The sequence below is a fragment of the Pogona vitticeps genome, chromosome 9, assembly GCF_051106095.1.
Source record: "Pogona vitticeps strain Pit_001003342236 chromosome 9, PviZW2.1, whole genome shotgun sequence".
Taxonomy (NCBI): Eukaryota; Metazoa; Chordata; class Lepidosauria; order Squamata; family Agamidae; genus Pogona; species Pogona vitticeps.
Window position 1 is genome coordinate 20,970,938 of NC_135791.1, and position 140,289 is coordinate 21,111,226.

Genomic DNA, 140,289 nt, shown 5'->3' on the forward strand with positions numbered 1-140,289 from the left:
TGTAAAAATGAGGAGGGTCGTTCTGGATGGACCCATAATGGTTGAAAAGATCGGAACTGTGATATTGAAAACTGGAACAGTGGGGTGGGGGGGAAAAGGTGATGGGGGCAGAAACCTGATCCATTCAAAATGCGGTGCTAGAGGACAGTTTTATGGTTACGCCAGAGAGACAAATAAGTGGGTTCTACAGCAAATCAAACTTGAGTTCAACCTGGAAGCAAAAATGACTAAACTAAGGCTTTCATATATTTAGATTTATTCAGAGAAGAGAAGACTCACTGGAAAAGACAATGCTACGGAATAGGGAAGGCAGGAAGGAATGAGGAAAACTAAACAAGGAATGGATCAACTCAGTAAAGAAAACCACAGATTTTAGTTTGCAAGACTTGGACAGTGATGTTAACAGTAGGAATTGTGGGAGGTCCTTAATTCATAGAGTTCGTGTGCATTGTCAGTTACTGTTGTGGCACATAAAAACAACAAAATTCCCCTCAGTTTTCCGATGACGCCCATAAATTCTGTGATCCCAGACATGAGATCCCTCTGTGTTTTCTTTGAGTAGCTGCAGCAGGACAGGGTTAAAGTCAATAGGCACCTTCACTCTTGGAAGCTTTACCTGTTGAACAGAGTCTTCTTTCGAGGGGGAAATAAAAGTCGATGTAGTAAATAAAGGAATAACAAGATTATTTATTGTGTAGAGGAATTCTACAGGCAGAGATCCTATCAAGAAAACTCTGTGAGGGAGCTGTCTCCACCAGCGATCATGGCGTTGTTGATACAGTAGGAGGTTGCAACCTGTTTTGGGTGGTAGCGTGAAATATCTAAGTAGAAACGTAAGGTGGAGGAAACCGGGTTAGGTCTTCTGGCTCTCGTGGTGGAAGTTGGGGGGAAGTGAGTGTTCTGCTTCAAGTAGCAAACCGTTCAGGGCTGGACCCATGCCACAATCCTGTCCCCTCTCCCGTTCAGGGGAAGTCATGATGGATATGTTTAAAAACAAATATAATTAAATGAAATGAAAAGACATAATCAGAGCTGAAACGACCGAAAACTGACTACACCCTAATTGGCGGAAATCAGCCACCCAAGGAAGGACATGCTGACCTTCTAAAAGGTCTCCAACTTTTGGCGAATTGCTCGTCTTCAATTAACAGGTATAAGAAAGAGGAAAGCTCTCCTTCTTCAAAATTGCCAAAAAGGACAAATTCAACAGGTTACGTTTTCCCCGAGTACAGAGAAAGGAGTGGTGACTGCATTACCAGTTGGATTTCTGGCTGCTGTTTGGATGTTATAAGGCATAGGAGCCCTGCAGGAGTGGAGAGAAAATAAAAAGTCATGTTTTCCCCCAAATCTTTTGGCCTCTCCTTCCCACCCTGTACAATATTTCCCATAATAAGAGTCTGGGTTTTAATGGTTGTTGTGGGTTTTTCGAGTCTGGGTTTTGCTTTTAGGGTCCAGCTGGCCCCTTTTGCTCGGCCTTTGTCAAAGTGGTAGCTCTTAATCTCCCTCTCTTAAGATAGTACAACAGCCCGGAGACATCCCACAAAACCAATTGGCAGGAAACTGCAAGCAGTCTATAGAAAGCACTTGTCCGTTTGGTGCATAATTGATAGATAAAACCAGCTGCCAAAAGATGTAGGGATGAGCGCCATTATCTTTGATGTCGGTTAAAAATAATAATAATATTAATAAAAAAAGGGACCTGGGTGCTTTGGAATGTGTTAGCCATGAACTCCCATTAGCCCCGCCAGTGGTCACTGGTGATGGGAGTTGTAGTCCAAAATATTCACAGGGACCCAGGCCTGGGGGATGTAAAGCTAACAATATCGTAGGTGTGCAGAGTGTCAAGCTACCATCACTCCAGAGGTGCTGTTGGATTACATGCCCCATTCTGCTGGGCCATGGGTCTTGCTGGCTGGGGCCGATGGGAGTCAGGAGTGCAAGAACAGATGCAAGCATGATGGAGTGATAACCAAAACAAGACAAAAAAAAAGGAAGTATGGGGCATTTTAAAGACTAGCTTAGCTGGGTAGCTCAGTGGTTGCGAAGCCAGAAGTTAGGAGTTTGATTCCCCACTGTGCCTCCTGGGTGAACAGCCAGCCTGTGTAGCCTTGGGCAAGCTGCGCAGTCCCAGGACACCCCCCAGAGGAAGAGAAGGGTAAAACACTTCTGAGGACTCTACCTGGAAAATCCTGGAAGGGTCGCCCTAAGTCAAAATGGACTTGATGCACATGATGAAGATGAATAAAAATTAAAAACTAATAGATTTATTTCAGTGGGGGATTTCCCCACCACCACCTTTTCCCAGGAGAAAAGCTGAGTGCAAATGAAACGAATGAATTGCGACCAGGTGTAGGAGAAGGGAAGGCAGCCATCGGTGGACATGATGGCACTTTCTCCAGGCTGCCTGGTTTTCCCTCTGGATGAGTCCCTGCTCCATCTACTCCGCATCCGGCCCGGTGATTCATAGACACCAAACGGGAGGGGAATCGCTCTGAGGCAGAGAGTGTATTCTGCCCGCCTCTATTCCGTTGCGCAGGATGCGTCCCCACAGCGGGCATGGTTTGGATCGTTGCCTCGCCACCAGTTGTATCCGGAAGGCAAGGTCTTGCTCGACTATGCTGGACTGCAACTCCCATTAAGCCTAGCCAGTAAAGCCGGTGGGGGATAATGGGAGTTGTAATCCAACAGCATCTGGGGGGGGGGGGGCAAATGACCCCCAAGTCCCGCTCAAAAAGACTTCTTTGCACCCTGCGAGAGGGCCCCTCCAAGTCCCCCCTGGGCCAGTAGGGAACAAGAGACTCTAATCTCTAGCGGCTCTCTGCAGGAGCGCAGAGGCACTCTCGTTTCTCGCTTGCACCTGGAAGCGCCAGCCCCGTCCTTAGCAGGGCCTCCGCTCCCAAACCAACTCTCCGGGACGCTCTGAACAGCAACGGAGCGCGTTCTCCCTCCGGCCCTGCGCAGCTCCGATCCGCCTTTCCCTGCGGACTTGAGACTGGGAGAGGCGAGGCTGCGGGTTCGAGCCCCGGCACCCTCTCTTTTCCGAAAGCAAGAGGAATGTGTGTGTGTGTGTGAAAAACATCTTTATCGATTTCTCCCTTCTGGATGGCGGGTCTGTCCCTCCTCCCTCCTCCTCCTCGCCTTCCCTCTATGCCCAGCCCGGCCAGCCCTCTTCGGGGGGGGGAGACCCACGCCCTGCCCTGCCCTGCCCTGCTCGCCTTCGCCTGCCCCCGTGACGAAGCACACAGACGGAGAGAGACCGGCCCTCCCCGCTGGTTCCTTGCGGCAGACTTCCTCCGGCCAGCCGGCGAGCTCCTGGCTTTCCAACCCTCCCAATCCGGACCGGGTCGCCCCGTCGTGGCTTCCCGAGCGCACCTCCTTCGCTTTGCGCTCGGGCGCACCTCCTTGTGTTCCCTCTCGCCTCTTTTTTTTTTTTCCCCTCCTCCGCTTTCTCCACTTTCTGACACTTTTATTTCCTATTCAGTTGCGACTTCCTGGCGTTGGTTATCTGTTTGCATTCCTTCTCGGTCCGTTTACCGATCGGTCCCTCTTTCGCGGAGTTTTCTTTCTTTCTTTCTTTCTTTCTTTCTTTCTTTCTTTCTTTCTTTCTTTCTTTCTTTCTTTCTCCTCCTTCCTCCTCGGAGTTCTTCCCTTCCCTCCCGCGCTCCTGTCGCGGCAGGTGCCTCTCGATCCTCTCCCCTCTCTCTCCTTCTCTCCACTCCAAGCCCCATCATCCCCCGGCTCGCCCTGGCTGCCTGCTGGCTCTTGAAAAGGCACCGATGGGAGGCGGCCCAGGGGGACTTCTCTCCTTGCCTGCCCGCCGCCGCCCCCCCGGGCCCCAAACGGACCCCCGTCCCAGGCTGCGCCCAAGAGATGCAAACCAAGGGGGACCCGGCGGAGAGCACGGCGCTGCCCATCCCGAGAGAACCGGGCGAAAACCTGCGCCGCCTCCGCAGCAGGAAGCTCCTTTTGGGAGAGGAGAGGAAGCTGGCCGGCTGGGCCCTGGCCACGGCCCTCCTGGGCATCGGCCTGATGGTGCTGCACACCGAGCTGGCCTGGTTCGGACACTGCCAGGTAAGGGGGGGGGGGGTATCCTCCGGACAGCCGCGCCTCTGTTTGGGCTTCCAGACCTCTTTCTTTTTTCCTAAATTTCTTCCTGCTTCCCTCTCCCATTTCTGTCCTGAAGCCGGATCGAGGGGGAAAAAAACGTCCCCTTTTGGACTACAAAGCCCACCATCCCCCACACGGTCAAACGGCTTTGGGGACTGAAACCCTATGAATCACCAACTAGGGAATGGGGGATTCTGGGACCCCGTGTCCAAGAGTAGAACTTTTCCAAATTTCTAGGATACTGGATTCTATCAAATACTCCACCTGTGTTAAGGCAAGTGTTATTTACAACTTTCCATTGGACCATTTCAGCAACGTGGAGAGGGGGGATTTGCTGCTTGGGTAACAGCCTATCCTCCATACTACTTTACTCAGGCTTTGCACTCTGGAGAGGACACTTCTTGATACCGAGCATGTTACATTGTCTCTTGAGACTGAAGGATGCCTATGATGATGATAATTTACAACTCAGTTTCTATTTGAGGAATATTAAATTTTCCATTCACCAAGTGCCCTGATTGGAGCAAATCAAACAAAAGGAAGAAAGTTAGTTAAAATCCCATCAGCTGACAATCCAGGACAGACAAGGACGGAAAGCTGTATATTTTCAGACACTTGATACCTCTGTTTGGTCCATCGCACACCAATCTGATGAAGACTTCTGTGAAGCTCAAAAAAGAGACGGGCTAAAAGCAGGAGTTCACGGATGTGCTGATTAAACAAGTTGTCCAACTTATCCCCCACAAATGTTATCGTGGCCGTAAGCCTACATAGCTTTAAAAATTGATCAGCTGAAAGGGATGGAGGAGAGGTGTCTCGGTGGTTGCACGAATCAATATTTTTAAAAGCCAGGAGATTGTTTGCTGGAATGCTGCAAGCAGACTTGCTAGACGATGGACGCCTAGAGAGCAGGCACGGATCTCATAAATGGGAGACCTCCTGGAGGCTTATGACTTATCAAAAAATAGTATAGAACTCAGGAGAAGTTATACTTTGGACTAGAAGCCCCCAAAATCCCCTGGGCAGCAAGGCTGCTGGGACTTGTGATCCGAGAGAGAGAGAGAGAGAGAGAGAGAGAGAACTTTGCTATTTCTGGACATGCAGAATTGGGTAGATCGCTGGTCTGACCTACTCCTATGTGTCTTAAAAGATTTCTAGGGGCAGGTCTCACCGTCAAGCTAGACTCTAGATTTGAGGCAGCCTTAGGACATAGAAAAATGAGGTTGCAGCCTCATTTTGGGGTAGATTTGGGATTTTGTGAAAACTTGGCAGGGCAGAAACAGGAGGAGTCTCATCTGGCAGGATGCACTCTGTAGATGATTTCTCTTCAGCAAACTCTGCAAAAATGCCTGGGAGCTGGGGGTTGTGGTTGACATGGCATCAAGACTGTATACAGTACAAGCTGTTGTGGTTGCTTTTTTGGAAAAAAAATAGTTAAGAGCAGCCACAGGTTGCTGGATTTGGATGAAGGCCATTGTATTGAAAGGATAGCTCAACCCCCCCCCCCCCTTTCCACATTGTTCCAGCAATTAATGGCAGGCTTTCCATTTGTGATACCACATTTGTGTGTTCATATTTTCATGCTCTTGAGGCTGCCTGCTGTGGGATTGTTATTGTGCTGCTGATGAGGCTTGTCCGGCTGCTGCATCTTCTCTTCGGTTACGCTTTACCAGTCCGTCCTCTACTGGCTTTTGAAATCAGGAGTCATCCAACAGAGAGTAGCCACGGTCTTCTCTTTTTAAAAATATGTGATGGGTTCGGAATCGTCATCATTCCTGATGATTCTGAAAGTAACTACTACAAAGACTGCAGCCTGCAAATAGTGATAATAATGGTCAGGGTTTTCTAGATAGAGAATATGCAGAATAAGTTTACCATCCCATTCTTGAGGGGGGCAGGTGGCTGGGACTGTACAGCTTGCCCAAGGCCACCTAGGCTGGCTATATTTGCAGGAGGCAGACTGGGGGATTGAACTTCCAGCCTTTGGTTCTGCAGCCAGATACCTAAACCAGTAAGCTATCCAGCTAGCTGTGGTTTACCATTCCCTTTTTTTCTGGGGGCACCCTGGAACTATGCAGCTTTCCCAAGCCTACACAGGCTGTTTGGAATCGAACTCCGACCTCCAGCTCTTCACGCAGATTCTTTGACCACGGAGCTATCCAGCCAGCTCACCTGCAAACACTGCATCATTTATTATCCACCAGGAAAAGGAAAAGGAGGTGGGAAAGATGGAAGAAAAGTTGATGATGGGAATTTGGTAACATGTACTGTATATATACATGTGCAGGAGACGTGGTGGCGCTGTGGGTTAAACCGCAGAAGCCTCTGGGCTGAAAGGTCAGAAGACCAGCAGTCGTAAGATCGAATCCATGCAGCGGAGTGAGCTCCCATTGCTTGTCCCAGCTCCTGCCAACTTAGCAGTTCGAAAGCATGTAAAAATGTAAAGTAGATAAATAGGTACCACCTCGGTGGGAAGGTAACGGCGTTCCGTGTCTAGTCGCACTGGCCACGTGATCACGGAAACTGTCTTCGGACAAACACTGGCTCTACAGCTTGTAGACGGGGATGAGCACCGCACCCTAGAGTCGGACATGACTGGACTAAATGTCAAGGGGAACCTTTGCCTTTACATACATGTGCATAAGACCATATACACAGGCACATGGCCACCAATGAATACCCATGTAACGTATTAGCAAAATTGTAGACGGGGAGCTTCTGCCTCTCTCCAAAAGAAGCGGAAGGTCTAGTGAGCAGAAAGTAAAGATAGTGTATGCAGCGCTTCATAATATGGAGTAGAAATTTCCCCCTACCGGTTGTGCATGTGTTGTCGGATATGGGTGTGGGGTTTACAAAACCTCAAAGTTCTCTGAGTCATCTCAGCTCTGATTCCTACAGACGTGTTTTCCTTACCCTGGAGGCGCCTCTGATTGTTGCATTATGAGACATGGATAACAGAGATGTAGGGTGTTTCCAGAAAGTGCCACTCGGACTGGAGTTCAAGTTATATTGGGGAAAACGACACTTCTTCATTGACAGGACAGCCAGCCAAATCGAAAAATCTACGGTTAACTGATCATTCTGTGATGGTTTGCCATTAGGTCCCTTCCAGTTCAAGGTGCTTTGAGGAACTGGAGATAATCAAGGGGTTTATGATTGTCAAACCCTGGTGAGTTTCCATGACTGAGAGTAGAGATTTGAACCCAGGTCTTGAGTCTGAAACTCTGTCCTCTACTCTTTATCTTTTATACTGGCTTGTGGTACTTTATGAGGAACCACCAAAACGTCCCAAAATGTGCAAGATTTCAAATTCCTCCAAACTCATCAGAACATTTGTATAGAGATTATAGCATGGCTGTCTTTGGGGGATTTAAAAAAAGTTTTTAATTTAATTTTAATTTTTTGGTGGCACTAAATACAAGGCACTGGTCAAGGATGGTTTCGGACTGTTTCTGTCATTGCAGCAGCACGATTCGGAAGAAGTGACCTGTGGGAGAGGGGGCGTTATTTGGCTAGGCAGGTCAACTAGCCTCCAGCCCTTCTGTACAATGCAGGATTTGATTTTTAAATTGATCTCTTTTGTTTATTTATTTCTTTAATTTATATGCCTCCCCATTAGTGCGAAGCACTATTTTGGGTGGTTTACAGTAAGCTAAAACATATACTAAGAAACACAAGTGAACAATAAAATTTAAGACCATGAACAGCATAAAACCAAACTGAGTAGAGACACTTTCCACTATAATATCAGGACAGGAGGCGTATAGTCAGCCAGGTGTCGGGGTGAAAGGCCTCCGTGAAAAGCAACGTTTTAAGTTGCATCCTAAACGATAGCAGGTAAGAAGCCAGGTGTAGCTCCTCTAGGAGCCGGTTCCATAAGGTTGGTGCCACTGTGAAGAAGGATCTGCCCCTTGTGGATGAACTTTTGGGCCTCCCTTGGGGGGGGGGTTCATGCATGAGCCTTTCCTAGGAGGATCTGGCGGGTCGGGCGGATGACATGGGGGAGAGACGCCCCGCGAAGGAACCTGGTAATGCCTGTCATTTGGCATAAGGAACTGGCAATTTAGATACTTGCAGTTTTGAGTTTTTGCATATAGCTTTTGCTTATGTATGCTGCCTTGGGTCCTTTTTAAGGTGAAAGGCAGAATACAAACATACAAGTAAACAAACAAACAGATAAATAGATAGATAAAGAAATAAACTGTTTATATCATATAATATTGGGTTTAGATCCCCCTTTTTTTCAACCTGTTAAGCCCCTGACTACACACAAACCACAACTGAAAACTGGTCTCCATGTTTTAGAGCTCCTTGGAGGAAAGATAGAATATATGTATGTAAACAAAAACTGAGTGTAGTGTAGCGGATAGGGTGACGGACTAGGACTCAGGAGGTCTGCGTTCAAATCCCAGCTCTGCCATGGAAGCTCACGGTGGGTGTGGAACCAGTAAAAACACTCCTTAGGTAGCTTACTTACCTTGAGAACCCCATTAGGGTAGCTGTAGTGGGTTCTGACTTGATAGCACGTAACATAACGTGTATACAAATAAGAAAGCAACCGGAACTTGAATAATTATGCCTTTGGATCATGACTTCCACAATCTCCGAGGTGGTGTCCATGCCACCTGGAGGGTTAGGAGAGTGATAGCAAAATATAACTTTTCCAGGGTCTGATGCCAAGGTGACCCTTCCCTCTGCAACTAGCATTCAGAGCTACATTGCTACTGAACATGGAAGTTCTATCTTGGTATCATGGCTTTGCAAAGACTTCATCATGGCAATTATGGGGATAGAGTTTTATGTTTGGCAGTTAATTTTATAGGAGACAATGCCTGCACATGGACATGAAATTTTCCCACTTCCCTTTGATGTGAAACTTAAATCCCCTTTTTCCATCTGTAAAATCTCCCATCCCTGTATAATTGAGTTGTTCAGCATGTCCAGCCTTGTTGCCCTCCCGTCCCATAAAATGACATCTCCTGTAACTTCTTACCCTGTAGAAGGAAGGAGATTTTTAAAGAAAGCAAACACCAGATCCTTGCTCCAACATGCTTGTCTCCGTTTCTTCCTTTGAGATCTGTCACATTTCTCTCTGGGCTGCAGTCCGGGACCCATAGGATGAGGGGCATGGAGGACATAAAGACCACAGAAAGGAAGATAGGAATGTGTTTACTGGGGGGTGTAATGTAGAAGACATCAAGGAAACATCCTGCCACAGTTGGGCAACATCATTCTGCTTCAAAACACGTTCTCAAGAAGCTGAAGATCTGTTATCACTTATCAGCCATGTAACGAAAACATAGCTGATCTTGAAACCTAGCTGCCGTGGAATTTTCAACCGAGAGATGGGGAATATGTCACTCCTGAGGTTGTGGGACGACATGTCCCAACAGCACTAGACAGCTGGACTAATGGTGAAAGTTGGTGGGGCGGGAACCCGACATCTACAGAGAAAGACTTCCTTTGTCCCTACGTTAAGCCATTGTCTGTACTTGAAGATAAGGCATGTGCTTATTAAGCAAAGTTAGGCAATCGCTTTCGAATCTGAGGGACAGCAGTCATTGCAGACATTCTAGGACCGGTCCTTCATCCTGAGCAAGTAGAATGTGCATGAATGTTCTGTGGAGTCACTAAGCCTTAGGGAATGACAGGGTTACAGAGGTGAGCAGGCAGCAGGTGTTTCAACCTTGTACAAGCTGCTGGATAGCTCTGTGGTTTAGGTACGGTCGGGAATCCATATGAGGGGCTGGATTTCACGATCCATAGAGTCCCTTCCACCTCTGCAGTTCTAAGATTCCTATTGTTGCAGCTGTTGTTGTTGTTATTATTGTTATCCGAAAATACTAGACACAGCCAATCAAAACTATAAAAAAAAATAGATACTGTTCCCAAAGCCCCAATGACTACGGGGACCACGGAGGTGTGTTTCTTCCAGAGGCGAGATGTTTCAATTGCTAGGTCTCTGTAGTTTGTTAGTTTTTCTAATTCTTTATCTTCAACTCTGGCATCCCCTGGAATTGCAATGTCAGTGATCCAGACATTTCTTCATTCTGTCACTACTCTGTCTGGCGTGTTATGTTCAAGGTGTTTTATCGATTTGGAACTGGAAATCTCACAAGATCTTGACCTTCCTCATTTTCTGACCCCTTCTCTACCTGATGTTCCCATGGGTTTTTGGAGGCTGGCAAGTTATATATTTTTTTGAAAAATGACCAGTGTACTACTTTTGCCACTCTATGATGTCTAACTTTGTAATCTGTTTGTGCGATCTTTGGACATTCACAGATGAGGTGTGTCACCGTTTCATCTTTTTATTGGCAGAGCCGCCTAGAGTGGTCACAATGACCAGATAGGCAGGGTATAAATAGAATAACTAACTAACTAACTAACTAATTAACTAACTAACTAACTTTTTTTTTCTGGTTCTTAATGTTGCCATCTTGGAGAATATTAATTATCATAATTGCATCATGTTATTTATTTTTCTACATTGTTTTAATGTGTTTTAATTTTTGTAAGCCGCCCCGAGTAGACGTTGTCTAGAGGGGCGGGGTAGAAATTGAATAAATAAAATAAAAAAAATTAAACTAACTAACTAACTAACTAACTAACTAACTAACTAACTAACTAACTAACTAACTAAATAAATAAATAAATAAATAAATAAATAAATAAATAAATAAATAAATAAAAGAGTTGAGATTTGCTGTTAGCATTAATTCGTCGGGTCTTAGCTTTCATCACATTGGTTTGTAATACTTGTCCTTGTGTAGCATATTATTATTATTATTATTATTATTATTATTATTATTATTATTATTATTATTATTATTATTAGTAGTAGTAGTAGTAGTAGTAGTAGTAGTAGTAGTAGTAGTAGTAGTAGTAGTAGTAGTAGTAGTAGTAGTATTAGTATTAGTATTAGTATTAGTATTATCAGTATTATCATTATTATCATCATCATCATCTCTGTTTGGAAGTGATACTGTATTCAGTAGAGAAGATTCAGAAAAAGTGGCTTTTTTGAGGTGGTAGGTTCACCTCCTCCCAGGTACAAACCAGAAAAAAATGAACTGTGAACTGGTTCATTTTCTGGAGGTTTGAGGGTAGTTCGTGGGTAGCCACGAACCACGAACCATCGTGAACCATAATTTGTCCGGTTCGTGTCCATCTCTGGTCCCCATTACCAAGCTGATTTTGCTTTTGCGAAGGCTCATCCTGCCATGTCTTCTATGAGGATGCTGAGAAGCATGCAATTGTAAAGTGGGCAGGCAGGTTCCTTGTTTCTGCCAACTAGGCGGTCGGGCTTTCCCCCATTCTCAAAAGACCTCCATCCTGTGATGCTGAATAAGCAGGATAAGTCATACCAATATTTCCCTTCTCGTTAGGAACACAGACTGAGGCTTACCAGCTAGACAGAAAGAAGGAAACCCCCTGCAATAAGAGTAGCTATATGTACATGTGTATAGTTATAGACAGCTAAGGTTTCTCTTTTGCCTTAGGTTGTAGGAATTAAGAAATTAAACTATATCGGGTGACGGAGCGGAAAATGGAAATAAAAGTTGGGCTGCCTTCTCCCACAAGATCCTTTCTCAAATTCAAGATCTACTTTGGAGGTTCTCCCTAGGTAATTTTGCCTGATCAGTGGTGTTTAGAGAGGGGTACAAATCAGAAAAATTGTGATTCGTTTGGATTTGTGATTTGTTGAGGTCAACAAATCACAAATTATGAAAAAAAATATTCTGAATCAATTCATCAATTTGGTTGTTGTGGGGGTTTTTTGGGCTCTTCAATTCGTCAATTTGTTTTTGACTTTAAAACCCTGTAAAACAACCCTCCCCAAGCACTTAGAGATATTCGCAGGGAAGATTCTCCTGGCTCCCCCCTACAATCCCTCCAAGATTAGTGTTTCTAGGTGCCAGGGGTGCTGCTGGTGGCTTTTTATGGTCAAACAAAAATCGCTTTAAAATTGTTGATTTGCATTCAGAGGAGGCATTGGTTCGTACAGATACAAATCAACAAATCAGCAATTTTTGAATGAACTTGATGCTTCGGGATTTTAAATTTTGTGCCCATCTCTAGTGGTGTTACCGTGTTTTTGGAATGCCCCCCCCCCATCTGTGCAACAACCCAATGCTTGTAATTCAGGTGACAGACAACATATTTAAATGAGTGACACATCTCTTATTCTCTTCCTCTTTCCCTCACATTTCTCTCCGATTTTCATCCTGTGTCTTGTGTCTTCACTGTGGTTTTTAAAATGATCATCCTGTTTCTGGCGAAACAGTTTGGAGATGTTTCTTAGAAACTTGGCATTTCAATATTTTAAAAATAAACAGAATACATTTTAATACTGCAGATACATAAGTATCACCGTAGACTAAAGGAAATCCAAACGAGTTCAGTAGTATTTACTCCCTGGAAAGTGTATTTAGGACTGTGGCTGAGGCCATCTAGTTAGTCATCAGCGGAGTCTGGCATGATTCACTTTCTGGGAGACCAGCCACTGTGTCTGGGGCTTAGTTTGGGCTGGGCCTCATGGCAGATGCCAAGAATATCCAATTTCTGCACCCTTTAGTTTTGGCACCACCAATAGCTGGGGGATTCTGGGAGATGGAGTCCACAAATCTGAAACTTCCAGGCTCCCAATCCAGACTAGTAAAGCTGTGTTTGTGGAGACTTCTTAAAAAAACTCCCCATATCTATTACCTATTCTATCGGGATAGGGGGCGCCCAGGTGGGGACATCCTCTGGAGGATTAGCTTATTCTCCTATCTAGAGTTACTTCAAGAAAACACACTTTTCATTTAAAGTTATAGCCACCTAGGTAGAGTTAATGAGGCTTTGCCCTGGGGCACCACAATTCAGAAAATGCCTAAATCTAGAATCTACTGGTGGGTACTGAGGAAATAAAAGCAATGTTACACATCCCGTTCACTTTTATAACAGGCAAAGATAGAGAGAAAGAGAGAGAGAGAGAGAAGGAAGGAAGGAAGGAAGGAAGGAAGGAAGGAAGGAGAGAGAGAGAAAGAAAGAAAGAAAGAAAGAAAGAAAGAAAGAAAGAAAGAAAGAAAGAAAGAAAGAAAGAAAGAAAGAAAGAAAGAAGATGAAGACTCTGTAACACCTTAAAAACGTCTATATTTTAATGTGAGGTTTTGAGGACAAGTGCTTTTCCTCAGACAAAAGAATGGCTTTTATGCCACTCTTGTCCACGAAAGCCCACATTAAAAGATAGCAATCAAACAATATAGTCACAACATTCTTGTCTTTTTTATTTTTTAAAAAAATTCTTTTGTTTTTGCCTGCTATGCTAGCACAGACTAAAACGTCTACCCTTTCCAAAACATTCGCTTTTATTTTATTTTATGCTCCTCCTTTTGGGCTGGAGTCCCATGCTCATCTCTTGGGGCTAAGCAAGCAGGACATGGTGGCCGGTATGTCAGGTGGCCAGATTTTCTTGCTCCAACACTGGTTATAGTGGGATCATAAACTGGAAATTTGCAAACCAAGCTGCAATCCAAAGCAGAGTTCCTTGAGAGTCCATCTCAAATTCAATCTACGGAATCGGCAGTTACAGAAATCGAATGTGTAAAAACTTCCTTTATTATTGCAAGTTTGAAATTCCCCTCGACGTTTTTCCATTGCCACCACTGGGGACAGTGTTGCCAGGAAGCAGCCTAAGGCGGTTACATCATCGGATAGATGCTAGGTGGTTTCTAAAGATCAGCGGTGGGTTCCTGATCATTGCCAGGATGTGGAATAAGTTGCTTTACTGTACTAGGACTTGTAGTTCAAGCAGCCTCTGTAAGTGTCCGTGTTGCTGAATTTCACCCAAGAAATTTTGCCTTCATTTCCATGAAACAACATAAAAGGCAAGTTTAGAAACAATAACAACCTTATAACTACAGAGTTGGAAAGGACCTTATGGATCATCGAATCCAATCCCTGTCAAAAAGGGACAGTGGGGATTCGAATTCCCAACCTCTAGCTCCACAGTCAGAGACCTGAACCACTCAGCTATCCGGCGATGTTTGGTCCTTCCCTCTTCAACTGTTGAAGGTTGCATGGAAGGCTTCCTCAGCTGATGCCCTCAAAATGCTTGACATTCCTGCAAAATCTGACTGTTCTTGAGCTTTGAGCAATGAACTGTGTGAGCTGCGAGAATAATTGGCATGCGTCAAACTGAACAAGCCTCCTGCATTTCTCGTAGTTTTGGAGGAAAGAGAATTTCAGCAACACCAGCCAAAACCTTGCTCGATACAGTGGTGCCTCGCTAGACTATGATAATCCGTTCCACTGAAATCGCTGTTTAGCAAAATCATTGTCTAGCGAAAAGCATTTCCCCGTTGGAATGCATTGAAACCTGTTTAATGCGTTCCAATGGGGAAGAATCATTGTTGTCTAGCGAAGATCGGCCGTAGGAAAGCCGCTTTGCGAACCACCGATCAGTTGTTTAAATCGCTGTCTTGCAAAGCTTAGGTCCTGAAAACACCTGTTTTGCGAGCGCAGAGGAAGCTGTCAAAATTGTTGTCTAGCGAAAATTGGTTTGCGAAGCAGGGACCAAACATTGTCCAGCGAAATTCCCCCACAGGAATCACTGTTTTGCGAATTGCTATAGAGATTGCAAAAAGTCAATTTCTAGCGAAAAAATGTCATGGGGGGTAACTGTCTAGTGAGGCACCACTGTAATAAAATGTATGGAACCCCCTCCTCTTTTCTGTGCACCCTTCTTGCTTCACCATCATTTTACCACCAACTGCCACCAATACAACCCACCCACCCTGCATTTCCTTAACTCTGTGTAAGATGCTGTAGCGAACACCACAGTCACTCCCCCTGCATAGAGCAGTGGGATTCTTGAGCTAAGGGGTCTGGGAATTTTAGTTCCCCAAAGTAACTCTCCCGAGCAATGCCCAGAAGGCTTTTTAAATGATGTAGATGTGGTGGATAAAAGCAGGAAGGGAAGATATGAAGTCACAACAAACTTCAGTGCTTTCTGTGTCTTGAATTGTTCTGGCAACATCTCCGATTCTGATGTGCATTTTTAGGAAGTATCTTGAACACATACTTCCTTGTATTTCCGATGCTGTGGGGCAGAAAGCTGCCCTTTTCTTTATTGACCACGCACATTCTTGGCACTTAGCCCAAAACTGAAGCATCTGGCCTTCTTCCCTCCCAGTCTCTCCCCCCTCACCACCGACACTTTACCCTTAGTCCCGATTGTTGCTCCTTTGCCTTCGCCCTCCGCCTGACGTGAACTTCAGCCTCGTCTCTGGAGGGCACAGAGACCTGAAGCAAGCTTCCCCTGGCAGATGGAGTGCTTTTCCTGGACTGCCATGTGCCAGGAGACCTCGGATCCGGTCCACTCCCTGCTTGGGAAGGAATGTGTCTGAAAATCAAGATGGTGCGGGGAGAGAGCGGAGGCGAGAAGGAAGATGGACGCATCAATCAAAAGATGGCGTGCTGTCAAAACCAATCAAGACACTTGGGGTCTTTCTGCCCTTTCTAGAGTTTGGAAAAGCTTCTGTTTTTCACAACTCATAGAATGCACTCACAATATCCAAGCGTTGGTTTCGTTAAGGAGGGGAAGGCATTAATTAGTCCCCTTCTTTTTACCAGAAATGAACTCTGTATTAAACTTGTTTTGCACAGGCTGTAAATCAATGCCGTTCGAACTAGTTCAGGCATTTAAGTTCACTGGATTGTTAAAAAGCTGCTGTTCTGTCTTTATTGATTTACTTCCCACTAACTTGGTTAACTGGTTTCAGTTATGTCCCATTCTGTGGAATGGAGTGACTTCCCTTTTTTATTATTATTATTAGCCCTGTCCCTGTGCCTTGAACTCAACACAGGGAAATTTAGCTGGTGCAGCTTTTCCTGGGTGCTAAGATGCGAAAACAGCGAAACATAGGAAACTGCTTTCAGATTCTTAATCCATTTAGTTTCACATTGTCAGGCGGATTCTGGGAGTTGTGAAAAGTAGCTTGGTAAATTTTGAGATTTTTTTTGCTACGTGGTTAAAAAAACCCCACAGTGGTTGAACTCAATAATTTTTCTGGGAAAAACATCTCCTTTACCACTGAGCATTGTTCTCTTCCAAAGTGAAGGAAAAGCCTCACTTTTAGTATGTGTACATATAATATAATTTTCATTAGAGGCAGAGGAGCAGCAGCTGTGAAAAAGTTGGCAACCATGATGGTTACTTGGCCTCTAGCTACTGCAGATCCTAACGAAAAACAAGGGGCCGCTGTGTATTTATAATTTCCATATTTTCACACCAAAGACACTGCCTGTGCCCGCCAGCCGCCCTTACCACCATGTGTACAAAGAGTCTTCTTTTGCCTGTGTACTTCGTATTCATTTATTTACAGAAACTGGCCCTGCGCCAGCGCCTGATGAAGGGTGTGTGACTCAACCGATCATAATAACCGTTTCCTAACAAAGCTTAATAGGATGTTTAAACTACAGCAGGTTTTATTGTATCATAACAGCAGCTATTCACACACATCCGAGAAGGTGTTTATGATCTGGATAGGCAGACACGCAGAGGGAATGAAATCAGCGATAAGACGGTCTGCTGGTATTCTAGAGTCAGTGCACGAATTTATGTGCATATAGGTATTTCTGTCTCCTGTCGCCTCACTGTAATAGACAAAGTGGGGACAGCAAATGATTTGGAGTAAAACTTCAAAAATCCAAAACTATCAGCCACGCTGGTTCAGATGATGGGAATTGTAGTCCATAGTACTTGGAGGCTTACTACAATTTGTAAGCTCTAAACTGTCTTCATTAAAGGCATGTTTGTGTTCCGATCACAAGTAAGATTGCCATCCTATTCTGTATCAACCGGCCTCCTTTTGAAAGATGCTGTTCCTCCTGGGTCCTGTGTTTCTAAAAGGACTGGAGTGACCAAAGAGCAGTGCCAGATTTAGGGATCTGACTGCAGAGCTAGAGGTTGGGGGTTCGATTCCCCACTGTGCCTCTTTAACAAGGGCTGGATTTCATGATCCATAGGGTCCCTCCCAGTTCTGCAGTTCTAAGAGTCTTATAATTATTATATGTGGAAACCAGGTCTTACAAGAAATAGTGGAAGGAGCTGGTTATGTCTATCTTGAGGAAAAATAAGATTTCATGGGGTGGGGGGGAAGACATGGTAGTTGCTTTAAATAGCCAAAGAGGTGTCATGAAGTAGAGGAGACAAACTTGCTTTTCTTTGCTTTGTTGGGTAGATTTAGAAACAGTGGATGATGATGGGAGAGAAAGAAATTTCAGCTCCCGTTAGGAGAAAGGGCCCAATAGTTTATGAGATTCCTGCATTGGGTAGGGGGTTAGAATAGATGGTCTTGAGTGGGCACATTCAACATGCTGAAGAGTTGGTTGTTGTGGGTTTTTCGGGCTCTTTGGCCGTGTTCTGAAGGTTGTTCTTCCTGATGTTTCGACAGTCTCTGTGGCCGGCATCTTCAGAGGACGGGAGTAGGAACTCTGTCCATGCTCTGTTTACTCTAGTCCTTTGACGATGCCGGCCACAGAGACTGGCGAAACGTCAGGAAGAACAAGCTTCAGAACACGGCCAAAGAGCCCAAAAAACCCACAACAACCATTAGATCCCGGCCGTGAAAGCCTTCACGAATACTCTGAAGAGTTATTGTTTTGGAGTATAGCCCCCAAAATCCCCAGCCCGAGGAATGGGATTCTGGGAGAAGCAATGCTAAAAGTTATTTCCCACCCTGCCTACAGGCTCTGTGCATGTTAACACAATTTTTAAAAAGTCATCTCCCTTAGAGGCACAGTCAGAGACACAAATCAGAGATGTACAACCGTGATCTTGGCTTTTTATCAAGGACAAGTAACCAATAAGTAGTTAATATTTTGGATAAACATGATCTACTAAGAGTTGATCATGTGCGGTCTGTGGCTTTTCTCTCCCTGGCACACCTTTCCATGAAAAGTTACAGGGCTGTTCCTCCATACCAGAATATTCCCTTGGCATAGACAACCTAGCGGGCTAGGGAGATAGTTAAGATGGAGCATTTTGGTTTCTCACATCAGCATTCAGGTATGTCAGCTCCCCACCTTGATTGCATCCGAGGTGGTAGAGTCAACACTTTATTCAACGTGCTATAGTCATGCGTTAATCAGCTCAGTGGGAAATGGTGCTGTGTCTCTGTGTTTTTCTCTCTCTCCTTCTTTCTTGATCCAGCCGTTTCTGGCACCCAAGCAACCCCCCCCCCTTCTCTTGGTCCAAGGAGCAAGCCAAAGTTCACGTTGTGTTATTGTTCAGGACACAATCGCTCCGTTCATGGTTCATACCCGAAAGCGCATGGGTGGAGAGGCGAGGCTGGGACTGATGACAGGATAAATATTAATCCAGATGGACCAGGTGACACAGTGTCCACACACACACCAGCCCCTAGCCAGCAGGAGAAGCTGCCTGGGGCAAATATGGACGAGCCTAGAGACTGCTAGGATGTGTTCCCGGCACTGAGAAGGAAACAGGGACTAGTGGTTAGAGACACCAGAGGAGGGGACCTCATAGGGGCAGGGGGAGTAGAGGAGAATAAAAGCAGGAGGGCAGCCAAGATCCACATGTTAAGATCTGAGCGGCTGGAAGGATTTTCAGGCCTCAGAGGGCTGCATAGCCATTAATCCTGCCCTGATCCCTCTAATGCAGCCTTGCCACAGGACTTTGTATCCTGATGTGTTGGAGAATAGCTCCCATCATCCCCAACCAACATGTGACATCCTGTCACAAGTCCGTCTGACACAGCTGCAGGGCACCAGGTTTGGGGAAGCTGCTGTGCCCCATCCCGTTCTGGAGATATTCTTTAAACATGCTCAGAGACTCTGTACCTTGAACACAGGACTGGGGGGGTCATCCTTGTTCTCTCCATGTTGAGAAGAGATTTGTGTTTTATGGGAGACCTTCCTTTTAGCAGTTAAGGTCACAGCCTTTCATCCATATATAAAAAAGGCAGCTTCTCTCCTTCTCAAGGGGTGTCGGAAAGGAGCTTTCAGTCCTTCATGCCTGACAGATATTCAGACATAACAAAGTTTGGCTCATCTGCCACGGTGTTTTTGCCACCCAATCTGGAATGTTAAGCCATACTGTCCCAGCAAACTTTGAAATCCTGGTTGCTCATCACAAACCAGCCCTGCCGCTCCACCCTCGCAGAAATTCCAGACACCTCCTCTCTGGACTTAGACCAACAAACCCATTCTGGTTCATTGCATTTTGAGCAGGAGCAGTTCTTTTGCGAAGACAATGACTCTTAATTGCCCGTTCACATGAAACTCGGCTCTCAAAATGTTCCTTTATTGTATATAATGATGGTGATGATGATAATGTGCCAACAAGTTGATTCTAATGTATCATGACCTAACAGTAATAGAATGAAGAAAGGTGTGGATCATTGACATTGCAGTTCCAGGGGATGCCAGAGTTGAAGATAAAGAAATGGAGAAATTAACAAAACACAGAGACCTGACCATAGAAATAACTTGCTTGTGGACGAAACACATTTCAGTGGCTCCCATAATCTCCAGAGTGTTGGGAATAATGCCATGGCATTTTATAAAATATTATAATCAGCTGCAGATTGTAAAATAGCGTCACCAGAGCTGCAAAAAAACAGCAGCATTAGGAACATCATGCAGATTACACTGATATTTAACTTAGGTTTTTGGTTAAAACTTGCAGCTGTTATATGATGCCAGTCAAATATTGTGTCTTGTATTTTTGAATAATCATGTGCTGCCAAGTCAGTTCAAATTTACAGCGACTCTTTCCAGGGTTTTCCAGCCAGATAATATTCAGAAATAGTTCACCCATTCCTTCTTCTGGGGGTGCCCTGGGACTGTGCAGCTTGCCCAAGGCCATCCAGATTGGCTTTTCTCCCTGTGGGAAATCAAGTTCCCAACCTCTGATTCCGCAGCCAGGTACAGTGGGGTCTCTACTTAAGAACGTCTCTACTTAAGAACAATCCAACTTAAGAACAGCTCCATTTGCTAAATTTCGCTTCTACTTGAGAACAGAAATCCAAGATAAGAACAGGGAAAAAAAACTTTTCCTGCTCTTTTTTTAACCTTAGGTCATTTTAGGTTAAAAAAAAATTCTCCCCCTAGTGGTAGAGTACGTATTAACCAGCTTTGCATTAGTTCCTATGGGAACTAATGCTTCAATGTACGAACGCACCTCTACATAACAAAAAAACAGCCAGAACGGATTAATTGGTTTTCAGTCCATTCCTATGGGAAGTTTTGCTTCAACTTAAGAACGTTTCAACTTAAGAACACCATTCCAAAACGGATTAAGTTCTTAAGTAGAGGTTCCACTGTAGTTTCTATGGACGGAAAAGAGCAGATACAGATTAAATGGTTTTCAATGCATTCCTATGGGAAATGCAGATTCAACATAAGAACTTTTCAACTTGAGAACCACCTTCCAATACGGATTAAGTTCTTAAGTAGAGACCCCACTGTACACGGTATTAATATCTTGTCCACCGGGGTCAAGGAAGAATACAGGCTTACCTGCCAATCACAAGTGGCCAGCATCTTAGACCGGTGGTTGCCAACTCTGGGTCCCCAGATGTTCTTGTCCCCCTGTACCATTCACAACGACCTTTGGGAGGTAGCTTAGGCTTACAGACTGAGTGAACATTTGAACCAAAGACTCTGGAGCCACGGTCCAGCGCTCTAGAGCCACTATGCCACGCTGCGTTGTGGCCTGTGCAGCTCACAACAACATAATAGATAACCTATGTCCCTGCCTTCTCAAGAAGAGAAGATTCAAAGTATTCTCAAAGGCTTTCACGGCCGGGATCTAATGGTTGTTGTGGGTTTTTCGGGCTCTTTGGCCGTGTTCCAAAGGTTGTTCTTCCTGACGTTTTGCCAGTCTCTGTGGCCGGCATCTTCAGAGGACTGGAGGAGACCGAGCATGGACAGAGTTCCTACTCCAGTCCTCTGAAGATGCCGGCCACAGAGACTGTCGAAATGTCAGGAAGGACAACCTTCAGAACATGGCCAAAGAGCCCGAAAAACCCACAACAACCATCAGTTGTTCCTTGATCTAGTTTGGAAATAAACTAGAACAAGAACAAGGTGAAATTAGGAGGGTTTTTTTCTTTTCTTTTTAAATGAGCTTTATTGAGGGTGAGGGTGAAGACGTTGGCCTTCATGGCTCATCCTCCCTTCCCACTCATGCTGTGGCAGTCTGTCTCTCTTGGAGGCCCCTTGTGTCTTGCCCTCCTTGTATGTCTCTTGAGCGTGGTCCATCTCAGCTCCTTTCCCCATTGTCATAATATTTGCTCAGGGTGTCTCCCATTCAGCCCTGGCTGCTTTTCAATGGCCCAGTTAAGGGTGCCTTTTTCAGAAATGTAAGAAATGTCACCTTTTTTTTTCCCAGCCAAGGAAAGGAAAAGTCTTCCTCTCTGGGGCAAACGTGCTGCCTTTCCCAGCCTAGAGGGAAAGTCATGTGTATCACCTGAGAATGAGGCAGGTCTGCAACACCTACGTCTTATAAAAAATGAATAAATCAATAAATCTGCATTGGTCATCACCTTGTGCGGCAAGCAGCTGCTGGATTCTATTGCTCTTTTAAGTGAAGCTTGCAAAAGTTCTTTCCCCCCCCCTTTTTAAGGGGAATGACATTCCCAGAATCCTCCACCTAGCACGGCCTCTGGAGATTCTGGGTGATGTAGTCCAAACAAGGAACTTTGGGAAAAGTCCGGTCTTGGCATTCCCATACAGTGTGTGCATTCCAAGGTATTGTGTCCAGGACTGCGACCTAGGTGTGTGTGTGAACGGGACAATAGGGCCTTTTAGCCAGCACCTGGCTCAGGTGGGAACTAGTTTCCTGGGTGAATACTGTTGCCCGCAACAAAACCACAATGGTGTGTTTGTTTTACAGGCACAGGGAGGCTTGGCCGTGCACACCTCGTCTGTTGGCCCACGCTGCCGGTTTTAACTCCTTTTATTAACTCAAAAGCTAGCAAAGCGGGATCTAATCTATGAAAAAAAGGAGCCGGCTATTTTTTTTTTTTGAGTGGAATAAAACAAACACCGGCAAGCGTTTGAGTGACACATTCGCCACGGAGCGCAAGGGTCCAAAGCAGTGGTTCTTAACCTGGGCGATATTGCCCCCCCTATGGGGCGATTTCATTTTTCAGGGGGGCGATGGAATGAAAAGGGGGTGACGTGGGGGTGAAGGAACATAAGGGGGACAATAAGGGGCGATGGAGCCTCTGCGCCACTGCCACCATTGAGGAAGTTATCATCGCCCCCCCTCCCTGCGCCGCTGAATCGAGAGCAGCTGGTGCTGGCAGTGGATGTGTTGCCACCATTGAAAAGTTATGATAGCCCCCCTCCCCGCAGCCATGCTGCACGGCCCCCCTGCCACCGCTGTGGGGAGGGGGGCGACGATAACTTCCTCAATGGCTCAAGGGCACATATCTTTCAAAAAGATTAAGAACCACTGGTCTAGAGCACAGAATTTATATACAGGGAGGGATGTTTGGGGGTGATGGAGTAGTCGAGGCTGGAGGGTCACAAGTCAGGAAAAATTGTCTGACTGGAATGGACGCAATTATACGGGAGAAGGAAATGGTTCAGACACTCTGGGTCAAAAGCAGTTGAGGAATGAGGAGGGTCTTCAGAGGCTGGACTCAGGTTGAAGAAGGCCTCGGCCAAAGAGCTTTCAATCCTACTTTGCCTATTTTTTTTATTTATTTAATTTATACCCTGCCTATCTGGTCGGTGTACACACAGGCTTACTTGCCAATCATAAGTGGCTAGCACCTTAGACCAGTAGTTGCCAAATTTGGGTCCCCATATGCTCTTGGACTACAACTCCCAGAAATCCTAGCCAGCACAGCTAGTGGTGAAGGCTTCTGAGAGTTTTAGTCCAAGAACATCTGGGAAACCGTGATTTAGACGGACAGCTGAGTCTAGCTGTTCACACCAAAATCTCCCACGGTGCCCCAGAGCAAAGTTTTGCTAGGGGCACTGTGGGAAATTAACATGGCATCTGTATTTGGCCTCCTGATGCTGGTCAAAAGATGACCAGACTAGAACTCTTGTTAAAGTTGGGGCTAGGGATTATAGCACAGGAAAGTTGCTTCGGGGGACTACAAAGCCCATAATTTCTCAGCTAGATAGGAGATTCTGTATTGCAGTTTTTTTAAAAAAGGTAAATTTTCCAAGCTCTCCAGGGAAGGAATCATTATTAGCATTGCCAAGATAGCTTGACCCTAGATTTTGGTTCTGTTCCCATTTAGAGACCTAGAAAGAAAGAAAGAAAGTATAAGCCAGTGGAAATCTTTCAACAGGGCAAATGTGATCCTTGAAAACTCTTGTTTATACCATATAGAGCATTACTTCCTCTTGTTTGGCATTACCGTAACTGCCAATTGATTGTCTTAAATTTCCTTCCCCACATCATGGCTGACAGCCAGTTAGAAAAACTACCTGCCTTGAATTTCCTTAATCCAAAATTTAGAGGAGTTATTCTGAATTCCCCGAATCCCTCAAGCCATCAGGGCTACTTTCTGTAAATAGAGTAGCTTTTCCAAACGGCAGTGTAATCCCTTAAACGGGGTGTCACCATGCACCATCTTGTACATGAGTACTCAGGAGCAAGCCCTACGCAAGTCTGTGGCTCTAACTCCCAAATCATAGGTTAAAGATTCAGAACCTGTCCAAGGTATTTCGCCACCTGAGGCAAGGGACAAGATGGCCACCGCTCCTGTTTTCACTGGCTGGACTGGTGATGGACTCTTACAGGAGAGGATTCTCCATGACACCTGAGGAAACCAGCTTCATACATGAAAAAGAAGGGAGACAAGATTGAGGAACAGCTGAGGATTTGGGTAGGAGAGTTGTGGGTACGTTCCCATTCCTGCTCTCCAACTTCAGTCCCCTGAGGTAAATGCTTCGTTTTGTTGTTGTCCGTGTCCTCAAGTTAAAACCAATTTATAGTGACCCTAACAGAGCTGTCACGGAAAGCGAGATGTTTAAGGAGTGGTTTTACCAGTCCCACGCCCCCCCCCCCCCGTGAGTGTCCATGGCTGAGCTGGGATTCGAACTCAGGGCTCCTGAGTTTTAATCCCTCACTGTACCCATTATACTACACTGGACAATTGCCTCATTACTCAAGGGTAAATTACACAGGATTACACTGTGCAGAATGCACTTTTTACAGTATGCCTTCGTACTGTTTAAGCATAGGTTTCACTGACAATGATCCAGTCCGCAGCAGAGAGAGCGTTTATTTGAGAAACAGTGGAAATAAATTGACAGTAAACTAACCTCTGGGACAAAGGCAATTACAGTACTAATCTCTTAAACGTATTCTCAGCCTGCGAATTTTCTCCGTTCCCCTTCTTCTGTAAACTATCAAAGAGTAAAGTCATACCATGTGCCTTTCAGATCATGTAAGTGCACCCTCTTACTTTAAATACCCAAATTGAGTAGCATGGGTTAAAATATTCAAAGGCTTCACGGATGTAATCCTTTTAACAGTCTTGGAGTATTTTTCTGTCATTCCTCTCCATACATTACAAATCCGGGGGGGGGGGGGGGAGAGAACTAAGACTGAGAGATTAGTTGCCTGCTTTTAGACAACTAAAAGATACAGTCAACGTGTTATTAGAAAGAGAGCTCAAGTCAGAGGCCAAGACTGTTTATGGTTGGCTCAGTCTTCATTTGGCTAATTAGCCTGCTTTTGTTCTTGTAATCAATTGTTTGAGAGATCCTGTGGCTTCTGTTTGGTCACTGGATGGCTCTGGCATGGTGGCGCTGGAAGGTTTGCATGCTTGGAGGGATAACATTGTAAAACAAGGGGAAACGCATTTCCTGGCATAAGTCCTTGATATTCAGACCAGTGAGCGCCAGTACAAAATAGGATTTAAAGAGCTGGATTGGGAGAGCTGGCTTCCAGTCCTCACTGAACCACAAATGTCACAGGTGACTACGGGATAATCCGTGTCTCCCAAACTGATCTACCTCACAGGTAAATTGAAACAGAAAACACAAAATAGAATCTAATCATGATCAGAATTATGATAAAGTTTCCATTTACATTGTCAGTTGTAGAATCGTACATTTTAAATGGATCTTGACAGTCATGGAATCCAGCAGGAAATCTGCTGTTATAGTTGGCCTGCAGTTGTTGTTATTGGCCGTCAAGCCACATCTGACTTGTGGTGGCCCTCATATGGTGCTCAAAGTGTGTCTGATATTTAAGCGGTGATTTTACCAGTGCCACCTCCTCAGTGAAATGCAATGGGATTGAACCCAGGTCTCCTGAGTCATAGCTCCTCGTTCCAGCCACGACATCACCCTGGCTTTCAGGTGGCCATGCTTTGTTGTTGTTTAGTCGTTTAGTTGTGTCGGACTCTTTGTGACCACATGGAGCAGAGCACGGCAGGCCCTCCTGTCTTCCACTGCCTCCCGGAGTTGGGTCAAATTCATGTTGGTCACTTCGATGACCCTGTCCAACCATCTCATCCTCTGTCGTCCCCTTCTCCTCTTGCCTTCACACTTTCCCAACATCAGGGTCTTTTCCATGAAGTCTTCTCTTCTCATGAGTTGGCCAGTGAGCACTCAGGGTTGATTTCCTTCAAAATGGATAGGTTTGTTCTCTTTGCAGTCCAGGAGACTCTCAAGAGCCTCCTCCAGCACCACAATTCAAAAGCATCAATTCTTTGGCGGTCAGCCTTCTTGATGGTCCAGCTCTCACTTCCATATATCGCTACTGAAAAAACCATAGCTTTGAATGTGTGGACCTTTGTCGGCAAGGTGATGTCTCTGCTTTTTAAGATGTTGTCTAGGTTTGTCATCGCTTTCCTCCCAAGAAGTAGGCATCTTTTAATTTCATGGCTGCTGTCACCATCTGCAGTGATCATGGAGCCCAAGAAAGTAAAATCTATCACTGCCTCCATCTCTTCCCCTTCTATTTGCCATGAGGTGATGGGACCAGTGGCCATGATCTTAATTTTTTTTTATGTTGAGCTTCAGACCATTTTTGGCACTCTCCTCTTTCACCCTCATTAAGAGGTTCTTTAATTCTTCCTCATTTTCTGCCACCAGAGTGGTATCGTCTGCATATCTAAGGTTATTGATATTTCTTCTGGCAATCTTAATTCCAGTTTGGGATTTATCATTCAGAGGCAGCATTGGGTGGCTATGCTACCTCTGGTTAAAAACTTCTACCAAGAAACAGGTCCAGAACATTTGGAGGTGGCCCGTTCCAGCTCCTCGCATCAGGAAATTATTTGTACAGTTCAGGGAAAACACTCTTTGTAATTCGAATCTGTTATTTTTTCTGAAACTAGAGGAAACAAATTGGTACAGTCAGCAATGTGACAACCCTTTCAAACATTTGAAGACATTAATCCTATTCTGTCTTAATATTTTGCTTTCAAGGGTAAACATACCTGTCTTCTTCAAATGCTCCTCAGTGGATGCCACCTAGAATTTTGAGCAGAGGAGTGGGAGAGAAGACTTGAGTTACTTGACTTACTCTGCTAGACATGTTTTTTAATAAAAAAGAATTAAGCATGCACAAATATCCTTCCTCTGCTTAAAACTAAAAACTGCCTTTCTCTTGGTCCCACCATCTCCACATGTGTGTAGCTGCTCCCAGACTTTGGAACTCTCTGCCACAAGAAGCCAGGCTGGCCCCATCTTTGCTGGCCTTCCTCAACTAGATGAAGACCTTTCTCTTCAAGCAGGTTTTCTTTCAATGACTGCCTCCCTGAGTGGGGTTCCTAAATGGATGGTTGTGCCTTGTTGCTTTGTGTGTGTTTTTGGTGTTGCTTTCGTTTACCCTTTTTTTAAGTGTGGTAATTGTTTGATCCTTTTTAGTTATTCGTATACACACTGTTTTTAGTTTTAAATATTGTATTTTAATTATGTAAGCTGCCTTGGGTCCTTTTTAGGGAGAAAGGTGGAGTAAATGTATTTTGAATGAATGAATGAATGAATGAATGAATGAATGAATGAATGAATGAATCCACAGCCTTCCTAATCCATAAAATGGTTTTTCTTGATAAAACAAAAGAAAAAGTCAAATGAAGTAATTGCATGTCACAGAGCCTAAAACCCTATGGCTTAGCATACTAAGTTTTACTACAATAGGCTCATTGAATCAATGAAGATTTGGTGACTCAACTCCTCCATAAGTTCTGTTGATTCTAATGGGTCTACTCTAGTTGTGACTTTACTATGCTGAAGTCATGGCATAATTAGAACAGGCCCTTTTGAATCAATGGAACTTATTGGAGAGTTAGAGCCCCACTGATTCAGTGGGTCTACTCTAGTGCAACTTCCCAGGCTGAGCAACAGGATTTTAGCACAACGGTATGCAATGAGAGCCAAAAATTAGAGTAAGCAGAAACAAATGAAAGAAGAACAGAGCAACAACAACATTACTTTAGATAACACTTGAATCGCATTTGAAAAAAAGGCATTCAAGAAAATAGGCAACTTAGTTCAAACACCGGCAGTATTACCTACTGTAGCTTCCACAAACCTCAGGTTGTTTATGGCAATGCCTCCCATCAACTCCCTGAAATTTCATAGCTAAAGCCTGCCAGGGAGGGCGATCGCAGGGAGAGGGGCAGAGATCCCCCCTGAGCATGAATGACAAAATGCTGTGTGTGACAGATGGACGATGTAACTACCTTATGTCAGATGGAAAAACTGATGTATAGATTTATTTATTTATTTGATTTCTATCCCGCCCTTTTAGACAAAGCCTACTCCAGACGGGCTCCATTAAACCTTGTAAACTAAAACAGTTAAAAACAATTCAAAAGAATAATGATGAGTAATGCCTCAGTAATGCTCAAGATGGGAAAGCAGAAAATTATAATAAAAATAAAGTCGCGTATTGACAGGAGGGAAGGCCTGCCTAAAGAGCCAAGTTTTTAATTGGCTCTTAAAAACAAGATATTCCAGCGGTCGCTGCTGAAGAGCGTGTAAGATAATGAAGAAGACAACAGTGTTTCTGAGCATGTTCTGAACGGCATGTTCTGAAGGTGTGAAAATGAATTCCAAAACCTAGGCTGGTCAAATTGACAGCCTCTCATTTTCTGAGAGTCAGAAAAGGGACCCCCAATATGTGACCCTCAAACCGAGAAACCCTATATGCTAGTCGTCGAGGACAATCCATCTAATGGCTGTCTCTTCTCAGACTGAGGTGGAATTTTTCATCACTCTTGAAAGGACCCATCAAGTGATGGCCTCAGCTAAGAAACCTGGAGGCCCGATCCACCCACTCCTCCTCCTCAAGGGGCTTCTCCCATTCCCACAACTGCCCCCTTCAAAATATTTTACTTTTGGGGTGCTAGAGAGAAGGCAGGGGAGCTGGGAATGGGTGCATTTTGGGTCCATGGATGGCTGTGTGGCATCCGTGAGCCACGCTTTGTCCGCTCTTGGCGCAGGTGGTGGGAGTGGCTGGAAAAAAAGGCTCTTCCATCAAACGATGGTCTCGAAGGCTGGTCTGCTGAGTTTTAGGTCTGAAGGGGGACCAGGAGCCTCCCCCATCACTCATCTTTCCTTTTTTCCTCCTCCTTCAGTGGTTCGCCTATTCCTTCATGGTGAAGTGCCTTATCAGCCTTTCTACAGCTGGCCTTTTGATCCTCATCCTGGCTTTTCACATCAAGGAAATCCAGGTAAGCTGGGTTGCAAAGTAATTTATTTTACCTGTTAATACCCTTCTATTTAAGGTTGTTGCTATTGACAGTATGGATTTCATTCAGTAAGTTGTGACCTGTTGCAACTGCTTCTCCATTACTTTTTTTGAGTGTGTGTGTGTGGGGGGGGGAGATCCTTTAAAATTGATTGATGGGACACTGGTATACAAAGAGGGGTGGAAGACTGGCAGAATCTGCTCTTTTCACTGTAACTATTCAGTACAGCAAACCTTATTATGCTGCTCTTGAAAATAACTCAATTATTTGGTTGTTGTGGGTTTTTCGGGCTCTTTTGCTGTGTTTTGAAGGTTGTTCTTCCTAACGTTTTGCCAGCATCTTCAGAGTTAAGTTAACAATAACTTAATTATTTCCTTGTTGCAAAAAAAAAAAAAAAAAAAAAGGAAAAAAAGACAGTAACTTTCAGACTCCTTTAGGCAGAAAGGTGGCATCTAAATGTTTTAAATAAAGGAAGTTAACATCTATGAATTGAACATATGTGGAACATCCACAATAGTAGTCAAAGCTAGCCCCAGATGTTTGAACTGGAAATGCTGGTGGTACTTTGAAATTGTCGACTTCAAAGTAACTTTGAGAATCTCCGCGTGTGAACCAAAGAATATTCCAATGTTCTGTGTTAGTGATGGTCAGATCTGCTTCCCTGATGGAGACCTGGACCCTGCCTCTTGAACCAGATGTTTCATAGAAGGGCTTCCATCCAGGATAGTGATCTATAAACGATATCACATCAGTGTCCAGTAACCGGTATCATTGGGGGTTTTTCCCCCTTGTATCCCTTTGCTCTCACTGAAATTGACTTGCTCTGGATTATGTCTCCAGGTTAGGTCTTCAGAGTACAGGACATGAAACAAGGAGAAAGGAGAATGGTTCCTTTCTTTGGGTTCTGCTGATGGAAACAGTTCCATTATTTATATATTTTATTTATTTAAAATATTAATATCCTGTCTTTCTCCCAAAAGGACCTAAAGTAGTCTCAATGGATCATGGCCAGGAATTCTTTTACCCTGTTTCCCCAAAAATAAGACAGGGCCTTATATTAATTTTTGCTCCAAAAACCGCATTAGGGCTTATTTTCAGGGGATGTTTTATTTTTGTCATATACAGCCATCTACATTTGTTCAAATGCAGTCATGTCATCTTTTGGCTGTTGCACAAGGGTAGAGGGCGGGGTTTCACTTAACTAGGGCTTATTTTTGGAGTAGGACTTGCATTACGAGCATCCTGAAAAATCCTACTAGGGCTTTTTTTCAGGTTAGGTCTTATTTTAGGGGAAATAGGGTATGGCTGGATTTGAGAATTGCGAAAAAAGCAGGGGAGCTGCTAGGCACGGATGTACGCAGAGTTGTTGTTTTTTAAACACCTTGATGCAAATCTGCTGGATGTTTTCTCTCTTTATGGAAATGACAAAACATTAGTGTGTTCCTGTGACCGGTGCTCTTTTGATATGCGCCAGTAGGTAGGACACCGAGTGGGACCGGAAAAATAGATCATGTGCATGTTAAAGAGGGACAGACCGAATCTGCTGTGGAGTCATTACGGCCCATAGTAAGCATAGGTTTACTATGGCCGAAGGCTAAGTCCTAAAAGGAATTCTTGTTTTTTTGTACTTCTGGTGAAAGACAGGACGTTTGTTTCCATAGTTCTGATCAGGGGGCAAGTCATGGGGTTTTAGTAGGTCTTGGTGAAGGGCAAAGTCACTCAATCTGAAAAGTGGGTTGTGCAGGATATGGGTTCTCAGTGATAACAAAGAATAATGTATGAACAGAGAAAGAGCCTCAGGGTATAATAGTTAAACTGCAGTATTGCAGCCGAAACTCTACTCACAATCTGAGTTGGCTCAGATAGCCAACTCAAGGTTGTCGAGGTCTATAAATTGAGTATAAAAGCTTGCTAGGGAGGGGCAATGTGAAGTCTGCATCATTTAGAAAATTGTAAACCATCCAGAGAGTGCTTTAAATATGACGGGGAAATATACATAAGCAGCACACTTAAGTGGGGCAATTTTGTCAGTATAGCTTAATATTTGGGGGTTTGCTACTTGGTTCTCTTGTCCCACTGTTATAATCATAAAATGTGGTGTCGCTGATTGATTGGCAGCAGATTCCAGAGAGACAGGGGGAGAAGTGCTTCTCTACACAGTTAAACTGTGGGATTCACTGCCACAATGTGTAAGCGATGTCCACCAATTTGGACAGCTTTAAAAGGGGATTGGGTGAGTTTTTTTAAAACGTCCTTATTTAGGCCAGAATACAGTGGTGCCTCACTAGACACTTATCCCGCATGCCAGTTTTTTCGCTAGACATTGACTTTTTGCGATCGCTATAGCGATTCGCAAAACAGTGATTCCTATGGGGGAAATTCGCTGGACAACGTTTGGTCCCTGTTTCGCTAGATGGCGATTTTGACAGCTCCCTCTATGCTCGCAAAACGGGTGTTTTCGGGACCTAAGCTTTGCAAGACAGCGATTTAAACAGCTGATCGGCGGTTCGCAAAGCGGCTTTCCTATGGCCGATCTTCACTAGACAACGATGATTCTTCCCCATTGGAATGCATTAAACAGGTTTAAATGGATTCCAATAGGGAAATGCTTTTCGCTAGACAATGATTTCGCTAAACAGCGATTTCAGTGGAACGGATTATCATCGTCTAGCGAGGCACCACTATATTGGGGTTCTCTGGGGGGAGCAGATACAACAAAGAGGGAAGATTGCCCCCTCCCCTATGTTTTTCGACTGGACTTTGCCCTTCTGTGAATGAAATTTCAGTAGCGGATGCATCAACATCAGCCCTCCTATAACGTCTGTGCCTCTACCTAATTCAGGCGGTGGCATTAGGAAACCTGATCTGGATAAGGAATGTGCCACATTCTTCAACTCTATACATTATTTTTTTAAAAAAAAAGCTGGCTGCTGCTACTCTTTTTAGGAGGGGAGGAGAGGCTAATGGAAAAAAGCGGACCGGGAGCTGTACTCATCCATTGAAGGCTTCTGGGATGCATGCCCAGAAGCCGAGTTCTTCAGCCCGCCCTGCCGTATAGCTTAACCATATAGCTTAGCCACAGACACTTGGAAAATACACCTCAGAAGGCATTCCTCCACCTTTCCTCTGGGCCATTTGATCTTTGCTGCAGATCCGAGCCAGCCACTTCCTGACTGAGTCATACCGGGCTTCACCCAAGCTACTGCTAAGTCGCCGTTGGCAGGGGAGAACGCGCACGGCGAAGGAGCTTTATTATTTGTAGGATCAGAGTCATTCCTCTCTCTGTTTCCCCGATCTGTTGACAGTTGAAAGAACTTTCTAGGTGCTCAGCTCACTTTACTCCGACAGAAGTAGACTGTGCCAATGAAAACTAGGTCTATACGCACTGAGAATCTGTCTGTCTGGTTTTTAGCTTTTTCACTGACGTCCTTATGGAGCGATGAAGGGCCTGCTCTGTGTTGGCACCAATGCTTTGGAACATCCTTTATATACCTGATACAAAATCGTCGGTACCAGAATAAGATTTTCCTGTTGACCAGGAATTTTAATTTATGAAGACTGATGGACAATATAATAAGCTGATGGTTGTTGTGGGTTATTCGGGCTCTTTGGCCGTGTTCTGAAGGTTGTTCTTCCTAACGTTTCGCCAGTTTCTGTGGCCGGCATCTTCAGAGGACAGCACTCTGTGCTCTGGTGTAGTTGGCTTGGGAGTGCAGTATCTGGTGTTGTTGGCTTGGGAGTGCAGTATAAAATACTACACTCCCAAGCCAACTACACCAGAGCACAGAGTGCTGTCCTCTGAAGAGGCCGGCCACAGAGACTGGCGAAACGTAAGGAATAACAACCTTCAGAACATGGCCCAAGAGCCCGAAAAACCCACAACAACCATTAGATCCCGGCCGTGGAAGCCTTCGTGAATACAATATAATAAGCTCTTCGATCAAGCAGCCAACCAACCAAACCACCCAGTGAAATTCATTTCTATCTAACTCTGTTGCTGGCTCAATACAAGCAATGGGATACCATCCTCTGTCATGGAGTTTAGGGGAACAGAAAGGCCATGGAGAACAATTGGTTGAACTCCAGGAAACAAAAATGGCTCGTGGGCTTAGGAGATGCACTCAGGGGACTTAGTATTTACAGTCTGAGATTGTTCTACCTCTTAGTAGCGCCAGCCTTGGCACACGCACAAGAAAGACTTTAATGTCTATTTTTACTGGGAATGGGGATATGGTGATTCTTACTCCCAGTTCCCAGTGGCCAGTAGGCATGTGATCTTCATATTTACTCCCCCAGCTACCAGAGTTCATAATGAATTTCTTCATTTAGAACTCAGATAGCTTTAGTCCTCACCTCCCCAAATTCTCAGAGAGGTTTCAGATACCCACCTGTTCCTTGCAAAGGTTTTCTTTACAGCGATGGCCATGAAGCCACAAAGACATGGGGTGAGTTTTCTAAGCTCCATGGGAGCTGCAGAGCATTAGGGGACAGTAGTCTCTCTGTTCATTAGACTCTGCAGAGGGTGCCTCTCGAAAGAAACCTACCGGTCCCCTAATGCTTTGCACTGGCCATAGAGTTTAGAAAGCGCCACCCGTGCCCTCCTCTTCTAGAAACCTGGCAAGGATCAGGTGTGTATCCTGAATCTCTTCTGAGAACTTGGATCTTTTAGCTAAAGCCACCAGAATTCTAGCTAGGGGGATTCCTGCTGAATTCTGTTAGCTGTGCTGGAAAAAAAAAATCAGAACATCCCTTGCCAGTGGCAAACCAACTCAAGTACAGTGGTGCCTCGCTAGACAATTACCCCACATGAGTTTTTTTCGCTAGACATTGACTTTTTGCGATTGCTATAGCGATTTGCAAAACAGTGATTCCTATGGGGGAATTTTGCTGGACAATGTTTGGTCCCTGCTTCGCAAACCGATTTTCGCTAGATGACGATTTGCTTTTCGCTAGACAATGATTTCGCTAGACAGCGATTTCAGTGGAACGGATTATCATCGTCTAGCGAGGTGGCACTGTATCCTGGCGTAGAGAAGAAAATGTAGAATACCGCTGTAATACCTGCTTTCTCTGTGTTTTCTCCCCTAGCTCTTCATGCTGGATAACTCCTTGACTGACTGGCGGATTGCCGTGAGCACTCCGAAGCTGGCTCTGATTGCCCTGGAGCTTCTGATCTGCTCCCTTCACCCTCTCCCGCTCGGAGACTTCCCCTGCCTTGATCCAAAGCCTGAACAGACTTTACCGTTCCTCTCCGGCTTCGACATGTCGCTGTCGCTGCTCATGTTCCTCCGCCTCTACCTGGTGCCCCGGGCTGTGCTGCTGCGGAGCAGCGTGCTGGGAGATGCCTCTTACCGCAGCATCGGATCCCTCAACAAGATCCACTTCCAGTACCCTTTCGTGCTGCGGGTGATGGTGAACAGCCAGCCCGGGCGGGTGCTTCTGATCTTCACCATGGGACTGTGGTTCATTGCCTTCTGGGTGCTGTCTGTCTGTGAACGGTGAGGAGCTCCTGCAGATGTGGGAGGATTATTGTTGTTGCTGGCTATTTTTGTTATGTGCCATCAAGCGGCCTCCATCTTAACGCTGATCCTATGAATAGGTCGTCTCCGAAATGTCCTGTCTTCAGCTGCCCTGCTCAGCTCTCATAAACTCAACCCTGTGGCTTCCTTTAATGAGTCAGTCCATCTTGTATTGGGGCTCCCTCTTTTCCTGCTGCCTTCCACCTTTCTCATTATTATGGTATTTTCCAGAAAATCCTGCCTTCTCATGATGGGCCCAGAGAAGAATAGTCACAGTTTTGTTATTTTTGCTTCCAGAGGAAGTTCAAACTTGATTTAATCTAGGACCCACTTATTTCTCTTTCTGGCAGTCCAGGGTATCTGCAAAGCTGTCCTCCAGCACTGCTTGTCAAATGAATCAGTTCATTTCCCTATCAGTTTTCTTAACTGTCCAGCTTTCACACTCATGCATGGTGATTGGAAAACACAAGAGTTTGGAGGGTCTTGGTCTGGTCTGCCAGAATTGGGGTTACCAGTAGCTTCGTGGAGAAGGGATCAAGAACTCTATTATCTTTGAGCAGCCCACTGCATTTCTGTACCGGGCCTAGAAGAGGAGAGGGGTGGGCAAAGTTCACCCCCCCACACACACATACACACCGGTTTTGTATACCTCACTATTGGCTCTGTGGACTATAGGAGCTGCCATCCAGTGGAGGAAAGGATGCAGGCAAAAGGGTGGACCCCCCCAAAAAAACACTAGCATATTTAAGCTTAAAATCTTGTGGTGAGCTAAACTTAGAAGAAGCATTTGAGCTATTTAGAATACAGTGGTGCCTCGCTAGATGATGATAATCTGTTCCATGAAATCGCTGTTTAGCGAAATCATTGTCTAGTGAAAAGCATTTCCCTATTGGAATGCATTGAAAACTGTTTAATGCATTCCAATGGGGAAGAATCATTGTTGTCTAGCGAAGATCGGCCATAGGAAAGCCGCTTTGTTAACTGCCGATCAGCTGTTTAAATCACTGTCTTGCGAAGCTTAGATCCCGAAAACACCTGTTTGCAAGCACGGAGGGAGCTGTCAAAATCTTTGTCTAGTGAAAATCAATTTGCGAAGCAGGGACCAAACATTGTCCAGCGAAATTCCCCCATAGGAATCACTGTTTTGCGAATCACTATAGCGATCGCAAAAAGTCAAGGTCTAGCGAAAAAACTGTCATGCAGGGTAACTGTCTAGCGAGGCGCCACTGTATAGGGAAAAACCTTCCAAGCCTGGGGAAGCACTCACCAGTGGCATCATGGGGAAAGAGTGTGGCAAGGGCCAAATTTGGCAGTAGGGCCTGTGGTTTCTGACCTCTGATTTAGAGCTCTCTCTCTCTCTCTCTCTCTCTCTTTCTCTGTGTGTGTGTGTGTGTGCTCACACACCTGCATGTAGCTCCTGCAGAAAACAGGGGAAGCCAGCCACCGTCTTACCTATTATTTCAGGCCAGCCGCATGTCTTCAGATGGCCTCGGTCCTTCCCGTAAAGGCTCTCTCTTCCCTGATCTGAAACTGTTCCAGATCCACTGCCTTCTTAGTTTCACAGAAAGGCTTTTGTTTTGAAAGGGATTGTAGTTTTTTTTTTCCTATTTGACACTCAGCCAACAGGTAATAATGAGCTGAAAGCTAGTGATGGAGCCAGCCAGGGCGGGTGGGTGGGGGGAATAAACAATTTGTCACTGCAAGTGACACTCGTTCAAGGAAAGGAAGGAAAAGAAAAGAAAGAAGAGAGCAGTCTTTACATCTATGATTTCGAAGCGAAAACAAATCAACTGGAAAATTAAGTTGTCACCGTCTTGAAGGAGCAGAGTATGTCCTGTGACGGCTGAGGGACAGTACTTACCTAATTGGTCCCAGATGTTCTTGGACTACAACACCCAGAAATCTTGACCACCACAGCTAGGGAAGAAGGCTTCTGGGAGTTTTAGTAATAGCACCTCTGGGAGCCCAAGGAGGGGATCCACTGTCGCACCGATATAAATGCAGGTACAGGCGATACCTTTATTGGACCATTAAGAAAATATTGTAAAACAAAAATAATTGTACAGTGGTGCCTCGCTTGACGACGTTAATTCGTTGCAGCAAAATCGCTGTAGAGCGAAAACGTCAAACAAAATTAAAAAACCCATTGAAACGCATTGAAAACCGTTCAGTGCGTTCCAATGGGCTGAATACCTGCTCATCCAGCGAAGATCCTCCATACGGCACCCATTTTCGGTGCCTGTATAGCGAGGAATCCATCCTAGAAAACAGCAGGGGGCAATTTTGAAAGCCGGTGGCCATTTTGAAATCCAACGATCAGCTGTTTGCTGATCGTCATAAAGTGAAAAATCAGTTCCCGAAACAGGGAACCAATCAAGATGAAGCGAAAAAAACCAATCTAAACATTGTTTTGCGATCGCTTTTGCGTTAAGCAGATTCGTTGTTAAACAGGGTAATCGTCCAGCAGGGTACAACTGTAATTACACTTCATGTTACACCTCCTGTGTGGGAGGACATTCGTGAAGGGACATCTCCTTGAGGAATGCAGGATAGTCCTCCAGATGTTGCTGGACTATAACACTAATTGTTCTTTACCGCTGGTTTTACACTGCTAGGAAGGGTGGGAGTAGGTAGTCTCATTCTTCTCCTCCTTCTTCATTGACTCTCATTCACGGAGGACATCTTTTTAGCCCATTGTTTAGGGATCCCTACTTGGGAGCTGAAACCCAGCAGAGGACCTTTGAATGGTGTTGTCCTGGAATGCTTTTCCTAGGGAGGAAGGCTCCTTGTGATTGCACTGTCAGGACCTGAGGATGCATCACATCTCAACAACTCAACAGGGCCCCCTCCTCTGACATACACGCACACCTTCCAACATCCTGGAAGCTCAATGCTTCTTCATTTGCTTTACTTTGCTAACTGCCCTATGAAGACAGATACGATCAAGAAGGAACCATTTCTGTTTGCTCTTTCTGGACAAGGTATTAACGGACTCCAGGAAATAAGACAAGGGGCTGAGAGCATCCTGGCCGGCTGGCTCCCAACCTCTGTAGCCATCATTTCCTGCTCTTCAATGCTTTGATGCCAGCCAGACGAGTTTGTGTTTTCTTAAGCCTTTCAACATCTTGTTCCAGTTGGCTTCAAGCTTATGCAAGAATCTATCGCGTTTATGCTAACAAAGTGCAGCAGGCTAGTTTTGAGTTCAGGGTTAAGATTATACCTTTTTGGCCACTGAAAAGGAATAACTCATCTGGGAACACGTATTTAAGAAAAAGTAGAAAGCTTGCATTTATTGTTTCAGGAAATCTATTGAGAGATAGTGCAGGACGGGGTGGGGGGAACCTCTATGCTTGTTTGCAGAACTCCTCAAGCGTTCTGCTATGCATGGTGTAGGCTGGCAACCCTTATGGAAGAGACCTTACCTGTGTGGCTAACCGCCTGTAGCAAAGGAAGGCAACCAGCAACTGTCTTCCAGGAAGACATGAAGCATTTTTCATATCACTACATGATCACCTTTACTATCAATGGCTATCTTTCTGCTTTCCTGTTTGAATGCATTTTGATTTGTTTTCTGTTTGAATGCAATTTGTTCTTTTTCACATTGCTTTGCATGTTTACTTTTTGGTTCTTTTATTGCTGCTTGAAGCACCCAAAATTGTTTTAAGGCTGCCGGATGCAATACAAGCAGCTCCTGAAGAAATAGATGCAAACACCTTATAACACCAACCCTCTTTTGTTTCTACCTGCCAGGCAACACATGGAAGGGTCCGACTACCTGGGAAGCACCTTTTGGCTGATTCCCATAACTTTCCTAACCATCGGCTATGGAGATGTGGTACCAGTGACGATGTGTGGAAAGCTGGTGTGTCTGCTCACTGGTGTTATGGTAAGAAACACATTGGCAGAGATGTGTGTGGTAACCATACATCAACCTCCCATGAGATGTTAAATGAGAAAATTTGTGATCTGAAATCTGAAGCTGAATTGTAACCCTTGAAATTTGGATTCTTGTGCACGTCATGGTTAAATTTCTTGAGTTGCTTTTTTTCGTTGACCAGGTTCCAAATAAGATACTTCCTAAACTGACAGATGCTAAAAGTCATTTTCCTGTTGTCCGTCAGATAACTGTTGACCCGATCATGATGCCCATCAACTATCAGGAAACATTGAAATCCATCGTTGACGTCAGGAAACAAATACTGGATTAGACATTCTTACTGTAAACCCATCAAATGACTTCAGTTACTCATAACTAAAGCCTTAGTGATCCATCAGGGGAGCTTTTGTAAAGGGTGACAAAGTCTGGATCCAACTCCCAGAAATGAAACATCCGATAATATCTTTGTTTGGAGAAAGGAAATTCTGGGCATCAGAATTCACAGAAAGGGATTTTTGGGCCCCAAATTTGTATTGGCTCCACATTTGAACCCATGAACACTTTCTCCTGCCTTGAATCTCAGTGTGCATCTTGGAGAGCAGAACCTGCTGGGCCCCCGGCTGCAGCTGTAGAGGCACAGCTGTTGAGCTCCTTTGAAGCTGCTGCTTCAAGGCGAGGACTGGCCCAGCCATTAGGTAAAGTAGGGAGACTGCCTCGGGTGGTAGGTTGAAGAATCACTCTGTGAGGGCTTGATGTGATGATCCTGTGATTCTTCCTTTTCTCCAATACAGTGGTGCCTCGCTAGACAGTTACCCCGCATGACAGTTCTTTCGCTAGACATTGACTTTTTGCGATTGCTATAGCAATTCACAAAACAGTGATTCCTGTGGGGGGATTTCGCTGGACAATGTTTGGTCCCTGCTTCGCAAACTAATTTTCGCTAGACAACGATTTTGACAGCTCCCTCCGCACTCGCAAAACAGGTGTTTTTGGGACCTAAGCTTCACAAGACAACTATTTAAACAGCTGATTGGCGGTTCGCAAAGCGGCTTTCATATGGCTGATCTTCGCTAGACAACGATGATTCTTCCCCATTGGAATGCATTAAACAGGTTTCAATGCATTCCAAGGGGGAAATGCTTTTTGCTAGACGATGATTTCGCTAAACAGCAATTTCAGTGGAACGGATTATCATTGTCTAGTGAGGCACCACTGTAACTTCACCAGACACAATTTGCAGTGGTAATGATGGAACGAAGGGGTTGCCAAAACTTGAGTTCCATGGCCCCGGCGGCTCGGCCGACGGCCATTCCTTCATCTCGTTCCCGTCTTTACAGGCAACAGGGGCATGGATGCGTCTCCAAGGAAATCCTACCACCTGGGAGATTCCCCCAGGTTCCAGCGCCTCCCAGGCCTTCTCAGGTCTGGCATCTTCTTCATCTCCTGATCTTGCCATTCACGCCTTTCCCTTCTCTCTTGTTCTACGCTTTCTCTCTCTCTCCTCTTAATTTCTTCCTCCACTCTCTAGCTTCTGCTTCTCCCCGTAAGATGGTCTCCTATGATTGGCCTCCTCCCTAAACACCTTCAGTCATTCCCATTTCTGGGTCCAAGCATCTGGATGCAACCAGATCCATCCCCAACCATCTCCTCTTTCTCTGTTACTTCTCCCTCTCCTACTTCTATCTCCTCCCTCTCTTTACTTCCCTTTCATACCTCTTTTAACTGCTCTTCCTTTACTCCTATCCCCCTCAAGCCCAGGGATAATTCCTCCTCTTCTGCCCCCTGTAGGGACTCCTCTGGGGACTTCTCTGGAGTCATCGGGAGACCATATCCCTCTCCTTTCCTTTGTGGGAATGGACGGTGCTCCAGCGAGCAGTGACATCGCCTCATCTCCTGCCACACACGCTCCCTCCCCAGTGATTTTCCCCGAGCCCTTGCAATGTGTATAGAATCAGGCAGCAGAAATCCTTATGGGTAAATGCAGACATTAAAAAAAAAAAAAAAGAGGGTGGGGAAACCAAGATATAAATGTGCGTAAATGCATAGGATAAATTGTGCCTGGTAGCAACTATTTGTCTCTGGCCTTGGCTGAGCTCTTTTGTATTAGAGGCCGGATATCTTTGGCCTTGTAAGAACAGAGAGAGAGAAAGTTTGCATTTTGTTTGGTAACTCATTGTTTGATCTTCTGGCTGTTCCTTTCAAGCCGGTTTTGGAGACCTCAGAACATTCCCTTCTTTGGAATCATGATCACCATCATCAAGTCCGTTCTGACTTACTGTGTTTTTTTTCCCAGGGTTTTCTAGATAGAAAATACACAGAAGTGGTTTCCTTCTTTCTTCGGGGGGAGGGGGATCCGGAGACTTTGCGAGCTTGCCCAAGGCCACCCAGGCTGGCTCTTCTCCCTGGAGGCAGAGTGGCACATTAAACTCCCAACCTCTGGCTTTGCAGCTGGATGATACCTAAACCACCGAGCTGTCCAGCCAGCTTTGGAACAGATTTCCCGAAATCTCCAGGCCACCTTGGCCAGCTGAGTTGGAGAACTCTGGGTATCATAGCCTCAAAAGGAACCATTCCAAGGTCTACAATTCCATGCATGTTAAAACCACTAGGCTATTTGACTCGAGGAGGTGGTCTTGAAGCGGTGGGTGAAGGAATGCTCTGTGTTGGCAGCGAGATCTTTGGGGCTCACCCTGATCCAGAGGACTGCTCAGTCCTGACCAGCACATGTCCTGTTTTAGCCCTACCTAAAAGAGGCCAGTGTAGATGGAGTCTGACACCTCCCGGACATTAAACCATGTGCTCTGTGAATAAGCAAATTCCCCTCCCACAGCAATGATCTGATGCACTGCCTCCCTCCTTTCCAAACTCCCCCTGGTTTCATTCACTCACATGCCATCCTCATTTTTTTTTTTACAGGGAGTGGGCTGCACGGCGCTGCTGGTGGCGGTGGCTGCCGATAAGCTGGAGTTCACCAGAGCCGAGAAACATGTACACAATTTCATGATGGACATTCAGTGTGCCAAAGAGGTGAGAGTGATTCTAGGGCTTAGTGTAAGGTTCCTTAAGACTTCATGACCTTTAGGGGCCCAAGGTTGCACCGCCTACAAAACCAGAAATGGCCAGAGGTCCACCTCTAATTGTATAAAATCCAGCACTTTTTGGTTCACCAAACTAAGGGATACAACGAAGGCTTTTGTCAAGACTGGAATTAATGTCCGGTCACTTCTAGTTTTGAAAGAAAAAGAGAGAGAGCTAATTCTCCCAAGGAAGAAGGAAAAACTATTGAGTTTTCCATGCGCACCATCAAGAACCAGTTAAAATGTTTAAAGAAACATCCTTACAAGAAAGTGACAGGAGGATACAGAGAGGAGAGTGTCTCACTAAGGTCTGAGGGACATACGTCACCATGGCTGCTCTAGAGATAGCCCTGTTTTTCAGAAGAATTTGGGTATTTGATGGGTTCCCAGAGCACAGTTCTCTTTTTGATTTTTGAGGTGGGCTACTGGGGGTTTAGGATCTGCAAAAACCTAGGGTGGGGATGCACAAAGCCGATGCATACCCGTGACCCATTTGGGCTTTCTGGAGCTATGTATGGAAGCAAAGTAATGTGAAAACTCAGGTTTGAAGGGTGGGTTGTCTTCCTTAGTGCGCACGGGCAGACCAAGGCAATGGAGCTGAAGGGATTTGAGAACGTTCCCTTCTCACTCCATTTAACGTTTCCTTCCAGATGAAATGTTCCGCTGCGAATGTGTTGCAAGAAGCCTGGCTGTTGTACAAACACACCAAGAGGAAGGACGGCAGGCGGATGCGCAAGCACCACCGGAGGCTGCTGGCGGCCATCCATATGTAAGTGACGAACTTCACGGCATAGGTTGGGTCTCGGTTTCTGGCTCCTGCCCTGGGAAAAGTTGAAGACAGCAGGAAAAGAGGAAGGCCAAATAGGAGATGGATCGGTTTCCTAAAGGAAGCCACAGACATAAGTTTCTTGAGAACAGGATATTTTGGAGATAATAAGTCAAGGGCGACTTGACAGCACCTAACAAGATCAACAACCCTGTGACAGAGTCAAATCAATTAGAGTGAACTGGGCCTTCAGAAATACTGTTTAGGACCTCTGCAAGACATATAAGAAGGATGGGAGTTGTAGTCCAAAAAGTGAATTTTCCAAGCGGTGGCTCTACGATGGTTGTGACAGATTTTCTACTCTACTGTTCCAGAATTGTTTTCGGAGTATATGGTGGTTCAGGAGGACACATTACCGACATCAACCCAACATACATATCGAGATATCTCCAAATCCATACATTCAAACGGTTTGAACACACCCCAAGCAAATATCCATGCTAACATGTCCAAACAGTGTGACCTGTGTGTCTGGATGTCCCAAGTTCTAATTATGAACTTCCTGGAATGGTGGCCTTAAGGAGACCACAATTTACTCTGACCCTCAGCCTTTCTACCTGCGATATGGGGACAAGGCTGTCTGGCTTCACGGAGCTTTTGAAAAGATTACTGAAGGGGACATACGTGAAACTGTTTAAGGCTCGAACAAAGTGGCTCAGAATTATTGAGATAAATGCTGAAAATTATTTATTAAGTCTTATTTCTCCCGTAAGTCTTGTTTCCCCTTGAGAGCAGGGGCGGCTGGCTAGTAGATTTTCCTTGCCCCGCCAAGCTAAGGACATGATCATCCTTATCCCAGTTTTACTCCACTTGTGACCAAATCGTATAGGGAAGCTCAAAGTGTGAGGAAAACAATTAAGCAGAGGCAAAAACCTTCTTTGGGGGGGGGTTCTTTTTTTGTCATATAGCAATTATATTGCAGCACATAAGATATCCACATGGTTGCTGGCAGGGTTTATGTCCGAACTGTATTTGGGGACAGGATACAGCTGCTGGGAAGGCTCCTAAAAATGGCACTAAACCCTGAGTCAGATCTACTACCCGGTTCAGCATCATTCTCTCCATGGCATCCACCACTTATCCTTTAAATCAGTAGTTCCCAACTTTGGATAACTTAAGTGTTCTTGGACTGCAACTCCCAGAAACCCTGGCCAGCACAGCTGGTGGTGAAGGTTTCTGGGAATTGCAGTCCCTGAACACCTGGGTGATCCAAGGTTGGGATCCACTTACAGTGGTGCCTCGCATAGCGAGGTTAATCCGTTCCGGATTAACCTTTGCTATGTGAAAACTTCGTTAAACGGAAAGTAAAAAGCCATTCCAAAAAGCCGTTCCAAATCGGCTGAAAACTCACAGTTTGGTGAAGTTTCCTGGGTCCGGCAGCCATTTTCGCACCCTCAGTAAGCGAGGGGAGGGCGCGAAAACGCTGCGTGCAGCCATTTCGGGTGTCCGGCGGCCATTTTGGAACCGCTGAACAGCTGATCCGCGGCGTCGCAAAGCAAAGATCAGTAAGCGAAACGCTTACCGATCTTCGCTATGCGAGTTTCGCCCATTGGGGCCGAGACGCGATGCCTCCGCATAAGCGATCCCAGAAAAGGGATTGCTATGCGGATTTGTCGCTATACGAGGCTCTTGTTATGCAAGGCACCACTGTATTTAAATGACAGAGGTAGCACTAGAGCACCCTGGATATACCTTAAGGATGATCAAATCTATTGCAGCATTTGCCTGATGTGGGGGGTGACATCTCCCATCCAATATATGTAGCTAAGTGCCGTCGGGAGATAAAATCCAACCGCATATGACAAGCGACGGGTATTGTTACTGTACTTCTCTCTTTTCTTTGTGTTTTAGGTTCCGGCATGTAAGGATGAAGCACCGGAAGATCCGAGATCATGTCAATGCCATGGTGGATATTTCTAAGGTGAGTTTTCCACTGGAGACAGTGATGCACAGTGAATGAAATGTATGGCATTTCCCTGTAAACGTTCTGTCGCTACTCCAGTCCACTTTTCTCTCTCTGGTGCAATGGCTTCCAACCTTGGGTCCCCAGATGTTTTAGACTACATCTCCTAAAAATCCCAGCCAACACAACTAGCACTGAAGGCTTTTGGGAATTTTAGTCCAAGAACATTTGGGGACCGACGGTTGGGAACCACTGCTCTCGTATAGTGGTTCTCTACTTTGGGTAACTCAGGTATTCTTGGACTGCAACTCCCAGAAGCCTTCACCACCACCAGGGTTTCTGGGAGTTGCAGTTCAAGAACAGCCTAGGTAACCCAATGTTGGGAACTATTGTTCTAGTAGAAGGCAGGAGAAATAACTCACTTATAAGTAAAATATGTGGTTGAGCCCAGTGTGTGTTGATATATTAAGGGGAGAAAAACACCTCAGGCTTTTCCTACTCCAAGGGAATTTTCATACCCCGGGCTTAAACTGGGGCTTAGCTTCTTCCTCTTCAGAAGAAACCTGGAAATGTCATTTTGGGGAGGCGAAGAAAAGATTTGTCAACTGTCCAGGAAGAAAATAACCCATTGTTTTTACAAGCCGGCCACATGCCAGAACAAACAAGGATCAAGGCCAGCTTTCATTTTTGGATGCGTGCCTTACGTGAGTAGTACAGTGGTGCCTCGCATTGCAATGTTAATTCGTTCCAGCGAAATCGCTGTAGAACGAAAACATCGTAAAGCGAAATTAAAAAGCCCATAGAAACGCATTAAAACCCAATTAATGCGTTCCTATGGGCTTGAAACTCACCGTCCAGTGAAGATCCTCCACAGCGTGGCCATTTTCGCTGCCCGTCCCAGAAAACAGCGGGCGGCCATGTTTTTTACCCAGCGGCCATTTTGAAACCGCCGATCAGCTGTAGGAAAATCGTCGTTTTGCGAGAATCGGTTCCCGAAGCAGGGAACTGATCATCGCAAAGCAAAATTCCCCCATAGGAAACATCGTTTTGCGATTGCAAAACTTCATCGTTATTTGATTTCGTCGTAAAACGGAGCGCTCGTCTTGCGAGGCATCACTGTAGTTAAGACCTCAATCCCAGTGAGGCTGAGGGACAGTGACTAGCCCAACGTCATCCCATGAGCAACAAGACCAAGTGAGGTATTGAAGCTGGCTCACCCCAGTCCTGGTCCACCAGTGCTCTAACCGCTACACCAGTGGCTTTTCCGCATTGGATTGCTCCAGACCCGTCATAACGTCCGGGGCTCTGCTCTGTCTCCGGTGGTTTTAACTCAAGTTCCCACCTGTGTTGTTTTAATTCAAGAGCAGTGGACAGTGAGGGGCCTCGGGTATGGATCTCAGTCCCTTCGCTGCATAACGGAGGTGGCAATCACCCTCAGGTTCTGCTGGTGGGCTTCTCACAGGCAACAGGTGGGTGGCTGTGAACAAGATCCCAGACTTGGTAGACCTCCGGTCTCATCCAGTAGGGCTCTTATGGCCTTTACCAACTTTCCCCTGTTCTGTGGCTGTCATGAAGAATCATATAACACTTTCTGTGTGGATAATGCAGAGATAGCCGGGTAGGTGGGGCTCGTCAGCCATGGAAGGCAGCCCATCTAGGAGAAGGAAAAGTCCAATTTCAAACCTCCACTGCCTTGTGGCTATATCCACTCATGGAAAAGGCTTCAGGAGTTAACCTTGAGGCAAAATCCGGAGCTGGAGTCCCGAAGGCAGCATGTGTCGTTCTGCCAACTCCTGCGACGTTGCTGGAACCAGTTGTATTGGCTCTTGCCTTTCCATTGGACCATTTCAGCAATGTGGAGAGGGGGGATCTGCTGCTTGGGTAACAGCCTATCCTCCATATTACCTTACCCGGGCTTCATGCTCTGGAGAGGACACTCCTCGATTCAGAGCATGTTACCATAGTCTCTCGAGACTGAAGGATGCCTATGAATGCAGAGATAACCTAGCTTCTTCTGCATGCCCCTGACACAGCATGCCTCTTTGACAGGGGTGGACTTGATGATCTATAAGGTCCCTTCCAGGTCTGCCGTTCTAAGATTGTAGCAGGAATTTCACAGTCAGGTTTTTGCTGTGTGTGTGTGTATGCAATAGCTTCTCTTCCCTCTGGCCCTTTTCTAGAGGGAAGAGTGCCATCTAGAGGTCATGCCCTGGCAAAGGAAACACCACTGCTCACTCAAGATGGAACACATCTTGTCCGTTGTGCCTCCTTCTGCGTTCTATCTTTGTTGCGCGAGGTCAAGTTGGAACCAACTTATAGGAGCCCTAACAGGGTTTCCAAGGGCAGTGAGATATGAAGGAGTGGCTTTACTAGTTCCACACCTGCGCTGAGCTTCCATGGCTGAGCGGGGCTTCGAACCCAGGCCTCCTGAGTCCTAGTCCATGACCCTATACAGTACATCGCACTGCGCATCTCATTCTAACATTCACAGTCTCGAGAGTAAGTCTCATTTTCCTGCTAGAATGTAAAGACATTTGCAAATAGTGACAACTTCTAATTGGAGGCAGATTAAAGCAGAATCGCCCCACTTTGTACAGAGCAAATTCAGTGGCTGCAGCTTTTCCCTGCATGCAGAAGACTGTTCCCCCTGCGTGCCATGCAGTTGAATTACAGAGCAGCAGAGTTGAAAAGGAAACCAGAGGTCATCTAGTCCTGCCTTCTCTGCCAGCACCAGAACCCCACAGAGCACCCCTCCTAGATGGCCATTGAGGTTTAAAAATTTCCACGAAGGAGCCTGTAAGGGAAAAAATGTGGCAACCCTAATTCAGCACCACCAAAGATTCAAAGATAGAGAGGTCAAAGAAATACTCAAAATCTGGTTGAGCAGAACAGTCATTTCTGATTTCTCTTCCATCTGGATGTTTTTGGTTTCAAGTGGTTTCCATCATGAACACGGAGAAATCCCACCAATTCTCATTTTAAAAAGAACGGCAGTTTCTACCCATCATCAGAGGATGAACTCTGGATGATGACTGTCCTCTTCTTCTCCCCATAGATGCAAATGATCATGTGTGACCTCAGCAGCAGCCTTAGCAACTCCCACCGGGAACTGGAAAAGCGGATCGAGTCCCTGGACAGGAAACTGGACAAGATGACCAGGTTGGTCTCTGCCTTTGTAGAGTCCAAGCAGCGACAGGAACAGACGGTGCTTTGAACTCCCAAGGGTGGCCAAAGCTAGGTATGGAATCTAGCGCCTTCGACTCCACCTTGCCAGTTGAAACCAATTTCCATTTCTCTTGCTTGCAGTACTTTTTTCCTTTTGGCAGAATGTGAGATTTGGGGAGGCATGGAAGGGCGAGGAGAAAAAAAGGTGGGACATTAATGCAGACATCAAAAGAGGCACAGAAGAACAAAATATTTCAATGTTTCAGGTCTTGGAAGCATACTTAGCTAGACAAGGGTTGTTTTCTGCTCCTTCTTTCTCATTCTAGAGCAGCACTGCTAATTCAAGAACATTAAATTATTATTATTATTATTATTATTATTATTATTATTATTATTATTATTATTATTATTATTATTATTATTATTATTATTATTATTATTATTATTATTATTATTATTATTACTACTGCTGCTGCTGCTGCTGCTGCTGCTGCTGCTGCTGCTGCTGCTGCTGCTGCTGCTACTACTACTACTACTACTACAGTGGTGCCTCGCTAGACGATGATAATCCGTTCCACTGAAATCACTGTTTAGCGAAATCATTGTCTAGCGAAAAGCATTTCCCTATTGGAATGCATTGAAACCTGTTTAATGCGTTCCAGTGGGGAAGAATCGTTGTCTAGCAAAGATCCGCCGTAGGAAAGTCGCTTTGCGAACCTCCAATCAGCTGTTTAAATCACTGTCTTGCAAAGCTTAGGTCCTGAAAACACCCGTTTTGTGAGCACGGAGGGAGCTGTCAAAATCGTCTCAAAAATTGGTTTGCAAAGAAGGGACCAAACATTGTCCAGCGAAATTCCCCCCTAGGAATCACTGTTTTGCGAATCGCTATAGCGATTGCAAAAAGCCAATGTCTAGTGAAAAAACTGTCATGCGGGGTAACTGTCTAGCGAGGCACCACTGTATTATTATTATTATTATTATTATTATTATTATTATTATTATTATTATTATTATTATTATTATTATTATTATTATTATTATTATTATTATTATTATTCCAATTTCACATTTTATCCTACTTTGATTAAAATTTAGAGCTTACAGTAGGGCAAATAAAACTGCTTTAGAGGCTGGCTGTGATACAATTTCTCCCATTTCTGGTGTAACTGGGACTTCTATCTTCTGTTCCCTTACAGGTGGCTAAAGGGATAATTTCTTTTATCTCTACCCACTGAGGCCTCATGAATGAATGGAGAACCTTTTAAAGCCCCTACGGACATTGCGCATGGATTCTATAGGTTCAAGCATCATGTAGGGGAAGATATGGAACGACACCCCCACCCACCCACCTTGTGGCAAGGCTAACGAGCACTGGAGTGATTTGGACGAGCCTGCTGCTCGCCTCGTCACGACAGAAGACGACGAGGAGCAGGGCCCTCTTGAGTTTTACTTTCTGCACAAAGACTTCTCGCACCTCAGGGTAAACTGCACAAATGGAAATCAGAAGACACGACACGCATTCCGCCAACAGGATTTTGAGCCATAAAAGAAAGCGCACGCACGGAAACATAAAGATACGGGACAGGAAACAGCGAGACGTATGTTGGGGTAGTGGAAGGGAGACTCAGAGCCGTGGAACGCAAAGGCCGTGCCCTTCTCGAAAGTAGCAGAAGGAACGGCTTGCATTCTGGCCAGGAGTCAAATCTGCAGGAAGCAGGTGGCGATTCACTGCGCAGGATCTTGGAGGTGGTGGGACAGAGAACCCCACCCTCTTGATGTCCAGGCTTATACTTAACCACAGACTTGGCCACCTCTTAGCAATCCATGTGTGCTTATGTTGGGGGTGAGATCTTTTGGTGGCGTTTTGTTTTAGGAAAGGAGAGGTGGGAGGAAAACCTTTAAATGGCGCTTGATGCTACTTGAAAATACTAATTTAGATAGGTCCAAGGTAGCCAGGCTGGGCTGCTGGAAATGGGTGGACTAGTCAGCCTAGTCTAAAGATCTTTTATATATCTATATTCTGGCACAATGTGCCTCTAAATGCTCCTGGCTAGAATCACGATGGGAAAGGAAAATAGCAATACTTAAGAGGGAGGATAAGCCATAGTTAAGGGGCTGGAGCACAGCTCTTGCACCCAAAAAATTCAACCTCAGTTTTGCACATTAAAACATTCTTGGGATAAAAAGCCCTTTTATGGCCAGGGCTTTGGATATTTGCTGCCAGGTTTTGTAGGACTAAGGCGGCCAACGTTCAGATGATGTAAATCTGCATGAGAAGTTCTCAGACATTGGGTTTGCCAGGAAAGCAGGCGTGGGGTCTCAGGAACACTTGATGGAAACTCCGAATATTCACTGCCAAAGGCAAAGGACCAGCCTTCCTCCACTTGGTAAATAAGCTGAATTGAAACACCCAGGAATATCTACCAGCCAACTCAGGATACAGGCTGGCCCGGGGATTCTGGGAGCTGCAGTCCAATCATCAGACAGGTGGTTGGGAAAGGCTGCTGTCAACGAGGTGTAGACCACTGGTTCTTAACCTTGGGTTACTCAGGAGTTTTGGACTGCAACTCCCAGAAGTCTTCACCACCAGCTGTGCTGACTGGGGTTTCTGGGAGTTGCAGTTCAAAAGCATCCGAGTAACAAAGGTTAAGAACCATTGGTGTAGACAATGGTCACCATCTAGGTGTTCTTCTGGACTCCCAAGCCCATAATCCATCACTGTTGGTTGTGCTGGCAAGGCTCTGCAGGAGTTTTCTACCACAAATACATGGATGCCAGCATTCTGCTAAAGCCGGACCCACTTTTGCCAAGAGGTGGGTACCTTTTGGCCCATTAAATATTTGGGACTAAAGCTCTCACCATCTTCTGCTGTTGGTCACATTGGGTGGGACTGAGAGTCTAAAACATCTGGAGTGAAAAAGCTTCTCTGTCAGTTGCAGAGAGGATGTATGAATGGAACGAAGCTAGGGGTGGGTTGTAGCTTTTCACAGCCCTGCTTTGTTGGGAACCAGTTGCCACTGTAGGTGTGCACTCCTGTGGGGGAAAGCCTCGTGAGGACCGCCAGTCTGCACCCCGAGAAGGTGATCATCTCTGTATACAGTAAAGATTGTTAAGGACAATTCTGTTCTTGTCTAGCAGAGGAAAAAAAAAATAAGCCACATGGTTCAGTTCTGTGTAGCCCATGGGGTTCTGCTGATTTCAGCTCAACAGTGCTCTTCCGACCTCACCGTACAAAGATAAACAAAAAAAAAGTCATGCAATCTAACTTTTAAACTTCCAGGAAAAAAGAAATTCAGATCAATAAAATGCATTTCTGTGTAAACACTGGCACGGCTGGCAATCCAAGAGAGAAGCTAAAGATACAGCCGGGGTTGGGATGATCAATTATAATGAAAGGCATTTTATTTTGCTTTCTCAGAGAAATAGGATCTTCCAGAACATCCTAACTGGCACGCGCAACATTTTGGGTGGAGTGGAGATGCGTAACGCAAAAGATGGAGGGACGAAGACAAACTGAACAGCTGCTTAAGATATTTCGGGTGAGGAACCTGCAGCCCTCCGGCTGTTTATGGACTCCGACTCCCATCAGTCCCAGTGGGCCTCGCTAGCTGCAAGACATGATGGGCATTGTCAGCAACAGCTGGAAGGTCATAGGCTTCCCAAGTAGTTGTGGATAAGGAGAAGAGGCAACAGTGGCTATGTAGGACCATTCTCTAGGTCAGAACCTGTGAAGGGTTTTCTTCTTCCCAGCCTTGGGTCCCCAGATGTTCTTGGACTTAAGACTCCCAGAAACTGTCACCACTAGCTGTGCGAGCTAGGATTTTGGGGAGCTGTGGTCCATGAACATCTGCAGCCCCAAGGCAGACCACATACCTAGTGGCTTCTGCCAAAACCCAACCGCTTACTTGGACCCAAGCCCGCAAGGTCATTTTGAATTGGATACAAGGATGATGGGCCTTTTAAAAAGATGTTTGCATTTTGAGCTTCCGAGTTACAAGCAATGATAAGTTTGATACCCCGCCATCTTTTCTGAGAAGCACAACTGGACTCTGGAGTATCTATACCTTACTGAACATGATTTACTTGGCAGAGATGGCACCATCCTAAGGTTGCCAGCTTCCCCCCCCCCACCCCGGCAGGGCTTCTGTACCTTTGACAGCTGAATGTCCAACAAGTCCTCAATGCTGCTATGGAAAGAGTGCTGAAGAGAAGCTTCATCTGTCAAAACCAGCCTCTTGTACAGATGTATGGACTCAAGGGCTTTGCCAGGAATAAGGCACAGAACATGTGGGAATAATAAAGGTGTAGCACTGTCACTCTAAAGGTTGATTCAACATAGGTGGCCTTAATCAAATCAATTAATCAAATCAACGTTAGTTTGCATAGGAGAAAAAGACACCAGTGTATCCAGGTTAAGTTAGCTGAACTTCATGACCACTGAATTCAACAGGACCTTCAGCCGACACCGTCCCATGGGCAGTGGTGGTTAAACTGCAGTACAGCAGCCAAGCCTCTGCTCGCGACCTGAGTTTGATCTAGAAGGGTTCAGATAACCAGCTTAAGGTTGGCTCAGATTTCTATCCTTCTGAGGTCAGTAAAAGGATAGAAATCTGAGCCAACCTTAAGCTGAATTACCTGAACCCCCCAGCTTGCGGGGGGCGGATCTCAAATGGTTGTTTGTATAATTATGTTGTAAACTGCCCAGAGGGTTTTAGCACTATGGAGTGATATATAAGTCAAAACCACAATAACTCAAGAATAAACTGCTGATTTTTCAACATGGTCCAAGTCCAAAAACTGATTGTTCGAGAGAAAAATGCAGACGTGCCTTCTTTTTATGACTGCACACTACAATAGGCATTGTTTGAGGCGTGTAATTAAAGGTATGTGTATAGCTCTCAACTTGATCCCATGCAGGTATGCGGAGACCGGAGAGAGAAAAATTTCTGGGAGTTTTCATCCAAGAACATTTGGGACCACCTTCTACACAACTGACTCATCCAACACTGCATTTATGGGGTGCAGCTGTATCCATATGATACCACTGGAAGTCTATCCCATGGAGTCCTAAGATCTGTAGTTTGGCAAGGTATATAGGCCTTCTCAGTTAGAAAGGTTTAGCCATTTTCCTGAACTCTAGAAGAGGCCTATACCAGAAAGGAGAGTTAAACCTTCTGTTTCAACCTCTGATGGGGTGGGTGGATGGGAAGCAGATGATTGAGTGTGGCAGCTTCTGTATACAATGTTCAGTCCTTCCTCCCCTAACATCCTGCTAGGCAGAAAAAGGATCCGCAGAGAATAAAGGGTGACGCTGGATTCAAAGTAAGCCCAAACTACAGCACCCTCCCCCCTTATCCATGGGATCTGCATCAGCTGAATCACTTACCCATGGTCTGAAAATATGAGAAGAAAAAAACTATATTCATGAAATTATCAGTAGATGGAGCCAGACAGCATGCTATGTATAGAATTCACTTAAAATAGTGTTCCATGTTTTTCAGCACGGAGGGGGGCTTTGAACTGGTCTGCTGCAGATAAGGGGATCTGACTGTAATGTGAGCCACAGCAATATGACCTCATGAAATGGAAGCATCTGACACAGTCCCTGTATCCTGCCCTGCTCTAGGATTCACATCTCCTAAAACAGTGCTTGTTGCCTCTATTTTTTTATAAGTACTTGTCTTAAGAATAAGATTAAATCATACAAATATGTCAACTAAGCAGTGGCTGGACTCCTTGAGGAGATCTATTTTGGTTGCTTCCCATGGTTTGAAGCCAAGTCCTCTACTGAAGAAGCAGCCGTGAGGGGCAGTGGGTAGGATGTTAGACGAGAATGCAAGCGAACCGGGGTTCAAGTTCCATTGAGCTGTCAAAACCCATTGATGAGTGAGTGATAAAGGTAAACCATTACTTGACCATCTCACGTAAGCTGAGAACTCAATAAGGGTCGCCATGAAAGTGGAAGGGACTTGATGGCACTTAACATGACAACTGACCTAACAGCGTACTCCTAAAAGGATCACAAACACCTAAGCCACACTTCACACTTCAGCTTTGTTCATCTCAAGGATGGGCAATGTATGGCTTTCCTGAAGTGGAGGGACTCTGAATCCCATCATTGTTCCCCACTGGCTAGGGCTGAAGGGAACTGGAATTCCAGCAACATATGGAAGAACACAAGTTGCCCACTCTTAGTTTAGGTCAGTGGTTCAACCCCTTGGTTTCCTCAGATATTCTTGGACTAAAACTCCCAGAAGCCTGGGATTCAGAAGCCTTCACCAGTTGCTGTGCTGGCCAGGATTTCTGAGCGTTGTAATCCAAGAACATCTGGGGACCCAAGGTTGGGAAGCACTGGTTTAGGTGAATACAATCCGTATGACTAATTTGTCCAAGACTGCATTTATGAGGTACATCAGTGGAATACCGCCGGAGGTCTACCCCATGAAAGCCTAGGTTGTGTCCTTTAACAAGGTACAGTGGTGCCTCGCAAGACAAAATTAATCCATTCCGGGGTTAATGTCATCTTGCAATATTTGCGTCTTGCAAGCTGTGGTTTCCCGTAGGAATGCACTGAAATTTAATTAATGGATTTTTGTAGTCACTTACCAGTTAGGGAGCTGGGGAAGCACCATCAGAGGACTGGAGGGGGCCCCCTTTGCCCAGATCGCTGCCTTAGGAGGTCCCCCGGGGCTTCCCCTGCACCATCAGAAGACTGGCGGGGATCCCTCCGAGCGGCGCTTGCGCCCTTTCTCCCTGCCTTCGGTAAGGCTCCGAATGGAAAAAGGCTTTCTTTTTTTTCCCCCTTTTTACATTCGGAGGCTTGTTGAAGGCAGGGGAAAGGGGTGCGATCTTCAAAAATGGTGCTGGACAAGCCTCTGCAAGTGCATTCGTCATGCAAAAAACGGCCATAGGAAGAATCGTCTTGCGAGGCACCAAAAACCTCGCCGGACCCATTCGTCTAGCAAGTTTTTCATCCGGCGAGGCACCACTGTATTCAGGTCTTCTCAGCTAAAAAGTGTGAGCCACTTTCCTATACTCCAGTAACAGAACTTCCCAGCAGAGGATTCTGAACATCTCAGCAACGGGCAACTCTCAGAATTGCTTAGGTTGGGATCAAGATGAGCAAAGCGGTACCACACTATCTAGAATTCTGTAGTGCACCTACACAACAGGCACACAATGAAGGGTCACCTCAGGGGTTCTGTTCCCAAGAATCTCAGTAACAAGTGAGAAGTTATGGGCTCAGCATCGGCACTGTTTAATTACCATTATTATAATTACACTGGGGAAACCAAAACATCTCTTCATTTGAGCTTCACAACCGGTAAACCATTTGACATAATGCTCCCAACGGGAGGGGGGGGAAAGGCCTCACATTTTCATCTCCCACCCTCTGCTGAAGGAGACCTTCAAGCAACACCCCTCTCCACCTGGATCTCGCCACATTCCAGTCCAGCTCAGGTGGAGGCCAGAAATCCGGAGAGGGTGTAGACCCGCAGCCCCGGCTTCTGGCTCCTCACGTGGTGCCAGAGGTAACGGGTCAAACGCTTGAAGCCGACTCCGCACGGGCAGCTGAAACGGGCCGGGCCAGGGTGGCAGGTGTCGTGTCTGGCCAAACCTTTGTGCCCTTTCAAGGACTTCCCGCAGGTGGCACAGATAAAGAGCGCTTCATCCAGGTGCTGGAGCTGGTGACGCAGGAGGTGGAGCAGGCCGCGGAAGGGAGCCCCGCACTCGCACAGGGAGCTCCGCCCTCGTCGCTTGGGCCCCTTCTGGTGGGTGCGGAGCTGGGACATGCGGCTGTAGCGCACCCCGCAGTCGGGGCACTTGAAGCGCCCGACCCGGGTTTTGACCGCTGGCCTTCGAGTTCTGCGGGAAGCCGGTCTGCGGGGCCTCTTGCGAGAGGGGCCCCCCACCACGAACCCTTGGCCCTGCGACTCCCCCTCCATCTCCACCACAATGAAGTTCTCCTCCTCGGCCACTTCCTCCGTGGCATAGGCTTCTGGTCCCGTCCTCGCGTTAGTGGCCTCCCACGGCTCCGAGGCCACCGGGATGCCGCCCCCGGTGTCGTATTCCAGGTCCAAGACCTCGGGGTGGTCTCCGGAAGGGCCGGGGACCAGACGGACTACTAAGGAACCTTTGGGGGAAAGGCTAGTAGCCACCGTAGGAGGTGGCGGCTTATTTTGCTGATACACATTTGGAAGGTAACCTGGGAACTGAAAAGCGGCGACCTGCGACTCGTCGGTCTTCTCCCCTTCGGCCGCCGGGTCTGCTTGGTCCAAAGTCAATGCATTTTCGCAAGAGACGGTCACAAACTGCGGCTCTTGGTGCAAAGGGACAAAATGGAGGGTTGAGGGGTCCACCGAAGAGAGGTGGGTGTCGGGATCCAAGTACAGAGTAGGAGAGACCTCAGAGGTTTTAATAATCACCTGCTGATGGGGGCTGGACTCCACCTGGCCATCCACCACCGTCGCCTGGGGCTCCTCCGCCTGCAGGAGGACCGTGCGGAGAAGCGTGCACGGGTTCTGGCCGACCCACCCAGAGGCCACGGCCCCCTGGTCCTTGGTCCCGCCAAACTGCAGAGAACTCAGATTCCCCTGAGCGTCCAAAATGGCCACCGGAGGGTCCTCGGCTCTGAGGAAAAGGGGCCTTCCGGCGTTCACGTTCCCCTGGCTGTCGAAGATGGCCGTCTGGACTTCGGTGTAATGGTGATGCTCCGGCGTGACCGACAGGGCCTCTTCTGCGTCATCGTCCACAATGATGATCTGGTTTTCGGGGTTGAGGATGGCCGGCTGGAAGAGCCCCCCGGCCACCTGGCCTTCCAAGAGGGTCTCTTGCTTCTGCCAAGGCTGGAGGAGGTTCAAGCCGACGTCCCCGTCTAAGATGGCCATGGAGTTTTCCGGACAGGAGGCCTCAACGAGACCCTGATTTTGCACAACCTGGACAGGCATTCTTTTCTGGTGCTTGGGAGCCTTCCGTTTGCTTGCTTTCTGGAGCCGGGGCACCTGAAGGGCGACCGGCTGCCTTGTGTTCTCCGGGGCCACCAGAAGGCCAGCGCTGTTGACCACTTCCGATGGGTTTTCACCGCCGCCGCCGAGGGGTTTATAAACAAAGGAGACCTGGGACGAGCGTCTGCTGGCCTTCCGGCGAGAGACTTTGATGCCCTTGCGCACCAGCTTCAAGTGCCATTTGGTGTGTCGGGCAAAGTGTTCCGGCCGCAGGAAGCGCTTCCCGCACTCCAGGCAGCGCAGCTTGCGGGGCGGCGAGTGGGTGCGAGGCCGGACCTGAGCGGCCTTCTGCTGGGCCTCCTCTTGAGCGTGATCTTCAAGGTGCTGGCTGTAGTGCCACTCCTCCATGAACACCTGAAGGCACTTCTGGCATTGGTAGGCGCCAAAAACCGGCACGGCAGGCAGAGTGGGGACGATCGGGCGCACTGGGCAGGGGTACAGGGGAGGGATCCATTTCTCACAGGCCGCAGGCTTCGCAACGGGAGGAGGGGCTGGGAGGCGCTGAGCCGGCAGGCGGGGATTCGACAAGCGCTGAACCGGCAAACGCTGGGCAGGCCGGGATGGGCGTCGGACAGGCAAGCAAAAGGTGAAGTAGGCTTCTCCATCATCATCGCTGCTCGAGATGTCTAGGGATTCCCAAGAGAGACAGTTCTTGGCATTTTCCTAGTGAGGGAGGGAGATATTAATAAAAAGCAGGACAGACAAGCCACTATGACGGGTTACACAACACAAACGGGGGCTGTGGGTATGTCACAAGCTGACATCAGTGCAGGAAAAGCACAGCATGCGAAAACTGCTAGGCTCCAATCTTCTGACTAAGGCAGCCCACTAGATTTTTTTAACCCCTAGGCCTGCAAATCCCAGCTTTAAAAGCAGCCAGCACTTTGAAAGCCCTGCCTTGGCAGAAAGCTAGATGAATATCGGGTGGGATGGGGTTGGGGGAATTCGGCAGCCTGGAACTGATGACAGGAACGAGGCCGTTTGACCTATCCGGCCACATGCCTAACCTCAGAAGACAGGAAGGCAGGCCAGCCAAACAGCAGGGCTCTGAAGGGCCCCCAAAATCAGACAGGAAGTCAACTGATTCAGGACTCCTGTCATACTGTCCTTGTGATCCATTCCAGGAGGAACCACCATCATCTTTTTGCAGCAGCCAAAGCAATACAAATAGAACACAGGCCTACATTAACTGTAAAAAGTATGGAGAGAGACAGGGTACGTCATACTGAGTTGTGCTAGTTAGTTTAACTTATGCCCATCAGGATTGAGTTTTGTTAGTGGGCTAGAAAGTGGACCATCTGGTCTTGACTTACAAAGCTTCAAAACACAGGCAGGCTCTGGCCTCCAGTTTCCATAATCCTCCATCACTGCCTACAGCTGATAGGAGTCGCACATGGACACTAACACACCCAATCTGGAAAGTTGCAGTTGCCCACAGCACCTGAAAGATCTTTTCCCCTGGAGACTGATTATACTCCTCCTCCATGTATTTCTGAAACGGCTGGCAAGATCAACTGATTTCCATTACTTGCTGGTAATAATGCTTGCAAACACAGCATTATTACCAGTGAGCACTAATGACAGCGGTGAAAAGTAGGGCTCTATAAATCCCAGGTAAGCATCAAACTTTACTACTAAAGAATACTGGAAAATGTAAGCACATGGGGAGCATTTAAAGCAGAGCTAGGGAACGTGTAGCCTGTTTATGAACTCCAGCTCCCATCAGCCTTCAGCTGCTTGGGCAACGATAGAGCACAATGACATTAGGAGTTCATTCAATATTCAGGGGTCCAAACGTTTCCTACACCTCTTTATCAGTATATCTTGTGCTCTTTGTTAGAATAAGTTAAGTGACTGTCAGCCATATACTACATATACACAAGTCAGCCAATTACAAAATTGCAGGGGTGAGTAAACAGGTATCAAGCAGAATTTAGAACCCACCCCCCCAGATTGTTCTCCATTCCATGCCCAACCATAACAAGCGACATGTTGGAATGCTTCTCTAAAATTGAAGCATTCGGGTCTTCTCCGCTCCATACCAAATGTAGCGGCAACTCTTCCAGCGTCCCGTCTTCCGTCAGTTCAATTTCTGCCCCAACTTCCATCCTTGCTACCGTCTCCGTTGCGGCCTGAAACAAGTAAAAATAGACTGTGTGATCTTCACCTTCTCCCACAAGCCAACATTTGGAATTGAGAAAGCCACACATGGACAACCCCCCCCCCCGAGTTTGGACATTTGCGAGAAAAATATTCCTGAAGGATTACTGGAGGGGACTCCGGATTCCCACAAATTGGGAACTCGACAGAGGCCAAGGTCCTCCCACTTAATTGCATGAAAGAAAAGTGCAGCTGATGGGGGCAAAAGGAAAAATTGCACCTGTTCAATAGACCCATCCATTTTTAAACAACTGTGCTTATGGCTAGACATGAGATGTTCATATTCGTCTCCCAGGGGAGACGAATATGAATTTTGGCACCATAGTTGTCTAAAACGTTTGTACACACACAATAAGTGAACCGGACAGTTCACTTATTGGTCACCATGTGGTGTGCACAGCCAGTGGCATTCTCATTGCACCAATCGGGGAAGCAGCCCGCCTGATGCTTTCCTGCCTCCCCATGCAGCTGACCGCTCAGCCGCTGAGTGAGGAGGCTCTTCATCCCACCTCCTCGCTGGAGTGGTTGGCTGCGTGGGGAGGTGGGGAAGCGCCAGCCAGGCTGCTTCCTGGATTGGCACAAAGAGACAGGCATGCACACCATGTGATGACCAATAAGTGGAGAGCCAGTTTTTTGGGGGGGGGGTGTTGGGGGAAATAGGGTCTAAAATGTTCCAGGCACCTGTGGTGCTAATATTTGTATTTGTCTCCCTTGGGAGATGAGTACGAACATCCCATGTCTACGTAGAACCATAATTACAATAGGACATAATGCTGTAGGAAGCGTGCACAAGACTGCAGCTATAAAGAGCAAGAAACCCTTCCTTTACATTGCATCGTTCAATTGGTCTCTCAACTTCCTAGTTCTCAGGGAGAAACTCCAAGTTCTCGTTGCAGTATATGCCACTTTGCATGCTGCCTTTCACAGGTTTGGCTTGGAGGAATCTTTCCGGGCTGGGGTGACCGTCAATCTGTCTTGCACTAACCAATCATCCCTTCTCTGCCTCTGAATTCAAAGAGAGCCCCACCTCTCCGCTTTGCGTCTCTTTCCCCTCTCTTGAGCCTGTTCAGGTCTGCTGCCGAAAGCAGTCACGTTTGTCAGTTTGCTGTTTGATCTGTTCAACTGTAAGCAATGAAAACATTTTTATTCATTCTCCCCCTAATGTCTCAGAATGTGTTATTGCGACTGTAAGTGCCAGTTCATGAGAAAAGAGGTGGATCGCCTGAGGAAATGGAAGCTGTTTTACTCTGTGAATCCCTGCACTTCTGCTTTTGCAGCTAAAAGAAATTTAACTAAAAAATGCAAAACTCTTGCACAGTTCCATCTCCAGGCCTGGAATCCAAAGGCGGCACGTGGTCTCCAGCAGGGCTGGGGGCCGGCTGACCTCAAGCCACAAGGTCACCCACACTTGGATGGCAAAGCCCATCCTCCTGCTCCTGATCAAAATTCAAAGAACTATGATTCCCGGGGGGGGCCCTTAACCGTCACTCCGCAGAGAAGGCAAACAGAAAGCAGATAATAAGGGAGCCCCCTCAGCGCCATAAAGTTTCCTTTTATCGATCGGCTCCATCAAGGAAGGGACACCCTTTTGAGTGTTTACAGGCCCCTGGCTTGGCCTGGCAGGAAAAGCTCGGGGGCGATTCTTGAGAACGGTTTGCACGAGGTCTGCCTTCCCGGATCCGGATCCTGCTTTGGATCCCACTGCGCACCGACCCCCCCCCCCTCCCTGAGGGGAGGCGCCCGCTTCGCGCAAAGTCCGCGCAACCCCAACGAGAGGAGGCCGGGATCGAGCAGCCGGGCGGGGCGCAAGACCGAAGCCCCGCAACCCCCCCCCTTTTTCAGGGCCGCTCTTCTCCCCCCACCCCCGGTTTTGCCTCCTCCTCCTCCTTCTTCCTCTTCGGGGGAACATCCCAAGCCCTCTCCCAGGCCTAAAGCCAGGAGTCCGACCCTAAGGATCGCGCCCGCCCCCTCCAAAGACCCTCCACCCGGCAGGCGACCCACAAGGGCCCACCGGGCAGGGCCAGGATCAGCTCCCCAGGGCTGCACCCTCATGCCCGCGTCGACCTACCGAGGCGGGCGGCGGCAGGCCTCGCCGAGCCAGCGGTCCTCCCCTGCAGGCGCTCCTCGGGGAGCCGCGCCCGGAAGCATCCGCCCCGCCGCCACCGCCTCTCGCTGCCTTTCTCTTCCGGGTCAGGGGCGACGCAGCTCGGCCGGAAAGCGGCCCCGCCCCCGGAGGGCGAGGTTAGGTGGGCGGGGAACGCGAGGCGCGGCGCCTGCCGGGAGTTGTAGTTCTTCCCCAAGCGCCCCCCCCCCCCCGGCTCGCAGGACTTTTGCTTTTTTTTTAACATTTCGGGTGAGGAAAGTCTAGTGAGGGTTTTTTTTTAAAATCGCCTCGTGGTGTTTTTATTTTGGGGTGGGGAGAGAGAAGCGGAGTAAAAAGGTTGCATTTTTTAAAAAAAGGCACTCTGCACATGTTCAGAATTTGGGGCGTGAGTTTTCTGAGGTCCTCTCCTGAGGGCCTTGATCAAATCAAGCCTGAACTATTTCTCTGGAAGCCCAAATGAAGAAGCTGAGGCTGCCCTATTTAGGGCACTCCGTGAGAAGGCGGGAATTCTCTGGAAAAGACAACAGGGAAAGGTGGAAGGGAAAGAGGAAGAGCAAACAGAAGAAGAGGGCTTGACTCCCTAAACCTAAAACGATGCTACAGCCTTGAGTTGAAAGGTCCTGATCCGGCACGCTAAGGAAGGAATACTAGCCACAGAAATGCAACTTTCATCTTTTAATTCAGAGTTTCCCTGGACCATTTAAAAAGAGGGGGTCAGGCCAATTCTTGAATATACCTGGCTGCGATAATAGCTATATATAGAACTTCCAAATTCAGCAGCAGTCTACCCTTGGACACCAGCTGTCAAGAGAGCAACAGTCGGCGCCTGGGAAGGAGAACCGTTGGATGGATCTCTGTTTTACTCTGGCCACACTTTTCTTAAATTCACTCGGCTCCAGGTCTACAGGGTCGTTATATTTTACACGAAGACACCCCCCCCCCCATTCAATGCAGATTCTGCAAAGGGAGCGAGTAAATAAGTCTGGATTCAGTGCAGTTTGCGGAAGGGTACACGTGGTTAGTATTGCAATGACTCCCTAAACCTAAAGGAATGCCCCAGCCTGGAGTGGTGGACTGCGACTTTCCCTTGCCCTAACTAACAGGCACAGCCAGGGGATGATGGCCTATGTAGTCCCGCAGCCGAGCAACACAAGTAGCCCATCTCTGGTCTAATTGCAGTTCATAGCAAGCGCAAGCAGGTGCAAAGCCCCGCAGGCTTAATTTACACACGATGGTCCTTCTTATGGATTCCCCCCCCCCCAACTCCAACCATTGAACTCCACTACTTTCCCTCTTCCTTCCAAGCGAACCACAATTCTGAGCCGTTCCTAACTCCCTTTTGTACGCATGCGTAGAAAAAAAACACTTCCCGCCCCCTGCCTTCGTCGCCCAGCCCGCTGCCTCCGGCCACGCATGCGCCCAACCCAAAGCTTACGGCGCTCCCCTAGCGCGGAGCAACAGACGACCTTTTGCGCGTGCGCACTGGCTGCAACCACGGTGGCCGACGAGGTTCTTTCCTCCGTCACATCCCAAGATGCGTTGAATTGCGCTCCGTCGCGTTTTCCATCGCCTGGCGGCTACGAGGGGTTACCGACGTGGGCTTTCCGGTGCCTTCTGACAAACGGGCCGGCCGGACGGCGACGGGTTCCCTTCACAAGCGGTGTTACCGGCTTTCAGCGCCCCGCTGTAGAGGCATTTCTTCGCGAGAGGGAGAATAGTTCCTGAGCAATTTATACAGGTATCCTTCCGCGGAAGATTCGGTGAGAGCCGTTATTAATATCCATCCGCCTGTATGGTTAATGTCCTTCCTTTCCTCTAGAATAGATCCTTGCGCGCCGTTGTTGCCTAGCAACGATGATTGGGCCTATGTGTAAATAACCCTCCGCAGGTCATTATAGCCCCTTCATTGTTCTCCTTCTCTAAAGTCTTCCTTAATGTCAGATCTTTCCTGTAAGCCACCATTTATGCCTTGAGACATTCCTTCACTCCCTGGTATTTGTATTTTTTTAAAATTAAATTGTAATGAGACATTTTGCAGGAATGTAACAGCAGCATATTGGCATTGGCATGCTCTTTTCGTGCCCTGTTATTTATATTATATTTATTTACTGGGCTATGAGCATATATAGGGGCAAAGCTTATGCTTTGCCTCCCTTGATGTCAGCTGAAAATTACAAAATAAAACATCAGGATGTCACATAATCTGACGGATAATAAAAGAGCCAGAGCAAAATGGAGAAAGGCGGCCAAGGCTGAGTTACAGATAATCAAAGCAGCTTGTTGGAGATGGGCAGTTCCAGAAATCATCATCACCACCACCTAGGGATGCTCAAGTCCAGCCCGTCAAGGAGGCAGAACAGGGAATCGAACTCGCAACCTTTGATGAAAGCACTGAGCTAGCCAACTCTTCATTCTGGTGCCATGTCCAGAAAGGCTCTGTGTTTGTGCCAAGAGAATCACATGGTTGGAAACATGAAATCCATCAATTAACCTGGAACCAAAGAGTTTAACAGGAGAGGTTGCTAACATGTGGGCTATATTTTCTCACTAACTTCTTATGAAGTTTGCTAGGACACTAACTAGCTGTATTTTCCTATTGGCTTACAAAGAGAAAAGCTCCTTCCTCTGTGGATATCATGATCATTCATTAAATGATAGCTGCCCTACCATTTGAATCCCTCAGTGTTACTATTTTAAACCTTGTTTAAGAGTTGATATTATCCTCATCTGTTTGTGAGCACTTCACTGTAATTTGAGATTCAGGCATTCAAAACTGTTACTTCCTGGTTTGTTTTTCTGCTTTTATGAATGAAAACGTGACCCACAAACTATCAGAGAACATGTTTCTTATTTCTTTATATCACAGCTTATAAGCTGGGAGTCTAGCTCAAGCAGAGGTATGAACTTGAAATGTTTTGAATCCAGGACCCTAAACTGTAACAAGACACTCCACTCACTGTTTCCGATGTATATGCATCTCATTCTTTGGAAATTCTTCTTCTGATTGCTTCAAGGAGGGGGCAAGACTTCTCCATCTTAATAGTTGTATGGCGGAGTGAATTTTGGCAGCTATAATGAGCATATCAAAATATCGCAAAGACAATTGTTAAAGATCAAGGAATCTATATCTTTTGATTGGTTGAATTAAATGATGTATAACCTACTATTAAACAAACCCAAAATAAAGTATGGAAATTAAAGCAAATATGTAATGAAATTTTAGTAGGTAACATAAAAGTTTGGAGGGGGGGGTGCTAAAAAATGCAGCATTTTTGCCACCAGGCCAGCGATATTTCCCAACTGGAATATCACCTTTGGCTGCCTTTCTGGTTTCTATTAACCTTACCTTGGTCATGAGGAACTGGGGAGGAGAGGTGCAAGGGATTATTCCAGTCTATGTGCAGCTTGGTAAGGGGTAGCTGATGCCCTTCCAAAGCCACCTGACTTTCAGCTTGTGCATTTAGTCCTTCTTTACATCTCTGCTTTTCACTACTTTTTTTGTAAAAAGAAACCCAGATGGAAAGGAAGACAATGATATGATACAGCATGTCTTTCACATGGACTCAACCAGCCAAGTGAAGATAAATGGTTACCTATGTGCCCTGAATAGCAACGCATCTTTAGCAGGGTCTTTCCCAAGGCTGCTACAAAGGATCATATTTGCTTAACTATGTCAGGGACAGAACAGGATCATCAGACTGCAGGCATGGGGTGTCATTAGAACAGGTTCTACGGTTTGAGGTCTTGTCAGTTATGAGTCTCCATTCCTGACTCTAGAGCTTGCCATTTATTGCTGTTAACTCAGGTGTATGATTTAAGCCCTGCACAGGATTTCCTATCATTGTGTGATTCTGGCCATAGAGGAAATGGGATGGCAAAACTTTCAGAGCTGGGTAAGTCTTGGGTACAAAGGCAGGGAACCTGAATTTGGGTTTTCCTTTTTCATAGATGCTATGGCATTTTCAAGATATTTCATTTGATACAAGCTTTTGGGAAATGCCACCAACAAATGCTTTGACCAGATAAAACTATAACTTTCTATGGTGCCAGAAGATTGTAGTTAATCTTGCCATACATAGACAGTATATATTTGAGTAAAGTGCATACTTTTAAAATTTTGTCTTGCTGGGAACCTGAACAACAGCAGTCTGCAAAAAGGCTACTCAGGAACTATTAGTATTGTCAGTTGGGTCTCTCCCATAAAAGCTTCCCAACAAAACTCTTGTCTCAAAGAACAGTCTCTTCTATGCAGCCTTTCCTGAATTTTGTGACTTTTTTTTTCCAAGCTGAGATATAGGCAAAACATTAAAAACAAGGTGCAGAAATTGGGCAGTCATTTCTGTGTTTCTGACACAGTCCCCCCCCCCCCCCAATTTGGAGGTGGTTAAGGAGAAAGAAAGGAACAAAGGTAACAAACAAGCATAGCAGTTTTTAAGCTTGTTTTTTTTAATGCCTCGTATGATGTTGAAGAAAACAGATTGCAGTTGTTGTGCTCACAGCCTGAATATTGGTGTTTTTCAGATTTAATATCATGGAATGCTCTAATATAAAACAATCGCTTGTTTCTTCTTATGTTTATAATCCTGCTGGCCCACCATTCCAGAACCACCAAACATGGTTTCTGTGATGTTTTACCCCATCTTCTATACCTGCTGCCCACTCCTTCTGAAGTTTCTTTAATATCCTCCTCCCATGTTAACTTCCAGAAGTTGAATGGAATGATCTTCTCTTCTCCAGGTTGTGTTTCCACATGTCAGAGTCAGGACACAGCCAGCCAGGACTGTATGAACGTCGCCGTCGCTGGAACCGTGATAAGGACATGGGTCACCAGAGCCTGTCGGGACCGGGCAGGGATCGTGACTACGTTCCCTGGGACCGAGACCGTGACCGGCGGGTAAAGGGCAGGCTTTGAATGTCTCAGGGAAACAAGATTGAGGGGGGTAACTTGAATGCCCAGTTTGACCCCGTTATTCTCACAGGAACCTACAGATGAGCCAGTAGGAACGGTGATGCAGAAGACACCCATCATCCTGGCAAAGCCACCAGCTGAGAGGGTAGGTCGAGGAACCATCACACACTGTTTTGCAGCCTGTGAGCTAAATTGATTTTATGCTGCCCAGTGTGCAGGCAACTCCATATGGTCTGGTTTGCTTCTAAGAAATGGGGTTAGTATCTTGAATGAGGGATGGAAACACAGGACCCATGAACCACATGCATCTCCACCCACTTCTACAGTCCCCAGACCCAGCAAGCCATCCTCTCCATCATGGTGGAAGCTCTAGAAGGAGAATTTCTAGACCTGGAAACCTCTAGGACAGTGATGGTGAACCTATGGCCTGCCGCTTCCACTACTTCTGCTGCCTCCGGTCCCACCACCCGCTGGTGGTTTTGTTTCCCCCCAGTTTGGGCACTCAGGTCCAAAAAGGTTCACCATCACTGCTCCAGGAGAAGTGCTTTCCTTGTAAAGCAAGCGAAGGGTCTTGCTTTTGTGCAGGAGCAAGAGTGGGAATGGCGTCTTAAGTTTTTTTTTTTTCAGAACCAGAAATGAATTTCCAGCTTTAGAAAAAAAAACCAGTGCAGATGAAAAATATATTTTTGGGAAGGATGTAGCCTTTGGCATGCCTGGAAGTGCAAGTAACAGTTGTCCTCCAAACCCACTAAAATTACGAAGCTCTCTTAGCTGATCTTACTGTCAGTATTTAATCCAAAATTTAGAAATCAGCAACTGGCAATCTTTGGCTGACTTCCTACCCAAAAATGACAGCTCCCTTGGTTGCCAGGGTTTTTTTGTATTTTGTTTTGGCCTCCTCTTCTCTGTTTCCAGAATGAAAGATGGAGGAGATGGTGCTCCCTTCCTCTCTCATGCTTTTCTTTCATGTGATTGGAATCCTGGGGGTGATGGACTAAGGGTAGGGAAGGCACCCATTCAAAGCATTTCCTTGCTTCGGTTGTTATAGGGAGCAGGGAGGGAAGAGGGTCCCACGGGCCTGGGTAAATCTCTGTGGCCAAGAGGGGTTTTGGATCTCAGCCTCTGTGTCCTCACAGTCCAAGGGGGCCCCAACCCCCACTCCCACTCCAGCCCCTGCCGCCGCCCCGGCCATGGAGAAACCCATTGTGTTGATGAAGCCCCGGGAAGAAGGCAAAGGCCTTGCGGGAGCCACGGAGGCGTCGGCCCAGCCCCCAGCTGCTGTGGCCAAGGTGGAGAAGGAGGGCCAGCGTCCCACCCAGCCGGTCTACCAGATCCAGAATCGAGGCATGGGCTCTACTGCACCCAGTAGCGTCATGGACCGTAAGTACCAAGAATGGTTCTTTAAGAGATGGAGTTGTGTTAGTCTTGTAGGAGAAGAGTGCCCTGGGAAGAGAAACATTAATTGTGATTAGATGCGATACTAGGTACCCTGTTTCCCTGAGAATAAGACCTAACCTGAAAATAAACCCTAGTATTTTCAGGATGCTCACAATATAAGCGCTACCCCAAAAATAGGCACTAGTTAAGTGAAACCCTGCCCTCCACCCTTGTGCAGCAACGAGAGGATGACATGACTGCATTTGAATAAATGTAGATGGCTGTACATGTCAAAAATAAAAGATCCTCTGAAAATAAGCCCTAATGCGTTTTTGGAGCAAAAATTAATATAAGACCCTGTCTTATTTTCGGGGAAACACAGTAGCATTTATGAACAGTAAGGATGTACTGGCTTATTATGCATTGTTTGCGATACTCTCTGTGCTTAGAAACATTGTAGTCATCTAAGTAAACATGACTGGAAACATCCTGGGAATTCTGTCTTCTTACAGTGAAGTTTTAAATTCATTATGTTACAAGACCATGTTAAGTGAAGTGTGGTCAATTGCTTTCAGTACCATCATCATCATTTTGGAACTGCAGAGCTGGAAAGGACCCTATGGATCACTGAATTCACTCCCTGTCAAGGCAGAGAACTGAAATCTCAACCTCTGGCTCCGCAGCCCGATGCCTAAGCCACTGAGCTATCCTGCAGTTAGGGAGAAGACTCATTTTGTAGCCTAGAAGTGGGCATTTTGAGGAACATCTAGATCAGTGGTGTCGAACTGTGGCCCTCCAGATGTTCTTGGACGTCAACTCCCAGAAGCCTTCACCACCACCTCTGCTGGCCAGGATTTCTGGGAGTTGAAGGCCAAGAACATCTGGAGGGCCACAGTTCGACACCACTGATCTAGATAGTCCTTATGAACATGGACGCCATATCTAAGTTGGACCAGGACTTGGATTGGTTACCCTTGGCTCATGTGCTGCCCAGTCCTGAGCTCTGGGGCGAGAACACTGGGTGGGAAAACAAAATGGGCCGTGGACCCCAGTTATGTTCAGTCTTTTCATGGGAAATGTATGTGAAGCTGTCATTTGTTCCCTGCTGACTTCGTCCCTTTTAAACCCCTCTAGCTGTGGTTGGCCAGGCCAAGCTGCTGGCTCCAGAGAAGATGAAACACAGCATCAAGTTGGTGGATGATCAAATGAACTGGTGTGACAGTGCCATTGAGGTATGGTTGAATGTCCATAAAGTCCCCTTCTTTCTTTCTGTGACTTCCTGCTCTCCTGCAAAGTTTTCCTTTCTGCTTACTTGTGATTTAGTAGTCTTCCATTACGGTGGATCCTTCCTCCCCCCCGGACATCTCTGCTCAAGTTGAAGGACCTTCACCGCTAATGCTGGTTGTTCTGCTCCTGCAGTTTCTGTTCTGGCTGATATAATTTCCTTGTGTATATGTTTTCTGTCTTTCTTAATAGTACCTCCTGGACCAAACAGATGTTCTGGTGGTCGGGGTGCTGGGCCTGCAGGGTACAGGCAAATCCATGCTGATGTCACTGCTATCAGCCAATCAGCCTGAAGAGGATCAGAGGTACTTGGGAGCTAGGGTAGGGGAGCCAGGGTTGCAAACGCATCATTTCATTCTGGGTTGGGAGAATGAGCTGGATCAGGAACATGGTTGGGGAGGCATTTCTTTTAACTGGGTGGTAGATTTCATTTGTGGACTTTACAGTTTGTTAGACAATGGAATCTGGAATAATAAAAAATAAAAATTTGATGTCACTGTATTAATTTTGATTAGTTGGGAGAGAGTGGAAGACTGGCTAAAATCCCAAGTCAAATAATTGACTTATTTGGATCAATATTGTGTTTAGTCTCTGCCTCATCCCCCACTTTAAAGCTCGTATCTTTTCTTTCCTTTTCCTCAAACATTCATATAAATGTTCTTTAGTCTTTTGCCTAGTTGGGAGCTTTTTGGCTGTGATCCTCTTGACAGTTCAGTCCCTTAACTCCCAGGATCTTTTTCCAGGTTGTCTCACAAAACTGCTCTTGTGAAATGGCAGCTTTACATTTCCTCATAGCTGCTGGACTGCTGACTTCCCCTCTGTCTCTGTTCCTTGCCTGGTTGCAATATTAGAACAAGCCATCCCTTCCTAACAGCTGAGTCAATCGGTGGAAAGATTTGCTGCCCAAACTTAATATAATGTAGATTATCAACTTAATGTTGCTTTTTTCTGTACACCATTTCTGTTCATTTTAGGACCTACGTATTCCGCACACAGAGTCAGGAGATCAAGGAGCGTGGGGGCAACCAGACCAGTGGCATTGATTTCTTCATCACTCAGGAGCGTATCATCTTCCTTGACACTCAGGTCTGTGATTTGCTGTTCTTTCTCTAATTATGGACTAAAACTCCCAGAAGCCTTTGCCACTAGCTATGTAGGCCAGGAATTCTGGGAGTTGTAGTCCAAGAATGTCTGGAGACCCAATGTTGGGAATCATTGCTTTAAATCCTTTTAAGTGTCCTTTGTGGAGCCACTATGGTGACTACAGCTGCATTGTCTAGTTGCTTCGAGTGAAAGATCTAGATTGAAGTCCTCCCTACATGGAAATAAAAACTGAAAACATGAAGGGGATCTTCTGTCATTTCACAAGTGGCAGTGCCACACCCAGGGGGGTTACGGAGAGGCAGTGGCGTTACTCAGTACCCAAGGTTTTTGTTCCTTTATTTGCAGCCCATTCTCAGCCCCTCCATCCTGGATCATCTCATCAACAATGACCGCAAGCTGCCTCCAGAATATAACCTACCCCATACCTACGTTGAGATGCAGGTAGCAGTCTCCCTCTCCCTCTCTCTCCCCCCCTCCCTCTCTCTCCCTCTCCTTCTCCCTCCCCCCCCCCTTTAGGTGTGTTTGTATGTGCGTTTTTTGTATAGGAACGAACAGAGCTCTGTCCCTGATGTGTTCACAGAGTCTTAAGTATTTTGTGAAAGTGAAAGAAGGGGAGATGCAGAGAAAGCAAACCAGGTTTCTCCATTTATTCTCAGTTCTTCTGTTAGTTGTATTACTTTTTCTTTCCTTCTTTCACATTCACCCTCCTCTGTTTTTCACTGGGTTGCTTCTTCGTCGATTCATCTGTTCCCAGCGGATGCCAGAGTTCCTCTGCCCAAAAGGGCAGTTGACTTCAGAGTGGTGCACCCAACAGGGGGACAAAAATGCCCTTGCTTCGGGTGAACAGAGACTCAAATCCAAACCTTCATAAAGGGCCAGCTATTGGGAACCTAGGAGAATCTGCTCAGCACCATTTCTCCTACTCATTGCTGTTTTCCTTTCAGTCCCTGCAGATTGCTGCTTTCCTCTTCACTGTCTGCCATGTAGTCATTGTGGTGCAGGACTGGTTCACAGATCTGAGCTTGTACAGGTGAGAGATGGGGGAAAGAGATTGAGAACCTGGTCCCAGTAAAAAGCTGTAGAAAAGAGGCTTAACTAACGACCCCCTCACTTGGCTTTGTCCAAGCAAAAGCCCCTTACTTTCCTGTTAGACAAGGCTGAAGCTGAGTACAATCATCTTTCTTCATAAGACAAGTCTGAATTCTCCATTAAAATTCTCATATCTAAGCCCACAAAATGCTAGGTGATGCAGCATTTTCAATGTCACGCAAATTATTTGATTATTACATATAATTTGTTTCATTCTTGTTCTTACTGGAAGCAGTATTGAGTGATGCAGGACACCAAAGACACGGCTCTCTGTCCACTAGAAACCTTATTCAGCCTCTTAAGAGTTCACTAGGCATTGCCGAGCTACAGACCACATTAAACAAATCCCAGTTCACCAGTATAGTTAGAGCACAACAGCCACTGTATCTGTATCTTGAGCATCAGATATTGCATTGAGCTGTAGGCATGGCTGTGGGCAAGCTACAGAGTCATGGGATGCCACCAGACAGGGTGGAGTTGATTTAAATCCAACTGTTGTAAATCACAATTTAATTTTTTTTGTTGATTTAAATTAGAATTCATGTTTAAAATCATGATTTAAGTCAATTTGATTTTTTTTATAAAAAACAACAACACTGATTTCTCTCCACCCTGCCGCTAAAAGAAAGGAATGGTAAACAACTGAGTACTGTGTACCAAGGAAACCCTGGACAGCCATTCCATAAGTTTATTTGTTTTATTTATAGGCCAGCCTTTATGCCAATAAGGGGACCCAAGGTGGCCCACAATATTAAAAAGAATCGAAGGAAAAACGTAGTAAGTTAAAGGTTAAAAAACAATTAAACTATACAACTAACTAAAATGCAATTGAATAATTAAAAGCAAGTAAACATTAAAAACTGTCTTAACTTTTAAAAAGGCATTCATGGAATCAATCGTAAGTGTTAAAAGCCTGTCTTAAAAGATGGGTCTTCACCCAAGGGAGAGCTTTCCATCTTAAGATCTGTCTTTCTTCCTCCCCTTGAATTATAGGCATCTTGCATTTTCCTTGCAATTAAAAAAAAAGGAATAGGAAAATATAACAGATTTCTTGATCGGGAAGTGCAATTGAGAAGAAAATTGCTGCAGCCCTTCCTGGTGCCACAAGAAGGGGATAATGTCTGTTCCAAGAATCCATTTCCTTTCACTGCTGTACTAAGGATATTCTGTATCCACCCCAGGTTCCTTCAGACAGCTGAGATGGTAAAGCCCTCCACTCCGTCCCCCAGTCACGAGTCCAGTGGTTCCTCCGGCTCTGATGAAGGCACAGAATATTACCCACACATTGGTATGAAAGAATATAAATGTGGCTTTCTGGAGCTATATCAGAATCTTTTACTTCATCACTGTAGAAAAGAAATGGGCAGGTAGAAAGGGACAACATTAAGCTCCTTTTCCTTGGCGCCTGGCCTCCCCAGATGCTCACTGCACCTTTTTCCTTAGAGGAGGGTTGAGATTTCAAAGCTTCAGAATTTCACATTAGGTGCTGGATTTCATGCTTATGTAGCATTTCCATAAGACATATAGATCATGAATTTCAAGAGCAGGTTCTTCACCACATTAGCATCATCTTTGGGGCATCTCTGGCAGAGCCCACAGAATTCACATGTCCTGTCTTCTTTTCAGCAGTGAGAAGAAGTTACCTTAATAATCATGCCCATAAACTTTTTCTTTGCCCTGTCTAGTTTTTCTCCAGAACAAAGCCAAGAGGGAGAACTTCTGCCCCCGGAATCTGAAGCAGATGCACCTTGTTATTGACAAAATTATGATGCACTCACACTTGAAATACAAGGGTAAAGTATCTCTTTTCAATTCACTCTAAGCACGTAGATCTATAGCTTAGTAGGTAATGATTTAAAGGTGGGCTTGTTCTCTGCATGTTGGAGAATATGAGATGCTAGAAATGTATGCACTACTTCAGACTGCAGAGAATCTATGGGAAGCCAGATTTTGGCTGAATATCAGGGAAAATGTCCTAACTGTTAGAGCAGTACAACAATGGAACCAGTTACCTTGGAAGGTGGCAAGTGCCTTAGCGCTGGAGGCTTTCGAGAGAAATTTAGACAGCCACCTGGCCAATATGCTTTGGTTTGTATCCCTGCATTGAGCTGGGGATTGGACTCGATGGGCTTATAGGCCACTCCCAACTAACTCCATTATTCTATGAATTATCCTCCATGTCAGAAGCCTTTGCAAATGGAAAAGGCCGTGGGAACACTTTTTTGCCTGTTCTGCTGATACTGTGTTCACAGGAAATTTTGAATATTGAGGGAATCAATTAAAAAGACCCTGATTCCCTTCCCACTTACATCTGACGCTATAGTAACTTTAACCTCCTCTGAATCTGAGTCTTCTTCTGTGCTGAGGTTTGGGTTAGCTGTTTTCTTTACTGAATCATTCCTCTTCTGCTCCAAAAGGAACTCTCTCTATGCTGGAATGTAACATCTTCCCAGGTCTGCCCCAAAGCTACCTGGACACAGAGGTCAACCTGTTCTTACTGCCTTTTATGGATACAGACACAGATGATGTTCTGCCAAGAGCAGGTGAGAAGCTGGAATCTTGTCTCTAGCCTTTGGATTGCAGGAAGGGTAACATCGAGTCGCCTCTGCGCTCCCACTCATCCCCCCCTCCCAGTATTTAATCTTCACAGTATAGAACATACTGTGCGGGAATAGGCAAGGTGTGTTGCTTTGTGATAGGAGAAGAACAGAGAGTGTTCTCTCCCAATTGTCTTTTATCTTACAAAGCTGGAGGAGGGAGTCTACAAATGCTACATTCCCAGCCCCAGGAATCTCTGGCGAGGGCATCACTCCCTATAAATAAAACTGGAAGTGACTAGAAAGGGGAATTTCTGGGTTGGAAAAGACAAAAGCACAGTTGTCCTGTTGAAACAAGGTGTGTGTTGGGTCTACACCTTGCTTTAGAGGAGAATCTCTTCCTCTGGAGATGTGATCCTCCCATGCCTTGTACATTTTGCACATCTACAAAATGCTGTAGTTTTCTGCCCATAGAATATTAGATCTTTATTCTTGGGATCTTCACAATTCTTTTCAAAAATGTTGTTACGCTTGCATTGTTGGTGACGTCCCACAAGATGGAGCAGTTATCCTGACTTCTTTCTTTCTTTACAGCCCCAGGAAGCGGTCCACTCTTCTCCCTCCTGCCCGGGTACAAGGGACATCCCAGCTTTCAGTCTCTGATCGCCAAGCTTCGAAGCCAGATCATGTCCATGTCTCGGCCTCAACTCTCCCATACCATCCTGACCGAAAAGAACTGGTAAGCCTGAGTACGTGTGTGCTTCCAGAAATGTAGTGCCTGCTATATTGTGGGAAGATTAAGCAGAGTAAACGTCAGGCTTGAAAGGATGTTGTACATCTTTTGAGCCTCTGCTCTTACCCTTGCTTAGCAGTATTTGGTAGCCAGATGGGCAGTATAAAAATCAAATAAATACAATTAACTAACGAAATAAATATTTTTCCATGTATCTCATGGAACTGGTTCTTTTACCTGTGAAAGCTCATATTTCAGTACATGGAGACATTGGAAAACTTAGTATTAGAGGAATACCCAAACAAGAGCTGCTACTGTGTGCAGATCCAAGGCACAACAGTAGAATCTGAGACATAAAATCTCCTTCTAAAGAAGTGGGTTTGGTTCCCCCCCCAAATTATATTGTTTCTAGTGACCCCCGTTTGTTTGTTTGATTTATATACCACCCCTTTGATGGAAACACTGTGAATGGTTTACAGATTAAAAACTCAGAACCCCACACCTTCCATAGAACAGTGTGATCAATATGATGGCTCAGCAATCTAGACCTTACATGAATAAAAAAAGAAAAGAAAGCACAAAAAATATAAACAGCAACCAGGAGATAAGTTATTGAAGGCAACTTGCATAATTCTGTCTTTGCTAGCTTCCGCAGAATCCCAAATAATTTTATAGACTTTTTTTTAAGGGCCATGTTAAAGGCAGGAGGAAGTAAATGATGTACAGAGTATGGACATTAGTGAACCCCATGGTGCAGTGGTTAAACTGCGGTACTGCAGTGAAGACTTTGCTAACCCCCCGAGTTTGATCCCAATGGGTTCAGGTAGCCAGCTCAAGGTTGATTCAGCCTTCTGTCTTTCTAAGGTCAGTAAGATGAGTACCTAGTTCACTGGGGGGGGGGACGCAAAGTGTTCCTTTCCTCAGTATCTTATAAATGGCCCAGAGAGTGCAGGGTGGGACCTTTGGCCAGCTCTGAAAATAAAGGCATTGCCTGGCTCTTTCCTCTTTGGCAGGTTCCACTACGCCGCGCGCATCTGGGATGGTGTTAAGAAATCTTCAGCTCTCGCAGAGTACAGCCGCCTGCTGGCATGAGCATGATGCCTTCGCATGGGAGCTGCCAAGGGCCGGCCGGCCAGCCTTCCCCATCCACTGCGATGGGTGAGCCAAGGGGATCTGTGCCCTCAGCCAGGAGCCACAAGGTGTGATGTGTGCATCCCAGAGAGGGGAAGATGTAATGGAGCCGCAGCCCTACCGTTGAGCCATTGAAAGATGCAGGAGTCAAAATGCAGAACAGGTGTTGTGTCCCTCCTGGGCCTCCATCTTGCTAACCACCTTAGCTTGTCTCTTGGGCTCACTCGGTCTTTTAGGGCTTTGATTTCCATCTGCATCCATAGATGGGAGAGCCTTACAAGGCTTTACCTGTCACCAGGGTGGGAGTTTACACCAATATGACCTGCACTCTCCTAACACCCTTGTGGGAGCAAGGAAAGTCTTCACCCGGGGCAAAGATCAGTGGGGCGTTAACTTGGCTTCTTGGAATACTCTCAGATTCTTATTTCTAGTCCTTGAGCGTGTTGATGATAAGCTTCTGTTTGAAGGTGTATGTACCAACCCTTAGGCCGTGTCTTTTCTCTTTGAACCATTTCCAGCATTCATTCTAGTTCTTCTTTCACAAGGTGGATAAATATCTCCCCTTTTGCATGAGTGTCTTTCTTCAATAAACCGTTCAAGCTTCTTCATGTTACTGTGAGCTTTTTTTAAAAACACCTCCCATATTGGATTGCTTCTTGTTAACATCATCTGTTTTCTGTGTATGCGCATGTGAGTGAATGAGTTAAGATCAGCATTCAGATGCAAAGGGAGATCTCCAGAACACAGTCTAGAGTTCAGAATTGCTTAAAAAAACTTGAGATATTGGTCTGAGATAGTTTGCCTTTTGCAGTGTGTACAGTGTACGTGACTTTAAATATAAGCTGATTTAAATTGTTTATGTTGATTAAAAGGTTTAAGTGCTTTTTGTTTTGTTTTTTGTACTCTGCTGGATCAAAGAGTTTTGATGCTGGTAATAGTAAGGATGTTGATATAAGGAGATTCCTCCTGTAGAAATAAAATATGCTGTAACTTTGCAACAGAGCTTGGAAAACAAACATGCTCTGCTTCCGAGTTCATGGCCCCGTGCAGAAGAGATGAGGGTTGTTTTAGAAAGGATGCCTCCCTCCTTGAGCACCTGGGCCTTTCCTGTAGGAGGCAGGCAGTCGTATAGCTGGCCCGACTGTTTTGCAATCCTCCTGAAAGGGATGATGCTGCCCTTGTGAATGGCATTCATTAGATGAAAAAAAGACTGGCACCCTTAGTAGGTGAGGCTAAATTGCGGCTCCACGCTGTAGGTCGGAAGGAGGTCTTACCAGGCTCTGCAGCTGGGGTTCCCTCGACCCGGTCGGTTTCTAAGATGTACATAAGTTCGAATGTAAAATCATAGGACAGAATGCTGTTTGTTGGTTGTGCTGACACAGTGATGTGTTGCACAAGCGCTGCACCATTGTGCGGAGATTGCACAAGGAGGCCCCCAGTGGCTTCAGTGGGTGATCTCAGAAAGCTCCACTTGCGTAACAAAGCACTATGCTCTACTAATGGACAAGTGCGTTCTGTCCTTGGCCATTAAACCATACATGCACAAATATATAGAACGCACCATAGAATTTGACTAGGATTCCCAAGCGTGAGAGCAGTAATGAGTCCTTAGAAATAAGCTAGAATTTCTTGGGTTGATGCAATTTTTAATCCCTGAACTGAATTTCTTAGAGGTTCTTTCCAGCTGAAGCCCATTCTTTTGAGAGAAGCGGAACAATAAAAACCAAATCACAAGAAATATTTTATGGAGACATGCCCCCTTTCTTCAGAAGTTAGATGCAGCAATCAGTTTTCAGTGTCATAACGAGGTGGGCCTGAAGGTTCAGTGTGGACGGTGGAAACACTGCTCTTAATTCCTAACTTTAGAGCAGAAGGTTTGTATCCTAACCTCTAGAGCACTGGTTCTTAACCTTTGTTACTCAGATGTTTTTGGTCTGCAACTCCCAGAAGTCTTCACCATCAGCTCTGCTGGCTGGGGTTTCTGGAAGTTGCAGTTCAAAAACACCTGAATAACAAAGGTTAAGAACCACTGCTCTAGAGAAACCATACTCCACTTTAACTTCTATTTATAAACCAAGCGTTCACAACCACCTCCCCAGACCTGCAGTGTATGCAAGCCCATTTACTCATCAGATGTACAACAGCACTATCAACTGTCTAATTTTTATTAACCAGTATTAACAAAAGACCCCATAAAGTTAAAGGTAAATTTCATTTTTTGTCTTTTAATTAAAAAGGTCCCCATAATGAAAAAAAAAAAAAAAACCAAGAGGCAGCATCTACCAAATGCAGAAAGTCTGAAGTTCTGGATGTTTCTCCATGCACATTTTAAACCAGATTCATCCTGAGTTAACTGGTTCATTTTTCTCCTGTGAATACTGGAGACAGTGGTTTTGCAACAGTGCTGTGCATCTCTTCATTTTAGAGATCCTTATAAATTCAGAGCTAAAGTTCCCACAGTAATGTCCATAAGAAGTAAGTTGCTGGTGAACCTTGGCAAACTCAACGGAATGAACCCTCTTCTCTCCTGACAGCCACCAATTTAAACAGATATGGGGTTGGACCAATGTCTGGTTTGTATCATACTATTTTCCTGATTTCAGCTGGTAAGCTTCGTTGAAGCTTTTTCAGATGCAATTAAACAAATTTTCCACTCAGCAGCCTCCTCAGAGAGGTCACGGAAGATCCTATAAACTTCTTCACACATCAGATTCGAAGGCCTTAATGAGCACGTTTTGAGCATCTCCTGCCACCTCGTTTAGGAAGCTTCGGAGCATATAGTAAGTAGTTGCAAAGGAGATCCCGCCAGCTGCCGCGGAGCCAAATACGGGGATTGTGCTGACTAAATACTCGGTGAACATCAAGGCGCCACCACCAGCCTTGGTTAGCATCTTCACCACCACGTCCTTGGAGATCTCTTTGGCGAGGGGGGACTTGATCGCTTCTTTGATCTCTTCCAAAGGCTTGCCAACCTTTTCGGCCAGCTTGGCGAGAGACTCTTCATCCAGGCCGAAGCTCTCACGATATCCCGAGAGACTCTTGACCAGGATCGCTATGTCACAAGCCACAGAGAGGCCCGGGATGGGCACGGCCGCGATGCCGCAGGAGACAGTGGCCAGTTTCCAGATCTGCTTCTGCAAAGCCTCTTTCTTCTTCTGTAGGATTTCTAAAGAGATGTTGGGTAGGGCGAGAAGGAAGGCGTGCCTCTTGTGACTCGGCAGCTCCTTCGCCAAGGTCTCCTCTAGACGCATGAACTCGTACTTGTTTAATTCCCAGCTGGACAGGAGAAACACCTGGGGAGCAGCCACCCCTTCGTTCTCCAGACACGCCTGGCAGTTGTCTCGGATCTCCTTCAAGATCGCCTCTTCGTTGTAGGCTCGCGGCCGGCGCTTCCTGGTGGCCTCCAGGTCCGCGTCCACTTTGGAGCGCACAAAGTAGAAGCGTTTGCCCATCTGCTGGATCTCACGTGCCAGCTGGGCGTGGTTGGACTTGAAGCGCTCGGAAGCGATGAGGATGAAGAAGTCGTAACGGGAAAAGTTTACCTGCTCCAGGTAAGTGCTGGATTTGAAGTCTGGCGTGCCAATCCCCGGCAGATCCCACACGGTCACATTAGGGTGCTTAGGGTGGGGATAAGGAGTAGGCACCACTGTGGTCTCCACCACCCCAGTAGGGGCTGATTCGTCATCTTCGTCCCCTAGACCGCGAACGGCGTTGACAAACGTTGACTTCCCTGAACCAGATTCCCCAGTGACTGCAATGTCCAGAGTAGCATTTTCCAAGGCTTGCAGGTTTTCCATAATCCTGGAGGCTGCTTCGGCCATCTTCCCTTCTTTGAGAGCATCCTTAATGCCTTCAATGTCCTCTTCGGTGATGATGTCGTATTCATCAAAATCAGGGGCATGTTGTTTTATAGCAGCTGGAGTTTGATCTGCCATAGGATCTAGTCGAGGCCTGGGAGAAAGGGAACACAAAACATAAACAATGAAGGGTTTAAACACAAGCATGATTATTTCTGCATTAGGTGGCACATTCCACAGCCAGCAGCTTCTATGTGCAGAGACTGTTGGGTGAATAACATGAAATAGATCTTTTCCATCAAATGTTAGACAGCATTAACAGCAACTTGGGGCACATTGTTTGGGAGGAGTAGATAACGGAATCACTGCCTTCACAAACAACATTTCTCTAAATAGGGTACTAAGGGCTTGCCTAGACAGCCAGATGGAAGTGGGCTGCATATTATTATTAGTTTTATTATTATAAATACAGTATGGCTAAATGGGGTCACTTTTGGGCAAAGCTGCAGTATGCCATTTGGTGAGATCCTTGCATCCACATAGTTATACACACTTTAAGCGATTCTACTTGGCCCACCTCCTTTTAAAGAGAAAGAAAAAAATGGAAGACAAAAAAAACCCTTCCTCCTTCCGTCCTGTTTTCCTCCCAGGAATAAGCTTTCAAATATTAATGATTTCTAAAAGATACAGTGCATCAGTGCTCACCTAACCTGGATTTTTAAAAACTCAAAACACCTTTTGCTTCTTCCCTCTCCCTCTCCATGGAGGGGCAGAGGTGGTTTTAAATTTCCCAATATCGTGAAGTAGCTAAGCTACTTTTTTAAGCCACTAAAAATATCGGGAAATTGAAAGTAGCAAGCCATCTGCTTTGGCTCAGTCCTAGCAATGGCATGTGCTGGAACCGAATAAAAACAGAGTGATTCCCACCTGTACCTAACAGAGCAGCCCCAGACAGGGAGCCAAAAGATGTGGGTAGGAATGGTCTTGAGGACAAGCTGGTTAATGCTGGCATTTACATCATGAGGTCGCCAGGAAAAAGACTGAACCAGCCTGTCCCCAGCACAGACGAGAGAGTGGGGTAAATCTCTGTGAAACTGTACCCCTTATTCATCCAAGATTTGAATATGAGCCATTAACACATCAGAGAATCATATCAACCATTGGACTAGAACAGATTACTCTGGAGATAAACTTCTAATGCCTTCAGGGGTAATATTTCGACCCTGTAGGGAAAGACCATGAGATGTGAATAAATGATGACAGCCATAGCTAAAATGGCTTTTCTCTATTTTGTTAACCACCGTGGGACGGCTTTAGGATTTAAATTCTGTTTAAACAACTCCACAATCACCTTTTGGGGCAATGCTCCATTTTGTCAGGTTGCCTGGCGGCCATCTTGTACGAGACTTCAGACCAGTGGGTGTTGGTTGAATACAGAGTTGGCCTGGTTGTTGTGGGTTTTTCTAGCTGTTTGGCCGTGTTCTGTCTGTGCTGTGTGTCCCTTCCAGAACGTGGCCAAACAGCCCGAAAAACCCACAACAACCACTGGATCCTGGCCGTGAAAGCCTTTGAGAACACAATTAGCCTAGCCTTTCTATTTTTAACTGAGGCAATCTCTCTCTCTCTTGTTGCACTCTAGGATCAGTTTTTCTACTTGCTAAATGAACAAGGAAAGAGGCAGTGAGGTCCAGTGGATAAGAGTGTCAGGCTATGACTCTGGAGATCTGGGTTCAAATTCCTGCTCATCGACGGAAACTCCCTTGAGCAGCAGCAGCCACTCGTTGAGCGTCTCACATACCTCAAAACACCCTTTTAAGGGTGCCATAAATTGGGAAGCCATTTGACATCATGAACAAACAAGAAATAAACACAACACAATGACAAATTATAGGGGGGGAAATAGAAATAATCTGGTACGTCAAAGACTAGCAGATTTAATGGTTGTTGTGGGTTTTTCAGGCTCTTTGGCCATGTTCTGAAGGTTGTTCTTCCTAACGTTTCGCCAGTCTCTGCAGCCGGCATCTTCAGAGGACAGCACAACCCACAACAACCATTAGATCCCGGCCGTGAAAGCCTTCGCAAATACTAGCAGATTTATTTCAGTGGGAGCTTTGGTGAAATCAGTGTCACAAACCACTTCCTCAGATTCTTCCTATTCCATTCATTCATTCATTCATGTAATCGGCTCACCACACAGAAGCTAATCTGCCAGATATGGGGCACCCTATCAGTAACACCACTATTTTATCCCTTTTGTTCCTGCTTCTGACACATCTAAGGAAGCGAGTTCAAAACATCCAGAAAAGCACCCACTGAAATCTGTTAGTCTTTAAAGCACCATCCTAACTTTTATTTTATTTCAGCATCATGAAAGGGGTGTCTCCTTGAAAACTTAATCAACAGGCTGAGGGGGAAAATAGGATGTGCGGTGCCCTCCAACTCCTCCAACTTCAAGATCCATGGGGTTGGCCCCCGAACTCAGTGGCAAATGGGCCATGGCGTTTCCCTGTGGTTTCTACCGTAGCAACCTGCCTGTCTGCATGTCAGAGACCGGGCTGTGTGTGGAGTTCAGGAGCCTCTCTTCGCATTTCAGGACTAGCATCTTTTGCAGGGGTGGGCAATTCATTTCTATAACGGGGCCACATGAAAAATCTGAACTGTATTGGGTGGAGGCCCGAACCAACTTTACTTAAATATAAAATGAAAAAGTGATGTCCTGATTGTTTTTATTTTAAAGTTGTAGATCTTCACAAATACTAAAGAGGTTTTTTTTTTTGCGGTATGTTAAACATAAGCAACTGATCAACTTCGGACAAAAAGCTAGAAATGGTTTTGATGTTGAAAACCGTCTGCGGGCAGGACAGGAGCGGCTCGCGGGCCGTATGTGGCCCGCGGGCCGCACTTTGCCCAGGTCTGTTTCAAGACATCCCCGTCCAGCTTTGAAACTTTATGGACACGGAGAATCACATCATTGCAACAATGCCGTCCCCCAGCCAACTCCCTCGAAGGTCAATTCAGTGAAACATCAGACCAATATCCTCTTGGCAGCTTTTCCGATTTGGAAGTTAAAGGGAAGTAATGCAATTACACACCAGGCGCACAGATTGCACGGGGGTTGCCCACGTCGTTCCACCCTTCCTGCCAAGTATCAGAATCTCTTCTGCCTCTTCCCCACGTCTGAAAAGGTCCCAAATAATCCCCGACCCCGGGCGCCACTAAAAAGAGGCAATCGCTTGCTTTTTTGCAGCCCGGATCCGGTTCAAAGGATCTGAGCGAACCGAACGGCCCTCTGCCACGGAGTAAACCCTTAAGCAACAGTGCTTCGGCTCTCCTCTCTCGACTTTTTCCGTGGCTCCATCCCTGCCCGTCTTTCGCATACCTTTGATTGAATTTGCAGGAATCCGGGCGTCCGGGCAGGAAACGGCGCGGGGCCTTGCAAAGGGGGGATTTCAGGGGGTTTCTGGACGGGCGACGCTGACGTTTTGCCGGCTCAGCAAGACCAGCTGCTGCGGCGACTTCCTGTATTGTATTTCCGAACGATCGTTTCGTTCCTTCTTTATTCGTGCTTAAACTACCAGGTCCTTCTCGCTGCCACCTCCTGGAAGGAATGTCATGTAAACTTTAAGAATGGGGGCGGGAAATCAAAATTGCTGCATGAACCCTACAAACAAGAGAAGAAATCGGCAGGTTCTTTTTAAAAATAATGATTATTCTTATTTTTCGATGGCTTTCTATTTGCTTGCCAGCTCCTGGAAGGAGTAAGTTCGGGGTGGTGGTGGAGAGGAGCATGCAAACATCTTCTTCCCGCTCCCCTTGGGAGGACCTTTAAACTAGCTCCGATTAAAAAAAAAAAACCCAAAGCCAACGAGGAGTCTTGTGCCATCCGGAAGATGGCAGTCCGCTTCGGCGATGGTTCTGTTCGGCGTTGGCGACAGAAGATCACGCTTGTCCTTCGAGAAAGGGGGGGAAAAGGAAGCAGGAACGAGGGGGGGAATGGAAGGGGGAATTCTTGTGTTTATTACGTAAAGCAGCCAGTAAGGCCGAGGCAGGAAAAGCTGTGGGGGTTATTATTATTATTATTATTGCCCTTGTGGACGTTACATAAAGGATCACGCGGGGGCAGAAGCGAAACTGAATTCCCGCTGGGCCACGTGGGTGACCGAAAGTGAAAGTGACAAGATCAAAAGGCAGGAGTGTCTTTTTCTTCTTCTCCTTTTTACACGGAGACAAAAGGGTAGGGAGCCTTCTGGCCAAACTGATGTGGATGCATTACTTGGAGAGGGTGGGGGAGAACACTATAGTCGTGCTACAGCCCACCCCAGACACCCCACCAGTTTGAGTCCCCCCCCCCCCAGTACTCCTTCACTAAGGAGGGAGGGGAGCTCAGCTCTAAGCACTTGCTTGGGATGCCAAAGGATGATTTAGCTCCCAGGGTCTCTAGGCAAGCTGCTCTCAGCCACTATCAATTGTACTAGCCGAACAGGAGCCGCTGTCCTGCTTCACACACACAAGCATAAAATTGCTCCCTGGTGGCAGACCTGTAGTCCTATGAACCTTTTTGGCGGTCGCTCCCTTGTGGGCTCTGCTGACATGCCCAAACGTGCTGGAATGAAAGGACATGGGGAGGATTCAAGGAAGCCTATCAGCTTCGTATTTTATCTGCTGGATTGGGTGCAGGCGCTGGAAATAAACTGGACAGCAGCCCTAACAAGCCTCGATGCATCTTGGACCTTGGTCATAAATCATCTGAAGAAGACCAGGGGAAGGAGAGAGAGAGTTTTACCTGCTACCAGGAGGAGATTTGAAGTAGTTGTACTTTTCTTTTGCAGTTTCAGGGTTTCTTTCCGCGCATCCCCCCCCCCAAGTAAGCCGATCCGGTCTTTCCAATTTCGGAGCCACCTGTTCTGGTCGGAAGGTCACCCGCAAAGTGAAACTGAAGCCCGACGCGCGGCTGTCACTCGGAGAAAGAGGCGGACGATGCCCGGAGGGGCTGGGGAGGATCCGAACTCAAGCCAAGGAGTCAAGCCAAGAAGAGGAGGGGTGCCAGGACGGAGTCCCCCGTTCTTTGCGCTCTGGACGAGCGGCTGACTCGCTGGCATTTCTTTCTTTATAAAAAAAATTACATTTCATGGCTATCCTTTATTACAGCAGGTCACCGATAGCCAAAATTTATAGTGCAACGCTTGAATGCCCAACACGTTTTCAGTGACGGTGGAGAAACGCCAGCAATGTAGCATTTCTGTGCCGGTCATTTATGCCCCCCCCCCATATACCAAAGAAGATGGATGGATGGATTATTTTAGGCGCTCACAGCAGGTAAAAAAAAAATCTAAAACACGATATAAATGTCACATTTAAAAAACAAACATGCGTTAAGATTAAAGCAATTAAGTGTAAAAACAATGTAAATACTTTTTTTAAAAAACCTATGAAAATAAACCAGCATTCCTGAGATAAGAAGGAAGAGAGGTTTCTCAAGCCGGTGGATGGCAAAGCCTGGGAGCAGGCACTGAGAAGCCCCCCCCCCCCCCGGTGTTCTCCTCAAATAAGCTTGGGAATGGGGTGGAAATGAGACAAGCGACTCTCCAGAAGGTCTTAAAAGCCAAAAAGGCTCATCCCAGGTCACAGGATCCTTCAAATAGCCTGGACACAAGCCATATCCATATCTAATACAGTGGTGCCTCGCTAGACAAAGATAATCCGTTCCACTGAGATCGCTGTTTAGCGAAATCATCGTCTAGCGAAAAGCAGTTCCCCATTGGAATGCACTGAAACCTGTTTAATGCATTCCAATGGGGAAGAATTGTCATTGTCTAGTGAAGAACAACCATAGGAAAGCCGCTTTGCGAACCGCCGAGCAGCTGTTTAAATCGCTGTCTTGCAAAGCTTAGGTCCTGAAAACACCTGTTTGCGAGCACGGAGGGAGCTGTCAAAATCGTCGTCTAGCAAAAATCGGTTTGCGAAGCAGGGACCAAACATTGTCCAGCGAAATTCCCTCGTAGGAATCACTGTTTTGCGAATCACTATAGCAATCACAAAAAGCCAATGTCTAGCGAAAAAGCTGTCATGCGGGGTAACTGTCTATTGAGGCACCACTGTAGTTGGTCTTCAAATTCACTCGGACATGGACCAACGTTGGCAGGGATAAATTCTGTCCCCATCCCTCCATCGAGGTAGATGTGGTAAGCTTTAGGTAGACGACCCTACATGTCTAGCAAGAGTTGACCAAGAACGAGAAGAGAATGAGCGTCTTTGTTAAACATCTAGTCCATTTGCCAAAGTACTTTAGCTGTTCCTTACACCTTTCCGTTTCTTAAAGGATAACAGGACTGTGGGGTGGGAGGTTGGCAGCATCTGCAACGTCCAGATTTGGAAGGAGGAAACTCTGGATATATTCCTCCTCATTAGAAAATGCATACTGTAGCTCAACAGAACAGTTCTGGGAATTTCCTTGCTCCACCTTTTTGATGGGTGGACCAGGAACTGCAACTACCTGGGACATGAATAAAAATAAATGTGCTTTCATTTTTACACGGAGTTCCAGTTCAGGCTCATCTTTGGGAAAGCAAAGAGCAGAAGAGCAATAAAGATTTTCTTAAACCGCAAAAGCAAAGCCACCGTACAAAGTGCCCACCCGCCCCTGTGATTAAGTAGAATCCACCAGTAATTCAGTTGGCGAACACTAGTGAGTCTTGAAGGTAAGCTGGTCTCTTTCTTTCAATTTTCTTTTGTCATTTCCTTACGTTTAAGGAACTCATGCTTGTTCTTTTCTGGTGCAATGTTTTGTTGTTGTTGTTGTTGAAAGGGGGAGAAGAGGTGTTGCCAAATATATTCTGCAGTAAAGAAATGTGTGATGATTTGCCCCAATTTTCCATTTAAGAAGTACCTGCGGCAGGTATTATTAGATGCAAGGAACAATCCAACCTTTTTTTGTTCTTAGCATTCAGAAAGTTATATGGAGGTTACTTCTCAGAAATACTTGATGTTGACCTTACTGCTCTGTAGAGAAATGGGGAAGGGAGAAGCTTTACCCAATTTCTAACCCTTTTCTTGGCGGGCATTGTAGCAGCACAGCAACTGGCTTTATTTTTTCTCTCCCATTTTTTTCCCCTTCTATGCCACGATCAAAGGACAGGAGCAACAACTGTTCGACAGTCTGGGCATTTTTCACCTAAGGTTGTTCCTGCTCCTTTCCAGCTTGAAAATGGAAAAGATGGGGGGGGGATGCTCTTGAACAAATTTGCAAGTCCTGCCTGGGGCATTTGCATTTGTTAAAGGGAGATGGATGTTGCTTCCTTGTGATCCCCTCATTTGCCCCAATGGAGAGAACCAGGGGACCCCCCCCTCCAGAAAATGCTACCCTACCTGCAGCATACTGGATTGAGGCTGGCCAGTGGGAGGTGAGCCTCTCCTACCCTACAGATGTCAAGGTGTGATCAGATTATGGAAAAGGCACACATCTGGACAGGGCTGCATTGCAGGGAGTGATCTCCCTTAAACTGACCCTTACATCTGTCAGGACATCCCTCCAGCGCAGCCCCCAAAAGTAGTAGTCCTACAGCTGGACAGGAAAGATCTACCATGGGCATGGATTAAGACTGGGCTGAAATGCAATTCCCTGCACATCATGCAATCTCTTGGAGGTAGATCAGGCCAGACTGCATGAAGCCGTTCCCCAATGTGATCTGTTGCCCATGGGGATCACACCATCAATTTTCTTATACATGTAAGTCTAGGCTATTGTAGGCAATGTGACTGTTAGGTAGCCTGAGATAAGAGTTGCATTCTGATTCGGTAGCGAAAGTTCCGTTAACCATTGCCACGTATCTTCTTCAGATCCACTGAGTCGCCATGGGAAAAGCCAATTCGAAGCCAGAATTAGGAGAGGCAAACGAGGATGTCCAAGCTGGCATGGTGCCAGGAAAGTCCCCTGGCATGCCAGGAAAGAAGACGTTTGACATTGCCATCACGGGGATGACTGGTGTTGGGAAATCATCCTTTGTCAATGCCTTGCGGGGTATGGAGAGAGATGATGAGGTGGGTGCCGCTATGACCGATGTGATACAATGTACAATGGAACGGACAGGATACTTGCACCCCGCATGTCCAGAAGTAACAATCTGGGATCTCCCAGGCATTGGAACAGAAGAGTTCAAAGCAGAGGATTATGTGGAGAATATGGATTTACACCAGTATGATTTATTTATTGTTGTTGCTGATGATCGTTTCACTGAATATGATGCACAGCTGGTCTGCCAGATTCAGAAAATGAAGAAGAAGTTCTACTATGTGCGGACGAAATTGGATGAGAGCATCAGGTGTGAAAAAATGAAATCAAACGTCAGTGAGGAAGAAATACTGGAGAAGATAAGGGCATACTGCTTTGAAAACCTGAGAAAGGCAGGAGAATCTTCTCCCAGGGTTTTTCTTATATCTAGATGGCATTTGGAGAAATACGATTTCCCACTTCTTAAAAAGAGCTTACAGGACGATGTCAAGAAACTGAACTCAGCAGTGCCCCTGGGTGAAAAACGGAAGAGACACAAGAAGTAAGTTGCATTTAATTAAATACAGTGGTGCCCCGCATAGCGACGATAATCTGTTCCGGAAAAATCATCGTTATGCGGATTCGTCATTATACAAAAATAAAAAGCCCATAGGAATGCATTAAAACCTGTTTAATGCATTCCTATGGGCAAAAAACTCACCGTTATGCGAAAATCCTCCATACGGCTGCCATTTTCGCTGCCCGGTAAGCGAGGAATGGGCACGAAAACACAGAGGGTGGCCATTTTTTTTACCCGGTAGCCATTTCGGAACCACCAATCAGCTGTTGGGAAAAGATCGCTATGTGATAATCGGTAAGCGAAACAGCTTACTGATCATCGTAAACCGCTTTTTACCATTGAAAATTTCATAATGCGATCACTTTTGCGATTGCAAAAAATCGTCGCTATGCGGATTCGCCGTTAAACGAAGCGCTCGTTAAATGAGGCACCACTGTATTGAGTTTTGCTATTGACCAGCACTTTAAATATTGTTTTATGTGAGGGGATGTCACCTTGTGCATCCCATTATGAATTCCACTGTCTTTAGGATGCACAGACAACGATAGCTTAAGGGGAATTAATTTCTATACCCAGGTTTCCCAAACTTGTACAAAAGGGGTGTATTCAGAGTTGCTCTGCGTCCCTTTATGGGGGAAAGACAGCATAGAAATGAATGAATAAATGATTCCCCAAACCTATCTTCTCAGGAATCTGCAGCATTAACAATGGGGCTGAACAGACCCACAATGGGTGCAGTGGCTTGAACGATCTGAAATATGAACTCCAGTTCTTTGGTATTCACACACTTACCACAGTGGTTTCTTGACCAATGTTTTTAAGGTAGGAGGCAGCACTGAAGGCAGGCAATAGCCTAGAGTATGCTACATTTTTCCAGTCTGGGATTGCCCACCTTTTAAAAAAAGTACAATTTACTAAATCTAGTAATGAAATTTAATAAATGAAATTAATAGTGTGTACAGTGTCACAACCAGTTTGACCCCCTAAATGTGGGTTATAATTATTTATGCCCATGTAAAAACAGCCGCAAGAGTGGGAATATGACTGTTTCTGGCAACAGGAAAAAACCTCAAACTTCTCTGTTGAACACTTTTGTCGGTTGTCATGAGTCTCATATATATATTTGTCGTGAAGGAATGTTTTCCTCAGAGGGCAGTCCCTTGCCTCCCGTAGGATTCACTCCAAATGGATCAATGAAAAGTTCTTCGGAAGACCAAATGTACAGATTATTAATCACAATGTCTTTCCCCCCCCCCCCTTTTTTAACAGAAGAATTTTCCAGACCGTTTCAAAAAGGCTCTTCAAAATCGACCTCCAAAAGCTCATGGCTGCTATGGAAGGGAAATCTGCCTCAGACGTTGCAGCGGAAATTCACGAAGAATTGGAGGCGCTGCAAAACGCCAGACTCGATATTGCCATCACTGGGAGGTCAGGCGCTGGTAAATCCTCCCTTGTCAATGCTCTGCGGGGTATGGCCGATAATGAAAAGGATTCTGCTGAGACTGGGGTGACAGAAACAACGAGGGAGGTGAAGGAATATCCACACCCTACCATGCCCAAAGTGACAATATGGGATCTGCCAGGAATTGGAACGCCAGAGTTTACAGCCGAGAACTACTTAAAGCAAGTTAATTTTAGCAGGTACGATTTTTTCCTCATCGTTGCAGCAGGACGTTTCACAGAACACGACACCCAGCTGGCCCGGGAAATTCAGAAAATGAAGAAGAAGTTTTACTATGTCCGCACAAAAATCGATCTCAATATTACGTGTGAAAAAAGGAAGGAGAATTTCAATGAGTTCGAAATCTTGGAGAAAGTAAGGAACAATTGCTGTGAGAATTTGGCAAAGACAGGAGAAACGTCTCCGAGAGTTTTCCTAATGTCCCGATGGGATTTGGGCTTGTATGATTTCCCTCTTCTCCTTCAGAGCTTGGAAGATGATCTGGATGATCTCAAAAGACATGCTTTAATTCTAGCGACTCCAATTTTCTCAAAGGAAATTATGGAAAAGAAAAAGGCTGCACTTGACGCCTTGATATGGAAGCTAGCAGTTGTGTCCCTTTTCTTCGGAGCTGTCCCTGTCCCCGGCCTCTCTTTCGCTTGTGATCTTGCCATCTTGGTGGGAGCATTGATCCATTTTTGCAAAGTCTTTGGGTTAGATGAAGATTCCCTCCGTAGACTGGCAGCGCAGGTGGGCAAACCGGTCGAAGAGCTAAAGGCTGCTATCAAAAACACCCCCGTAGTCGCAGAGATCAACACAAAACTTGTCATTGGCCTCTTAAGCAAGTCAGCAGTGTGTGCAACACTGACAGTGATAGAGCTGGTGTGTGATTTTGTACCCGTACTGGGGTCTATAGTGGGTGGAATCTCCTCTTTCTTTACCACGCTCTTTATGTTGAGAAGCTTTCTGCAAGACGTTCTGATCGATGCAACAAATGTTTGGGCAGTAGCAAGGAGTCCATGAAGAGCCCCACGTGAAGATGGAAGGATATGAACTTTGCCCAGGAGCAACACTGAAGAAAGAAAGAAAGAAAGAAAGAAAGAAAGAAAGAAAGAAAGAAAGAAAGAAAGAAAGAAAGAAAGAAAGAAAGAAAGAAAGAGACCCATAATCTCTGATTGGAAGACTCCCCCACTCTTCAATAGATGTTAAACCCCAAAGTAACATGGAAAACTCAACTGACAAATAAAAATTATTTCTATGCAAATTGCCAGTCTTATACAGACAAAGGCAGCAACTACATATTCATTCATTCATTCCATTTATACCCTGCCCCCCTAGACATCGTCTACTCGTTATATTATAATACGTTATATTGCAGATAACCCACAGTAAACATTTTACTGTATACGCGAAGCCTTTCACGGCCGGCTAATGGTTGTTGTGGGTTTTTTGGGCTCTTTGGGCATGTTCTGAAGGTTGTTCTTCCTAATGTTTTGCCAGTCTCTGTGGCCAGCATCTTCTGCACATGAGCACAGAGTGCTGTCCTCTGAAGATGCCGGCCACAGAGACTGGTGAAACGTTAGGAAGAACAACCTTCAGAACACGGCCAAAGAGCCCGAAAAACCCACAACAACCAGTAAACATTTTACTTTGGGTTATCTACAATCCAGAGTGAAAACACTCCCATCACACAGATGTTTTGATGTAGTGAAAAATGGTGCCACTGGTGGTTCCCTCTTCCGCCAGCCAGCAGGGCTAGCCAAGAGGCAACCTTGTTTAATCAGCTTTAGTGGTTCTGTTTTTCTGCCTGTGGAGACAGCACTCTTCCTCCTTCATGGGGTGGCTTGTCCTGTGGGTGGCTGGATGGCAGTAGCCAGGAAGAAGAGGGCAACAGCAGCGGGGAGGGAGGGTCTCAAAGAAACCCCCAGCACTGCCCTCCACCCACCTGTTGCACAGGTAAGCTCTGTGGGAAATAATGGACTGTCTTGCCTCGCCGAAGCCTTACTGTTCTTTAAAATGGTGCCCAATATGCACAATATTAAAGCTCTGTAAGGCATACATCATATGACCTGAGCAAATTTACTTTGCATTGAAATCGATTTGAAGGAAACATGTCATTCGGGCCAAAACATTGTTCCTGGAATGCCATTTTAATGCACCCAACATGGTCTGATCTTCTGATTTTTCATGAAATGAAAAATGAAAAGATTCATAGCAGGTACTTATTACTAAGAAAATCATGATTCATTGTCTGATCTATTCTACCTAGCAATTTATCTTGGGCTTTGCAATCATTACTCAGAATGAATAGCCATAGAAGGTATAGCCATGTTAGTCTCTACAAGGTAATCTTGATGCCATGTATAAATATTTGCCCTGTTATATCTCCTTCTCTTATGTCTGATGAAGTGTGACTTGTCCACAAAAGCTCACATTAAAAAAAAATAAAGTTAATCTTTAAAATGCCACCACCTTTATTTTTTTATTTTGTTTCCAAAATTAATAACTTGAATTGAGCTCATTGTGCTTTTTGGGTTAAAGACCTTCATTTGATTGCTTAACTAGCACCGTATATACTCGAGTATTAGCCGACCCGAATATAAGCCGAGGCACCCAATTTTACCACCAAAACCTGGGAAAACTTATTGACTCGAGTATAAGCCGAGGGTGGAAAATGAAGCAGTTACTGGTAAATTTCAAAAATAAAAATAGATACCAATAAAATTACATGAATTGAGGCATCAGTAAGTTAAATGTTTTTGAAGATACTGCCCTTCTGAGCTGCGAGACACACTTCACTGCCTGCGGAGGAAGGACTCATACCGGATGCTGCACTTATCTACTACTCTACTGCTGCGTAACAAGATGGAGGGAGACGGAGAATGGAGGAGGAAGGTGGGAGGAGAAGGGTGGGTACATAGAATATGCAGAAGGAGGAGGATAGGAGTGTCCTGGAAGCAGAAATGCAGTGTACTTAACCCGGGTCATCAGACCACCCACAGAGGCTGCAGGCGCCCGTAGATGAGGGAGGGAGGCCAGAAAACATCCGCACTGCAGGGGAGAATATGTAATTTTGACATTGACTCGAGTATAAGCCGAGGGGGGTGCTTCTTCAACAAAAAAAATGTGCAGAAAAACTAGGCTTATACTCTATGGTAGTCATTTAACTTGCATCCAGCAGCCAGACAGAATCCCCCTGGCAACCAAGGATCCTGTTTTGTTTCAAGGAAATGACTCTTCAGGGAGCAAGAAGATAGATGTTAGGGGCAGAGTTCAAAACACAGAATGTTGTTCAGATCTTTGGCTAGCCATCAAGTTCATTCCAACCTTTCCAAGGTTTTCTAGAGGCTACTCATAACTTACATACAGAACAGCACTGTTTCCAAAAGCGGTCAGAAACATTCGTGCTAAATTCCTGAGAGCCATCGTGATCAATCTGAGACTCCCAGATAAGAAGGGTGTCTCCTTATTTTAAATGTCTATAATATCATGCTTTTACTCAATCATACAGTGGTTGTGGGTACATCTAGTGGGATCCTAAGCTTTAGGACCAACATTCAAATCAGAGTGATGGCAGGGGTGGTATGGGGCAAAAGTAGAGAAATAGTGAGAGAGTATGGTGGAGAAATGGGTCCAGCCATCTGAGGAAACATGTACAGTGGTGTCCCACTTAACGACGATAATCCGTTCCAGGAAACTCGCGAAAACATCGTTAAGCAAAATTAAAAAACCCATTGAAACGCATTGAAAACCGTTCAATGTGTTCCAATGGGCTAAAAACTCACCGTCCAGTGAAGATCCTCCATACGGTGGCCATTTTCGGTGCCTGTATAGTGAGGAATCCACCCCTAAGCACAGTGGGGAGCCATTTTAAGCACCCAGAGGCCATTTTGAAAACCCAACGATCAGCTGTTTTTGATAGTCATAAAGCGAAAATCAGTTCCCAAAGCAGGGAACCAATCATCGCTAAGCAAAATTCACCCATTTAGACCATCGTTTTGCAATCGCAATTGCGATCGCAAAAACATCGACGTAAAGCAGATTTGTCGTAATGTGGGGTAATCGTTAAGCAGGACATGACTGTATTTGTATTTTAAACAATTGTGACGGCTTTTAGCCAATACAATAAACTTGAACTGAACTGACCACTCAGAATTAGTTCACTATTCCCTTCTTCTGGTTAAACTCCAAACATCTGGCTCCACAGCCAGATACCTAAGCCCCTGAGCTCTCTCTCAAGACAGCATAAAAAGCTCTAAAAATACAAATTCAAATAGAAATACATCTACTTTCCAGTGTTCCTCCAGCCCAAATATATTGAAATTCTGCTATCTAAACCAAGGTGGCAAGGGCCTTATCAATATTTCTTTCCAGCTCTCCTGCTCTTTCACAACTCAAATATTGACTCTCACACACACCCTTCCTGAGAGTTCCCCACCCACTGGGCTGAACCAAAATGTTCATAGGTTTTACACCCATGAAGCCACCCAGCTTTCACTTTCACAAGCAGGACAAATAACTGATTTCCAGAAAAGCGAAACCTAAGCCATCCAGGTTAGGTTTCTCTTTCCCACAAACCAGCTGTTTGACCAGAATGCTTAACCGGGAAAGGAGAACATTGTAAACAAGACCTGAAAAGACTTGATCATGTTAGCCATGTGAATCTAGGCACCCGAGGTGATATTGCCACTCCCTCAAGAGATTTACCGCAAGCAATTTTGCTCACCTTTGTTAGCAACAACAATAAAGCAAAGCATGCTGCGTCTATACCACCCCCTAATGCTGAAAGCACTCTCTGGGCTGTTTCCAGTTTAAATATCCAGGCTACCCATTCCCTGCCCCTACTGGTTACTCATTTTACAAACCTTGGAAGGATTCAGCTACCTGAATCCACTGCGATCAATCACAGGTTGTGAGCAGAGTTCCGATTGCAGTACAGTGGTGCCTCGCTAGACAATGATAATCCGTTCCACTGAAATCGCTGTTTAGCTAAATCATTGTCTAGCGAAAAGCATTTTCCCATTGGAATGCATTGAAACCTGTTTAATGTGTTCCGATGGGGAAGAATCGTTGTCTAGCGAATATTGGCCGTAGGAAAGCCGCTTTGCGAACCACCAATGAGCTGTTTAAATAGCTGTCTTGCGAAGCTTAGGTCCTGAAAACACCCGTTTTGTGAGCACAGAGGGAGCTGTAAAAATCGTTGTCTAGCGAAAATCGATTTGCGAAGCAGGGACTAAACATTGTCCAGCGAAATTCCCCCATAGGAATCACTGTTTTGCGAATCGCTATAGTGATCACAAAAAGTCAATGTCTAGCGAAAAAAACACAAACCGATTTTTGCTAGACGACAATTTTACAACTCCCTCCGCACTCGCAAACAGGTGTTTTCGGGACCTAAGCTTCGCAAGACAGCGATTTAAACAGCTGATTGGCGGTTCGCAAAGCGGCTTTCCTATGGCCGATCTTCGCTAGACAATGACATTTCTTCCCCATTGGAACGCATTAAACAGGTTTCAATGCGTTCCAATGGGGAAATGCTTTTTGCTAGACAATGATTTCGCTAAACAGCAATTTCAGTGGAACGGATTATCATCATCTAGCGAGGCACCACTGTATTCAAGGCAGTAAGACACAGCAATCCATTTCAAGAACGCTATTCTGGTGCTCAATCACTCGGGGAAAGCTTGCCTAAAGAGAAAGGTCTTTGCCTGCTTGCGGAAGGACAGAAAAAATGGAGCCAGCAAAGATGGGAGGACGTTTGATCAATCTGGGAGCAGCAACAGATTTTACTTATGTTTGTTAGTTTGGTTTTTTTTTAGGTATGTAGTTTTGTTTTAGGTTTGCGTTACTCAGTGCAAGTTATAAAGTTTTTGTTGACTGCTTTTAATGTTTTTAAGTTTCACTGTTAGCTCCCTGGGGATTATTCACTGTGTAAAGGTAAAGGTAAAGGTTCCCCTTGACAATTTTTGTCCAGTCGTGTCCAACTCTAGGGGGCGGCGCTCATCCCACTCTTCAAGCCATAGAGCCAGCGTTTGTCACATGGCCAGTGTGATTTAGACACGGAACGCTGTTTACCTTCCCACTGAGATGGTACCTATTTATCTACTCGCATTTGCATGCTTTCGAACCGCTAGGTTGGCGGGAGCTGGGACAAGCAATGGGCGCTCACTCCGTCGCGTGGATTCGATCTTACGACTGCTGGTCTTCTGACCCTGCAGCACAGGCTTCTGCGGTTTAGCCCACAGCGCCCCCACGTCCCTTTATTCACTGTGTAGTCATATGCAAAAAGATACAGACAACGTAGACAAGATCTAAATGTTGTTCGATCAGAACAACGCAGCTTGTTTAATTTATGTAATTTCCTCATATTCGCCCTGCCTCCTTCACGTCTGGACAATGCAGGGGTGTAGCCTATATCTTTCATCAGAAAAGACGTTGCTTTCAAGTTCAGCAGCAGAAGCAGAAGACAACACAAGGAGAAGCCATCCTGATATACTTTGCGAATTAAAACCTTCTGTTTCATTCACTCCTCAAATACATCCTTAGCCATATACGGTAAGACAAAGGCACCGGATTGTAACTCCTTTACTTGTTTCCTTGTTTTTTAATGTTTCACATTTTGAAAAGATAAACAGATTTTCAAACAGGAAAGGTTGAAGGAAACGGATTGCAACCTGCAACAACTCAACCTGAGTCTTTAAGGAGCCACATACAGTATATCTGTTTTTAATATGCTTTCAGAAGAGTTATATCTATAGTAGTGTTCAACTATATTAAATGCATAATATGCATAATATGTTTTCATGATGCACAGTATATGTGTGGGCCACAGTCTGGATAGGCAAGGATAGTGCATGGGTAGATAGTTAAGCCTTCACAAGTTGTTTACTTCCTCAAATGTAGCTTCTCCTGTGAGGAAATGAACTCCCCCCCCCCACAAAAAATCCTCTATTACTACTGTCAACAAAGTTTTCTCTCTCTTGTTTAAAGACCTGTACTAGAGAGAGTTGGTAGTGAATGAACAGTATAGCTACATGTGGCACATTGAACATAGCATGTACTTTGTCCATCAGAACAAATCTGCCAAGGAAACAGTCTGTGTTGTGCTGAGAGAGGTATCTACTCTCCACTTGGAAAACTTGTTAACTGGGGAGAAATAGCATTTCCGATTTCTGTCGAAGGCTGGAGACTGCAGAAGGAACAATGAAGCCCAAACCACAGAAAAGTCACTGCCTCAGTGGGCTAATGGTATAACTGGCCCTGTGTGACAAGATTCTGGCAACAGACTCTGCGCAGTGAATGCAGAACATTCCGTTTTAAAAAGTGCTTGTTGTCTTGTTCTCATGCTGGAGAGAGAAATCCAGGTGTGTTCATGAAATCACAACAGGCTGCCTGAATGTATCTACATAATCTGTTTCACCAACAACAAAAGCAAAAAGCAAAGTGTGCTGCTTATATACCGCCCCATAGCGCTTCAAGCACTCTCTGGGCAGTTTACAAGTTAATTATGCAGGCTACACATTGCCTCCCCCCCAGCAAGCTGGGTACTCATTTTACCGACCTCGAAAGGATAGAAGGCTGAGTCAACCTTGAGCCGGGTACCTGGGATTGAACCCCAGGTCGTGAGCACAGTTTCAGCTGCAATAGAGCGGTTTAACCACTGCGCCACAAGGCTCTTGTATGTTAATGAGATTTCCTTCCCAGCCTAATAAATGGATAGAAATATCACCAATACAGTGGCTTTGAAGTGCAGCAATACAGTCGTGCCCCACTTAACGATTACCCCGCATTATGATGAATCCGCTTTACTACAATGTTTTTGTGATTGCTATTGCGATCGCAAAACGATGATCTAAATGGGTTCCCTGCTTCGGGAACCGATTTTCGCTTTACAACTATCAAAAACAGCTGATCATAAGGTTTTCAAAATGGCCACTGGGTGCTTAAAATGGCTCCCCGCTGTGCTTAGGGACAGATTCCTCGGTATACAGGCACCGAAAATGGCCGCCATATGGAGGATCTTCGCTGGATGGTGAGTTTTCAGCCCACTGGAACACACTGAACGATTTTCAAAGCGTTTCAATTGGCTTTTTAATTTCGCTTTATGATGTTTTCGCTTAACAGCGATTTTCCTGAAACGGATTATCATCATTAAGCGAGGCACCACTGCACATTTACTGCTGGTGGAAGCATGTCTTAAGTAGATTAATCTTCCTCACATAGATTGTTAATAGAAAATGTCCTATGAACATTATCTATCAAGCATTTTATTTCTAATTATTTATACCCTTTCTAAGACTTAAGGGGCATAAGGTGATATACACAGCTAGAGATCACATATACTTAAAGTCACAATATGACACACTGCCTTTTTTTCTTTCTCAGATAGGTTGGACCATCAGAAACTTCTGCAATGGGTAGTGCAATCTCAAAACCAGCTGTATTCGATGAACTCAGAGAACTAAAAGGTTCTTTGGATGGAAAGACTCTTTCTGATGTGGCAGCTGAAATTCAGAGAGAGATGGATTTATTAGAGAACACTGTCCTTGATATTGCCATCACGGGAGAAACAGGTGTTGGGTAATCATCCCTTATCAATGCTCTGAGGGGTGTAGATGATGGCGAAAAGGATGCAGCTGAAACTGGAGTAACACAGAGAACCATGAATCCAGAAAGATATTCATACCCCGGATTCTCCAAAATATCTATTTGGGATCTACCAGGAATTGCAACAACCGACTTCCATCCAGAAGACTATCTGGAGAAGGTCAACTTCAGCCGGTATGATTTCTTCATTGTTGTGATTGCCGAGCGCTTCACTCTCAGCTATAACAAGCTGATCCATGAAATCATGAAAATGAAGAAGAAATGTTATTACATACGCTCCAAAGTGGATTGCAGTTTACTTGCGGAACAGAGGAAGCCAAATTTTAACGAGGAGAAAACCCTTCAGGAGATAAGGAATTATTGCTGTTCTCAGTTAGAAGCAGCAGGACAGCCTCTCGGAAGAGTTTTTCTAATATCCAGTTGGCATCCGGACCAGTATGATTTCCCATCATTGATGGAGACCCTTGAAAATGAACTGAGCTATCTCAAGAGGCATGCTTTAATTCTGGCTATGCCAGCTTTCTCGAGAGAAAACCTGAGAAAGAAAAGAGCTGCTATTGAGGGACTTATATGGAAAATCTCTCTGGTGTCTTGTTGTGTCGGGGCCACACCTGTCCCTGGACTCTCTTTCGCTTGCAATGTAGCGATGCTGATGAAAGTAATGAGAGATTTCTGCTTAGCGTTTGGCTTGGATGAAGATTCCCTGCGTTCACTTGCCAAGCGGGTTGATAAATCTGTTGATATATTCAAGTCTGTTATTGAAAAATCTCCACTGGCCGATGACATCACAATGGAGTACGTCATCGGCTGCTTCTCCAAGTCCTTGGTGTGTCGAACGCTGACGTTGTTAGAACTGGCTCTGGATATTGTACCAGTGGTGAGTTCTCTAACTGGGGGGGGACTTTCTTTTGTAACCACTTTCTATCTGCTGAAGAGCTTTTTGAAAGACCTTGAGGAAGACGCCGAGAACGTTTATGCGAAAGCTGCTGAACCTTCAGATTCGGAAAGGGAGATGCAATATTTAGCATGACGAAACACAGCCTGGATGAGAGACTCTTTCAAGCCGGGAGGAGGAAGTATTTTCTTTAATATCATAATCCACCATGGATTGGTTAGGAGAATGGCAACATATAAATGTTTTAAATAAAATAAATAACAAAAAATGAATAATTAACAGCGTTCCTTGGACATTTATTGGAAACGTTCCCTTACTTAGTTCTTAAATCTGAAAAGTTTTCCCAAAGCAACTGTATGGGCACATACCAAGCTGTATGTCTGCTTTCTTATGTCTTCCAGAAAACTGTAACCAGTGCATATATTCCTCAAGGACTAATGAATTACTGCATACTTTTGTTTCTTTTTAGAACTGTGTAAAAACTTTAACCCTGTTGATCTCGGGGTCCCCCACCCTGCTGGGCACCCAACAAACTCTCCACTTATTATTCTTGCTCGAGACTTGGTTTAATAGAATTAGCTGAGACACCGAACTCCAGCAGTAACACTAGGACGACTTATTATTTTGTTGAGCAAAATTGTCCCCGGTGCAAAGAGGATAAGAGCGGGGGGGGGGGTGAGGACAGATGGACAGCCTGCCCATTTCCCCTCTTTTTTTTAATTTTTACTTTTTTAGGTGGTGGGGTGTTGAGTAGAGGGAGGCCAGATCTTAAGGGCCAGGCTTAAAATGAGCCAAGAGGAAATTGGCCAGGACCTGCTTTTCTCCTGATCCTTTGGATTCCAACCTGTCAATAGCTGTCATTCCATTTAGTCTTCTCTGTGCAAAGATTTTGCTCCCTTTCAAAGAGGTTAACTTTACTTATGCCCTCACCCCAGCAACTTGGGATATGACCTTTCTCTTCCTTAGCCATTTTACTGGGGGTATTAAGAGCCAAGGCAAGGTCCTTTCTCACTCCTCTTGATCTAATTATTCCTGTATGTTTTTATATGGACGTATGTCTTCGCTGTGGCTCAGTTCCCCAGCCCCACCCCAAAAACCTTGCATGGAATTGCAGAAGGAAATTCTACTGCCTTTAATGGGGCTTACTTGTAAGAGAGGGTGTGCTTGAGTGCAGGTTTACAGGCCAGCTTTTTCCATTAGTATTTATCCCAGCTTCTTCTTTCCCCCCTCTGTACAAGTTTGTGTGTTGCATGCATGCATGGATATATAAACATGTACTGTACATGGGTTTTGTTAAATGCAGCATAGACCCCTGGCTGAGATGATTTTAGGGGAGATGGCTTCAGAAGATGGATTCATGCAGAAGATGGATTCTGCATCAATAAAGAATATTAGGAGCCTGAATTTGGATTCTGTACTGAGGGGGACAATGTCTTTAATAGACCAGCCAAGAGAGCACAAAATAAGAGCAGCAATTAACCAAACTGGGCAAGGTAAATTTTGGGAAACCTGTCCCTTCGCCATCAAGACATTAAAGACGATTCGATTTCGAAACCTTTATTGGCATATAGACATTAAAGACTAATGCTGGGTAGAGAGGAGTTAGGTAAGAACACCATTATGTCTAAGTGATAAAATCTTCCCCAAAAAATGCAGTTTTGCTATTTCTGTACACTTTTTTTTGTGATTTTCCTTTGGTGGGCCTGACAAGGCATCTCACCTCAAGATGGAGTTTGTTCTGTGCTGGTAGCTTTCAGGGGGTCTGTTTCTGGTTCAGCCCAAAACCCAGATTTGAAGGCGGGAAGCGTGCAACCCATCAAAAGCATTTTTTGCTGCTGCTAGTATTAATTTCCTAATTCTAGTGGACGTCAAGAGATAGAAACAAATCTTGACTGTTATGTGACAGCCATTTTGGATTCCTTGGTTTACCAGATTGCAAAAGCAAATCTTCAGCCATTTGCAATGGAAAGTCACATTTGCAAATTACAGCACTGCATTTCCTGCTAGGTGACCAGATTTACTCTTTTTCATTTACCCAGATACTAGCGTAGCTACTGCAGGTTACCATTTTATATTGAGAGGGTTGAGTCTCTCTCTCTGTGCGCTTCTCATCATCATGCAGGGTCCCATTACTAGACTGTTCCTCTTCTTCACGCTTCTACCTACAAGTAAGTACCAAATGAGGGAAATCGCTCCCTATGGCGTGGTGGTGGTGGTGGAGGAATTATTTCACTGCAACCAATAGGTTGCAAACAGAACCAAACTGTAATAATGGTGTCCCTTCATTAACTTATGCAAACAGGAGATGGCAAATGATTAAAGGCAAATGTGCAAACAAAAAGGGAGTGAAAATTATATTGTCATCAAATAGTCAGAGGCCAGAGAAAATCTCTCCTGTTTACGTAAAATGATTTAGTATTGGGTTATGTGGGACTGACACAGAGGCTCATTTCAAAAACATGAATATAAATGTAAATACTACACTCTTATATAAGTATATAAATATTAGTATGAGCCTGTATTGGGCCGTATCCCTTTTTGCAATCCTTCTAACACAGGCAGGCCAAGACCTTGCTCTGCGGAAAGGCTTTTTCTGGCTGACTCAAAGGGGCTCCAGCAGATGGACTTCATGCAACCCCCTCTCTCTCCTCTTTCCAGGTGTCTCACTGACCTGCGAAATCTGCAGTGGAGATACCAACTGCACGGGTGAGAAGAAGGCTTGCCCAGAGGGTCAAGACGCATGTGCCATTAATTTGATGCAAGGCTTCCGAGGTGGGTGAGGAGGGTCGTAAACGAGGGGAGGGAAAAGAATGGGACAGAAACGAATTCTCCATTTTTCCCCTTGCCCTGCTGTCTGCTCTGACCGTTGGCCGTGTATTGGGACCTCAAGCGGAGGTCTTTCGCAGACTGCCAGAGTTGTGCCACCTAAGCAGCAGAGAAATGGTTTGGTTTTATTTAGCTTGCGGACTCCAACCCAGAACAGCAGTCTATGAAAGCTGATGCTTATTAAAATTTGGCAATCTTTAAGCCACTGATAGTTTCTTCGTTGGCCTGACTGCTATAGACTTAACATGGCAACATCTTCAGGATTGATTTTGCTAGTGGATGAGTCTGGGACTTGATGTGGGCCACTTGTGAACCACTGGCCAATGATCATGTCATGATATACAACACTGGTTCTTAACCTTGGGTTACTCAGGAGTTTTGGACTGCAACTCCCAAAAGCCTTCACCATCAGTTGTGCTGACTGGGGTTTCTGGGAGTTGCTGTTCAAAAGCATCTGAGTAACAAAGGTTAAGAACCAGTGATATACAAGACGATTTCAGTTTCCAGATGTGTTGGCCTTCCTGTAAGGAGGTAAAGGAAAGGAGGTCATACAGTGCCAAACCCATCCACTTCATGGACATCAACTTCCTAGATGATGATTTAAAATCAAAAGTTTTCTGCACATCTCAAGTTCTAAATATTAAACCAGAAGGGGCTAAGCTAGACTTATGGAGAAAAAAAGAAACAAGCAAACATATATTGCTGAATTATTGGATGCTGAAGAATGTCTCCCACTCGGATAAGACTCTAGCTGGACCATTTGGAAGTCATGTAATTAAAGTGATGATCAAGGAATAATCAACTAAAATGGCACTACTTCAATACAGGGCATGTTTTTCCTGTGACTAGAGTAATTCAGTCAATGCAGCTCGTATGTACATGCGATTTATGCCTCGCCACGTGGACCAAAGGAAATAGAAAATGGCTGAGATGGCACCATTGAAGTAGCCCGCTTCTGGTCCAAAATAGTCCAATAGTCTAATTTGTTTTTAATTTTATCGGTGTTTCATATATATTTGTCATTTTAAATTTTGCCATGCTTTGATATGAATAAAGAAAACTCAGACAAGAGATCAGGATGGCAAGAGGTTTGGGAAAGCTGTCCTCCAGCACGGAAGGAGAACTTGTCACGGCCAGTAAGCCACAATCATGCTTTAAATTCTGCAAGGTATCAGCAGACGTCTCCCATCCGGCATATGCATCTGACTGAAATAGTGTAATTCATACTCATCAGCCTCCAAACATATTTTCATTTCCCACCTTTTTTCCTTCCAGGCACCAACAAATTTTGGACCGTCAGTAAGAACTGTACCTCGTCCTTTATCTGCCACTTAGAGCCGGTGGATGTGGCTCTAGGTGAAGGAAAATCTTTCAAGGCAAATATTTCCTGCTGTGTGGAGAATAATTGCATACCAGCCTTTCCAAAATGTATGTATTTTCTTCCTTGAGTTTACCCTCCCACAACCTGTCTGGCAGCATGATGGAGGGATCTGGGTGGGTTTTTTTTGTGCTATTGTTTCCCCTCAGAAGAGAAATGTGCCCTTTCAAAGGAAGGCACACTTCTCGTTTCAAAAATGCTGGAGTTAGCAGCACTAGACCCCTGTGCAGTTCAAAATCCATGTACAGTGGTGCCTCACTTAACGACGTTAATTCGTTCCAGCAAAATCGCTATAGAGCGAAAACGTCATAAAGTGAAATTTTAAAAGCCTATTGAAATGCATTGAAAACTGTTCAGTGCATTCCAATGGGCTAAAAACTCACTGTCCAGCGAAGATCTTCCATAGGGGCGGCCAGTTTTGGTTCCTGTGCAGCGAGGAATCCGTCCCTAAGCACAACGGGGGCCCATTTTGAAACCCGACGATCAGCTGTTTTTGATCATCATAAAGCGAAAATCGGTTCCCGAAGCTGGGAACCAATCATTGTTAAATGAAAAAAAACCTCATTGGAATCATCGTTTTGCGATCGCAAAACCGATCGCAAAAACCTCACCGTTAAGCGGATTTGTTGTTAAACGGGGTAATTGTAAAGCGGGGCACGACTGTATAACTCTTAGCCCACCCCAACATAGCTATAAAGCATTAACAGTTGATTAACACACATATACACAATCACACACATACAGAAGAGATGGATTTACTATATTAACTGTACAGCATGCCCCAGCACCCTCCATGTTGAGCTGCCAGGAAAGGGGATTAGCTGGGCCAACACTATAGGACCAGGGTCCACCTCACGTCCAGCAACAATAGCCTTGGTAAGTCCTAGACCCACCTTTCTCAGGCCACTTCCTGAAGGTGAACAACAGCACAGTATTTATTGAATAGTGGGTTGATTGGTTGGCTGGCTGGCTGGCTGGCTGGTCGATTGATTGAAAAAAAAAATCTGCGCGTAACCAAAACCATGCTGTTCAAACTCGTGCAAATCAAGGGAGAAGTGTATATGCCTAATAACTGGGCTTCTTTATTTGACGAGCTGGGGTATGATATCCAATTAACCGCTTCCTCTACTGTCACTTTCAAACCACTCCAATGCAGCCTGTATCTTTCTTTACTTCCATCTAAGAAACATCCTTGGCAAATCCATCTGCCAATGAGCTTTTGGAACTCTTATGATTTTTGCCTTAATAACACGACAGTGGTACAGGCCTTAGGATGTGGGTCCTGATGGATAAAAGCTAGCAGTTTGTATGATCTTTGTTAGTGGTTTATAAAGGCAATGCCTACTCCTCTACTTGCATCCCATGAGAAAGTGAGATGCAGTCTGCATGGAAGCCTTTGATTGACTGACATCCATGATATAGCAACAGAGCCTTGCATTATAAATTGTACTTGCTCTGTGCTGACCTTCAGCATTATCAATGGAACTGTATAACAATCAGATCCAAATTTCAATCAGATCTGTTTTGAAGGCTGGAATTATCTTGGTAGTAACCTGCTAGGAGGTATATACTACTAGGGAAAGCTACAAAGATAAATGGCATTCACTGCCCCAGATCCTGGATGTCGACACCTTATCTATGTTGATCTTCACTCTTCTAGCTCTTCTCAAACTCTCCCATTCTCTTTGGATTTGCTTGATTCCCTTTCCTGCAGTACCAAGATCAGCAAAAGTGCACAATGGAAAAATTTGCCCAACGTGCTTTTCAGCGACAAAGGATTGCTCTGAAAAACCTGTGTATTGCAGTGGAAGTGATATTTACTGCTTAAGTTTTATCCTGGTTCAAGGTATTGACACTTTACATGCAAACTAATTTTATGTTCATATGCTCTAGTATGCCACTGAATGTTCCATACCAGTGCCAGAGAGAGAGATCTTAGCTCAAACATTATGTTGATTGTTTGGGCAGAATTATTTTATTTTATTTTCTTTCTTACTTTTCCCCCCAATTCATAGACCCCAGGGCAGTGTTGAAAAATGATTTAAAAACAGATAAAAATGAAAATATGCTATTGTTCTACATTTAAGACCTCTTGGAGCTGAGAAGCCATGACATGCTCCAGTACTGTATCCAAGGATGATATGGCATGATATGGTTGGGGGTTGAATAAGGATCTAACCATCATCTTTTTAGGCAGTCTGGAATAGTGCTTTGTTCTGGTGAAGGATTCGCCACTGTGCATAATGTATACCTCTCTCAGTTTTCCTTGACACAGAATCTCATCAGGAGTAAATGCAAACTTAAGTTACCTTTTGGGCCCATAAGCCTATCTGGCATCCAACATAGTGTAGTGGAAAGAGGGCTTTGAGGAAACGTGAATGGATTTACTCTATCCAACGTTATCTTTGTAAGGGCCCTGTGAGGCAGGTTGAGACAATGGACCAAGATCGTTGATTGAGCTTCATGGGCAAAGGTGGATTCGAACCCCAGTAGCCTGAGTCTTCGTCCAGCATTCCAGCCGTGGCCGTATGATGATTCCCCAGCTTAGCTTAGGTCCAATCCTCACCGAAGCTATGTGGGGGAGATGAGGTGTTTCTCCAACATCAATACGTTGTCGTGAGCCATCCCGTTTGAAACTCAAAATATTTGGGGATATCTTAGGACTTGAGTGGACAAACGCAGCCTTTTATTTTATCTCTGTGTTGCTTCTCACGGAGATAAAATAAAAAATACCTACAATCTGGTTGGTTGGTGTGAATCAACCCAGCTGCTTGTATTAACGGTCTTTGTGCTTTCTGCTGTCAAACCCATCCCAAATGAATATTTTCACTTCAACCTTTTAACAGGACACCACTAGTTTTGTTGGGAAGTAAATGAAGTTGTGAATTTTCTCCTGAACATGGAATATGTCTACAGGCAGAATAAAGAATTACTACCCAGATTATGACAGGATGGAAAATCAGAGTGACTGTAGAACAAAGGCCGAGACACAAAGTCATATGCATGAATTTTCTTAGCATTTGATGTCTCCTTTCCAGTCCTGCCCTTTTAACTAAAATTCATTATCTCCTTAACGTTAACTATGGTGAACGATGCTTTTCATATTTTGGATACATTGGTGTGTTTTTAAAGCAAGAAAGACTGGTGGATGTGTTTATGGACTGCTTACTGATTCCCCTAACTATTAACTTTTGTTTTACAGATTTCGTCGGGCATGTTATAGAGACAACCACAAAAGGTTGTACGAGCGAATCTTCGTGTCTGACATTAACAAAGTTCAATGGGACACTTTTCCCTGGGTCCACTATTAAAAATTTAACCTGTACCCCAGCCAAGAACTCTGGACTCCAAAAGCCTTCTCCATCCTCTCCGTTTCTCCTGGCCCTTCTGTTGATGAAGCTTTACTGCTCAGTGACTTAAAATGTATACAATTAAATCCTTCCCACTTTTTGCTTACAACTTTCTCCGGCTTTGAGTGTGGCCTTTTCAAGGGATTTATCTTCCTCTGTGTTTTACAGCGTGGAAACCAATAAAAGTTGGAAAAAGAAATAAGATCTAGTCATTAACAGCTTCCATTTTTTTAAATGATCCAAACTGCTCAGGGTGGCTTCGCAGTAGAAATAGAATTTTGCCCGAAGGTGGTACTGTATATGATAACATTTTAAGGAGTTAAACAGCTTGGTTGGATATTTCGGTGAGTTGGAGCTTGTACAAGGAGAGCCAGAGGTTGAGAATGCAATTTCCCGCGGTGTCTCCTGGGAGAAAAGCCAGCCGGTGTAACCTTGAACAAGATGCATAGTTTAGAGTACTAGCATGTTTTCCTGAAAATAAGACAGGGTCTTATATTAATTAATGTATTACATTTTGTATTACAGTCATGCCCCGCTTTACGATTACCCCGTTTAACAACAAATCTGCTTGACGGTGAGGTTATTGCAATCGCTTTTGCGAATGGGGTTTTCCTGCTTTGCGATGATTGGTTCCCTGCTTCGGGAACCGATTTTCGCTTTACGACGATCAAAACAGCTGATCGTCGGGTTTTCAAAATTGCCGCTGGGTGTACAAAATGGCTCCCCACTGTGTTTAGGAGCCATTTTTTTGCTTTACAGGCACCCGAAAATGGCCGCCCCTATGGAGGATCTTCGCTGGATGGTGAGTTTTCAGCCCATTGGAATGCACTGAGGGGTTTTCAGTGCGTTTCAATGGTTTTTTAGTTTCGTTTGACGACGTTTTCACTCTATAGTGATTTCGCTGGAATGAATTAACGTCAAGCAAGGCACCACTGTATATAAATTCCACTTATGCCACTAAAGTAGTATATACTTTCTATATTATACTTTATTTCCAAACACTAGACCAGTGGTTCTTAACGTGGGCAATAATGCCCCCCAGGGGGCGATTTCATTTTTCAGGGGGGCGGTAGAACGAAAAGGGGCGGTGTGGGGGCGAAAGAACAGAAGGGGGCGGTAGGGGGGCGTTGGAGCGAGCCAAACGCAGTGCTGGCAGTAGATCCGGTGCTGCTGCTGCCGCCAGATGATCCAGCTCTTTCTACCTGCCACATCTCGCCTTTCTCCTTTAGGGGAGCACTGAGTGTGGATCGGGTGGAAGGAAAGGGTCTCTTGGGTCCTCATCCTCACCCCATGAAGCTCTGCCTCGCACCCGGGTGGGGAGGGAGACAAGGTAGGTAGGTAGGTAGGTAGGTAGGTAGGTAGGTAGGTAGGTAGGTAGGTAGGTAGGTAGGTAGGTAGGTAGGTAGGTAGGTAGGTAGGTAGGTAGGTAAGAAAGATATCACCTCAGGGAGGGGGGCAATGATAACTTCCTCAATGGCTCAAGGGGGCGTTTCTTTCAAAAAGGTTAAGAACCACTGCACTAGACCACGACCCCACTCCTAAAAAAATGAGATCATGTGAATAAGGCAGTTCAACAGTGCAATAGAAATCTTGTCTGGAGATATGTACAAAGAAGGGGCTTTATTCATCATCATCACCATCACCAAGATAAGACACCTGCAGGATTTTCTTGGGTTGGGTGAAACCTCAGCTTCCTTTTAACATGTTTCTACGGTCTTCCTTTAGACTCTGTTCAGAAAGACCGATCTCCCTCTTTCTCTTTAAGAGAAATGGAATGTTAGCAGTCTAAGCGACCGTTAGTGAAGGTAGGCTGAAAAAATCAGTATAATAGTAGTCCTAAAAATAATCTCCATGCCACATCTGTTGCCTCTGGGGGCTGCCTCACTCTGCCGAATAAATGGCGGGGCATGCATGGCCCTGACCATACTAAAACCAAATGTTACTAGCCGGATCCCATTCCCCTCAGATTATGAGGCCCAAAGCCTAAAACCTAGGAATATATGCCCATGTGAAATAATAGAGATGCTTTTGTGGTGCCATAGAATGCAGGCATGGCTGCAGAACAGCAATGTGGTATCTGCGTGACAGACATAGAGAGGTCATGATGACTTTGGAGACCAATGGGATAGCGCCACCGAAGAGGCATTATAACGTGATTCCAGCTCCTTGGGATTTGATGCTCAAGTTCATCTTTAGCACACCAAAGCCTCGCTCTGTGAGGATTAGCTAAATCCAGACCTTAAAACATTGTAGAGCAGCCGGTATAATAATAAACATACAGTATCTTACTTAAAAACCAGGATAAGTTGCTGGAACTCGGTTTTGACAAGCTGTAAATAGAAGTAAAGGGGACAGAATTCGGTTCTGCTGAGTTCCACCAGAAAAGCTCAGGACTCATGGTTGCAGAGGCGACAGGGTCCAGCATGGGCGTTGATGAAAGAGACTAAAAGAGGAAGGGGTGCTTAGCTCTTGCTTACAGCCAGGCAGTAAACCATTCTGTCTAAAGTCTTGCCAAGTGGGATGGAGAATGTTCTCGTCCTTGTTGCTGAGGGTGGCACATCTTGGAAAACTCAAAGCCCTTCCTGGGTTCCAAAGCGTTGACCCCCCCCCATGCTCCTGTTAAAGTTTCCACTTGACATTCATGCTTTGTGAAGTTTTTCAAGCCACAGAATCTACGTCTTTGCAGAATGAGGGTCCGTGCTTCATGGAGCTCCTCCTCCTGGAGAATTCCCATCATCATGCAGGTTCCCACAGGACTCTTCCTTTTGGGGGGGCTTCTAAGAACAGGTAAGGAGGAGATTGCAGGTTGGTAGCTGTTGGCTCAGCTGAGGGGAGGAGAAAAAACAGAGTCAAAGCCAAGGTGATGTCACATGATTATTATACATAGATCATGGTTACTCCTAAAATATTATGCAGCTGGAAGTGGCTGGAGAGCTTTCCCTCACAAGTGGCTTCCAGTTTTTCATTCACTGCTCATCCTCTGTCTTGAAAAATGCTATCTATCTATCTATCTATCTATCTATCTATCTATCTATCTATCTATCTATCTATCTATCTATCTATCTATCTATCTATCTATCTATCTATCTATCTATCTATCTATCTATCTATCTCTACATTGATATAGATATGCACACAAGCATATATATATATACACATATATAATTATAAAAGAAAAAAGTATTTTCACAATCATTACCAGAACTAGAGGGGGGCAGAGACCATGCTATGTATTCTTCACTAACAAATACTGTATTCATAGCATGGTCTCTGGCTCCTCTAGTGGCCAGTTCTGGTAATACATGTGAAAAAAGTTTTTTACTGGATTTTTTTCCTTTTAATATTTTGAGACTGGATAAATTAAACCATGGATACTGATCCCAATGGATATGGGTGGGTCCTACTGTATTTATTTGGCAAAATTTAATATCTATCCCAAAGTTCTTTGCCTTTGTTCTTTCCTCCTCTAGGTGTTTCTCTGGAATGTGAATTTTGTTCCGCATCTGGCAATCACTGCTCTGGCAGAATGATTACCTGTTCTCCTGGTCACGATACCTGCCTCATTGTGTTATTTGAAAGTACACTAGGTGGGTGCGAAAACCATAAGAGCTTGTTTGATGAGTAAACCAATCATTCTGTCAAGGCTGCTCAGATTTGCTTCATGAGAACAGCACTGATCTGGTCCTGAAATCCAGCTTCAGACTCCTTACATCCTTGAGGGGGAGTTGTGGTTTTCTCATTCTACAGTGCTGTGGTAAATTTGGAACTGTACAGTGGTATTGATTGATTGATTGATTGATTGATTGATTGATTGATTGATTGATTGACTGATTGACTGATTGACTGACTGACTGATATCCTACCTGACTTTTTATTTATTTATTTATTTATTTATTTATTTATTTATTTATTCATTCATTCATTCATTCATTCATTCATTCATTCATTCATTCATTTATACCCCGCCCCTTTAGTCCCACCCCATTCCCTCACAATGAATAAGAATAATCCCTCAAACCATAGAACAAACTAAATAAACAAACCAAAATAAAATGAAATGATGGATGATGGCTACAACCCTCAGGGGACACAGGGCTGAAGAGTACACTAACTGAGGGGGAGAATGCCTCTAAAGGCTTCTCGAAAAATTGCTGTTTTAAGCTGTCTTTTCCTAACTCTGGAGGGAGGAAGCTTGTTGGATCTCCAGTGGGAGGTCATTCCACAATGTGGGGGGCACTCGTGAGAAGGCCTATATTGTAGTTGAGGTCTCCCTTGCCCCCCTTGGGGTGGCCACACCCAACAGCAAGGCCTGAGAAGATGGTGTGTAAGAGGCAGCATCTCTGAAGGAAAGGCACTCCAGCTAGTAATACGTCCTTAACCGTACAGGGCTTTGTATGTTAAAACATTGAACGTCACAACAGTTCTATGAAATCACACTCTAAAATGATGCCCCCCAAAAAGGCTGACATCATGTCGGCATAGAGATGCCAGTGAAAGAGTGATGGAATCATCAGCAGGGGAGATTTTCATGAGTGAAAGATTTCTCCCTTTTCTCCTGAAGCTTTTTGGATTTGAGAAAAGTCCCTTTCACGGTGTGGAAGCCGTTAGAACCACAGGAGGAGAGGAGGTGGGCTTTCATTTTGAAAAATCGCTCCTGGTTGTTACCACATGTCTCTCATTTTCTTCCTAATGAGAGAAAAATAGATTAAATTAAAATTATGGACCAAAGCTTCTAAAATCCTGGAAGCCTATGGCCACTGGCTACAGTCCCAAACCCACTGTACGTTTCCCATCTCTGTTCGTGGGTCCCAATATTGGTTCTTTGGCTTAATCCCTGAACAAACCACATTCTCTTTTCTTCCAGGTGACACGATGGTTCGGAGACTCACAAAAAGCTGTGCAATCTCAACTGCCTGCACATCCTCCACAGAATACATGAATATGGGGCGCGGGAAATTGTTAAGGACAGCAGTGCTGTGTTGCACTGGGAGGGCCTGCAAAACAGCTGCTCCTCAATGTAGGTGCCTCTAATTTCTCAGTCCACCCCTCTCTTTCCTTTAGTTTTTCTTTTCCTGCCATGGCTGCCCCAGCATCTGGCACCAGAGACCGTTCCTTCACTCTGGCCAATGGTAGGACCGGCCCTGTTTGCTACCATAAGATGTAGGGAAAACACCTCTTCGGTTCATGTATTTGGGGGTCTAATCACCTCTTCCTCTCCCTTCTTTTTTTGCAGTACTTCCCTTGGAGAAGAGAAGCAATGGGAAGCAATGTCCAGCCTGTTATTCCCGGACAGGCGCATGCAATCCAGACCTATTGAACTGTACAGGATCAGAGAAGTACTGCTTTGACCTGTTTGCACGTACATATACTCGTAAGTCTTGCTTCAGAGGCAGCATGCCTTTGAACCCTCACACCATTTGGTTGCCAGATTGATTCCAGAGGGAAGGTGGCTCCTACCTAGCCTGAGGATAGAGAAAAATGGACAACTCTGCCTTTTCTAGTACAGTGGTGCCTCGCTTTACGACGTTAATTAGTTCTAGCGAAAAACGTCGTAAAGCAAAATAAAAAAGCCCATTGAAATGCATTGAAACCCGTTCAATGCGTTCCAATGGGCTGAAAACTCACTGTCCAGCGAAGATCCTCCATGGGGCAGCCGTTTCCGGTGCCTGTACAGCAAGGAATCCGTCCCTAAGCACAGCGGGGGGGGGGGGGCATTTCCTTCAGCTTGCGGCCATTTTGAAACTTGACAATCAGCTGTTTTTGATCGTCATAAAGCAAGAATCGGTTCCCAAAGCAGGGAACTGATGATCGCAAAGCAGAAAAGCCCCATTCAAACCGTCGTTTTGCAATTGCGATCGCGAAAACATCGTCGTGAAGCGGATTCGTCGTTATATGGAGTAATCGTAAAGCGGGGCACAACTGTACATAGGAGGTAGTGGAGTTTCTGTGCACCAAGATGGTGGCCATACCATTGTTGAATCTGGATCATTGAATGACCTGTAGGGCTGACCATATTATGTTGTTGGGTTCTTCTTCAGCCAGTCCCTCGTAGCGCCAAGGAATCATCTAGGTCTTCTTGGCCTTTGGAAAGAGGGTCTACTGAGAGTCCACCCCTCCTCACCAATGAAAGGGGCTCTACTTCAGAAGCAGAGGAAGAAGGATCGCCAAGCTCCCTAGGCTAGGAGGAGTTAAACTAGAACCTTCATGCTTAGAGATATCTGGGTTCCAGGAAAGGACTCCTCGTGTGTAGGCATTTGTCCCACAATAGTGCCTCTCCCACCACCATCAGAAGCCGCTCATGAGCTATCACTGAAATTTGGGAAGGACCATAGCAGCTCTTGCTTCAAAACCAAGGTGGCAATCTTTCTAGAACATTTCCATATCTGTTGTGGTTCGAAGATGCTCTCCCTTTCCTGCCTCTCCTTGTCTTGGGTGGAGCTTTTATAAATATCTTTGGTCTGTCTTGGTGTGAGCCTTCAGAACCTTGCATTCTGAAGATCTTGCTGACCATGCCCAACTTTGTACAAGGTTCCAGTGAACTCCTGCAAGACTTTGTTACTTTAATAAGGGATAGGCATATTTCTAAAGGTTTTGGATTCCCTTAACCTTAAACCTGTGCAGTCGGTGATTTGCCAAATAGTTGTGCAAAAAAAAAAAACTACTTTGGAAGGCACCAGTTTGCTCCCCCTGATCTTGATAGGAGACCTAGGAGGTCTCATTCTGTATTGGTAGAGCAACTCAACTAGCCTAAATGGGCTGTTTAGGAGAGCAGGTGCTGCCAAAGATGAATTCATTCATCACTCTCTTTTTTTTGTTTTCTGTGTCTAGCGGATGAAATCACTACCTCTTTTATGATGGGCTGCACAACCAAAGCTGGCTGCGACTCAATAGATCACGGTGCCACTCCCTATTTGGAAGGCATTGATACTGTGGTTGTGAAGTCCCGTTGTTTACAAACAGACACCTCAAAGGGTTTTCGATCTTCTAGGAGCCTCCTACCAACCTTCTCTGGGGTCCTACCCATCCTGCTGATCATCTGGTAGAAATCACCTTTAACGATTGAATCGACTCTGCATATTCCATTCTTTATTTTCCCCCAGTGCTGTTTTGATTTCTGTGTTTTGTTTTAAGTGTTTTGGCTCCAGTAAAAAAAATAAATGCCAAGCTCAAAACAAAGGTATTTGGATTCTGTGATCTACAGTTCAATAGACCTTACACCACCTGAATTTTCCCTTTCATAGATCACAGAATCATAGAAAAAATGGAGTTTAAAGGGAGCCTATAAGGCCGTTGAGTCCAACTTTCCTGTTCAGTGCAGGAATCCGAATCTAATTACATGGTTGTCCAATTTTCTCTTGAATGCCCCCAGCATTGATTCCATTGTCATACTGCTCTAACAGTTAAGAGGTTTTTCCTGATATTCTGGCTTCTTGTAACTTGAGCCCTTTTTCACATCTCCTGCACTCTGGGATGATTGAGAACAGATCTTTCCCCTCCTCTGTATGACAATCTTTCAAGTATTTGAAAAGTGTTTCTTGTTCAAAAGACTTACCCTCCTCCATGTTTGCGGCTGCACCCATTTAAGCAGATGTCTAGCAATGCTAGCTAAGCTCTCTTTCTGCAGAGGGCTTAGCTAGCTATTTACAGATCTGTATCATGGAGAACCTTTCAGAGATTCTAAGAATTTCCAGAATTCTCTGAAGCAGTTTGGTAAGTAGTGGCTTAGAAGGTCGCTAGCCAGGGTGCTAGTAACTGTTCTTTATGGCCTGCAATGGGAAACATTGAGAAATGAGAAATAATTCCCTTCAAAGTTGCAAGAAGGGATCACGGCATGAAATGATGAAACCATACAATCATTCTTTTGAATGAGGTGCCTCCCAGATATGAATTACTAAAAAAAAACCCAGAGCATTGTATAGGAACAATATTGCTGGGGCAGAACAGACACTCAGCTCCAGTTGGCTTTTGAAGAAATCTACGCTATCAATTTGCTGAAACACTGCATCAGTGTTCTGTGTTGGGGGCATCAGAGTGACTACGATAAAGACCTTCAGGCCACTGTCATCCTCTCATCATGTGGAATAGGCCCAAGGATAAGCGTAAACCATGTAGAATGTAAACAGAAGACCGTAACATCACTGAAAAGAGGTAAGCTGATTAGCCAATGGGGAAACCACAACTCCGCCACCACATTGCCACCAAATAGTCTTCTCTAGTCCCGGCCCTACCATTAGGGAGAGTGAGACATCCGCCCCAAATGGCTGATGCTGAACAGGAGAGGATGGAGGACTGAGTTTTGTGTGTTGTACATCCTGCCTTGTGCCCACCTTCAGTTTATTCTGATCTGCTAGTCGGATCAAGGCCATTAGAAGAAAAATAGGTGGAATTGTGCTCTTTATGTTTATTTCACTATTGGATACTGCTCAGAGTAGTGGCAATGCCAATAGATGGCTCGGGATAGATAGATAGATAGATAGATAGATAGATAGATAGATAGATAGATAGATAGATAGATAGATAGATAGATAGATAGATAGATAGATAGATAGATAGATAGATAGATAGATAGATAGATAGATAGATAGATAGATGGATGGAGGGAGGGAGGGAGGGAGGGAGGGAGGGAGGGAGGGAGGGAGGGAGGGAGGGAGGGAGGGAGGGAGGGAGGGAAGGAATGAAGGAGGGAGGGACTGTGAAAGCTTCTGGGTTGATAACTGCCATTGTAAAATCCTAGTCAAGTTTTAGTTCTTCCAAAACTTTGATTATGTATCAAGAGAAACTCCCCTCTGTTTGGCTAATGCAAGAATCATTTGATTGAAAGGGAATCTTAGAAGCAGTTCCTGGAGGTATGTCCAGCATGAATTCGTAACAATATAAATGTCTTAGGGTTAAGAAGAGGTATTCCTGGTAATGACCTATTCTCAAAGTATGGAGGCATTAGATTTTTGTACTCTACTCCAGTTTCCTCAAAGATTCTGGGTGCTGTACTCTAAAAGAGTAACTTTTCCAAGGTCTGCAGGAAGAATCCACTAGGGCAGGAACCTAGAAGCTGCTGTGCCCCATTCCTGCTCCTTTAACCATCATCCGGCGAGCCCAACAGGTGCTTCTCTTCCCAACACCATGATCACATTGTGGCCACAATTGTTTCTGTAAACAACCTTGGTTTGTCGAAGGGTAAATAATACAGATGGCTACTGAGTAACGAGCATATAGACTCTTGGTCAATGACTCTGCAAGTGTCATGCAGAATGAATGTGATTCATACTATTCATTGGCGGAAAATACTCTTCTACACATCAAAGCATCTGTGAAAGTACAGCTGAAGCTGGCAATTATTGGTATTGTTTCCCCTCACAACACACATTCCCTTAGTCTTCCTCGCACTAAGCGTGCTCTTGCTGTTCATCCTACAGCTCTGGACACATCCTTCAGGAGCTGTTTGTAGACTAGAAGCTGCTGTTTCATCCCCAAAATGATTTTGTGTCATTTGACTTATTGAATGTTCTTTGTGGGATATCACTATTTGGTATGCATGCCTCTTCTAGATATCTTTATAGCCGCTTTGAATCAAAGTTATTTTTGGAGAGAGATTCTGGAGGACTCCAATCACCATGCAGGCTCTCCTGAGATTCTTCCTGTCCTTCCTGCTCCCAACAATAGGTAAGGGGGAGATGGTACTTTAACCCATTGAGATCGAGGTGCCCAGGTTCATCTGGTGTCCCTTGATTAGCAAGACAAAGGATGTGCCCACTTTACTACCAAGTTAGAAGTAAACATGTCTCCTCTCATGGCAGAGTTGTAAGTTGGGAACGGCAGGTGCACATGCAGGCATCTGAACTGATTCATGTGCTCTCGCTGTTTTTCTTTCCACCAGGAATAAGTCTTTGGTAAAGCTAGTGTCTCTTAATTGCCCATCCAAAATCCAAATCAATCAAAGCTTCAAGCAATTTTGCATTAGAGCAGGGATAGTTTGCCACATTATACTGTTCTTTGGAAAATCCATTGGTTCTGTGGGTCTTGCTGGATAGCCCAGTGGTTTAGCTCTCTGGCTGGGGAGGCAGAGGTCAGGAGCTTGATTCCTCTGCTGTGTAGAGCCAGCCTGGGTGGCCTTGGGCAAGCTGCACAGTCCCAAGGTGGCCCAAGAAGAAGGGAATGGCAAACCACTTCTGAGTACTCTTTACTGGAAAACCTCTCTCTCTCTCTTTCTCTTTCTCTCTCTCTCTCAATCTCCCTTCCCCCCTCTCTCATTCTCTCTCTCTCTCTCTCTCTCTCTCTCTCTCTCTCTCTCTCACACACACACACACACACACACACACACACACACACACACACACACACACACACACACACACAGACTACAAATGATGACCTCCCCATCTCTGAGAAATAGTTTAAGAATGTCAAAGAAATGCAAAGAATATCCCTGCCCCATTTCTCTGTTCGTAAAGAGGGTGCGAAATTTCTAATAGCTATCACACCTCTTTTCTTTTCTTCCTTATTCCAGGTGCTTCCTTACAGTGTGAAGTCTGTTATTCCGTTGGCAACAGCTGCACTGGGAATATGCAGACATGCCCTTCTGGACAGGATATCTGTACTGTTGCATTTTCAGAAAGTACTCTTGGTGGGTTGATGGATAGAGAAGGTGGCAAGGAGGGATTGTAAACTTTAGACAAAGGATATGTTTCTGCCTGGGATATTCTGTTGGTTTTGTCCACTTCTTGTCCAGTTCTTTTTTTTTTTTTTACCAAATATCAAAATTCTTCAAAGAATTACGAAAAAATCCAGAGATTTTTTTTAAGTGATAAAATACAGAGAAACAAACCGGATTAAATTCTGAACTAACAAGTTCAAACTGAAGAGGTATTGCTTCTTCACAGAGAATGGCGAATATCATGTTGTCCCTGCCTACCACGGGGTTGATAAAGACGGTGAGACAGAAATGTGACCCTAATTCACCCCCACGAACATGGCTGAATAACATGGTCAAATTTGAATACAGATCTTTAAGAGCTAAGAACCCAGATTTCTCTATGGGACTCTGCCATTGGGGAGAGTGGTCCCATGTATAGAATCAATGGTGAACCTTTGGCACCATGAAGACTAATCAATTTTATTGGGCAAAACTTGTGCACTGATGACAAATGTTTTGCTCGTGGGTTGCCATGACGACAGCATCCTGTTCCATGAGGTTTCAGATCAAAACCTGAATGGGGGCAGGTCCTTGTGATGCCACAGATGTAGGGTAGGCAAAGTTAGGGAGGGAAGCAAACATAACACACATAAAAATGCTTAGATGCTAGCCAGTGAGGCAGAGAGTCAACTGAGAGTTATTGAGTCATGCCTTACAGCAAAAGTGTGTTATAGCCTCTTTCAACATTATCCCTCAAGGCTTGCAAATCTTTCCCAAAACTGCCCGAGACATCAGATGTGCAAATATGGCAGTACCACCACCCAATTATGAAATGAAAGCAAGCTTCTTTGGCCAAATGGAGATTGAGGCAAGAGAACATGTTAGAATAAACAGGCACTCTTAACTATGTACTGCAATGAGAAAAGAAGGTTGCTCTGACTTTAAAGCCACTGTGTGTAAAAAAAAATCAAGCTTGTTTGCTACACACACAGAGAGCTTTGTCTCCTGGCTTTGGATACCAGGAGAATATGGCGATTCTGTGGGGCTTCATCCCGTGCACCAAGACCTGCCAACTTTATTTGCTACTCATTGAACAAATGATTTTTTTCTGTCTTTCTCTTCCACTGTAGATGGGCAGAGAATTCTCACCACGGAGAAAGGCTGTGAAAACTCAGAGATTTGCGCCTCTACCCCGGTTGACTTGTATTTGGGGCAGGGAAAATCCTACAGGGCACATCTGTATTGTTGCACTGGAGATGCCTGTGGAAACCTCTCCCCTGAATGTAGGTATATATTGTTTCTTGTCCACTTTCCACCCCAATCTTTTTCTCCATTTCATTTTGTTCACCCCTTGTGACCAACCTCCTTCTTCGCTGGGGTTTTGGAAGCACCGCGTTCTAAAGGGGTTGTAGGAAACATAGGGTGTGGTGGGGAGGAACACGTGCCGCCTTCCAGTTTGGGGAAAAGGGGATATGAAGAGAGGTGGCAAAATTCCTCTCCATGTCTAGCTTATTTGTAACCACCGGCTACGCTGGTTGGAGCATAGCCTGTGGTTACAGATAGGGAAACAAATTCAAAAATGTTCCCTGTGCCTGTCCTTGATTCAGAATCCTAGCAAAAACATAAACTAGTTCTGCCTCCCTAGATTTTTATTATGATTAAGAGTCCCAGCAGATGAACAGTGGACACCATCAATAGGCAGGATTCTGGCTTATGCATTATTTGTGAAGAAAATGACTAAAATGATAACTTAATAAAAGTTAAATATATTTTGCAATAGGTTAGTTCACATATGGGAAACAACTAAAATGATAACTTAATAAAAGTTAAATATATTTTGCAATAGGTTAGTTCACATATGGGAACCTCTAATGCAGTGGTTCCCAACCTTAGGTCCCCAGATGTTCTTGGACTATAACTCCCAGACGCCTTTGCCACTGGCTGTGCTGTCCAGGATTTCTGGGAGTTGTAGTCCAAGAACACCTGGGAGCCACTGCAGGGAGCCCTGTAGGTCTAATTTTGCCCATGTATTTGAGATAGCCCCTGGGAGAACTCCACCCATCCCATCCACGTCCCCCTCACCTTATCTCCTATCACTGGTGGGTTGCTTTTAAAAGTGAAGGAGGCTCTTTCAGATGATGAGGACTTTGAAATGTCAAACTGCAGCTGGCAGGACCCTTTCAACAGAAGTCAGGTGTAGAGACAGGAAAGCTGGTTCTTCTGTCCCAGATACAATGGTGCCTCGCTAGACGGTTACCCCGCATGACAGGTTTTTTTTGCTAGATATTGACTTTTTGTGATGACTATAGCAATTCGCAAAACAGTGATTCCTATGGGGGAATTTCGCTGGACAATATTTGGTCCCTGCTTCGCAAACTGATTTTCGCTAGGCGACGATTTTGACAGCTCCCTCCGTGCTCGCAAACAGGTGTTTTCGGGACCTAAGCTTCACAAGACAGTGATTTAAACAGCTGATCGGCGGTTCGCAAAGCGGCTTTCCTATGGCCGATCTTCGCTAGACAATGACGATTCTTCCCCATTGGAACGCATTAAACAGGTTTCAATGCATTCCAATGGGGAAATGCTTTTCGCTAGACAATGATTTCGCTAAACAGCGATTTCAATGGAACAGATTATCATTGTCTAGCGGGGCACCACTGTACTGGGGTTGCCCTTCCAGTTGCCCTTCCTTGATGCAAGTAAGCTTGCCTTCAGTGTCAATGAAGAACTGTAAAAGCCAGAGGGGTGCTTTGTTCGTGACTTGAGGCATGCATGTGTGTGAATGGGGTTTGGCTATCATGTTGGGGCAGGGAAGCCCATGATCCTACTGGAGATTAGTCGAACAGCCAATGAAAGGGACGAAAGATGTGTGCACTGGCTGGTGAGTGGAGGAGCAAGCTGGGGAAGCGGGAGAAGGAACGTGCATTGCCCATAGAGCCCTGCATATCAACCAGCATGAACCACTGAACTGAAGCCATTGATAGTTTTCCCTTGAATTAGAATTGGCTCTTCACCCAAGAAGATTCTCTCTTCCTGCTTTAGATACTGTATACCTTTTTTTCCCTTCAGTTTCTAAGTTAGCAGAAGCTTCTTGTAGAATCATAGAATAATGGAGTTGCAATGAGCCTATAAGGCCATTGAGTCTAACCCTCTGGCTCAAGGCAAGAATCCGAATCAAAGCAGATCTGATAGAGGGTTGTCCAATTTTCTCTTGAAGACCTCCACTGTTGGAGCACTGCTCACCACCTCCCAAGATCTTTGGTTCCATTGTCATACTGCTCTAACAAGAGTTTTTTTCCTGATTATAAATCTAAATCTGGCTTCCTGTAGTTCGAGCCCATTATTATATTTCCTGAATTCTGGGATGATTGAGAACAGATCCTGCTCTTCCTCTGTATGGCTACCTTTCAAGTATTTTTCTCCTTGTTTTCTTGCTTTCAGTACCACCCGAGCAGGTGAGACCCAATGGACTGCAATGCCCTGCATGTTACTCATGGACACAAATCTGCAGTTCAGAGATGGTGAATTGTACAGGCTCGGACACATACTGCTTTGGTGTCTTGTCCCGTATCTATACTAGTAGGTCTCTCAAATAAGATGCAGTGAGTCCCTTACTTTTTGGTGGTAGTGGTAGAAATATTGGCAGATCTGTCAGTTTAGTCTTACAAAAGTCTCGTTTTTCACTGCCATGCTGTTTCACGGAATCTTGGATCAGATAGCAACTCTTGCATTCTGCGTAGAAATTCGTGTATCTCTTTAACTGTGCATTTAAAAAATAATAATTAGATCCATTTCTTTAATGCAAGCTTCTCCTCATAAGCATCTTTCCATTAAGAACTGTTGGATTTTATGTAACCCCCCCCCCCAAACATGTGGATTCTTTGCACTTACAGTTTAAATGTGCTTTTTTCCCCCTAGGAGGCAAATGCCTCAATGCATTTTAAACATCAGGAATGTATGCACTTTGCCAACATGATTTTGTGCTGATATTTAACAGATACTTAGGTTTTTGGTTAAAACTTGCATCTGTTATATAATATCAACACTTTTTAAATACAGTATAATTTTGATTGTGCCTGGAGTTTTGGAAAAACAGCAGCAACACAGGCTGTTAAATCAATTACAACTCTTTTAGGGTTTCCTAGGTATAAATTTCTCAGAAGTGGTTTACCAGCTCCGGCTTATTTATTTTTTATGGGGGGGGAGGGGGAACGAGCAGTGGGTTCCTAAAATGGAAAGAAAACGACTGGATTTCAGTGGTGTAGCTACTAAAACCTAGCAGAAATGAATCAAATTAATTTAAGTCAAAGTGAACGCTGCTACTGTTTTATATACTATGTGACTTAAATTTGACTTTTAAAACGTTGGTTGATTCAAATTGCCATTGAGACTCCACCCTTAGATGCAGCTGTTTGAGGAGCATTTCCAGGCAATGGAAGTACCTCTTTTGACCACCCATCTTGCCTTCTGTCTAGATGAATTCCATGTGGACAGCATCATAAAGGGATGCACGACAAAGTCTGTCTGTAAGTCATTACTTCATGGTAAATCCCCATTTTTTGGACGTGCTAATACTGTCATAAGTGCAAAATGTTCGCCAGATGTTTCACGGGGGTGTCGAATCACCATCTCCCTCTTGCCTTGCTTCTCCGGGCTTCTGCTGCTACAAGTCCTTTTGTAAAAGGAACTGCATCCACACGACGTTTCAATTATACTGGTGTTTCGTCTCTATTGTTCTCCTTCTCAAAGCAGATAAGTCTTCCAGATGGAGTTTCCTTGGCTGTTCTCACACGAAATAAACATCAGCATTAAAGTAAATGAAATATGAATGTGTGGTGATTATTTTCAAATCCTCTGCTTTCAGGTAGGAATGGGCGAGAATTCAGTTCGTTTTCATTGACAACCGCTGTCAAGTTCCACAAAGGTCTTCATAAATTCAACAGAAACAACCAGAATTTTTTTTAAAAAAAAAATAGTTTGAATAGGAAAGGAAGCAAAACTGACAGATTATTTCCCCTTTATTTTTGGCAAGGAACCTCCTATGTTTAATTCTTAAAAGTCCGGCTTTGAATCCCCATGTATTCAACTAACCTCATGGCACCACATTGAGGTTCTCATTCGGGGAGGGATGTTTTTGAATATTTAGACTGAACATACTTCATTCTTAGAGTTCTACTTGGCTAATAGACTCTGTATAGATAACTAATTGTGGCTCAGGGGGAAAAATCTAAACTGGAAGCCTTTGAAACTTACCTAGTATCACCGTTTTTTCTTGTCCGGGATGTTGGCAAGTCTTTGGGTGTGGGTCTCGAGTTCGAGTCTGGCACCTAGTCCTGAGTAGCTAAGCCCCAAGTCTGAGCCCCTCTTAATAAGAAGCTTTTCCACCCCAGATAAAAGCGAGGGGTGGGTGGGTTCTGAGTCTCAAGTCAAGTCGGAGCCATTGAAAAAGAAACCCAAGTCACATCCAAGTTGAGTCTCCACTGTGACTTAAGTTCAGCTTGACTGCAAGTCTCCTGATGAGGGCCAATACTTGCATCCTTTTCTTCCTCTTGTGAAGAAAAAAGTGGGGGAGGAGGAATCACAAATTGCATATTCAGGCTGGGAAGAGCTTCTTTTAAAAAAACCCAACAACTGCAGAAGCAAAGGGTATTCCACCACTGCTCCCAATTTCTAATGTGGGATATATTTCTTTAAGAGGAATAGAATCTTAGCAGCCTAAATGACAGTTAAAGAAAGCTGACTGAAAACATGATTGTAACATCTCAAATGACCATCAGGCAAGGAGGAGGTATTGCTCATTATTATTATTATTATTATTATTATTATTATTATTATTATTATTATTATTATTATTATTATTATTATTATTATTATTGTTGTTGTTGTTGTTGTTGTTGTTGTTGTTGTTGTTGTTGTTGTTGTTGTTGTTGTTGTTGTTGTTGTTGTTGTTATTATTATTATTATTATTATTATTATTATTATTATTATTATTATTATTATTATTATTATTATTATTATTATTATTATTATTATTATTATTATTATTATTATTATTATTATTATATGCCTGATAGGGCAACATTTACTCCCCGAAGTTCCCCTGAACTTTCTTTAGGAAAAAAATGGCCAGCCAGAATCACTGAATCAGTGGCTAGATAGGAAACCAACACGCATATAAAATCCCATTGAGGTCTTGATGACACTGGCAAGCCAGATAGGGTGAGTAATCTTTCCTGCAGCCTGATTCGTAATCTCCTTTAAAGCTGTGTTCAGTTTCACACAAAAGCCCTGGACCATCTCAGTGTCAGTCTCTGCACTGTCCCTCAATCCTGTGCAGTTTGATATATACCCACAGCCCCGGCCCCCTTCTTTGATACCACTTCTCTGTCTTTCCTCTTCTTTCTTAACCTGTATTTCCTGTGCAGATGTGATCTGGCGCTGAACTGATATATCAATGCAGTGATAAGGTGATACAGCGCTAAACTCAGTAGTTTATTTTTTAAAATGGTTGCGTGTGCGGGCGAATAGGGAGAAAGATCACAGGGGTGGGTGTTCTGATGTCCCAGATCATCATTTCCCATCTGAATATGTTGGCTTGGGCACGTCGTGAGAATGGCTGATGGTCGGATTCCAAGGGATCTCCTGCATGGAGAATTAGTACAGGGAAATCGCCCCAGAGGGAGACCACAGCTGCGATACAAGGAGATCTGAAAGCAGGATCTGAAGGCCTTAGGAATGGACCTCAACAGATGGGAAACCTTGACATCTGAGCGTTCAGCCTGGAGGCAGGCGTTGCATCACAGCCTCTCCCAATTTGAAGAGACCCTTGTCCAGCAGGCTGAGGCCAAGAGGCAGTCCTGAAAGCAGCAAAATCAGGGAGCTGGACAGGGGACAGATTGCATTTGTCTTCAGTGTGGAAAGGATTGTCACTCTCAAATTGGCCTCCTCAGCCACACTAGACGCTGTTCCAAGTCCTCCATACAGAGCACGTTACCATAGTCTTTTGAGACTGAAGGATGCCTAATATCACCATAAATCCACTTGGAGTCATGCTCCCAACGAAAGAGTGGATCACACCATTCATGTTATCCAGGCTTTAAAAAAATTAGAAACCCACAGTGCTATCCAATCCAAATTGGATACGAAAAGGGGCGGGCTGATTTGCATTGGCCTCTGCCTCACATGATCATTGAAGACTACTTTGAAGTTACCTGTAGTAATTGTGGAGCAGATCCCAAACTCTTGGTCTATCTAGTTGCAATCTTAGTCAAGGAGAATAATCTTTCTGGAACAAGCAATAGGATTCCAGTTTATGAATCTGTCCCTCTGCTTTTACTATTTAGCACTCATTTGAGTTCTGAGAAGGCTATTGTATCCATGTTAAGTTCTCCCTGAGAGTCAGAACAAGTCTAAACAAATTACTCTGAAGGATCTCAATGCTGTATTAGCCTTTAAACTCTGATAAATGTTTCCTGTCAAGTGGAAAGGAATTTATTTATTTATTTATTTATTTATTTATTTATTTATTTATTTATTTATTTATTTAACTTATATGCCGCCCACACTACCCGAAGGTCTCTGGGAGGCTTACAGCATTTAAAATACAATAAAAAGGCAAAATAAAAGGGCAAAAGTGTTTCCTTGATTTCTGGTGATACAATATTTATTTATTTATTTATTTATTTTATTTCTATCCCGCCTATCTGGTCGTACTAGACCACTCTAGGCGGCTTACAACAAACCACAACAACAAAATTTTAAAACATTACAATTTAAGAAAGATAGAAATTAAAAAGATATAGAGAGAAAATCGTCAGGAGTTTTCTGTTGGAAAGGCCCGCTTATACAACAGCGTTTTTAGTTGTTTCTTGAACATGCCCAGCGAGGGAGCCGCGCGAATCTCAGGAGGTAAGTTGTTCCAGAGGCGAGGAGCCACCGCCGAGAAGGCCCTATTTCTGGTCTTTTCCTTCCGGGCCTCTCTCGGCGTTAGGCTCCTCAGCCTCACCTCCTGGCTTGCACGAGTGACACGGGTAGATCTTGGTGGGAGAAGGCGTTCCATCAAGTATCGAGGTCCTAAACCGTTTAGGGCTTTGTAAGTAAGCATCAAGACTTTGAAGTCGATGCGGAATCGGATGGGCAGCCAATGCAATGCGGCCAGAGTGGGGGAGATATGTTGGTATCTTCTCACTCCACTGAGTAATCTGGCCGCAGCATTCTGCACCACCTGTAGTTTCCGCAGCAGCCTCAAAGGTAGCCCCACGTAGAGCGCATTACAGTGGTCTAATCTTGAGATTACAAGCGCATGCACCAAAGTGGTGAGAGCCCCAACATCAAGGTAGGGTCGCAGCTGGGCTATCCGCCTAAGATGAAAGAAAGCGGTGCGGACCACGGACGCCACCTGGGATTCCATGGTGAGTGCCGGGTCCAGATGGATCCCCAAGCTGTGGACCCCATCCCTGGCGGACAGAGTCACCCCCCCAAAAGTGAGGGAGTTTCCCATATCCCCAAGTGTGGGGGCGCCCACCCTCAGTACCTCCGTCTTGTCCGGGTTCAGCCTCAGCCCGTTCTCCTGCATCCATTCCAGTACGGACTCCAGGCAACGCTGAAGGGACAGAACGGCATCTCCTGCAGTTGGAAAAAAGGAGATGTAGAGCTGTGTGTCATCCGCATATTGGTGGCACAGTGCCCCACACCTCCTGATGACCCCACCCAGCGGCCTCATATAGATGTTGAACAGCATTGGGGAGATGATCGACCCCTGTGGGACCCCACAATTGAGGCTCCACGGGGCCGAGACAGCCTCCCCAAGCTGTACTCTCTGGGGACGGTCCTCCAAGAAGGAACGGAGCCAGGCCAATGCGAGGCCACCAATTCCCAACTCAGAGAGCCTCCCCAGGAGGATACCGTGGTCAATGGTATCAAAGGCCGCTGAGATATCGAGGAGGACCAGCAGAGACACTTTGCCCCTGTCGGCCTCCCTCAATAGGTCATCACACAGGGCGACCAATGCCGTTTCTGTTCCATGGCGCGGCCTGAAGCCCGACTGGAATGGATCCAGGGCATCTGTTTCATCCAGGAGCGCCTGAAGCTGATCGGCCACCACCCTCTCGACTACCTTGCTCAAGAAAGAAACATTGGCGACGGGCCTATAATTGCCAATTTCGTCCGCCGCCAAACTAGGTTTCTTTCTGATGGGCCTAATGAGTGTTTCCTTGAGGGCAGAAGGAAATCTGCCCTCAAGGAAAGACCCATTAATTATTACAGTAGCCCATTCTGTTGTTGAAGGCCTGGCTGCCTTGATTAGCCAGGCCGGGCAAGGGTCCAAGGAGGAGGTGGTGGCACGACAGCGATCAAGCGTCCTGGCCACAGTGTCGGGCGAGACGGGCCGAAAGGAATCAAAAGTCACCGGACAAGACGGAGCGCTGGACATCTCAGCTCGACTCACTGTATTCAAAAAAGGGGAGAGGTCCCGGCGGATGGCCTCCACTTTAGATTTAAAAAATGCTGCAAATTGGTCCGGTGTAAAACTAGGGGGAGGCCTATCACCCGGGCCAATTCCGGATAGGTCACGTACTATACGGAATAATTCCGCCTGCTGGTTGGATGCCTCACTTATCCGGTTAGTGAGGTAGGTTCGGCTGGCAGCCTTTACCTTGGCTTGGTAAAGGTTAGTAGCGACCTTAACAGCTATACGATTAAAAACCGTCGGGTCCTTTCTCCATTTGCGCTCTAGCTGTCTCCTGACCCGCTTCGATGTCCGGAGATCCTGGTTAAACCAGGGCGCCGGGCGATCTCTGCGGCGGAGAGGGCGTTTAGGCGCGATCGTGTCTACGGCACTAGCCGCGGCGGTGAACCAGCCGTCGACCAGAGCCTCGACAGGAGCGCCAACCAGGTCAGCCGTAACCCCTCTCATGGCATCCTGGAATCCAGTCGGATCCAGTAGCCTTCGAGGGCGGACCATGACAATAGGTCCTTGCTCCCTGCGAGGGGGGAGAGCCATCTTGAGGGTGCATTTTATTAGGTGGTGATCCGACCATGACAAGGGAGCCGACTCAAGGTCAGTCACCATCGGACCACTCTCACTCCCATTGGTGGAAAAGACCAGGTCTAATGTATGGCCACCCACGTGTGTAGGGCCGTTAACATGTTGGGACATGTTCAAGAAGGCCATGGTCTCCAGGAACTCAAGAGCTGGACCGGAGGTCCCTGCCCCCGCATGCACGTTAAAGTCCCCCAGGACCAATAGCCTCGGGGAACCCAACAGTGCCGTGGAGACAAAGTCCACCAGCTCCGGTAGGGAAATGGCTGGGTCGCGGGGAGCACGGTAGCCCAGCAAGATCCCAATACCGTCCCTGGCCCCAATCCACACGTGGAGGGCCTCAAGACCCGGCTTTACCACCGAGGAGTGCCTAGCTACCTCCAAGGTGGATTTGTAGACGATGGCAACTCCCCCCTCCGTCCCTCCAGTCTACCCTGGTGTTGGACAGCATAACCGGGCGGACAGATAAGAGCTGGGGGGGACCCCCCTCACCGCCAATCCATGTTTCGGTTATGCAAGCCAGGTCTGCATCTTCCTCCAAGATAAGGTCATAAATTAGTTGGGTTTTGTTAGATACAGACCTGGCGTTCAACAACACCAGGCGTAGAGTAGAGGGCTGGCTGGTCTGGTTACCTCGATATTGAAGGTTGGTCTCCGACTCAGAACAAGGAACAGCCTTTAAACATCTGTTCAAAGTTCTTCTGACACGAGTAGGGATGGAGCCAACGCCATATCGCCCTCTACCAATGGTCACAGAGATGTTTTGTGGCCCCTCGCTGGGAAAGCGGGCCCCCCATTCCATGACGAAAAGGAGAGATAGAGAAGAGAAGAAAAGCAAAAGACAAAATAAATAAATAAATAAATAAACACTATACATTTCTATACAAGCAGTTTGTGGTCTCTCTGATGCTGCTATATTCACGATGGCCATCACTGGCCATCCCAAATTCTGGCTCTGCAGCTGGGTGCCTAAACCCCATAGCTTTCCGAGGGTTAGATCCAGTTCTTAGTCCCAGCTAGACTATGAATGAATGGGACTCCTTAAGTCAATAATATTGACTAAACTATTGGGTTTAGTCTCAGGAATCTGTCACTTCATCTTCTAAACTTAGAGGCCATTTTGCATTAAATCGGTTTTCCAAGAAGACTTCAACCTAGGGGATGATAAAAGGGAAGGAAAAGGCCATCTTCTGGAGTTGTTGCAAGTGTTCATATTGTTCTTCTCATCACTCATCCACTCATCTGGATTATTGATATGAACAATTTGGGAAGTTGCTTTTTTTTTGAAGTTGCTTCTTTCATATGAATGTCTTTTCAGAGCCTTTGAATAGAAGCATCTGATTCATTGTGGAAAGAGTTTCCATGGCTTTCTTACCATCATGCAGGCTCTTCTGAAACTTTTGATCTTCCTTGTGCTCTTAACAAAAGGTAAGGAACTGATAGACTGTTGAAAGCTTTCTACATTTCACTAAAAGAAGCCAGATCCAAGCTAGGCTCAAATGACTGGCAATACCAATTGTTACAACATGGAGGAAGGTTTTTTTGCTCTCTGCTGAGTTGGATTTTTGATACCTGTCAGAACGTCTCTCCCATGGAATTGCTACCTGTGTCACCTGTTTCTCACAGACCTTGCTTCTACAGTTGTCTACACCAAAGGAGGCTCAGTGGGTCTCAACTAGGAAGCAGGCCTTCTTGCTAATGGCCCATCTCTGTGGAACACAATTCCACCTGAGGACCACCCTTTCGAAAGTTAGTCTAGGCAGACTAGCTCAATGACAACTTTTCCCTTTGTATTTTTTTCTTTTTAGTTTTGCATCATCTACCTCTGCTGTGGCCCCATCCCCTTACTGTCAATGTCTCTTTTTTATTGTTGTGTTTAAATTTCATTTCCTGGTTTATGACTGGGGATGGCAATGGATGTATTTTAGCTGCCCAGGGTAATGGCTCTTCACTGGATAGATAGATAGATAGATAGATAGATAGATAGATAGATAGATAGATAGATAGATAGATAGATAGATAGATAGATAGATAGATAGATAGATAGATAGATAGATAGATAGATAGATGCATTGATTGATGGATTGATTGATTGATTGATTGATTGATTGATTGATTCTAAAGTTGCTTGAACTATTTCCATACTGAACACAGTGACTTTGAAAGATAAGCAGGGTAAATATTAGATGGGGCTCTTTAGGATATTGGTTCCGATCCTTGGGTCCCCAGATGTTCTTGGACTGAAACTCCCAAAAGACTTCACCATTAGATGTGCTAGCCAGGATATCTGGGAGATGTAGTGCAAGAACATCTGTGGAGGAGATTTCTATATAAAGCCAGGAAACGGTCTTTCCTGATACTCTGGTGAGCCATAGCCATTCAACATTAACAGTACTGGCACAGAAGAACCAAGGTCTAGCTTATTATACGTCAGTTCTCTACCCCCTTCTTTCTCCAATAGCTTTTCGTATCAACAATCTTCTGCTGAATGCAGATTCTGAATGGTTGAGTCTAAGAGGGGAAAGAGGAAAAAAGAAATGTTTGCAAAGTTCAGTCATCCCTATACATTGGTGCCTCGCTAGACGAAATCATTGCCTAGCGAAAAGCATTTCCCCATTGGAATGCATTGAAACCTGTTTAATGCGTTCCAATGGGGAAGAATTGTCATTGTCTAGTGAAGGTCGGCCATTGGAAAGCCGCTTTACGAACCGCTGATCAGCTGTTTAAGTAGCTGTCTTGCGAAACTTAGGTCCTGAAAACACCCATTTTGCGAGCGTGGAGGGAGCTGTCAAAATGATCGTCTAGCGAAAATTGGTTTGCGAAGCAGGGACCAAACATTGTTCAGCGAAATTCGCCCATAGGAATCACTGTTTTGCAAATCGCTATAGCGATTGCAAAAAAGTCAATGTCTAGCGAAAAAACTGTCATGTGGGGTAACTGTCTAGCAAGGCACCACTGTATAAGCATATATGAATTGTTACTTCTTGTGTGTGCATTTTTCACTCCACTTGCCTCTTCCAGGAGCCTCCCTGGTGTGTGATAGATGTTACAGCAAGACAATGAAGTGTGACACCATCAGAAGAAGATGTCCTTCTTCTAAAGACGAATGCTATGTGAAATTTTCTGAGCAAATTCTAGGTAAGTGAAAAGAAGCGTAAATGGGAAAGAGGATATGCTGTAAATTGAGAGGCAAAGCCATTTAGAAAAGATTTTAGATCTTGGTGGCGAGACAAAGCCAAATGAGCCTCCGTCTTACATATCTTATTTTGGATCAAAACAGTGCCTTTTCAGGAGGATAAATGGGGGAAGATATCTAAAAGTGGGTTATTTAGGAAGTCTGAGTTTCCTTCGTTTCTTATTTAAAGACAATTTGGAAAAATTGGAGTTGTAGACCGAGGGTATGTACACATTAGTTAGATTCATCCTAGTATATTTCAAGAGCAATCTTTCCCAACCCTGGGTCCCCAGATGTTCTTGGACTGCAGCTCCCAGAAGCCTTCATCAAAAGCTGTGCTGCCCAGGATTTCTGGGAGTTGTAGTCCAAAAACATCTGGGGACCCAAGGTTGGAAACCATTGTTCAAGAGGAACATTGGGGAAAGCTTTCCCTTATCACAAGAACTGCTGCATAGCTCAGTGGCTTAAGGCATTTGGCTGTGGAGCCAGAGACTGGCAGTTCAGTTCCCCAGTGTGCCTCCTTGAGAGGGGCTGGGCCCGATGATCCATAGGGTCCCTTCCAGCTCTGCAGTTCAAAGTTTAATATTATTATAAAGACAGTGAAATTTGCAAAAGTTTGGAGATAGCATGCGCGGTGCCCAGGCCTCCCTAAGGAGCGCTTAGCACTCGATCACAGAGTTTGGCAGGCCACTTACCTTTGTGCTGAAGCAAGTCCTAAGACTCCAGCAATGTGTAGCGTAAGCCCCTTGAACAAGTCTGACCTTAAAAGACCACTTTCCTTTTACCCAGTACTTTGCAACTACAGAGACATGGGCTTTGTGATTCTTTAGAACTCACAACAGCTCAGTTAGGTAGGACTCTTAAAGATAGCTAGTTTGCAGCCCTCTCCACTCCTTGGATTGTGCCAGACTCTGCTGTTCAAAAGACCAGTCCTTCAGTAAGAATTTTTATAATTATTTTTAATAGAAAAATAGAGTTTCATAAAATCAGTTTATATTGCTCAAGCTTTAACATAAAGAACATACTCAAAGATTATTATAGTTAAATAAAATAACTAATCCCCATTAAAATAAGCTGGGCTAAGGTGAGCTAGCCCCACCTCCTTCTTTCTCTTCATTCACATTCTTTCTCCTTCAAGCCACATGCTCAAACCATCAAGTTCTTTTTCTCTCCCATCATCATGGAATTGAACTTTTCCCACATAACCCATCGTCCATTTTCTGCATTCTTTTAACTCCTCCCTTCTTCTTGACACTTAATGTCTGTTAACCAATTAGCCTCAAGGGGATAGAACACCTTCCTCCACCTTCAATTCCCATGAAAATGCAGGTGTTTTATCTCTTCTCCAATTAGCTCGGAACATTGAGTCTTCCACAGGCCTCTTTGTCTGACCTTCAACTTTATCTCTAACCATGCTGTACCAGTCTCCAGAAAAACACTCTCATACCACTTAGAAAAACACATTCCAATGTCTCTCACATCATCTTCACACAGAACCTATTTGGCTCCATCTTGCATTTCTCTGACTACATATCCCACACTGCTTCAACTCCATCACAGCATGTAGCCTTCCTTTTATTTGAGTGTTGAGTCAACTGTCCGGTATTGTCAGTGTTGTAGCCATTGGCATGCTATTGTGCAGCCAATCTGTAAGGGCCAGAAAAATCTAATTTCTAATCCTAATTTAGAGTTCATGCTTTGACTCCTTAAAATAAATGGAACTTGATATGCATATTGACTGACCTGCTAGCAATTCACAAGGCAACCTCATTAATTCAGAAGTCTCCTCTAGCTGGGAATAGCAATTGGATTTAGGTCAATGAGACAGACCGGAAATCAATATACCATCAGTTCAAACATATCCTTCTAGTCAAAATGGAGGGCCTTGGGCAAATCATGAAATTAACCCTGCTTTGTTTTTGCTTTCCTTGTAGAAGGAAAAGTCGAACAGTTTCTCGAGAAAGGCTGCGAACGTTCCCCATTCTGTCCCTATGACCAAATTCAGCTTTATTTGGGGAAAGGAAGATACTACAAGTCAGGTTTACTCTGTTGCCATGACAGGACTTGCCAAAAAAATGTTCCGAAATGTAGGTATATCATGTGTTTGCTTGTTTTCCAATCTGAAGTGTTTTTACTTTTCTTTTCAGCCAGGAAAGCTCCCGAGCCGCTGGCGTGAGATTAGTTTTGGGATCAGATATATTGAGTTTTGTACATGAAATCAGATATATTGCTGCCCATCTTCCACCATTTCCTTGGACCCATCCCTTGTGGCCCAATATAATAAGTCAATCAGTGTGTCAGGATGCATTGGAAGACTTTGAGGATTAGCTTGGCCTAACTCGGCCTAGCTTCCTGTTCAGAAAGGAAGCTCCCAGCTAGCATCGAGGCAGCAATGGGACGCTTGGGAGGAGATCGTTGGTGTTATTCTTGTTATCTGCCATCAAGTCACCTCTGACTTAACAGCGACCCTATGAATGAGCCATCTCCAAAATCTCTTGCCTTCAACTGCCCTGCTCAGCTCTTGTAACCTCAAGCCTGTGGTTTCCTTCAGGGACTCGATCCATCTTTTATTTGGTCTTCCTCTTTTCCTGCTGTCTTTGACCTTTCCTAGCATTATTATCTTTTCTTTTTGTTGTTGTTTAGTCGTTTAGTTGTGTCCGACTCTTTGTGACCCCTTGGACCAGAGCGCGCCAGGCCGTCCTGTCTTCCACTGCCTCCCGGAGTTGGGTCAAAATCATGTTGGTCGCTTCAATGACACTGTCCAGCCATCTCATCCTCTGTCATCCCCTTCTCTTCTTGCCCTCACACTTTCCCAACATCAGCGTCTTTTCATGAGATGGCCAAAGTATTGGAGCCTCAGCTTCAGGATCTGTCCTTCCAGCAATCACTCAGGGTTGATTCCCTTCAGAACGGATAGGTTTGTTCTCCTTGCAGTCCAGGGGACTCTCAAGAGCCTCCTCCAGCACCACAATTCAAAAGCATCAATTCCTCGGCGGTCAGCTTTAATCCTATTTTTTCATAATGTGCCCAAAGTAAGACAGCCCCAGTTTCATCATGCCTCCAAGAGACAGCTCAGGCTTGATCTGATCTAGGACTCACATGTTTGTCTTTCTGGCACTCCAAAGCTCTCTTTCAGCACCACATTTCAAATGAACCACTTTCTCCCTGTCCAGCTTTCACACCTATATACAGCATCTGTGGATACAAGAGTGTGGGTGGTCTTGGGTCTCCACTGATACATCCTTACACTTGGTTATCTTTTCTAGTTCCTTCATTGCTGCCCTTCTGAGTCTCTACCTTTTGATTTTTTGGCTGCCATCTCCCTTTGGATTGATGATTCAACCACGGTGTACAAAATCTGTCACTATTTCAACGTCTTCATTTGTTGACATTAGAGTTGTGTAGCACTTCTGGAGTCATAATTTTGGTTTTGAACGGATGCTCTGCCTGGGCACTCCCTCCTTTCACTTTCATTCAAAGTCATTGCAAGTTGTTTCAAGGGTGGAGGCAGGCCTAGCTAAACCTCAAAGCCTTCCTATTGGGTCCTTTCTCCCAGGTGAGCCACATTCCGGTGTCTGTAAAATATCCGTTTATCGGGTAGAACTCGCAGAATGGATAATAATGGAACCTGTAGTGTAAGAAATCAGAAAATTTCATTCCTGTTTACCACAAATGCATCAAAACTATGAGAGCAACCGGGCTGCTGGATAGTCCAGTGCTTTAGAAATCTGGTTGTGGGGCCAGAAGTTGGGAGTTCAGTCCCCCCCCCCATTATGCCTCCTGGATAGCTACTGGACTTGTTGATCAAAAGGACTCTTTCCAGCTCTGCAGTTCTAAGATTACAGTGGTGCCCCGCATGACGATGATAATCCGTTCCAGAGAAATCGCTGTTTAGCGAAAACGTTGTCTTGCGAAAACCGTTTCCCCACTGGAATGCATTGAAACCCGTTTAATGCATCCCAATGGGGAAAAATCATCGTCGTTTTTGCGAAGATCGCCCATAGGGAAGCCATTTTGCAAAGCGCCGATCAGCTGTTAAAATGGCTGCCCTGTGAAGCATCGGTCCGAAAACACCCATTTTGTGACATGTCGATCAGTGTTAAAATCATTGTCTCACGAGAAACGGTTTGCGAAGCAGGGACCCAACCATCGTCCAGCAAAAATCGCCCATTGGAATCACTGTTTTGCGAATCACAATAGCGATTGCAAAACCTCATCGTCATGCGGATTCGTCATTTTGCGAGGTCATCGTCTAGTGAGGTACCACTGTATTATAATGACAATGACGACTACCGTTGCTGTTATCAGCATATCCTTACTGTTGTCCTCCAGCAATTGATATTCATTAGATACTGTTTGTGAAGAGAGTGGTTCAGATTAATGACAAGAAATAATCAGAGCTTGGAAGAGTTATTTTTGGACCATAACTGTTAGGATCTCCCAGCTGGCATGGACGCATTCTTGAGCTGCAAAATTAACCTTTCAAAGCATTGTAGTGAATTGATGTATTTATCCTATTTGAAATTCTCTAATCTCCTTTAAAAAGCCACCTGTATGAGCGAATATATTTGGCAATTCTTTGGCTATAAGGTTAATGAGGATGTTTTCCTCTCTTGCTGTCAGTACCAACAACAGAGACAATACCCAATGGAAAACAATGTCCGGCCTGCTTTTCTTGGTCAAAAACGTGTGAGCCAGAATTGATAGAATGTACCGGATCAAATATCTACTGCTTCAACATGACCTCAATAATAGACGAGTCAGGTATGTTTTACCCTATAGCTAGGGTGCCTTTGAGCTATTCCTCATTATGTAGATGGACTGATTTTAATTACAAAGATATGTGACTTGTACCTAGCCAAAGAGATGGGAGACCTCGTAATGGTACCTTCTTTGAAATATGACTTTATTTCTGTAAATCTCAGGACTTATGTCAAATAGACTAAATAGTCTTGTTTGGATAAGAGTCACTGGCCACGAGGGCTCCCCTGATCATCTCTCTCATCTTCCATATCCAGATCAGATCATGATGGGTTGCGCTTCTACGTCGGCCTGCAATTTTTTCCGGAGCAGAACAGCGTCTCTTTTGATAGAGGGCGTTAAAAGTGCTGTATGTGAATCGACAGATTCTAGAGGGATGCGATCCACCAGCTTCTCGCTTCTTGCCTTCTCTGGGATCCTACTAATGAAGTTGTTTTCCTAAGAGGATTTCGTCCGCTCCATCTTCAGCCGTGACTCCGTTATATCTGAGTTGAAGCGCAAGGAGGTTTCCCCTCTGTCTTCTCTGTGAAAATAAACACCAGACTCAAACCAAAACACAGACTGTTTTGTATTTTTTTCCAAAAGAACTCTGTTTTTAGGAAGACACGTTTCACCTACTCAGGTTGTCTACAAGTACAGAGCAGCAAAGGCATAGAATCACAGATTCAAAGAACAAGTGAGTTGAAGGAGCCTATAAGGCCAATGAATCCAGCCCCCTCTTAAATGTAGGAATCCATCAAACCAGATCTGACAGTTGTCCAATTTTCTCTTGAATACCTTTAGCGCTAGAGCACTCACTACCTCCTGGGGAAATTGGTTCCACTGTTGTACTGCTCTAGCAGTTATGATTTTTCCCCCCTGATATTTCGCCTAGATCTGTCATCCTGTAGCTTGAGCCCATAGCTGTGTGCCCTGCACTCTGGGATGATCAAGAACAGATCTTGCCCCTCCTCTTTATGAGTAGCTTTCAAGTATTCGAAAAGTCCTATCAGATCTCCCCTCAGTCTTCCTTTCTCAAGGCTAAATATTATTTCAGTCTTTCCTCATAGGGCTTGGTTATCAGTCCTTGTTGCCCTCCTCTGAATTTGCTTCAGTTTGTTGACATCCTTCTTAAAGTATAATGTCCAGAACTGAGCACAGTACTCAAGGTGAGGCCTAAACGGTAAAGGTAAAGGTTCCCCTTGACATTTAGTCCAGTCACATCCGACTCTAGGGTGCGGTGCTCATCCCCATCTCCAAGCCATAGAGCCAGCGTTTGTCCAAAGACAGTTTCCGTGGTCACGTGGCCAGTACGACTAGACAAAGAACGGCATTACCTTCCCACCATGGTGGTACCTATTTATCTACTCACATTTTTACATGCTTTCGAACTGCTAGGTTGGCAGGAGCTGGGACAAGCGACAGGAGCTCACTCCATCACATGGATTCGATCTTACAACTGCTAGTCTTCTGACCTTGTAGCACAGAGGCTTCTGTGGTTTAACCCGCAGCGCAACCACGTCCCTGCAAAGGTGAGGTCTAACTGGTGCTAAACAGAGGGGAACTAGTACCTCATGGGATTTGGAGACTATCCTGTTAATACATCCTAAAATGACATTTGCCTTTTTTTGAAGTCACGTCACACTTTTGGCTCATATTCAGCTTTTGAGCTACAACAGTTCTTAGAACCCTCTCACTCATAGTAATAGTATCTTGTAACTGTGCATTTGTGTCCCCCACCCATACCACCAGGTTTAGAACTTTGCATTTATCCCTGTTAAATTTCATTCTGTTACCCAGTACTCAAGCTGATCAAGACCTTTTTGAATTTTGCTTCTGTCTTCCAAGGTATTAGCTATTCCACTGAATTTTGTGTCATCTGCAAATTTGATAAGTATTCCCTGCACTCCCTCTTCCAAGTCATTGATAAAAATGTTGAAGAGCATGACGGCCAGTATTGAGCCTTGGGGGACCCTACTTGTCACCTTTTCCAAGTTTGAAGAGGAGCCATGGATATGTACTCTGTGAGTATGATTCTGTAACCAATTGTGTATCCATTTGACACTTGTTTTATCCAACACACAGCTAGTTAGCTCGCTAATCAGAATACCATGGCACACATTGTCAAAAGCATTGCTGAAGTCAAGATATATTACATCTTTTTACATTCCCAGCATCTACCAGAGAGATTACCTGATCCAAAAACGAGAGGAGATTAGTCTGGGAGGATTTGTTCTTAACATGTTGGCTTCTAGTTATTACTGCATTGTTTTCAGAATGACTGCTTTATAATCTGCTCCAATATTCTGCTCCAGAATTATCTCTGGGATTGATGTCAGGCTGACCAGTCTGCAGATCCCCTGATTCTTCCTTTTTGAAGACTGGGACATTGTTAGTTCTCTTCCAGTCCTCTGGTACTTCACTTGTCCTCTATGATTTCAAGAAAATAATTGATAGCGGTTCTGTGATCTCTTCCACCAGTTCCTTGAAAGGAGAAACATATTAACATGTGTGAGAATGAGTGGCAATGGCTGGATGCCGGAAATAGAAATGCTTTTAAAAAGGCCTCCACGGCTGTTAATGGAAGCATCATGAAAGCCTTATTGCAATAGAGGACGGCAATGTGTGAATTTATAGGCACATAGGTGAGTGAATTGGGTCCAAGTAACTATGTCAAGGTGGGGATATAAGAAGGGGAAGCGCAGCAGCTGAATGAGAAATCCAGAGCAAATGGGTGGCTTAAAGAAGACATGATTTATAGCAAGAGTAAGGCTCATCTGAAAGGGACGTGGTGGCACTGCAGGTTAAACTGCAGAAGCCTCTCTGCTGCAAGGTCAGAAGACCAGTCATCATAAGATCGAATCCACGCGATAAAGTGAGCTCCCGTCACTTGTCCCAGTTCCTGCCAACTTAGCAGTCTGAAAGCATGTAAAAATGGAAGTAGATAAATAGGTACCACCACGGTGGGAATGTAACAGCATTCCATGTCTAGTCATGCTGGCCACGTGACCATGGAAATTGTCTATGGACAAACGCTGGCTCTATGGCTTGGAGATGGGGATGAGCACCACGCCCTAGAATTGGACACGACTGGACTAAATGTCAAGGGGAACCTTTACCTTTACCTTAAGGTTCATCTGGAGGGGAGTTACTGGCAATGATGAGTCGTCTGATCAAGCCATCTTATCTTCCATTCCCAGGTGGTCTACACATTTACAGTGTCCTGAAAGGTTGCACATCTAGGTCCTTCTGTGTTCTGTTAAAAAGCAAAACTGACCTCTTGATGGGCAATTTTCAGAAGGCTACCTGTTCACCACAGGTTTCTAGGGGTACTCAGTCCTTCAGCTTCCTTCCGCAAATGCTCACTGGGCTCCTGATGATGAAGATCTTCTCCTAAAAGGCAGCTACATGGAACTGTCACCATTTTGCATTCAATCATTAATCCGTTCTCCATTTTCCTCAGTGAGAGTAAACATCAGGCTTAAAACAAAGACTCTCAGTGGTTAATGTGTGTGTTTGTCAATGGGTGCAAGGAGACAGGTTTTCTTCATTTGATATGGCCTGCTGATATTAAGTGACCCTCAGGATGTTTGTTGACCACAGTGAAGAATGCTAGGAGCTTCTGGAACAGAACATCTGGAGAGCACTTTGTTACTCCATTGTAGACCCTGGCTTTAAATCCAATAACTAACTACACTGAACCCCTTTGATTACTATGGATGGTTCTTCAGAGAAAATAACCTGTTGCACCAACGATCTATGACGGGCTCTCTTGACAGTTTCATCTGAACACCAGCACAGTGGAAGGCCAAATATGATCAGAACAGCAGCGTCGAACAAAGACTTGTTTAACCCAGATGTTTGCTTGAGCTAAAATTCCCTCCCTAAAAGGATGGAAATAAAGGTATTTTATTCCTGATAGGCAAGCATTAGCTTCTATTCTATTCTGGAGATTAGATGGGCATGAATCACTTCATGCCGAAACATCTAAAGTTGCCAGGTGCTGTGTATCCCCTGACCACCCCCTAGCCGGCTCCTCCACTCACCACCCAGCGCATGCTGCTCTTTCCCTCCTTGTCACATGATCTTCCAGTCCGGGAAGGAGCATGGACTTCCCTTTCCTGCCTCCTCCAGCAGCTGCCCACTTAGACGAGGAGGCGGGGCAGGGATTCCTGCAGCATGGCCCATGCTTACTTATCATTAGATGAAGCTTTCCATGTATTAGCTTTGAAGCCATAGTTTATTATTTATAAAAAGCAACACACACTTCCTGGATAAAGATAATAAAACAGGGACTCAAGTTGGCAAAACTGTTTTGAAGTTACCCAGACTTCTGGGAGTGTAGAGTATTCTAACTTATGTAACAAGGAAACAAGGGCTTGAATCGCTTTTGACAAACAGGTAAGCAAAAGAAAGGACTATGTTACACCTGCATTATTAGAACTGAGCTTACTTTATATGTACCTAAATATTTGTAATCATAATACATGTGCACTATCTGATTGTGGTTTAAGTTAAAATAATATTATTAGAGAAAATCATGGTGTTTATTACTAGTCTGTCCATTATTTCCGTGAATCTCTCTTCCTTCTAGCTAATCTCTTTTCACAAGGGCAGACTTAACAGAACATTTTCAGAGCCTCCGTTTATCACGACATGTAATGGAAGGATGTCATTTTTTGTATGGCCTTGATTTGGCATCATCAGAACTCGCTTCCATCAACTGATGACTGAACGAAACTGCGGCTCCTTTCTTTTTATCTCATACCCCTTCCCTTCATCCAGCATCTGTCTATCATGGCAACACAGATAACTGCCCCTTTAAAAGAAAATGGAATCTTAGAGGCTGGATGGAATAAAGAGGAAAAGAATCTCAATGACAGTGACTGGAGGTAGGTGACATGTCTTGGATGTAGCTATTTTGGGTTTAATTAAATTAAATCAAGGTGAAAGCAGTTTGCGACTAGTAAGGTTCCTGGTCAACAATTTCCCATCCTCTAGATTTTTAGGCCAACATCTGACACTAGGGATTAGACCTCTGTATTGTCTCAAGAATAGGCACTAGTCACATCACAGTGATATGGCCTTTGTGATGTCACGAAGAGGTCTCTTCCACAACAATACTGTAACAAAAATATATGTATCTATAGGTGTGCTTGTGCAACAGGCATCTTTATGAAAGGTGACCTAACGGTGCTTCATTACCTGTCTTGCTGTACATTGCATGAGCAGCTGAAGATTGGGGATCCTTATGAAGAGTTCTCCTCCACGTACCGTGGGCTTCTGGCTTGCTGGTGGCGTGCAAGCACAATACATATACAAATTGTATTGCATTTAGTCAGTGATCTATGGGGCCACCTGGAACTGGGTGGAAATGAATGTTGTTTAGTCATTTAGTTGCCTCCAACTCTTCGTGACCCCATGGACCAGAGCACACCAGGCCCTTCTGTCTTCCACTGCCTCCCGGAGTTGGTCAAATTCATGTTGGTCACTTCGGTGACCCTGTCCAACCATCTCCTCCTCTGTTGTCCCTTTCTCCTCTTTCCTTCACACTTTCCCAACATCAGGGTCTTTTCCAGGAGTCTTCTCTTCTCATGAGAGCACTCTATTCTTAAAACCACTCCACCTACAAAAGATCAATCTATTTCTTCCTCCAACACCATTAAAAGGATTCACTGTCTATACCCGAACTCTGCCTAAGATTGTAGGAATGCCCCTATAGAAGGAGAACAATGGTCTATTAGTCCAGTTTCCACCATCCCACGATGGCCACTTGCAGAAACCAGAGCCAGCTGAATTGCAAATCAACAATCTGCTTCGTAAACTGGCCTTTCATTCTGTCCATCTTGAATCTCCTCCAACTCTAATGAATTGCATGTCCTTGAGTTTTGGCATCACCAAGTGGTGGCCAGGATGGAAACTCCCCTCAATCCACTTTCTCTACACCAGGACAGGCCCTTTGAGCCAGAGGCTTTGATCCATCGATGAAAGAGTTCTACACTAGCTTCTGTGCATGGCAGATTCCCTTTCATCATCAACATCAGCATGAAAGTGCTACTGAGACTCTTCCTCTTCCTCACACTGCTCAAAACAGGTAAGGTCTGGTTGCTGATCAATTTTAGCCTTGTTCCATTGAGGGAGAGGGAAAGTGCTAAGACCTATGCAGGAGCCAGATGGTTCACACAGATGTGAAATAGAAGATATACCTAATATCTTTATTAATGCTAATAGCATTCAGTATGTTG

General features: G+C 45.1%; 9 protein-coding genes and 1 long non-coding RNA gene across 16 annotated transcripts; 8 read left to right on the forward strand and 2 right to left on the reverse strand.

The window, feature by feature from the left end:
* The first annotated feature begins 3,229 nt into the window (after positions 1 to 3,229).
* On the forward strand, positions 3,230 to 52,882 carry KCNN4 (potassium calcium-activated channel subfamily N member 4). 2 transcript variants are annotated; one of them, XM_020807486.3, is made up of 9 exons: positions 3,230 to 4,071; positions 28,686 to 28,781; positions 33,888 to 34,297; positions 38,069 to 38,204; positions 41,112 to 41,222; positions 41,923 to 42,041; positions 43,950 to 44,019; positions 47,057 to 47,160; positions 48,363 to 52,882. In XM_020807486.3, the coding sequence occupies exons 1-9, from the start codon at positions 3,871 to 3,873 to the stop codon at positions 48,376 to 48,378; spliced, it is 1,263 nt and encodes a 420-aa protein (XP_020663145.2). In that variant the 5' UTR covers positions 3,230 to 3,870; the 3' UTR covers positions 48,379 to 52,882. The 2 variants fall into 2 exon arrangements, with proteins under 2 accessions (XP_020663145.2, XP_072835733.1); XM_072979632.2 differs by having other exon boundaries at positions 3,231 to 4,071; positions 47,057 to 47,239.
* Positions 52,883 to 54,400: 1,518 nt separating this feature from the next.
* Positions 54,401 to 60,556, reverse strand: LOC140702089 (uncharacterized). The gene is made up of 3 exons (XM_072980196.2): positions 60,400 to 60,556; positions 58,214 to 58,303; positions 54,401 to 56,834 (listed from the first exon to the last, which is right to left on the reverse strand). The coding sequence occupies exons 2-3, from the start codon at positions 58,277 to 58,279 to the stop codon at positions 54,624 to 54,626; spliced, it is 2,277 nt and encodes a 758-aa protein (XP_072836297.2). The 5' UTR covers positions 58,280 to 58,303; positions 60,400 to 60,556; the 3' UTR covers positions 54,401 to 54,623.
* A 1,341-nt stretch (positions 60,557 to 61,897) lies between these two features.
* SMG9 (SMG9 nonsense mediated mRNA decay factor) lies at positions 61,898 to 75,482 on the forward strand. Of its 3 annotated transcripts, none has more exons than XM_020807470.3 (14): positions 61,898 to 62,195; positions 65,173 to 65,329; positions 65,415 to 65,489; positions 66,481 to 66,724; positions 67,856 to 67,953; positions 68,198 to 68,310; positions 68,980 to 69,091; positions 69,455 to 69,550; positions 70,054 to 70,139; positions 71,380 to 71,486; positions 71,884 to 71,991; positions 72,616 to 72,741; positions 73,330 to 73,474; positions 74,482 to 75,482. In XM_020807470.3, the coding sequence occupies exons 2-14, from the start codon at positions 65,186 to 65,188 to the stop codon at positions 74,558 to 74,560; spliced, it is 1,533 nt and encodes a 510-aa protein (XP_020663129.2). In that variant the 5' UTR covers positions 61,898 to 62,195; positions 65,173 to 65,185; the 3' UTR covers positions 74,561 to 75,482. The 3 variants fall into 3 exon arrangements, with proteins under 3 accessions (XP_020663129.2, XP_020663130.2, XP_020663132.1); XM_020807471.3 differs by having other exon boundaries at positions 61,898 to 62,173; XM_020807473.3 differs by lacking the exons at positions 61,898 to 62,195; positions 65,173 to 65,329 and having other exon boundaries at positions 66,515 to 66,724.
* Positions 75,483 to 76,750: 1,268 nt separating this feature from the next.
* IRGC (immunity related GTPase cinema) lies at positions 76,751 to 83,253 on the reverse strand. Of its 4 annotated transcripts, XM_020807478.3 has the most exons (3): positions 83,180 to 83,253; positions 81,776 to 81,994; positions 76,751 to 78,550 (listed from the first exon to the last, which is right to left on the reverse strand). In XM_020807478.3, the coding sequence occupies exon 3, from the start codon at positions 78,532 to 78,534 to the stop codon at positions 77,299 to 77,301; it is 1,236 nt and encodes a 411-aa protein (XP_020663137.3). In that variant the 5' UTR covers positions 78,535 to 78,550; positions 81,776 to 81,994; positions 83,180 to 83,253; the 3' UTR covers positions 76,751 to 77,298. The 4 variants fall into 4 exon arrangements, with proteins under 4 accessions (XP_020663137.3, XP_072836299.2, XP_020663138.3 ...); XM_072980198.2 differs by lacking the exon at positions 81,776 to 81,994 and having other exon boundaries at positions 83,180 to 83,251; XM_020807479.3 differs by lacking the exon at positions 83,180 to 83,253 and having other exon boundaries at positions 81,489 to 82,352.
* Positions 83,254 to 84,925: 1,672 nt separating this feature from the next.
* LOC140701988 (interferon-inducible GTPase 5) lies at positions 84,926 to 89,563 on the forward strand. Its single transcript, XM_072979789.2, has 3 exons — positions 84,926 to 85,094; positions 86,233 to 86,945; positions 88,233 to 89,563. The coding sequence occupies exons 2-3, from the start codon at positions 86,248 to 86,250 to the stop codon at positions 89,425 to 89,427; spliced, it is 1,893 nt and encodes a 630-aa protein (XP_072835890.2). The 5' UTR covers positions 84,926 to 85,094; positions 86,233 to 86,247; the 3' UTR covers positions 89,428 to 89,563.
* A 4,880-nt stretch (positions 89,564 to 94,443) lies between these two features.
* On the forward strand, positions 94,444 to 99,002 carry LOC110070956 (interferon-inducible GTPase 5). Its single transcript, XM_072980099.2, has 2 exons — positions 94,444 to 94,959; positions 96,790 to 99,002. Exon 2 carries the CDS (start codon positions 97,067 to 97,069, stop codon positions 98,039 to 98,041), a length of 975 nt encoding a protein of 324 aa, XP_072836200.2. The 5' UTR covers positions 94,444 to 94,959; positions 96,790 to 97,066; the 3' UTR covers positions 98,042 to 99,002.
* A 691-nt stretch (positions 99,003 to 99,693) lies between these two features.
* LOC140702014 (phospholipase A2 inhibitor gamma subunit B-like) lies at positions 99,694 to 105,569 on the forward strand. The gene is made up of 5 exons (XM_078380303.1): positions 99,694 to 100,074; positions 100,565 to 100,678; positions 102,008 to 102,160; positions 103,825 to 103,956; positions 105,313 to 105,569. Exons 1-5 carry the CDS (start codon positions 100,023 to 100,025, stop codon positions 105,528 to 105,530), a joined length of 669 nt encoding a protein of 222 aa, XP_078236429.1. The 5' UTR covers positions 99,694 to 100,022; the 3' UTR covers positions 105,531 to 105,569.
* Positions 105,570 to 108,874: 3,305 nt separating this feature from the next.
* On the forward strand, positions 108,875 to 112,559 carry LOC110070957 (uncharacterized). Its single transcript, XR_012081141.2, has 4 exons — positions 108,875 to 109,047; positions 110,325 to 110,477; positions 110,694 to 110,831; positions 112,289 to 112,559. It is a non-coding gene; the product is annotated as an uncharacterized LOC110070957 (long non-coding RNA).
* Positions 112,560 to 117,207: 4,648 nt separating this feature from the next.
* LOC110070953 (phospholipase A2 inhibitor gamma subunit B) lies at positions 117,208 to 119,686 on the forward strand (the record flags this gene model as incomplete). Its single annotated transcript, XM_072979962.2, has 3 exons — positions 117,208 to 117,373; positions 118,901 to 118,971; positions 119,465 to 119,686. Coding segments are annotated over 3 exons (459 nt in total), but the record flags the coding sequence as incomplete, so codon positions are not given.
* Positions 119,687 to 127,052: 7,366 nt separating this feature from the next.
* Positions 127,053 to 137,441, forward strand: LOC144583066 (uncharacterized). Its single transcript, XM_078379978.1, has 7 exons — positions 127,053 to 127,094; positions 127,461 to 127,557; positions 131,239 to 131,381; positions 132,785 to 132,860; positions 133,928 to 134,068; positions 134,323 to 134,494; positions 137,312 to 137,441. Exons 1-7 carry the CDS (start codon positions 127,053 to 127,055, stop codon positions 137,439 to 137,441), a joined length of 801 nt encoding a protein of 266 aa, XP_078236104.1.
* Positions 137,442 to 140,289: the final 2,848 nt, after the last annotated feature.

Bases quoted from the DNA above. Each gene is read 5' to 3' on its own strand.
- IRGC (XM_078380302.1), bottom strand. From the start codon at position 79,791: ATGGCCGCCAGGCAACCTGACAAAATGGAGCATTGCCCCAAAAG. The intron at 78,551-79,747 runs GTGATTGTGGAG...CCTTTCTCCCAG, and splicing joins ATGGAGCATTGCCCCAAAAG to GCCTCGACTAGATCCTATGG.
- LOC140702014 (XM_078380303.1), top strand. From the start codon at position 100,023: ATGCAGGGTCCCATTACTAGACTGTTCCTCTTCTTCACGCTTCTACCT. The intron at 100,075-100,564 runs GTAAGTACCAAA...TCCTCTTTCCAG, and splicing joins CTTCACGCTTCTACCTACAA to GTGTCTCACTGACCTGCGAA. The intron at 103,957-105,312 runs GTATTGACACTT...TTTGTTTTACAG, and splicing joins AAGTTTTATCCTGGTTCAAG to ATTTCGTCGGGCATGTTATA.
- LOC144583066 (XM_078379978.1), top strand. From the start codon at position 127,053: ATGGCCATCACTGGCCATCCCAAATTCTGGCTCTGCAGCTGG. The intron at 127,558-131,238 runs GTAAGGAACTGA...CTTTCCTTGTAG, and splicing joins CCTTGTGCTCTTAACAAAAG to AAGGAAAAGTCGAACAGTTT. The intron at 134,495-137,311 runs GTTGTTTTCCTA...TCTGTTAAAAAG, and splicing joins TCTGGGATCCTACTAATGAA to CAAAACTGACCTCTTGATGG.
- LOC140702089 (XM_072980196.2), bottom strand. From the start codon at position 58,279: ATGGAAGTTGGGGCAGAAATTGAACTGACGGAAGACGGGACGCTGGAA. The intron at 56,835-58,213 runs GTATGGAGCGGA...CTCCCTCACTAG, and splicing joins AAGAGTTGCCGCTACATTTG to GAAAATGCCAAGAACTGTCT.
- LOC110070956 (XM_072980099.2), top strand. From the start codon at position 97,067: ATGAATCCAGAAAGATATTCATACCCCGGATTCTCCAAAATATCTATT.
- SMG9 (XM_020807470.3), top strand. From the start codon at position 65,186: ATGTCAGAGTCAGGACACAGCCAGCCAGGACTGTATGAACGTCGCCGT. The intron at 65,490-66,480 runs GTAGGTCGAGGA...GTGTCCTCACAG, and splicing joins CAAAGCCACCAGCTGAGAGG to TCCAAGGGGGCCCCAACCCC. The intron at 69,551-70,053 runs GTAGCAGTCTCC...TTTTCCTTTCAG, and splicing joins ATACCTACGTTGAGATGCAG to TCCCTGCAGATTGCTGCTTT.
- KCNN4 (XM_072979632.2), top strand. From the start codon at position 3,871: ATGCAAACCAAGGGGGACCCGGCGGAGAGCACGGCGCTGCCCATCCCG. The intron at 28,782-33,887 runs GTAAGCTGGGTT...TTTCTCCCCTAG, and splicing joins TTCACATCAAGGAAATCCAG to CTCTTCATGCTGGATAACTC. The intron at 44,020-47,056 runs GTGAGTTTTCCA...TTCTCCCCATAG, and splicing joins CCATGGTGGATATTTCTAAG to ATGCAAATGATCATGTGTGA.
- LOC140701988 (XM_072979789.2), top strand. From the start codon at position 86,248: ATGGGAAAAGCCAATTCGAAGCCAGAATTAGGAGAGGCAAACGAGGAT. The intron at 86,946-88,232 runs GTAAGTTGCATT...CTTTTTTAACAG, and splicing joins AAACGGAAGAGACACAAGAA to AAGAATTTTCCAGACCGTTT.